The sequence below is a fragment of the Molossus molossus genome, unplaced genomic scaffold (genome assembly GCF_014108415.1).
Source record: "Molossus molossus isolate mMolMol1 unplaced genomic scaffold, mMolMol1.p scaffold_m16_p_17, whole genome shotgun sequence".
NCBI classification, from domain to species: domain Eukaryota; kingdom Metazoa; phylum Chordata; class Mammalia; order Chiroptera; family Molossidae; genus Molossus; species Molossus molossus.
Genome location: NW_023425352.1, coordinates 16,340,729 through 16,484,907, shown reverse-complemented (window position 1 = coordinate 16,484,907; position 144,179 = coordinate 16,340,729). Strand labels below are relative to the sequence as shown.

Here is a 144,179-nt window from a genome sequence, read left to right as displayed (position 1 = left end):
GTAAGCAAAGATCTGTCTCAACATAATTTTGTTTTTGCTATGACAAGCTAAGGAAACCCAAGATCATCATCACAGGAGAACTCCCTGAATGATTTCCCTAGGCCACTCCATTAAATTTTAGGATTTTTTCCTTTTTCTCTTACAGGAAAAACATTTGGGGGTTGTTTCAGTCTGCCATGAAATTTAAGTACACAATTTTTGGAGTAAACTGTGACTCTGAGGACAGACCTCCACTCAAATTTGACCCAAGGTTCTTTGTGGGGTCAACAGTGTGATCGCCAGTGGCATGGTGTATTGTAGTGATACAAAACGCAATGTCCTTAGGGCCATGCTTGCATGGAACTTGTCCCATAGTTAGAGTAAGGCCAGGTAATTCCCTGATGCATATTAGCATTTATTGCCATTCCCCATAAGACAGCTAAGAGAGTAATCAAATGTTCTGTGTCAGTACATAAAACAAATGCCCGGAGGACCAGAAAGCAATCTCCTCTCCTGTAGCATATTATTGTATAACTTCCTGGTTGCCTCTGATATTGGAGTTTTGAAATACTGTTAATATTAGGGGTAGAATTGCAGGACAAGGCAGCTTTCAGCTCCAAATAAGGCACACTCACAACCTCAGCAAAACTGGCAAGACCCTCTCTTGCCTTGGCCCCAGAAGCTCTGGGTGCTAGTCTTTAAGGAACTTCAGTTATAATTCATTTTCATGGTTTCCAAACTATTCTTTTAACAATTAACCTTCTTAAAATTAATGTTGGACAGATTCCTCTCCATATAAAACATAGACAAAATGACACTCTGATTGAAGATCTGAATTCACCTTAGTTTCTCAGCTCCTATAAATGTGAAATTAAGTTACTTACCTTCTCTGAGCCTCGGATGATTTAAATTCACGGAGGCCAGAATTCTTGATTGTAAAAATTTCTCCCCTTGAAATTGATAAGGAATCCATGGGCTGGTACTTTGAGATTACGTGAACACGCCATTCCCCAGTGAACTTTCACCTAATGGTTTCGGCAGCATTCGATGATTCTTGCCTGAATAATTATTATCCTGATCGTTGCAAAATGGTGATTTTCTAATTTCATTACTTCTTTTATTTCTTTCAGCTGACATTCTTCAATACAAAGAAGCTTTCCCTTGAGAAAGTGAATTTTATAAATGGCATGCTCTGAAACTTTCTTATAACTTAGGATATATAAAGTGTTTAGTAGCCCATAAAATATACTTTCTGTATAGAAACAACTGAGTTGAATTCTAAAATCAAATGATGGTTTCTACAGACTCGCAGGGAGCATGCAGCTGAGCTGTCCGCACCCTGCACAGCACAGAGGGTGCTGGACAGCTTATCACCTGTTCACGCACAGTGGTTCCTTCTCTCCGCCACTTCTCTCGGGACTGGCTCTACTTGTGTTCTTATGGGACAGCTCGGTTAATATCTCTCAGTGGGTTTATGGCCATGTTTGTTTTTGAGGGGAGGGAGGGGGGTAAATAGTAAATAGTAAATCTATTCAGGAGTAAATAGATATGGAGTTATGCTATTCACAGACAACTTAACTAGGGGTCTAGAGCTCATAGGAACTAATATAGACTCTGCTGCCATCTAGCTCCGTGGCCAGTTGTCATGCCTGAAAAATGAAATTCTAATGGTTGGTCATAGGATTCTGTGCCCATACACAGTTCCTTATGAGTTGTAGTTTGCTTGTTTTTTCTTTTTTAAGCTTTTATGAAGTTTGATTTCCAGATTTTAAAGAGTATCTATGAAAAGTGCTGTCCCAAAAATATATATCTGAGGGGTGGGGCCATATTGCAGGTGCAATGTAGGGGAATCCCGTCATCACCAGCATAACGAGTGCTCATTTGACCTCGATATCGTGCAGAATGGTGATTGTACACTCTCTCATGAATGACTCAGATATGTCAGTATGAAAGTACTACTTACTATACCCAGATCTGTAATGATGGGAACACCGAATCTAGAAGCTAAGAGAAGGTAGAGCCAGGTGTCAAACTCAGGTCTGTCTGATCTGAAGCCAATAAATTGTCTTTATCACAGTGCTATAGTCACGCCCCTTTGGGCACCAAAAGAGCAGTAAATTGTTTGGGCCTTTATGAGATCCAAAGGTCCCACAGGGCCTTGGTTTTTTATTCTCTGACTTGTGCCCCCATCCAGACACATCTTCAGTCTCATTAAAAGCAACCCGGAACCTCTCACCCTGCCCACAGAGAATACGCCCAGAGACCTGTCAACAGTAACATTCCCATTTCCAAGGTTTCAATCTTCAATTTTCAATTGTAGTGCTTCCTTCATATGCCAATGTGTTTAACTCCCATTAATAAGCTACTGACTCTGTCCTCCTTGTCTGTGCCAGAAATGTTTTTATGTTGCTAAATTCAATTCTTATGGATTTTCCAGACTGTGAATGTCCCAGTGACTCATAAAAGCATGAAAACACACCACCAGACATATTCATAACCAGAAGCCTAATCACCAGCATGCCAAGGTACTTAGTTTAAAAACTAAAAGTGAAATGGGACGTATTAGTTTTTGTTGTATTTTATTAACAAAACTGGAGATGGTCATTTCTCCAAGCACCCCCAACGGAGAGAAAAGGAGAATTACCCACCAGAGAACTGCCAGAGGATGCTGGATTCCCCACCACTCCCTCTCCCTTTTTTATTTTTTTGTGGTCTGTGCATGCTAGTTTACAAAGACTTCCTAGACCAGAAGCATAAGGACCTCTGGGAAGAATTTGCATGTGCTCAGCTGCCTACCTATGTCTTGTGCTCTCAGATGTTTTCCTCTGACTTTGGCTCTATTTCAGGAAAGCTGGGAAACTGAGACTAAGACACAGAAAATTTCAGAAAAGATCACAAGGATGGCCTACTCTAAGTGCCAAGTGGGGTGATGTAAATTGTTGAACTGTGGTGGAAAGTTAAGAGGAAATCATGGAGAGGGCATCAGGTGGCATAAGGGTAAGCTGAGGGGTGGGCTTAACAGACAAGGGAACAGCACGAGAACAGGCCCTTCCTGTGGGAAGCAGAAGCAGATGCCCTTCAAACCTTCCAGTGAGCACTCTGTATCAGACTTGGGTGTTAGGAGGATAAGATGGGAAACAACGTGCTAATCTATGGAAACTCTACAGAGTAGGATGCACAGTTGGCATCTGTAATACTTTAGGTCTGTTCCTTCCTAATGGAAACCTTCTGCCCCTTATCCATGGGCTTCCAGTATGGCAACCAATCAATGGGCTCATTGTTGGTACCTGAGAAATAAGTGAGAATACATGACAGTCAGCCAAACAGAATTCTTCCTAGAGATGGACATGAACCTTGCCTCTTGGTGATTATGAATCTTAAGGACCATTCAGGGCTGCAGCTCTGGGGATCAGCTTGCCACTGGTAGGAAAGAGAGCTTGACAGAGAACAATCCAAGCAAGGCTCCCGTGGCCAAAGGTCAGAGACAGACTGACCTGATGGTGTTGTTAGAATCCCTGGATCCAAGAAACTGAAACCAGTTTCCTGCTTGCTTAGATTAGATAAGTTGGACTTGGGTTTTTGAGACTTATAACCAAGACAATCCTGGTTAACACAGAATGGAAGAATGGATGGAACACAATGTGAAATCACAAGTCATGGGCAGGGGCCAGCCAACAGAGGGACCACAGAAATTACTGAGAAGTAGTCTCTTGTTCCTGCATCATTTTTTGAGGGGCAACTCCTTTGACTTTCCTATCCAATCAATAAAACAAAGTTATGCTTTTAACCCCATGAAAGAGAACTTTCCAAGTTCTGACTAAGCTGAGAAAAGGACTTTAAGATATTTACAGAAGGCAAAAACATTTATTATTATTAAGCATCAAAATTAGCATTGTTTTGTTTTTTTGTTTTTTTTTTTCTTTTTTACTTGGAGACATTGGAGAAATGCACTTTGCAGTAACCAAACACCATTTATTTAACTCAAACCATCTGTTTTCTTTTTCTTTTTCAGGAGACATTTTACATCTTAATGCTTTGGAGAGACCTGCTGTCTTCCTGGTCTATAATCCTCTGCTGTCTTCTGTTTTATCATCACTTCATCATCTGTCAGCCAATCCATTTTTCTCTTTCCTTTTTTCTCATTTTCTACCTCAGAAAGGAACTTCTAACTAAACCTGGCAAATGACTCCTAGAAAATTACCTTCTGAAAGGAATATAATGCACTTTTTTATGTATCCACCAAATGAGACACTCTCTATTCCTCCCCCCCTCTCACACAGAGAGCAGTGACTTACCTGCCTTCACAACTTAAACAGAAGTAAACTTTGTTCTTTAGCTCTGGCTTCTAACGGCCATAACTTATAGTAATAAAGGTTAATGGATTGGGCGGAAGGGAAGTAAATTTAAGGTAATGAGAATGGTCTTTTATCATTCATGACAGATCCTGAGCTCTACGTAGGCTGTAATTAAAAGAGCTTGAGAAACCATAAAAACATAAATAAAATTACTTATAAAAAATCTTTATTGTAGCTACGACTTTTTATTATATTCTGGGCTGAGCTGAGAATACCGCTGTAGGCTTTGTTAAGGAGCTTTTCAGAAATCACCCAGAGGGGAGAGATTAGGTGAACAATTATGGCTCCCTGTTGGTGGTCAGCTCTGCCTTCAGGCACTCGTAGGACAATGGAGAGGACTAGGAGCTACCAAAGCTGTGGGTTTGGCCGGAATGGATCCCTGAAAAAAGTCATAGCACTGGAACTATCTGAGCCAGTTCGAGAGTCTGGAGGGGAGTCAGCACATCTTAGAGGTGACAAAATGTAAATGACCCTTGCGAAAAAGAAACAGTGGTTGTCCGCTGTCCTGAATATCTGCTGCCATCTGAGCCCCGTACTGGAAAGGCAACAGGCTGGAGCAGGAAAGCCTTCTGTCCAAGAGGAACTTTAGAAAGGGTGATGATGATCTACTCAGAAAGAGTCTCACTTGGGATAAATTTCCTCCAATGAAATCACAAGATTTCTTCTCTTCACAGATTATAGGGTTTGGAGGTATGTCATTTAGAGAAAGATACAAACAGGAATGGATAATTTCCTTCCCCTTCTGACCATAATGCATAAGGAAGAGAGAATCAATGAGAGAGATCAAGAAGAGGAATTAATGGACCAGGGAGAGGCATGACAGGCGGGAACATTCTGGCAGCAGGAAGACTTAGAGCACATGCATGCATCTCATCCTCCCTGCAGGACAGGGCGTGTCTGGTGCAATCAGGGTGAAATACACATCTACAGAGTTGAAGGGGAAAGAATGGGAAAGAGGCACCACAGAATGCCAACTTGCAGCGCAGGGACAGGAATGTGTGGAAGCTGGGAGAAGGTGTTACTCCAAGGCTGTCTGTCATAGTCCTCCTTGAAGACAGGGGCATGTCTGGGGAGCTGGAGGTTACTTGCCTTTTGTATGAATTTCCAGTCCATTTTGGCATCATTTGTCAGAATCTCCTCCCTCTTTCTTGTTTTTTTATTTCATGAATCAATGCATCTAACTACCCATTCTCCAGAGCAACACAGGGTTCAACCAATCCACACAGTTAACCACATTCCACTGAAAGTCAAATATAGAGAAAGCAGAAAGCGTAGAGCTGAAATCACTAGGACTGAGTTGAGAGAGCAGTTTTCCCCAGTGTTGGAAGAATAAACCCACTTTCTGTTTCACTGGGCATAGGAAGCAAATGAACACAGAGTGATGGGGCTTTAGGCTGAGCCAGCCAATCTGGGATTAAAGTTCCAACTCTACCACGTGGGCCCTATTTGGCATTTGGCCCACTACATGATCTTCTTTGAGTTTGATATTCCCTCCCATTTGTAAAACAAGAATAATAACACTTATCTTGATGCTGTGGTAAGGGTTAGTCATAATGCTAAGTCAAGAAAATAAGGCATGATCTGGAAGTGAACTGAGTTATGGAAGGTAGCCAGAGACAACCACGACTATCTCCTGCTCCCTCTTGACTTTGACAAAGAAAGTTCAAGGTGATGGCACGTCAGTCTGGGAGGAAAATATTTCGGCACCCAAATTTGATGCTACGTAACGTGCCTTGACTTACTTGTTTTTATACTGAGATATAATTGACACATAATATTATATTAGTTTCAGGTATATAACAGATTCAGAATTTGTATATATTGCAAAATAATCACCACGCATAGTTACAATTTTTTCTTGTGACGAGAACTTTTAAGATCTACTTTTTCAGCAACTTTCAAATATACAATATAGTATTCTTAACTATAGTCACCATGCTGTATATTACATCCCCATGACTTAGTTATTTTATAAAACAGTGCATAAGAGTTCCCTTCTCTCCACATCCTCACCAACACTTGCTATTTCTTGTCTTTTTAATAACAGCCATTCTCACAGGTGTGAGGTGATTTCTCACTGTGGTTTTGATTTGCATTTCCCTGATGATTACTGATATTGAGCCCCTTTCCATGTACTTTTTGGCCACCTGCATGTCTCCTTTGGGAAAATGTCTATTCATATTCTCTGCTGATTCATTAATTGGATTTTTGCTACTGAGTTGTATGAGTTCTTTATATATTTTAGAAATGAACCCCTTATGAGACATATGATTTGCAAATATTTCATCCCACTCACTAGGTTGCCTTTTCATGTTGTTGATAGTTTCCTTTACTATGTAGAAGCATTTTAGTTTTATGTATTAGTCCCAGCCATTTATTTTTCCTTTTGTTTTAAAATAAAATTTAAAAACTACGTCAAGACCAATGTCAAAGACCTTACCGCCTATGTTTTCTTCTAGGAGTTTTATGGTGTCAGGTCTTATGTTCACATCTTTAATCCATTTTGAGTTGATTCATGTGTGTGGTGTGAAATAGTAGTCCATCTCCATTTTTCTGCGTGTGTCAGTCCACACACTGACTTGTTAATCAAGGCGCGGAGAACATCTTTCACTGGGGAATATGATTATGATCCAAAGGCTAGAAATGATGAGGTGTTTTAAGACCTACCAACATAGCAGTCATAAAAAGGTGAGATGAACATTATAAGAACTAGAAAATAGTGGTCTTAGCAGACTGTGGTTCCCTTGAGCCAGATCTACCGAACCCGCCTTGCTGACCCAGAATGCAGCCAGTCCTCAGAAAGGGACAGGTCTGGCAAACAAAAATATGAAAAAACACAGGCTAGAGCACTTCCTTGTTTTTCATCTCTATTTTTTTCTGCTCTCTTTCTCTCTCCTCCTCCTGCTCCTCTCTTTCTCTCAATATCTCTTAAATGCTACTGAGTCCGTATGGTGGCAGAAGACAGTGACTCATCAACTCTGATATGTTATTTTACAAGTATCAACATAGGCAAAGATGCTCTGTACAAATCTCTAAGTTCTGATTCTAAATTTCTAGGAGACAAAAAGTGATTGACTCAACTTGAGTCAAGGAGCAGCCAGTCCACTATAACCAAAGGGTCAGCATCACGAACAGTCACCAGCCCACTCCAATGCCAGAGAGCCAAAGCCAGTGAAGAGACCAATAAAAGGAAGTGAAATGAGAGGTACAAACAGGGGCCCAAACTACAGGAGAACAACCTACCTTTTTCACTATTCAAAGGACTATCAGTGCCTCACACAGATGTTCCCATTTATAGACCAGGTCAAGAGAAGTGAGGTCAAGAAAAGTGGGGTCAAGGTGGCAGTGTTGGACACAGAAAAGGCTAAATTGGAAGTAGTTAGGAAAATTTCACCATTCACCATGTTGCACCAGCCATTCGGCCAATGGAGACTTGCATCATTCATCCCCTACTTCCTTTTCACCCCTTAAAGCATTCTCTTTTTAATTTGGGTAGAAATTTTTCTAATCAATAGTCATGCACAAATATCTTGACCCAGACCACAATGCTACAAAAGTAAATAATGTATTCATTAATAAACATTTCTCTCTATAATTTCTGCATTAAGAGTTTCTCAGCCTTCCCGTAACTGAAAAAATGAATGCAAGAATACTTCTCCACACATAAAGCAATCTGCCAGCTGATCATTCTCTGCAGTGTGCATCCCTCACCCCCTCCCCAGTTGCACAGATAAATTCTACTGTCATTTGTACAGCAGCTCTTGTATAAATCTGGATGTTTTATTATTTGAGATTTTGCGTTGACAAATCTCCAAAATTAGCTCGTTTTATGTTCTTGCAAATCATCGTGCTGGGGTAATGAAGAGTGAGTGTTCCTGACAGGGAATGGCTTAGCAGATGCTGCAGGGAATATCAGTCACCCTTTGTCCTCTTCCTGACTGCCTTAGCCCCCTCCTCCATTCGATTTTCCTCCTGAAAGGTGGTAATAGTATTGCATTGAGTTTCTAGAATAAGGATAACAAATAGGCTACCTCTCACGAGCTGATTCCAGTTACCAGTGCTGCCAGGCTCTGTGTTGAGAATTCTGAGGTCTGGTCTGGGCTCAGTTAAAGAGAGCACTTGGGTTGATTCATGAGGACTGCCATGGGTAAAGATGGACACATATCAGCACACATGCCAGAGAGTTCCTATCTGTGCATCTTTCAAGAGAGACCAAGGGCAAATCAGTGTTTATAACCCAAAACCAAGATCAAATCTCATGGAGCCTGGTGTCAGGGAGAGTGCTGTTGCTACTACGCTGCCACTGAACTATGTGGAATGTGGTTCAACCTTGATATCCTTGAGAGATATAATTAGAGAATTTTGCAAACCCACAATCTTGAAATTCATCTTAGTATTTTAGTATAAATAGTGAGCCAGGCACTATTCTAAGCATTTTACTTGAATTTTTCTTTGTAATTTTCAAAATAGTCCTATGAACTAAGCACTATTATTATCTCCCTTTTACAGAAGAGGAAACAGACGTAGAGAAGTCGAGTACCACGCCCAAGGTTGCAGACCCAGGGAGGGTGGAACTGGCGATCTAGGTCAGGCAGTCTGAGTCAGTGCCCTGTGCCGTCCAGGCCCCAGAGTATAGGGAACTGGTGCTAACTGCAGTGTGGATACCAGACAGTCAGGCAGGGACCCTCGCTAGCTGCAAAACAGCCTCCTTCACACCAGCCTCACTGCTCTATTAACTCAATGCTAGCAAGGCACTTCCCGCTCCAAAACAAAGTCTATAGGACTGCTGTGGTTATTCCTGAACATGCATCTGCAGGTTTGCAGGCAAGTGGTCAAAGCTGTGAATGCTGCAGATTTAAGCTCCAAGAGGCTGTTAGTGCCAGGTGACTCTTATCACTACATTTAGAAGATCAGTGTATGGAAAAGAACATAACAGAGACTGGTAGGGGAAAACAAAAAACGAGTAGGTCCCTATTTGTTCGCAATAATAAGACCTTCAAGAAATATGCAAAACTATGGCATGCTAAAGGAAATCAGATGGTGTGGTGAGCTACACTCATTTTTTTTTATGTGCAGATATCAAATCCCCTTTCACTCCAGGTAAATCTTTTATGGAACTCATTTGTGTTTATAATTTATTATGTATCTCACTTCTTTACTGTTCAGTTATTTTATTTTAAGGCATGTCCCTGAGGAACTCCAATCCAAAGGAGCTAGTGAATCAGAACACAGGATCATAATAAAAGAGATGAGAGCCTGTTTCTGGCAGTGGGGGAAATCACCGGGGGGGGGGGGGGGGGGCATACACTGGCCTTTTTATAAGAAAGCAGTTAAGTCATTATAGAGGCAATGCTAGCTGAGTAAACTCCATTTTAGAAATGTGAACTAAAAGAGATGGAGCCATTTGAGATTTTTTTATTCAATCCAAATAAATAAATATAAATTATAGCCTCTCTCTTCTATTCCAAGGCCCTTAGCATTCCCAAAATTATATTTTTAAAAATACAATTCTTGAATATAAGTAAAAGGAGACTTCAATGGATGAGAAATCAGGCATCCTCAGAAGATGAAATGCAGAGGGAATGGATTGAAGAAGAAAAACATAGCCCAGCAGAGCTCAGACATGGGTAAGTATTAGGAGTGGTTTCTGCTTATGCAGATGACAACAGAATCTCCAAAGCGGTCACATTGGAGGGTGGTAACAATCTACAAGAGGATGCCCTGGTTAATAAAGGGATCTAACTGTGAAGTTCTTTAAATGAGCAGCTTTCCTCATGCCTCTACGTGTTTATTAATAGTGTGTTCGGTAAAGAAGAATCTGAGGGAGCTTAACAGAGCTGAGAACTAAAGTGTAATTATATTGATCCACTGAGAATCAATAGAAAACAAAGAGGTAGTATTTCTAAAGTGGTAATTAACGTCAGAAGAAGCAAATGCTTTCAACTTATAAGAATTCAGCCGGCAACCAAATCATAAATGGCTTAAGGATTATAAGACTTCATTTTCTCATGATAATGAAAAGGCCAAGGGTATTATTTATCTCCCCATGTGGCTTGACTCAGGAGTCAAATGACATCCTGGCACCTCTCTTCTTTGTGTTGGCCCCTTTCTCATTGTCATGACAAGATGGCTGCAGGAGTTCCAGGCAGCTTCTGTTTATTCCAGGAGATAAGAAATCACCTGTCTCTTTCCTGGTTACTACGACTAGTTCTCATTGGTTCAAATTGGTTCTATAAATGGCAAGGCAACCTACCAGGAGGGAGAAAATATTTTCAAATCATGTATTGGATAAGGGATTCATATGTAAAATGGGTAAAGAACTCATACAACTTAATAGAGAAAAAAACAATGTAATGTAAAAATAGGCAGAGGATCTCACTAGACATTATTCCAAAGAACACGTATAAATAACCAATAGGTACATGAAAAGGTGCTCAACATCACAAATCACCAGAGAAATGTAAATCAAAACCATAATGAGATATCATCTTGCACCTGTTAGAGTGACTATCATCAAAAGGACAAGAAATAACAAGTATTGATGTGTGGAATCTTAAAAAAAAAAAAAAAAAATTGAACTCACAGATACATAGAATAGATTGGTGGTTGCCAGAGGTGCCAGAGGTGCAAGGGTGGGGGGTGGGGGGTAGGAAAAATGGGTGAAGATGGTCAAAAGATACAAACTTGCAGTTACAAAGTGAATAAGTTTGGGGGATGTAATGTACAGCATGGCCCCTATAGTTAACAATACTATATTGTATATTGGAAAGTTGCTAAGAGAGTAGATATTAAAAGTTCTTGTCCCAAGGAAAAGAATTTGTAACTGGGTGGTGATGAATCTTAATTAAACTTATGTGGGAGTAATTTTGCAGTGTATACATATATATCAAATCATTACATGTCATGCTTAAAATTAATACAATGTTATATGCCAATTATATCTTAATTTTTAAAATTAAAATTAAAAAAAAGAAACACATCTTTTTGTAAGTAGGGCGGCTGGGGATCTCCAGAAGGAAATGGAGGTATTCTTTACTAAAAGAAGAAAAAATGAAAGTTGGGTAGCTAAAAAAAAGAAGAACAAGAAAGAGTTCAGTAGCCTCAGCACATACATGAACTTCCTGTGTTACAGTTTGGTGTAAAGCAGTACAAATGAATGACCAGACCTGGTTAAGAGATGGAAAGAAAAAGAAAAAAATGATTTTTCTAATGTTCCAAGATGGAGAGGAAAAAAAGAACATAGGTTAGTCTCGTATGAATTTTCTAAGTGATCTGGGATTTAACATAAGAACAATTCAATAATTCAATGCAGCCAAGAAAAAAGGTGTGATTCTATGCTTTAGTCTTATTTAAAATGAATGAGACTGCCAGTTGCTATTTCAATAGCAGTATTTTAGGAAGCTAAGCTTTGTGGGTGAATCCTCTGCATGCACGGATTACTGCAGAGGGATGGCTTAGGTTTTCGGAGCAGGGGAGTGGTTCCCTAAGGCTAGGTTAGAAAGATAAGTGGAGACAGGTAGATCTCTGGCTTTTGTCTTCCCACTTTTCAAGTCTTCCTTCTCCTTATACTGGGTTTCGGCCGTTCTCACAAATGTTGCATTCAGTTTTAGCTCTATTTAGCACCGAGAAAGGTCAAGCAGGTGATGTGGAGAGTGTGAGCCCCATCTAAATGCACAGGTGGTCAATCCCATTGTTACTATGTAGCAATGCAGGCCAAGAAGAGTAAGAATTCCGGTATTTCAAGAGAAGTCATACATCCATAGTTTTATGTAATTTTTTTTTTTACTTTTTATGAGTACTGATCCATATTTTAAAAGTAAAAGCCTTTGAAGATCAGTAAAAGATCTAGAGGACATTGGCTTGAGACATATGCATATATAAGTAGGAAGTCCTGTTGTTAAAAGGATACCTTATACTAGGTGATAGGAGGTAGATAATATGTATAAGTACTTGGGTAACTCAGTACCCTGCTAGTGCCTCCATTTGCTAATCTTTAATTATTCCAGCTTTATTGAGATATAGTTGACATATGACACTGTAAGTTTAAGGTACATAATGTAATGACTAGATATATGTATATATTGCAAAATGAATAGCACAATAGGTTTAGTTAACACATCCATCACCTCACATAGTTATAGTTTTTGTGTGTTGTGAGAACTTTTAAGATCTACTCTCTTAGCAACTTTCAAATATACAATACAGTATTGTTAACTGTAGTCACCATGCCGTATATTAGATCCCTAGAACTTATTCACCTTATAACCAAAAGTTTGTACCCTCTGATCACCTTCACCCATTTTCCCCACCTTCTATCCCTTCCCCTGGCAACCACCAATCTGTTCTCTGCTTTTATGAGTTTGATATTTTTTAGACTCTACATGTATGTGATTATAGAATATTTACCTTTCTCTAATTTATTTCACTTAACACAATGCCCTCAATAGTTATTCAAATAGTTGTCACAAATGCTAGGATTTTTGGGGGGGTGACTAAGATTCCATTATATCCTTTAGAGAGAGTGATTTTGTTTCCCTCAGATATATTTTTCAAAGTGGAATTGCTAACTCATATGGCAATTCTATTTTTAATTTTTTGAGGAACCTCCATACACTTTTCCTACTGGCTGCCCCAATCTAGTCTTTAAAATGGGTCTCACAGAAGGAACTTGGCTAGGTGTTGTCTCAGCCTCTTTAACCTCATCTCTGTCCTTCAATTAAAAATTTTGTATTATTATATGAAAAAGTCTTGACTTGGGGCAGTTTACATTATGTTTGAAGAGATGGAAATCATTAAAAGATGCAACATTCCGCCCTGGCCGGTTTGGCTCAGCAGTTGGAGCGTCGGCCTGTGGACCAGAGAGTTCCGGGTTCGGTTCCCGCTAGGGGCACATACCAATAAATAAATAAATAAATAAATAAATAAATAAATAAATAAATAAATAAAAGATGCAACATTCCTTTTGAGGCACCCAATGGAAAAGAGTATCTTTTGTCCACTTGCCAAGGGAAGAGTGGTCGGAAGAAGGGAATGCTAAACTCCAAAGGTAGGTCAGCTCTCAGAGAACAGGACGGACACAACAGTTGGGATTCTGGCCATTGGGGTGCATTTGGCAAGGCGTATATAAGCAGAGGTTGAAGTTTGGGGACTGGAACTTTGGTGCAGGATGCATTTTAGAAAAGAGAGTACTCTAGGGGACATGAGAAGTGACTTCAAGTATCTGAAGAGCTATCAAATTGGAAGAGGAGTAAATCTATTCTGCATATCCCAGGAGTACAATCAGCATCTGTGCAGAAAAAAAATACTTGAGACAGCTTTTGGTTGAGCACTAGAAGCATTCTGAAAGCTGCCAAATATGGACAAAGCTGTTTCAAGTGGTAGTGAGTTTGCTGTCTCTGGAGGTATTTAAACAGATGCTAGAGATACACTTTGTAAAGATGCTGCAAGAGGGATTTGAATATTAAAGGTTGGAGGTGAGATGATTGAGATAACCCTCAGCTTCATTCAAGTCCATCCAGATTCCAAGTCTGACTGCCCATCAGAACCACCTAGAAAGTTAATTCACATGGATTAAGCAAAGAAATCCTGATTCGCCAGGTCAAGAGAGAGCCTAGGGATCTCTGTGGTCAGCAAGCAATCCCAAGTGATGTTGGAGCCACCTGCCTGCAGGCGCTCTCATTTCTTTTCAGTTTGCTTATCTCATTACATTCTCACCCATCCCTATGTAGCATGTGTGAATCTCACAGAGGAAATTGAGGCTTTGAGGGGTCATGTAGCTGGTGCGTAAGACAGCAGAACTGTCAGATATGTTTTATTTAATTTTAATTGAAATAGCCACATGTGGCTGGTGGTTACAGCATTTGGACTGTACAGGTACAAGAGCATTCAACTGGAATGAGCCTTAAATCACTGCCATCCTGCAAACCTTGACTTGTCCAAGTCATTGTTTCCTGTGACAGCATCAAAGCCCTCCTGCTTGAGGCCAGCTCTGATAGGCCCAACCTGGAAGGCTAGTCAGCTCTCCTGACAGGACTCAGAGGTGGCCCTCTGCTCACTCTGACCTCCTGTCTGGTTGAGCGCCCCGAGTCCAGATTCCCTTTGGATTGTTATTGCAACTGCCATTCCTAGCGTCTGCCTTTGCAGTGCATGAATTTCTGAACTGTTCACTGATATGAACGCATGGTCCCTGCTCTCGTGGGGCTTATAGCCCAGTAGAGGAGATAGAATCACCCAATGCTCACTGCATTGAGTGCATATTTGCAGTCAAGTGTACTATGGTAAAGAAATCCAAAGTATTATAGGACTTGTAAAAGGAGACTCTCACCCAGGCTAAAGGGTCAGGCAGGCTCACAACCACTCTGAGAATCAGAAGCAACTTCAAACTAGCCAGTTCAGTACACCTGCTGTCCAAATGGAATCAACAAAAAGGCTTAAGGATGATGGGAATCACTTGGCAGAGAAGACAGGTTCCACTGCGTGCACGTGCGCGTGTGCGAGGATCGGCGGCCACCCCACCCCCACAGGCCACAGCTTCTCTTTCTCTCGGAGGCAGTATCTTTGTGGGGTGAGGAATTTACTGTATTTTTATAGCAAATAACATACTGACCCCTTTATAACTTTTGGTGGAACGGGCAGTATTTTTTACTTTGTGTGGTCTACACTGACAAATGTGTACACTGAAATATTCTTTAAAAATCAAAGCAAGGGAAGACTCAGGAGTTGGATGAGTTGAGTGTGGGAATGAAATCGAGCAGACTTAGGTGATGTATCAGTGAAAATTCTGCTGCGTATGATGTCTGAAATTTTGTTGCCTACAGTTTCTTCTAGGATTTTTATGGATTCATGAGTCACAATTAAGTCTTTTATCCATTTTGAGTTTATTCTCGTGTAGGGTGTAAGTTGATGGTCTAGTTTCATTTTTCTGCATGTAGCTAGCTGTCCAATTTTCCCAGCACCATTTATTAAAGAGGCTGTCCTTACTCCACTGTATGCTCTTGCCACCAAGGCAATAGAAACAAAGGAGAAAATGAACACATGGGACTACATCAAACTCAAAAGCTTCTGCACAGCGAAAGATACACTCATCAAAACGGAAAGGCTACCCACTGTATGGGAGAGCATAATTGCCAATGATATATCAGATAAGGGGTTAATTTCCAATATATAGAGAGTGCTCATACAACTCAACAAAAGAAAGACAAAGAACCCAATTAAAAAATAGACAGAGGAACTAAATAGATACTTCTCCAAACAGGACATACAAATGGCTAAGAGACATATGAAGAAATGCTCAACATCACTAATCATCAGAGAGATGCAAATTGAAACAACAATGAGGTATCACCTCACACCTGTCAGAATGGCTGCAATCAACAAATCATCAAGAACACATGGAAGCTAAATAGCATGTTATTAAACAATGAATGGGTCACCGAGGAGATCAAGAAGAAATCAAAAACGTCCTGGAAACCAATGAAAATGAAGACACAACAACACAAAATCTATGGGATGCAGCGAAAGCAAGTTCTGAGAGGGAAGTTCATAGCACTACAGGCCTACCTCAAGAAACAAGAAACATTTCTAATAGACTATCTAACCTCACAACTTAAAGAACTAGAAAGCAAACAAAAAGAAAACCCCAGAACAAGTGGAAGGAAGGAAATAGTGAAGATCAGAGCAGAAATAAATGACATAGAGACCAAAAAAAAAACAATTCAAAGGATCAATGAAACAAAGAGCTGGTTTTTCAAAAAAGATAAACAAGATTGATGGACCCTTAGCTAGACTCACCAAGAAACAAAGAGAGAGAAACCAAATACAGTGATACCTCGGTTCTCGAACGCCTTGGTTTTCGACCAAATCAGGATTCGAGAAACTTTTGTCTCGGAATCCGAACAAATATTTGGAACTCGAACTTCCGAGTTGAGCCGAATGGCGTTCATTCGGCCCAGCGCGCCTTGCTTGCGTCATCAGTGTGAGTGCAGAGAGAGAGTCACGCTTTGTGGAGTCCGCTTTCCTATTGGGTTTCATTGCTTCGGTTCTCGAACAATTCGGTTCTCGACCGTCCTCCTGGAACGAATTATGTTCGAGAACCGAGGTATCACTGTACACAAAATCAGAAATGAAAGAGGAGAAGTAACAACTGACACCATAGAAATACAAAAGATCGTTAAAAACTATTATGAACAATTATATGGCAACAAATTCGGCAATCTAAGCGAAATGGACAAATTTCTAGAAACACGTAGTCTCCGAAAACTGGACCAGGAAGAGATAGAAAACTTGAACAGACCAATAACAACAGAAGAAATTGAAGATGTAATCAAGACTCTCCCAGCAAACAAAAGCCCAGGCCCGGATTGCGTCACGGGGGAGTTTTACCGAACATTCAAAGAAAAACTAACACCCATTCTCCTCAAACTATTTCAAAAAATTCTTGAAGAAGGAAGACTTCCAAACTCATTTTATGAAGCCAGCATAATTCTAATTCCAAAACCAGAAAAAGACACTACAAAGAAAGAAAACTACAGGCCAATATCCCTGATGAACATAGATGCCAAAATCCTGAACAAAATACTAGCAAATCGCTTCCAGCAATACACCAAAAAAATTATCCACCATGACCAGGTGGGATTCATCCCAGGGATGCAAGGCTGGTACAATATTTGCAAATCAATAAACGTGATACACCACATAAATAAAATGAAGAATAAAAATCACATGATCATATCAATAGATGCCGAAAAAGCCTTCGACAAAATCCAGCATCCATTTCTGATAAAAATGCTCAGCGATGTGGGATTAGAGGGATCATATCTAGACATAATAAATGCCATATATGAAAGACCTACAGCTAACATCATACTCAATGGACAAAAACTAAAAGCTTTTCCCTTAAGAACAGGAACAAGGCAAGGAGGCCCTCTTTTGCCACTCTTATTTAACATAGTACTGGAAGTCTTAGCCACAGCAATCAGACAGGAAGAAAAAATAAAAGGGACTCAAATTGGAAAGGAGGAAGTGAAACTGTCATTATTTGCAGATGACATGATACTATACGTAGAAAACCCCAAAGACTCCATCAAAAATTTACTAGACTTAATAAATGAATTTGGCAAAGTAGCAGGATACAAAGAACCCAATTAAAAAATGGGCAGAGGAACTAAATAGACACCTCTCCAAACAGGACATACAAATAGCTAAGAGACATATGAAGAAATGCTCATCATCACTAATCATCAGAGATGCAAATTAAAACAATAATGAGGTATCACCTCACACCTGACAGAATGGCCACCATCAACAAATCATCAAACAAGTGTTGGCAAGGGTGTGGAGAAAAGGGGACTCTAGTACACTGCTGATGGGAATGCAGACTGGTGCAGCCACTATGGAAAACACTATGGTGTTACCTCAAAAAATTAAAAATTGAACTTCCATTTGACCCAGTGATCCCACTTCTAGGAATATACCCTATGAAGCCTCAAACACCAATCGGAAAGAATATATGTACCCCCATGTTTGTAGCAGCACTATTTACAATAGCTAAGATCTGGAAACAGCCCAAGTGTCTACCAGTAGACGAATGGATAAAAAAGCAGTGGTACATATACACAATGGAGCACTATGCAGCTGTAAGAAAGAAAGATCTCTTATCCTTTGAGACTACATGGAGGGACTTGGAAAGTATCCTAAGTGAAACAAGCCAAACAGAGAAAGACAAGTATCATATGATCTTACTTATTTGTGGAATATAATGAACATAAGAGTCTGAGGAATAGGGTAGTCCCAGAGACGTGGAAGTGGGGTATAGACTGACAATCCCCAGAAGAGGGGGTGGTGGGGGAGAGATAAACCACAGAACTTATATGAATGTATGAACAGTGGACATGGACAACAAACTGGGGACAGGGCAGGGAGGGCTGGGGAGGGGGGAATCAGTGGGGGGAAAAGGAGATCTGCAACAAAAATAAAGAAATTAATTAATAAAAAAATAATTAAAAAAAAAAAAAAGAAATAGAGCAGACTTGGTGGGATTGCTAAATCTATTTGAGATTTTACATCGTGCCCTTCATTTCCCTCCCAGTAACTACAAAAATAAGGTGGCTCCTTTTCATAGAAATCCTGTTTGCATGTCAACAATGTTTCCAAAAGAAATTTTTTTAAGAGAAATTAAAATACTTTTCTATTTTGAAGTATGATCTGGAAATATATTTAGATTTCAGGCATAAGCACAATCATTCAGAAAGGAAGTCTTTCTTTTCTCAGTTACCCTTCTTCCACCACAAACTAATCTGATGAAAGACAAACCTCCTGTTCTTAGGAAAACGATCCCACTTTGCACAGTTTGTTTATAACTCTCCACTACCTTCTCTGACGTGTGTCCTGGCATATGATGAATTTCCGATGACAGGATTAGAACAGCGCTTTTGGTCATTAGTCAGGAAGTGACGCGGTAGGTGTCTATCTGGCTTCGCGTATCTTTCCTTTCTCCCTGGACAGAATCTGGAATAGAAATTTTACCACGTGCTAATAAAGAAGCCAACATAAACACTGCATGTTGACCCTGAAACAAAACTAACACTCACCATTTAAAATAAAGAACCACATGCATAAGAATGAGCCAGCCAATGAGCTATTGTGAGGGAGACGGTGAGCTCCCTCCCACTCCAAAGTGGAAGTCCAAACATGGTAGGTGCACAAGCCTTTTCTGAGAGCCAGGGCTCTTCCCGGATAAGGGAGTTTTGAGTTTCCAGAAGATCCACTCCAGGCTTTTTCACGTAGAGAGATGTCCTGCCGTACAGCGGAATTCCTCTTACACCCAGGAAACCACTCCACCCTCCTCAGCTGAACAGGTTTCTCACTGCTGAAGGGTTGGCTGTGCCAAGCAGGATTTCCTCCCTGAGTACAGGTTGGAACAGGGGGCCAAGGGGGACTTAACAGTAGAGACACCTCACAAATATCGAGTGAAACATCAGATAAATGCCAACTGTGGGTCATTCTACAAATTTCCTGACTAGTACTCAAAACTGCTGGGTCATCGAAGTCTGAGAAACTGCCCAGCCAAGAGGAGCCTGTGGAGACATGACAACTAAATGTAATGAGACATCCTCATGGGGATCATGAAACAGGAAAAAGAACATTAGGTAAAAACTAAGGAAATCTGAATAACAGATGGCGTTTAGTTAAGAGTATCAATATTGGCTCATTAATTGCAACAATACTAATGGACCATACTAATGTAAGATGTTATTAATCTGGGAAATTGGGTGTGGGGTATGTGAAAAGTATCTGTGCAGTCTTTGCAATTTTTCTTTAAGTCTAGAACTATTCTTAAAAAATAAAGTGTATTTTTATTTTTTCCCTTTCTAATAAAATGTATATAGATTTCAAGTGTACATTTCTATGATACATGATCTGTATATGTTGCCTTGCATATTTTTTTAAAAACTTAAGCACCGGTGACTGCAGGAATGTGGCTGATGGCCCTCAAGTCAACTGGAGAGAATGGGGGATTTTAGCGCCACCTGTGGCCAAGTGAGGTCTCCTCTCCAAGAGAATTCCCATAGATCTGTAAGCACTGTCTTATCCACAAGCATCTGTGGTGTGAGGCTAATGTGTAGCCCCAGAAAGATGTCTTCTAATGACCTCCCTGGTAGTCAGTCTTTTACAACTGCTGTTCACCTGGAATGGCTCTCAACACAGATGAAATTGGTGAACATGGCAAATACAATCAAAAGCAGCCCCGAGGCCAGGAAAGACCTTCCGCCCAAGAGTGTTTTCTCTGAGGCTTCTCGAGGTTTGTTTTCTTTATGTGGCCGTCATTCCCTGAAAATGAAGAGCATGTTGCCCATCACAGACTGCACAGCTTTCAGATCATAACACTGACCCTCTAAAAAGACAACATACCTCTGCTGGGGGAGCCAGGCCGAAGGGGGTCTGGGGGGAGAGATGCTCACACAGCCTGGCCTGCTGCTGCTGATAGAACATTAAACCTGTGCGCCTGCCAGTCCATCTTCTTCCCTCGTTTACTGTAGATAAAGAATCAGTAGGTCTTTCCATTGTGTTTCCAAGGAAAGTTTGCTTTCAGGCAATTTATGATTTAAAATAGCACATTTTAGCATTCCTGCTGTATTAGGATTCTAATTTAATGATGTCCCATATTTTATTCAGGGCCACCATGTGCTGGATTGTGGGGGATACAGAATGCAAGGAGCCTTGGTGGCTCAGAAGACCTGCTGAATCCTAGATTGAAGTTGACTCCTACGGGCCCAGAACCCCTGCACCCAGCAGTGCAGAAAACCATCTCTGCCTGGAATGAGAGGTAACCCATGTTCTACAATCACTGGGGCCTCTATCTGAGGTTGTCTCCTTTGACATGGGGCTTATCTGGTTGCCGGTTTTATACCCACCTGACCCTCTATTGTAGCAGTCTGACTTGATATGTGCCTTGGGCTGCTCAGACTGCCCTAACAAAATACCATGTGACTTAACAGACGTTTATTTTCTCCCACTTCCGGAAGCTGGAAGTCCAAGGTCAAGGTGCCATCAGAGTTGGTAGCTGATGAAGGCTCTCTTCCTAGGTTACAGATGGCCACCTTCTTACTGTGTCCTCACCTGGCCTGTCCTTCAAGCTTGAGTGAAGAGAGAAAGAGAGAGGTCTCTTCCTCTTATAAGAACACCACATTGCGCCCTGGCCCCGGTTTGGCTCAGCGGTGAGAGCATCCTCCTGCGGTCCGGAGAGACCCAGGTTCGGTTCCCGCTAAGGGCATGTACCTCGGTTGCAGTTTGTCCCCGGCCCTGGTTGGTCGTGCGGGTGGCAGCCACTCGATGTGTCCCTTTCACATCAATGTTTCCCCCCCCCTCTCTCTCTCTCTCTCTCTTCCTCTCTCTCCCTCCCACTCTATCTGTGCAAAAAATGGAAAAATGTCCTCAGGTGAGGATTAAAAAAAAAGAACACCACATTGCATTAAAAGTCCCAACCCTATGACCTCATTCAACCTTAATTATCTCCCTAAAAGCCCTATGTCCAAATATAGTCCCATTGGGGGTTGGGGGCTTCAACAGAGGAATTTTGAAGGGGCACTATTCAGTCCATAACAACACAGAAACATAGCAAAAGTGATTTAAATAATGCAGTAGGAAAGTCACGAGTTTCAGAGTGAGAAGAGGTAAATTTGAAACCAGGCTTACGAGAGGGGCCACAGAATACAGGCCACTTGCCTTCTCTAATCTGTTTCTAAAATAAAAGATGAGAATAAAAACAATGCCCATAAATCAGTCTTGATAAAGGTAAACTGTGACAAAGCATGTGAAAAGGCGTCGTTGTTAGCAGCCCCCAGTTATATTAAACGACGGACCCACGGGTTCTGGAGGTGCTACGCAAGGATTCGAGAGGAGAAGTCAACAGGTCCCTGCAGTGCTTCATCCACAGAGCAGCGGGCAAGCCCTGGGCATCCCAGAACGTGACCAGCTGCCTTTCTGTCCCTGCAGCCCCAGAACACAAGCTGCTGTTCCTCCCTGCACAGGTTTCTAATCCGGAGCTCAGTCCAGGGAAGTCTGCACCCTGGAGCACCGGCCGCTGCTGAGGGAGGGAATTTCAGGAATTAGACTGAGGCAATTGAGTGCTGTCAGTTGCCTGGACCCAAGCTTCTAAAAACTGTGAACTCTGCTTAAAAGATTGATCCGTGAATGGACTGGATCCCCCAGTGGACAGGATTTTTGCTTTGTGCGAGTAAATTTCAGTAATGAAGACAGAATTTCTTTGATCCCTGCATTCATCTAAGGCAGAACCAGGACCTGGCCCAGGCCTCCTGGTTTACAGTTATTCAATGTATCCAACAAATAGTACCAGCTGTGCTAGGTCCCAAGCCTAGGAAAACATAGCCACGTGTTGTTCCTGTCATCGTGGAGCTTATACTCTTGAAGGAGACAGATATTAATCAAATAATTACACATTTAAAAAAATGAAATGATTACTGTCAGAGTATATATACGGTGTGATGGGAGGTTGAGGTGGGTGGCCTTGGGGACCTCAATGACATGGGAGCTAGGATCTGGAGGACGAGCACCAGTTAACTAAGAAATGCCTGGGAAAGAGAGGAAAAAGTGGACCAGGTAGAAGGTCGGTGTCAGGAGGGAGCGTGGCAGGTGTGAAGGACACTAAGAAGTGGGGTCGGTGTGCCTGAAGCGAAGAGAAAAGGTGGAGTGTGATGTGAGATAAGGCTGGAGAGACAGGCAGTGGGAAAACAAATCTTTGTAAGTCATGTTATAAATTTTTATTCTATCCTAGGAGCCGTGCGAAACCACTGAAGTGTTTTAAGCTGGGGAAAGAAGATGTCATCAGATTTGCTCTTTTTGTCTAGATCCCTTTGGTCATAATATGGGACCCCGTTTAGAGTGGGAGAGACATAGATTAGTAAAACCCCTCTGAGGAAGCTCTGCAGCTCCCCTGGCCAGATACTCTACTAGCCGGGACGGGAGTACAATCGGTGGGAATTCATTCATTCATCAAATATTCATTGAGTGCCTCTACATGCCTGGTCCTGTGACAGGGTCTGGAGATGGGCCGAGGTAGGAAGATTTGAGCAATAGCTGGGAAATAAAATAGCTGAGACATGCTGATAAATTGGACTTGGAGTACAAGAAAAGATAGCTGTTGAAAATAATCTCTAAGTCCCTGACTCATCAAATACAAAATAGATAGCAGAGCTGGTGAGGGCCCATGGCTAGGGAAGAAGATTGGGCATTGAGATCTGGGCATTTTGAGTTTGTAGTGCCTTTGAGACATCGTGTGGGATGGCAGGTGTGTGAGTCACCAGCACACAGGTGGTGGTGTGAGCCATGGGTAGCACAAGCCACATGTGGGACAAATGTGTGAAAAGTGTGAGAAAATAATGGGCCTCAGGGCTGACCCTCAAAGGATAACCAGCACTTACGGGCTGAGGTTAGAGGAAGATGAACCCGAAAAGAAGCTCGAAGCAAGAGTAGTGAGAGAGATCAAAGGAGAACCTACAGCAGTGTGGAGTCATGGAAACCAAGAACAGCAGGATGGGATCGGTAGCGGGAAATTCTGCTCATGGGTCAAGTGAGGGGGGGACTGAGAAAGATGTATGTGTTCCCCACATGGAGATCATGAGTGTGAGCGATCAGAGTAGAGTGGAGGGACAGCAGCCGAATGGGGAAGGAAGGGGAGGGAGGGAGAGAAAACTGGAGAGGCTTGGCTATGAAGAGGGCGGGGAGACGCGGGCGGTTGTGGGTAGCTTTCTCCCTACCATGCACCGCTTCGCTCTGGGTCCGACAGTCCAGGATTTCTGCATCTCCATCCCTGCTTCACAAAAGCACAGGCACGCAGACCTCAGTTGTCACAGGGAGATCCCTCGGGCTCAGCTCACAGCATCCACCCTGGCTCTGAAATATAGGTGGATATATTGCATTTGTCAAATCATCTCAGGGAATAATTCCCAGGAAGTCCGTGGCCCACAGTCAGGAGGCTGCTTGGAAGGGTTCCAAGGATGAGAAGAAAACATGCGACAACCTATATCTTTATTAACGAAATCACTACTCTGGGTACCGTTTCATAAGAACAAATGTTTCTGTTAATGCAGGTGCGTTCGCAAGTGGCAGATCCACTGTCTTGCACGACAAGCAGTGCTGACAGGTCTGTGTTACTAAATGCTTCGTTTCATTAGCTGAAGCTGTCTCCTTCCTTACCAACGCGCAGAACCCTGCCAGCACAGACATGTCGTTCTCCCACAAACCTCGCTCTCCTGTGGCTCCTTTTTCTGTGAGTGTTTAAGCTTTATGGTGGTAAAAGGTTGCCAACTGTCATTCGTCACTTTTTGGTGGCAGTAATTTAGCATCTAATGAGCAAAAGTAACCCCTCCCCCCAGGCAGTGCAGAAGCTTGGGAGCTGATGCTGGGGGTGAGATGGGAGAGACTGTAAAGTGAGTAAATGTGGACCAGACGTGGACGTGTGGCGGAGCAAACAGGCCCGAGTGTGCTTGCAAAGGAAACACAAGGGAGGCACGTTCAAGGCAGGTTATTGAGGCACTTTAGATGGAAGAAGGGCAGCCGGTGCCATAATAATAGTAAGAATAAAGTGCTAATCATAAGATTGATGGTAGTCCCCATTTATCAAGTGCCACGCACTGTGTGTTCTGCGCACTGTGCCAAGGGTTTGCATGATGATCTCATTTATTCATTACAGCAATGTCATGAAATGGTTCAAATAATCCAACTGCTCTGAACTTCAGTTTCTAAATCTTCAAAACGAAAATTATAATGACTACTAAGGTCACAAAGCTAACTTCCAGTGTTAGAGACAGATTTTAAACCCAGGCACATCTGACTCGAGAGAATAAGGTTTTTAACAGTTGTGCCAGGGACTGGACTAGAAATGACGAGCTCTGGTGTTTTTCTCACACATGAGAACAGACTATGAGGCTCAGGACCAGAAAGGTAAAGTGATTTTTTTCTGAGTTTCACATCTATAAAATGAGGAGGTTGGACTAGGTGAATTCTCTCCTCATCTCCAAATTAACACTGTCATACTCATGGGCCTTGCTCCTTGGAAATTGCTTGAACTATGGTTTTTAAACCTCTAGTAAAAGAGCAGTTTTACGAGATGGTCCATGCTATTTCTTTCCTTTTTTCTAATTTATCTTTATTGTTTAAAATATTACAGATGAGCCCTGGCTGATTTGGCTCAGCAATTAAAGCATCGGCCTGCGGACCAAAGAGACCCAGGTTCGATTCCAGCCAAGGGCATGTACCTTGGTTGCAGTTCGTCCCTGGCCCCAGTTGGGGTGGTGTGGGTGGCAACCAATTGATGTGTCTCTCTCACATTGATGTTTCTCTCTCTCTCTCTCCCTCTCATTCTGTCTGAAGATAAACGTAAAAATATCCTCGGGTGAGGATTAAAAATAAATAAATTAAAATTAAATAAATAAAATAAAATATTACAGAGGTCTTCCCCTCATTTTTTCCCCCATTGACCCCCTCCATCCTGCTCCCATCCCCCGCCAGGCCTGGCTTTCACTGCACTATTGTCTGTGTCCTTGGGTTATGCATATATGCATATATGTTCTTTGGTTTATCTCTTCCCCACTCCCGGACCCCCTTCCCTCTGCGGTTTGTCACTCTATTCCCTGCTCCCATGTCTCTCGATCTATTTTGTTGGTCAGTTTATTTTGTTCATTAGATTCCACATATAACTGAGATCAGGTGATACTTGTGATGGTCCATGCTATTTAAAGAATAGGAAATACAGTTTGTGCCACAGTCGCTGTGAAGTTGAAAGATCTAGGAAGCCCTTTTGAGGTGTTAGCTATACAAATCACACCTTCATCCTCTCCTCTCAACTCTAGCCAACGGATAGCAGAAAATTAAAAACAAGAGCCAAATAAATCAAGTAACAGAAATATACATCAAGGACTGGGAAGAGTCTGGGATTTTACACTGCTTGCACCTAATAAGTTATTCTGCCACAGTTGCAGAGATCTCACAGAAAACCCAAGATTCCTGGGTCAGAGGCAAAGCGGCATGAGCTTCATGCTCACATCAGTTCCCCTTGGCCCCAGGTCCTACAGGGACAATGCAGAGCAGCCTGGGTTGGTGCTGGGTATGCAATGGGCCTGCGTGATGCTGAGGAACCCAGAGCTGGGGAAACCCCAATCTTTTATAAGGAGTCTATCGGCAAACCTGCCCAACCTTTGCTCCAAAGAGAGACATGATCTTTATTATCTTTGGCAGCAAACAAATCTTCCCTCTGTTCTGGAAGGTGTACTATATATCCCAGGGTTGTTTGCTGTATCAACATCTTTGAAAAGATTGTTCCAAACAAAAGTTGATACAAGACGTGAAGAAACACAAGAGACCCATAGATAATTATTGTTACTTAACCATATTTAAGTACTTAGATGTTCAAAGGTAAAAAAATGTGTAATCCACTATAAGCAGAAAATAGATGGGAAAGAGGCAAGGCGAGAGGAAGATGAGGTACTGATTTCACCATTGTTCATAATAAGATGTCGGCAGTACTAGCTAAAGTTATGAGAGTCAAGATATTTTTTAAAAGCTAGACCAGCTATGCTTGCAACTTGAGAATGAGGCCTGCAGCGTTGTTTGTAAACGAGAAATGCCCGTTTAGCCATGAAGTGTCAACTGCAGTGTTACTTCCTGGCGGAGGCCTTCCCTGAGCACCCACCGGGTTTGCTGTGCTTGGCGTCATCGCCCACGGCTGCCGAGCTCACGCAGCTCGTTAGTGCTGGGGTTGGTGCCTTGCGCTCTGTGTAGCTGGGCTCTGCTGGCCACTCGCTGATGCACCCAATGGTATTCCATCCACACCTGATAGTACATCATTTTGTTTTGTCCTCTAACTTTTCATAAATGCAAGCCTTCATTCTCCGATGCTCTTCTAAGGTTACCCTGAGAAATATGTTTCCTGAGTTTAGCCCCAGGACCTAGCATGGAACAAGTGAAGCCTTCAGTACGGGACACTAAAACATGAATGAACCTTGGAGGAACCCAGGTAAATACAGATCAACCACACTGCCTTACAGTACACGGGTAACAGATTGAAGAAGAAGAGTCAGGACTGACTCTACCTCCTGACTCGAACTCATTATATGTGTCTAATGAATTATGTGCGAAATTTCTGAGGTTATAAGGGGAAGCCACATACAGATGGTAAAAAGCTTTAAAGGGTGAATAATGCATGCTCTATATATTTAATGCATGAAAGTGCAAATGCAGAAAGTTACGCAGAAGAGGTCAAACTTCCATTCTCTGCAAGGAGGATGCTTTCTATCTTCTCATCAATCCATGAATCACTGGTTATTATATATTTTTAAACATCTAAGCAGCGCCCCTGGGATCCATAAAGTCTGTTTTTCTCTGATCTTTCGGTCGCGAGCCATCTTCCTTGTGGTGCATGTAGTCGCATGTATAACAATGCTAAGGATTTGCACCCTCCTGAAAACCAGGCCTCGCAGCTATAGTTCCTAATAACACTGGCTACCATGGTGCAATTAGAAGAAAAATAAATCTCACTCTCCTGATGACAGTCTGTGCAACTGAAGCCAGGATAGAGATGGCTCTGAGCAAATGTCATTTTAACACTGTCAAATTATTCAACTTTTTTAAAAACTCAGTTAATACTTCACAGAGATATTACTTTTGCCATCAAATATCACTTTGGAAAAAGTTAATAATTTAGGAACTTTGACATTTTTTTAAAGGCCAATACAAAAAAATTACATTAAATGCCATAAACAGATAGAGTTCTCACCCAGGGAATTTTGTGATCACTTCTGTTGGCACCATCAACATAGGGCATCAGAGAGGGGGTAGGGGCGAATAAGGAGGCACTCCCAGGAATCTGGAGACCAGAGAGTCAGCAGAGCAGTGGAATGGTTTAGGGGCATGCCGTTTCTTTTATTTGGACAAGAGACTTTTCCTATCCAGTAATAGTCTCATCCTTTACTTTTAAATTTAAATAAAACATATATATATTTATTGCAAAGACTTTAGTCTTTGGGCTGAAGCTCATTGATAAGGGAAATGCATTTTTAAAATGATGATGATGATGATGATGATGACGATTGAGTTGATTGAGTGCTCACCAGGCACTGTCCTTGGTGCTGTACACATGCTACTTAGTTTAATTCCTTTGAGTACCACAGGGTGAGTGATATCATTGTCCCATTTTACAGATGTGAGAACTGAAATACAAAGTAACTTGGCAATGGTCACACAACTAGTATGAGTCAAAGCTACTGTAACCACTACACTTGACTGGTTCCTAGCAACAGCTACCAATTAAGTACATGCCAATGGGCCCCGTGGTAAGCATTTCCTCATCTGATCCTCTAAAAAGCAAATGAGGTAGATCTTTTGTATTCTCATCTTATGAAGCAACTGGGGATTACAGAGATCAACAACTGATCCATAAGTACACTGTTCCCATTACCTAATTTTTAATTCTATGTTGAAATACATATTAACACATTGAAGGGTATTTAATTTTGAGCATTTCCTGGGTTTAAACTTTTCTAGTTTCTTCCAATGGCACCTCATTGCTAACTGATCTCAGCAGACATGGAGCCTCTGCAATTAGAGGGACTTGCTGGGTCCTGGAAGAAGACTTCTAGCTCAGGGCCCAACCATACGTGACCTTCCAACTGGTAACCATGCTTCTCTGAAGAAGAGACTTAAGTGGCCTCTTGAGAAACATGTCCGGGGGATGCAGAGGCTGGGTGAGGCTGTGGCCCATGCACAGCTTCACTGGGGCTCTGGCTTTTCCATGCTGCACAGTTAGAGTTGTGCAGTAGAAGGAGAGAGGACTGGGTGTCCTGATACAATCACTAAAGCCTTTGTTTTCTGAGTCTCAGAGTGAGAACCCTGTGAGGTTACCCCGTCTCTCTCCCCCAATATGTCTCTCACTCTTGCATTATCTCTATACATTATCTCTATAGCAACCAGGAATGCATCCATGACCTCGAGGGTATGTATGTTCCTCTGCCTTTCTACCTGTCTCGGAGTTAATTCCATCAACATAAGTTTGTCATAACCTGAAGGTTTCCAGCACACTTTTGAATTACCTTAGTGATGATGCCTGAAATTCCGGGTCTCAAACTGCCGTCTTTCAAACCCTTGCTAGGAGGCTTGTCACCTGTATGGACCCTTGCGTGTGAGCCTCAGTAAGACCCAGCTTCCTTCCTCATTAAGACAGTGAGGCTAGAAATACAATAATATCATCAGGACTGAAAGGGAGAAGATATGAAAAATAAAGCCTAGGACAATGATTAGTCTTTAGAAAGTGTCCAACATATGTTGGCTTCGCTGCTGGAGAGCACAGGGCAGCTTTGCACCCCATTCACTAGACGGTGTGTTGAGTAGATGGATGTGGCAGATGTCTCTCAGGCTTTTACCCTCCAAGGTTCCCAAACCCCTTCCCTCTGGGGATAGTGATGACACCCTCCCAATAAAACACTCCAATTATGTTTTCCGTTTGATTCTTTGTGGGTCATCTCAGAAGTCAGGTGGGGGACAAAAGATTAGAGAACCTTGTGGAGAACCATGTAGGTTAATAAACCAGCCAACCCCAAACCTTGCAAGCCAAGTACCTTTGGTGACTAAAGAGAATTGGCTTTAATTACTAAAGTATCCCTTCTAAATTGCCTCCCTATTTGAGAAAAATGTTAGAAGGGATGGGGGGGTGGGAGCCTCTTTTCTATCTTAAGATTCTAGGAATAGAATAAATGAAGCCCCACCCTCCTTACTCCACTAAACAGGGGCAGGTCTGCCCAACCTTCTTCTGGGGAATTGGAGATAAGGGACCTGCGTCAATGATCATGAATGTTCAGCTGCTCCATGAACGTGCTTTACTGCGAGGCTCAAAATAAGATAAAATCCACGCAAACCTCCTAGTGCACTCATTGGAGCAAAGCCCAGCCTGTAAAAAATGGCAAAGCTGAAAATTTTTGTGCTGTATTTTTGTAAATGGTACTATATCCCAACATAACAAAGCTATACCGAATCAATTCATCCTGTGTTTTTCTCAAGGCACACCATCTAGCCTAATCAGACCCACTGACCTACTACAACACACGTGAGCAACTGCTATACCTGGGTTTTCACACCTGCCCCTGTCAGCCGTGGAATGATGCCTCTCTTCACCACCCCTCCATTGTTCATCCTCTGAACCAGAGCAGCATCTAGCCCTTCCATGGGGCTTTCTGACAGCCCTGCTCTCGCTGACGTCTGCCCTCGGAAATTCGAAGGAACTTACCATCTCTACCAAGCGATGTTTTCCACCCACTGATTATTGACTCACTTTCTACAAGTGCTATAAATTGCTTCCTAATTATCAATTATTTAAAGACAGAGACTATGTCATATGTCCCTTCCATCTTTTTACAGCATAATAGGATCAGTAAATATTTATTAGTTGGTTAATAATAACTTCTATGTAAATACTGCAAATTTTGAAATAATCAATCAATTTGACTACCTCACCATAAAATATTCCTGCCCCATCTCTCATCTTAAGAACACGGCATTTTTTTATTAAAATTTTTTTCTTTATTGCTTTTAGAGAGAGAGAGGGAGAGGGAGAGAGAGAGACAGAAACATCGATGAGAGAGAACATCGATTGGCCTCCTCCTGCATGCCCCTCATAGGGGATCAGGCCCACAACCTGGGCATGTGCCCTGACCAGGAATCAAACCGGTGACCTCTTGGTGCATGGGTCGATGCTCAACCACTGAGCCATACCGGCCAGACAACAACACAACACCTTAAAGCCAGCGGGGAGATTCCTCATTCAGTCTCCTCATTTTTCAGATGAATCGACTGAGGCTAAGGGGATTGAAGTGACTGAGGTGACACAGCTAAGAGGAGCCAGGCTGCTAGGCCAGAGCCCGAGCTGCGGTGACGTGCCTTTCCTGGTGCACAGCATGATGCCCCGGGGGCGCCCTCTGCTGGTGAGTTGGCCATCACAGTTCAGTAGCAATGATCAGATTGAGCTGGCGTGCGCCACGTCCCTGTTCTTTCACTGTACTGGATGGCCTTGGGAAAATCATGTAACCTTTGACCTGAGCCTCCACAGCTACAAAGAAAGGATGATACATCCTGCATGATCTAACTGCAGCCCACAAGCCAAACCAGGTCCCCCTGTTCGTGTAAACAGAGTGTTATTGGCATACCCATCCGTTTACCGGCTGTCGATGGCTGTTTGCACGCTGCGGTGGCAGGGCTAATAGCTAGCACAGAGGCCCTATGACCCACAGGCTAAAATATTTACTATTTGGCCCTTATGGGAAAAATCTGTTGACTCCCACTATCTATATGATTGTATAAATCTCATACAATTTAATAGTGTAGGCAAAGGCTCTTTTAAACTACAAAGTGCTGTACCCACATTTTTTAAAATCACTGTTATTGACGGTAGTAGTCATCATAGCAATAGTGAATTATAAAAGATCATTACAATTGGGGCGATTAAAGTTTTCCTGGGTTAATAGATGCCATCTTAGTGGCAGTATTGCTTGATTTGAGATCACCTTGCTATTGTTCATAGTAATATGTTTTTACAGAACAGTGACACCTTTAACGGATTCTAGGAACATTTGGGAATATAACTAGGTCATCTATGTATAAAATACAAATGTTTTCAGAAGAACACCCATGGAGGGCATCTGCCCTCGCTTTTATCACTAACACAGTTGGGCACCCTCCTGCGTTGTAAGCACCTTTAAGTTCTCTGTGATGGAACTAACATTCACCTAGAAACACTGACTTACCACTCATCAACCTCTAATGTTTAGCTCTGTAGCTCTAAACGTACTGAGCTTGTTCACTGGCATTTTGAGAAGGAGATTATTGGCTCAGAGTGGTTTTGCCCGGGCATGTGCTCTGGCCATGGCCATTAGACAAGGAAGACAAACTGTTCTCAGGACAGTGTGGATATTCATCATGTCCAGCTCGCTGCCATGGTACTGACATGGGATTCTATCCTAACAGTCAGTGAAGGGCCTCAGAAGGGCTCTTCCACTGATGTAACCACAGAGTGGAGGATGGATTGGTGGACAAGAGCAGTTGTGGGAAGTAACTGGGAGGCTGCCAGACTAGTCCTGGCGGAGACCAGGGTGGTATGGACTAGAATCAACATGGAGATGGAGATTAGCAAACCGTCGGTGACAAGCTGAAGCTGGGAATGGTGGGAAAACAGGGGGCAGGAGCTAAGACAGTCACCAGCTTTGTGTTAACCCAAACCCAGCTTGGAGCTGCACAAGGGCAGTTAGCAAGAATACAGCCAGGTTTGTGTTTCTCTCAAACTCACTGCCCCTATTTAAAATAGACTTAGAGGCCCATAAAACCAATTCCAATTAGGGGCCTTTATTCCTCTCCAATAAAACTTAAAAGTTTCATTTGATCTAATAAAATTCTTAACAACATCTTTTTATTTTCCTCTTTAAAAAGCCATTTTACATGGTCTAAATATAATAACTATTTAGTAGTGATAAATATATTCCTATTTAAACAATTATTTTATTGTATAATATCAGCTTTAAAATGTTTACAGTATGAGGTCTGTTGAGGAAAGACATTATTTTATTTATAGGAGTTGGACTGAAAGACTTGATCTTCCAGGCACAAATGAGGCAGAAATGACTGCTCTAAGATGAGGCAGGATATATTAGGCTCTGTGACTGGGGTTCCTGTCTTTGTATAAGGATGTTTGTGTGTGTGTGTGTGTGTGTGTGTGCACGTATGTGTATACAGGGCAGTTTGCAGTGAAAGATAAGAAATTCCTGGGCAATATGAATTCTTTCCTGTCCCCCTTAATTAACAGTCCTCCAAAATCTCTTTATCAGAAACCCCTAAATATTAAAGGCAAATACTCTTAGAGAGGTGGAATAGAAAACTTTGATCAGCTCTAAATGACTCACTAGAAACATACATATAAGATGTGTATCTTGCCCGGCTGGTGTGGCTCAGTAGTTGAGCATCGACCCATGCACCAAGAAGTCACTGGTTCGATTCCTGATCAGGGCACATGCCCAGGTTGTGGGCCTGATCCCCAGTGAGGGGCATGCAGGAGGTAGCCAATCAATGATCTCTCTCATCAATGTTTCTCTCTCTTCCTCTCCCTTCCTCTCTCTCCAAAGTCAATAAAGAAAAATTTAAAAAATAAAAATAAAAAAAAGATGTGCCATCTCCGCAGTAAGAATAAAGCATCAGGCCCATCAGCGCTATGATGGAAGGTATACTGAAATCATAACTTGGAGCCTGGAACTCCCAGGCAACATGCTGGAACTATCTGGAGAACTGACTACGACTAGGCTGTTGGTTGAGGGAACAGTTTCCAAGGACCAGATTTCCAAATCCACAATTTTGCAGAGCTCGGCATGACTCCTAACCAATTCATACATTAAAATTGGGCTTTATTTCTGCCACACAGACAGACTTCTCCAAGGCTTGTCTTGGCCCAGCCCACAGCCCCAGAAATTGATTGTGTTTATGTTATGGGAATGAGGGCTCTAACCATTTGGTACATTCACCTGGCCATGTGAGTCTGTTTTCTAATGAGAGGAATGGACTTGTATGGACCTAGCCACAACTTTTTTCCTGGATCACACAAGCATCAATGTCTATGTGAAGAGGCTGGGACAGGGGATGGAGTGTAGGTTATCTGTGGCCATGTAGCAAGAAGAATGATCTAAATTGTGCATCTTTCTGTTCAACCATTTTTTCATCAGTTCATTTATTTATTCAACTATTCAACAGCTATTTCCTGAGCACTCACTTGTGCTGGACCCTGTGCTGGAGACTGGAGATACAGTAGCAAACAAGAGAGCCCTGGTTTCCTTATTTCAGAAGATGAGACCCAGTAGTGGGCCAAGACTGAGCTTGTAACAAGTTGGCATAGAAGGGCAGCAAATACAGTAGCCAACTCTGTCTCCATTTCATTGGATGTCTTGCTCTCTCAGCCTCAGGTTCCTCGCCACATTATTTTGCTGTCCTGGTCATTTGGTCCTCATCCAGTGGAAAAAAGAGCAAACTAGGGGCCTGTGCATGCTCACTGATCCACTGTGCAGCCAAATCACTTAACTTCAACGGCCTCAGTGCCCACAGCTGCAAGAGGAAACATGTCTAATGCAGAAACATGTCTAATGCAGATGAAGGTCAGTGGTCAGACAAAGGCAGTTTTGAAGTGGATAGTGTTACATCCATACCAACCACTGGAATCACAGTTATTGGGAATGGTAGGAGTAATATCATAGTGAGTCATGAAAGATAAACTTTACCTTTCTGTATATCCGATGTTTTATAGAATTTTTTAAAACTTAATCTAAAAAATAAGCTTAGGATTCACTTGCTCATCCATTCATATGTTTGCTCATTCAGCAAGTATTTAGGATCCGCTTTGTGTCAGGCACCCTTCTTGAACTAAAGAGGGAAATTAGAAAAATAAAACACGTGGTCCCTGTGCCGGCTTTGGCAGCACGTAGACTAAAGTTGGAACGAGACACAGAAGATTAGCATGGCCCCTGCTCCAGGAGGACATGCAAATTCGTGAAGCGTTCCATGTGAAAAAAATAAAAGGGGTGGTCAGTGACCTCAAAGGTTTACAGTCTAGACAAGAGGAAGAGACACACAGGGATTTAGACAACAGTGTCAGCATTTCAGTGAAGGAAGACACAGTTTGAGGCAAAAGTGCAGCAGACCCTGTCTCCAAGGCATGTGGCCAAAGGCGAGGGAGACCACAGGGGTGAGGCCCACGCAGCTCCACCTGAGCACGTCACTGGGCGCCGGCGTCCTGGCTCATGCAGTGCAGTCCGTTATCCGCCGAGCGCTCCACTCCGGCCTGGGCTGCTTCAAACACTTTTCACAATGGCTGACATTCTGCACCAGGGGTGATTTCATGCTGTGTTGTGATTCTTTTTCAATATAAGTGTCACAACTCTTCGCCTAGAGGTGTCACAATGAGAGGGGCTGTATTCATCATTCATTCTAATGCCTTGGGTTTGAAGAGCACTTGGAAGCTATTTTTCCCCCAGAGTACTTTATATAAGGACATATTGGTTTGGACTAGAGCCTGGCTCTCCTTCACAAAAGAATCAAGGTGTGCATTGTAGGAGGGCTCAGCTGTCCTTGTTACAGCCATTTGTGGGGACTGGGCGGGGGGGGGGGGGTGTTACTGGTCATTGCATGGTACCAGAAACTGAGCAAAGAAGGATGAGGCAGCATTCTATCATAACCAAGAGAGGGAATAACTTGTAACTCTTATTTTTACAACCTGCATAATGCTAATGACAGCAATAACCAGTCAACTAAATAGGGACTGATATACACACATATTATTAGAGTCATAATTCCAAAGATGTCCATTATCAGTAAATGGCGTACAGAAAGCCCAGAAGTAGTTTACGGTAGAATTAATATTGCTCTTGCATTAAATAACTATTAGACATCTGTAACTAAAAAAAAAAAAAAAAATAGTAGCTACTAAATATTACTAACATTATTCACATCCGTGATTCTAAATGCTTTAATAATATGTGCATATGTGTTCATTTATGCGTTACAGCTACACAGCCTGTACGGGAGGATTAAATCTAACCCTCACGCTGTCCAGACGAGTAAGTACACCGAGACCCAGATGGGTTAAATAGCAACGTCTAACCGTTTGTGAAAGAGCTGAGACCAGAAGCGGCTTCTCCTGACCCCCAGCCCAGAGCTTCCAGCATCCATCACTGAACATAACGGTGCCCCACCATTGGCGATAACTCACAGGGGCAGTGGCTTCAACTTCCACGTGGGTGTGAAGTTTAGGGATGATTCTGAAATAAGCTGATTTTTCATTCATGGGCAGCTAGGAAGCATTGTTCCTTTCCCCTTGGAGTAGGATTAGAGATTAGAGGCGGGGAGTAGCTACCTGCTCTACACAGGATTCATTAACCAGGAGGCCCCTTGGTCAGAAATACTTTATAAAAATCATGCCTATCCTCTGTCAGTGGTGGTATCTATGCTGCAAAGAAACCAGAGTAGTGAGTACAAAAAGCATGAAGCATATAAAGCTCAAAATAAAAGAGCAAGGGCTTTAAGTTCCCTTGAAATGTACAGTGGAATGAAGCACCAGGGTGCAATTTGGTTTGGTTGGTTGGTCGGTTGGTCGGTCGGTCGGTTTTAGCTGTAGAGGAACGGGAGAGCTAAGATTGCTGTTCTTTGGGTCTGGACCATGTGTCTTTAGGCAAAGCTTGGTACCACCACAAAGGCTCTGGCATCCTATCACTAGCGTCGGAAGCAGGTCATTCATTTATCCTTCTATTGTTTCCTTTGGGCTTGAGTACTGGTGCCCATATCTGAATTTTTCTGGAAAGTACAACTCTGTGGAGTCCAAGAGACCCCCATGCAGGCATAGAAGTGCCCTCCTGTGGGAGACCATCTGCATGGCATCCATCTTGTTAAGTCTGCTCTGCCGTCTCCGGCCCCAGGGCGGGGTCTCTCTGCGTGCAGTGTCTGCATTCCTCTAGATAACTGTTTACTCCATTCTTTGCTTATTTGTTCCACCTGGGGTATTTACTGGAATTTGCTTCAGGTGGGATACTCATTAACTGTTTCACCTGTTTTCCCCCTAGATAGTATGTGAACTCCCCCTGAATAAACGAGACTTGATCAGAACCCTGTCTTGTCTCCATTTCTCGTGTCTCTTGTCCCTCCTCATCCTCACTCCCCCTCTAGAGTCCTCGTTGCTCGACCTGCGGGACGGGTCACCTACCACCTGCATATCTAAGCCAAGTTCTTCTCCATGTGAGGGTCTAGCCTTGTCCAAGTCAGGGGTAGGGTCACCCACATCCTCTGGCTGGCTCTAAGAACAGGTCATCTGTCCAGCAGTGAGTAAATTATAGGTTGCCTCAACAGCCTCCTACGAGCGCTCCAGGTTTAGCCATGTCCCCTGTTGACTGGGCAGTTTTCCCAGTGCACGGAACCCCAGACTTCGGATCCTTCTGTTTGGATCGCTGAGATCTGCCTGTGGCAGATCTTCCTTCGTCTTGGTTCTCTGGATCCAGTCACCTTACCATCTGTTACTTACAGTCTCTCAGGATTGGATGCAATGGGTGTTGATCTTTCAGCTAACAGTCTGACCAGGGGTTAGCCCCACCCAAGCTAGGCAACTTCCAGAGCACGAGCTGCAGAATCTAACCCTGCCCTGATCCAACTCACCATGGGCAGCACCAACAGGGCTTCTGAACCGGTGCCCATAGTGCCGTGTGCCAAGCAGTTCCATGTGGAGACCACCGCTGCCCCCATAGAACATAAAGCCACCAGACAGGAAGTCAGCTGAGATGTAACAAGGGCAGGAGCTGATCCGAGATTCCATCCTTCACCTCTTTTGCTCTTTCTGTCCCTCATTAGCTGGATGGCCTTAGGACAGTTATTTAACTGCTTTGAGCCTTAATTTCATCATTTATAAAATGTAAATAATAATACAAATTCCATTCAGTGGTGATTACACTTATTGCAGTTCTTGCTGTGGGGCCCGGCACATGATAAGCTTTTAATAAAGGGTGACTCTTATTATCCTAATAAAACATAGAAAAGTGCCTGAAATATGGTAGTTGCTGAACAAGTGTGTGTGGAAGGATGCTGGTTATTTATTTCAAGGCCTTTGTTTTTCATCTCCACAGATTTATAGGAAAGCAGGTACCCACCAGTCTCTTCAGTGACTCCTACCTTTGCTGTGTCTCTTCTTTTCCTCCCTGTGCCGTGTAATTACCACTATAGGTAGTCTGGGGTCCCGGAGAGAACCACGACATCGTGTCAGCGATGATGTGTGGGCACTTGTGTGGCACTAAACAGTCTATGTTCCTCATCTCCCGCTTCCTTAGAACATGCAGCGGGGCATTTGCACAGGCCTTATCCCCTTTCAGCTAAGGTCACCAAAGATCATCTAACCAGCTAAATGTCAGCAAAGAAACCAGAGCCCAGATTTTACAATTTCTTACTCTGGCTCCATTTCCCAGGCTGAGTCTATTACATGCTGCAAATCTCCCCAGACCTGTGAATCAGGTGGTTAAAAGCAGCCATGTCACCTATAACCCCTTTCATCTGTCCTAAATATATATTAAAGAAAGCCATCCCGCAGTGCCTAAAACATAAACTATTAGTGTACTCAGCCCTGTGTAAGGGACAGCGGTGCCCCTGAAGTACCTCTGTCCATAAAGTGTCTGTGGTCTCTTTGGAGGGATAGTAACCATCACAGTGACAGCAGCGTGAGGCCAGATACCAGGTTGTTGCCACAGCTAGAAGACTTGTACTAGAATCTGACTCCATTAGAGTAGGTGCTTGACTTTGTGTAATTCATTAGCATTCCGAGAGTTTCAGGTTACTCACAGAAGATTATTTTTCTTCTCCAAAAATACCTACAAACAAGGCAAGCAAAATAAAGAGTTAGGCAAACAAAGATAAACAGGATTACCTGCGTAAGATCTGCCCCAGGAGAAAAGAGCTCCATTACACACACACACACACACACACACACACACACACACTCTCACACACCAGGGTATTGGCACGATAGAACTAGAAGCAAAAAGCAAATAGTATTGTTATTTTTTTAATTTTTCTGGGTTGGGATGCATCTCTTTACTTCCAATTACAACATCCCAGGAGCTGCCACTGGGTTTGTTGAAGTGCCTTAGTTTCCTGATGAACACCTGTATGTCTACACCATCGTGAAGATCAGAAAGAAATAAACCTCTGGGGAATGTGGTTAAGCGATTGCAGTATGGTAACCCATTAGAAAGCCAACCCACATTAAGGGGGATGAAACTTCGAAAGAATGACTGAAAGCCACCTACGTCATTAGATTCCTGCACAAAATAAGTTGCTGTGCAGGGAAGAGAGACGTTTGCAACACGAGAGCTCCTGGAAAGCGGAAAGGTCTAAATATATTCACAGCTGTCACCCCTCAGGGTTTAGGTTTTACTCCAGAGCCAGTTTCAGAGTCTTATTTCAATTGAAAGAGCTTTTACTTGATCTGAAATGCACTGAGATTCTATCAGGTAGAATCCATTGAGGGAAATTGCTTCCTGCATGATGTACGATTCATTCATTCACATCTCTGAGCTATTTAGAGGAAATAATCCATGGATTGTATCATTAGTTTAAAAGCGACTGCAGTTGTTGTTTGTCAGTATAATTTTAAGCCACAGAGGATCATTAGTTGGAAAAACATTTGAAAGGATATATAATTAGTTCTTTCACTAGAACAGTATGTTTTATGTTGGAGAAACATAGCATTAGAAATTAAACTTTTAAGCTTAACTCATCCTCAGGACTGTCATCTGAGTCCCTCTTTTCCCTTGACATACCACACAACCCAGAAATTGAAAGATGTCCAGAAAATGCAAGGATATTTCTAGGGGGACGGAACACTACTGTGAAGACATCCACAGTACAACTGCAAAATTATTGTGATGATAAAACACATCTCTTTTTGCTCACTCAGTAAAAAGCCAAGAAGATGTTCTCAAGCTTCATTATTCTATTTGCTATTTTTCCATTGGACCATTAAGCAGCCTTAGCTTCTTCCTCAGTTTGTGGCCTCCTTGAGGGTTGTCAGTATCTGGTTGTTGACAGCTTCCTCGGCCATGAATTAGGAGGTAAAAGTACTGATTATATCTCTGCTCAAATAGCTGACACTGCCATCTCAGAGTTCTGCTCTTGGCTTTTAGATCACCTCTTCTTCTCTCCTCCCAAAAGAGTAAAATTCAATGAGAGAAGAAATCCAACGTGAGGTCCACAAGTGTCATGTTGTGGTTTTACCATTTAGAAACATCAGGACAGAATTTTATCTTTTGTTCTCTCTCTTTCTTACTACCCAGCACCAGCTGAGCCATGCAAACCTTTCTTAGGAATGAAATATAGTCTGAAGTATCTACATAAACTAATTCAGCAGAATGATGATGGAAAAGGCAAAGGTGAGTAGAGCCAAACAAGTTCAACAGAAGGAAAATAGTATGATTTGCTGGGCCATTCTTGGGCTACCATCAGAACTTTGGTTTTCTGGCTTGCACACAGTAGAGGGTACAGAAACATTCAAGAATGTTGATTCTCGAGGTGTGGACTTCACAGCCTTCTCCTGATTCATCTATTATTCAATCTCAGCAAATCATTCAACTACTCTGAGTTTATAATCTTCATATGTGAAACTGAGGGCATAATAACAGAATTTTGAAAGCTAAGTACGTTAACATGTGAAAGTACTTAGTATAGTGCCTAGTTTATATTCAGCAAGAGTAGCTACTATTAGCATCATTATTATTATGTTTCTTCCTATGGACTTGATTCCTTTTCAAAATCAATATCTCTCCCCAATGTACAAATAGAGGCGGAAAAGGACTCCCAGAAATCTTAATTCATAGGATTACATAATAATCGAAGCTTTTCAAAGCAGCCCGTTCCTTCCAAACTGCGTGTTTATAGGAGGTAAAGCGATGTAACCCAGTGTGGCATTGGTGGGATCCGTAGATTTCATCTTCAGAGAAGCATGGGCAAAATTTCAAGATCGAAAGTAGTGAGATGTTTGCTGCTGGGGGTTCTTTTATTTTCTCTTTATAGCAGAAAACAATTATGGGGACCTATTCAAGATCTACAAATAATTCCAATCATATTATTTAGAATCACTTACTGCATTTAGATGTCATGTCTCTTTGGTCTCTTTGAGTGTGTAACAACTCCTCTGTCTTTCCTTACCTTTCATGACCTCACCATTTTTAAAGAGTACAAGCTAAGCTGCATTATAGAATGTTCTGTTTTACGTTTTTCTCTTGTTCTGTCATGATTTTTGCCTTTTTAGCAGGAATCCCGTGGAAGCATTGCATCCTCTCAGGCAGCACCCCAAGTGCATGGGCCCCTAGTGAGAGAGGTGAACTTCTGTCACTCACCTTCTGTCGCTGCCAGGTTTCTCCGTTGTAGAGTTCATTGATAAATATGTTGCACATATTTGAGGACACACATTAGGAATCTTTGGTTTCGTATCATGGAAAGTCTTCCCACTCAAGAGAAAACAATCTCAAGCTGCCCATTCTTAATAGAAGAACTGAATGCAGTGATTGGTCGTACAGAGCAGGGCTTTGTCCTCCCCCAACCTGCACAGAAATCAGCTTCAAACAACACACAATAATGTTACCTCGCAAAGCAGTTGAGCTGGAAGGCCTCGAAGGTGAGCAGGCCCAAATATGTCTAATAGTGGGAACCATGAAGTCAAATACTGGTGACTCAGCCCGGGTCCCTCCTGAGTCACGGGTAGAATTGGGAGGAGAAAGGCTCCCAGTGACCCTGGCAGCTGTCTCCTCTCTACGACCTTCTTCCCAGACGGGGACCTTACATGAGTCACGGTTCCCTTCGGCCAAGCACAGTCATTGTTAGGCCCAGAGTAGCCTCGGGAGCCTTTGGAAACGCCTGTCTATTCCAGACTAAACCCTCAGTGTGCTTTCTTCCACCTTGACAGACGGCAGCGACTGGGAGACACGGGCTAAGAAAAATGGCTTAGAAAACCTGCTTTTATGTTTAGTGACTCATTACTTCATTATGATTAGCAAGGCAACAGATATTTAGGGCAGAATACTTAGAAACTGGGGGAGGGGGGGCACTCAGATGAAAATAGCAATGAACCATATTACTGCCACAAAGGGACAAATACATTTTCTTATCAATCTTTCTGTCTCTTTACATAGGCCTGTGTTACAATAGATAATAATATGTAATGATATATAATGTTTTTTTTTAGCTAGCTAACTAGATGCTTTGTAACAAAATAAATGAAGTTTATTTTAGTTTCATAATTGCATATAGACTTTTTTACTAACTTATATCTTGGCAACTTTTCTATACCTTTAGATATTCACATAAATAATATTAAGGATTGCTTTGTGTCCCACAGTAGGAATGCATCATTATTTACTTAACCAATTTTGGAGACTTTAGAGGAAACAAATATATGAATACATTTTAATTTTTAAATTTACATATCTTAAATTAGTAGTGAGGAATAACATTTAGAATATATTTCTGGGTCTTGTTGCCATTTCTTTATTTGTGTCTTATGAGTACATATTTTTGAACATGTAACTTTTCTCATTATTAACAGTAACTATTTCCTCTCATTTAATTCACAAGTATGTTTTCTTTCATTATTTACTTTTTACTTCAATTAAAGGTGATGTGTCTGTTTATGTATTTATTTTAGGAGTAGGAAGAGAGGGATGGACCCCTTCTTTCTAAATAAGCACGTGCAATGTGAGAAGTCAACGTTCGCATACTGACAAGAAGCACAGTCTTACAGAAATGGCTTCCAGAGACCACATCTGGCATTTGATGCTTTGTCTTTGCCATGGTCCTTGCCAAGCAGGTCACCTGTTTCGCAGCCTAAGTTCCCTCCACCCAGCACTTAAGGAGGTGGGTGTTCTTGCAGGAAAAGCAATAAATCTACAGGAGAAAAACCCAGAATGTCTCGTTCAAGTTGCTGAGTGTGAGAGACTTTGGGGGAAATAGAAAATGCCAACTATATTGTCACTAAGCCGCTTTGGAAACTAGGCGATCGAGTCCTGATCAATGAGCATTTCCCACATCACTTATGCCCAACCTTTCTGCCACCTCCTTCTGCAAACTAACACAGGGCCCCACAGGAGATACTATTTTCTCTGGTTGTGAGACCTCTTTGCTGATGTCCACTACTGTTTTCTAGACCACACAGACAACAATCAAGTTGGCAAAAGAGAAAACAAAGAAAGGACAAAACTCTGAAATATGAAATGTCTACTTAAAATCTTAGTCCACAGATATCTTCAAAAGTCTTTATTTCCTTGTATTTCTGGACTACCAGTTGACTCTGTTTGTCCTACTCACAACTCAAGAGTAGCATCAGCATGAATTAGTCAAGTAGAAAGGAAGGTGGACATTTTGTATCTTTAATGTTAAGATCAGATCCACTTCTTTACAACAGTGTTTCTCAAACTTTTTTTCATTATCGTGCCACAAAGAAGCCCTTTCAGACAATTTTTCTAATGGCCCTCCTCCAATGAAATGTTAATATCATAGATATACTGTATATCTGTTTATGTATTGTATTTACTGCATCTATACAATGAAAGAATACATTTTTCCCTTCCCCCTCCTTTGAGAACTAATGTTTGTCCCTTGAGGGCAATATCACCTCTGCTGAGAATGATCTACAATGTTTTCTCTAAACAACCCACACTCACCTTTAGCATCACAGAATCTCACAAATAAAAGGAAACTATTGTTCCACTAATTGAATTGTTCTTACCCATTGATTTGCAGTAGACTCATCTGGGAAGACACTTTTAAAATACAAATACCAAGGTGAAATCTAAGACGTACTACATCAGTCTCTGTGTAGCTGTGGCTGGTTAATTTCTTTTTTTTTTTTTTTCTTTTCCTTTCCCCCCTTTTTTTTTCTTTTTTACCTTCTTCTTTTTCTTTTCAGTTTTTTTAATGCGAAGTGATTAGGTGCACACCCTCGGTTTTCATCCACTCATCAAGCCCAACCTTTATCTAGCAGTAACTGTTGAAACAGCTCACGCTTATTGAATGCTAATGTTGGGCCAGGCCCTGCCCTAACCCTCTATCCCAGATTGCTTAAGTAACCCCATGAGTTAGGTACTACCTTTGTTTCTTTTTTACAAATGGGGAAACTGAGACCTAAGGGAATTAAGAAGAGAACTAGTCTAGACAATCTGAAGCCAGAATTATCACTTTTTATCACTGGTCCGCATAGCCACACAGCCACTTTTATGTATAAATCATCTATTGAAGTATAAATTTTGTGTAAAAGACACACACACACTATTCATCTTATATTTCTGGATAAAAGCATGTTTGGGGGGGGGGTAGCATCTAATAAGTTCTGGTTGGAATTTTAAAGCCTCTATCTTCTCAGTATTTTACCTAGAAATGTCCTAACCTCCCTGAGCCTCAAAAATCTTCGCTTGTAAATGGGTTTAATAGAACTTTGTAAATAAGAGTGTTTGGGGGATACAATGAGATGACATACATAAAAGTCTTGGCCTAGTGAACACATAGCAGGTAGCCAATAAATATTAGTTCTCTTTCCTCTTCCTTCATTTTTCTCAGCTTTAACATGTCCAGTGACAATAAGCTCTCTACTTGCATAATGAATAATGAGCCGATGGGAGCAGAGTAACGTTCATTTGTGACTGATGCATAGTCTACAGTAGTTCCCAACAAGGGCACTAGGGCATTCTTCGCAGATATACAAACAAGGTGTACTCAATGTGTATAGTTTATTTTTGCAACAACTAAGCAGTCACATTATTAGGGTAATGAGTAAAAAGTTAAACGTGAGCTTAACATCAAACTGAAGCAAAAAAATAAAAATAAAAAGTTTAGTCTTGAAAGAACATTGCCCTTTGAAAACACAAGAGAATGCTATCAGGGCAGTAAGCAGTACTACAGGGTACATAAGAGTGACCAAGCAATGTTGTGAAAACTATGGAATGCTTGTAGATATTGTATGTCATAGGAAACAGACTTTGAGATGGAGATTTGCATGCAGGAAATTTATTGGAGAATGTTATCATGATCATTGTCTGTAGGGGAAAAGTAGAATTATGAAGGAGGAATTAAACCATGACATCCATGGTCCCAACAACGTCCTTAGCTGATTCCCACAGGGAGGGAGGGTGAACTTGGCTGAGGCAGCTCTCTTCAGCTGAGGGAAACTCTAAGACTCAGCTGAGACCTGTCAGCTGCCAACCAATATCAGAAACGGGGAGAAGGAATATCTCAGCCCTAACGGGGAAGGGACGCTTGTAGTGCACCAAGCATCCACTACAGTCCACCCACTTTGAGCTGATGGGATTTGCTAGCTTTGCACAGTAAATTCTGGGAGCATCTCCTTCAAGATTCTGCTTGATCCCTTTTCCTAGTACAGAGTCACACTCCTAGAGTCCATGGTGGTGAATTAATTCTTTATCCCGAGGACTATTTTCTTATTAACACATTCTGACTTCACATGGAGTGATGTCTGCATATCTCCACTGTGGAAACATCGTATTGACTTATACAAGAAGACGAATAGAAAATAGATGATGGGAAGAGGCAGGGGAAATGAGGTCCACAGATAATGTATTCACTTTGAGAGTCTGCAGCTGAATGAAGTAGATGAGGCATGAGTCAGGGAGAGAACACAGAGCCCAGGAGGGTGGCCTCTGAGCAGAAAGCAGACCGGAATCAGGAGCTGATGCGCTTCCAGGGGTGTGACCTGGAAGGTGAGAGGGACTGTGCCCACCTGTGAGATCCAGGCACCGCGAATGGGGGGTCTAAAATTACTGGCTTTGGGCATCCGCACATCTGTTGTCTGAAATCGGGACTGGCCCGGAGGGAGAGGCTGACTTGATAAGGGAAATGAATGAGGTTGGTCTTGTGATCTTTAAGGGCAAAGACACAGGTTGCTCTGCAGGTGGGACAGGGACATCTCCTTTCTCTTCAATGGTCCCTTCTCCGGGTGGGAGTGGAGGTGGGGTGGAAGGGCATTCCGTTCCCTCTGATACTGTGTGTGTCTGTGTGTGTGTGTGTCCACAAATAAAAGTTATTTTGCCAAAAGATAATAAAACAACAACAAACCAAAAGCCATGCAATTCATGCAAATTGGTGCCCTGCCCCCACGAGGCCTCTCTGCTAAATGAGATCTGAGGGGAGCAAGACTGCCCAGACTGAAGTTGCTGATTCTCCCCAAAGTGTCCCTGCTGAGGCTGTAACAAGTGAAATTCTGCTTTTGAAGGAAGTGCCATCCCTACAAAGGGTAGCCCCATATTTCTCTGTGACTTGAGCAATGTCATTACTGTCCAGAGAATGGACAGGGGGGGAATTTACTGCTTCCAAGGCTTCTCCGTAAGTATCTGGCCTCAGCAGAGATGCATAGCCATAACTTATGGAGAAAGTGATCAATCACCAGAAAATGCATCCTGCCCAGGAAAGTGAGCTGTTGGCCTCCAGACTCCTGTGAGCCCATCCCACTGAACTGGAGGGTCTGGGCCAGGGACACCTGGTACCACCTCTCTCTCCATTGGCTTTCAGGGTACAGACAGGAATGCTGTCATTGCCTGAGAGGCTTCAAAACCCATAAAAAAGCCGGGGTTTGGAAAATAGGTTTATAACATGGGAAAATAGGACAGGAAGAAGGGTCTGTCCTAAGGGAGAAGCTTTCAGCTGTTTCTGCAGGTGACAGGAAGTCTGCCTGTCAGCAAGCCCGAGGTATGTGACCAAAATAAGATCTGAGCTTGGAGGCTAGTGGTCAAGCTGGAGACGGAGAGACACAGTGAGCACTGGTTCATGTAATCCACTCGCTAAATAAGACACAAGGGCAAGGTGGAGACTGAAGGGAAAACTAGAGAGCAAGTCAAGGACAGAAGTGACCAAGGAAGGAAAAAGAAAGGGAGTGTGGCCCTGGCCAGTTTGGTTCAGCAGTTGGAGCATCAGCCCACGGACCAGAGAGGCCCGGTTCGGTTCCCGCTAAGGGCACGTACCTCGGAGGCAGTTTATCCCCAGCCCCGGTTGGGGTCATGTGGGTGGCGACCACTCAATGTGTCTTTCTCACATTGATGTTTCTCTCCCTCTCTCCTTCCCACCCTATCTGAAGATAAATGCAAAAGTGTCCTCGGGTGAGGATAAATAAATAAATAAGAAAGGGAGTGTGTACAAATCAAAGAGCCCAGGGGGATAGAGGAAGCTGAAACCTAGAATCATAATGTGTCTGTGTTGCCAGCAGTCCAGCTAGCTTAGCCCAGATTTAATGTCATTCATATTGGCACGTGCTCAGGAGCCCTAAGGGATACCAGTCTCTGTCTCCCACAATTTATGAAAATGGAAAAACCCAGACACTCAGGCAACTTGGTAGACTTTTCATGTGACCACGGCCTGAGCTCACAAAGGCAGCCCTGGGACCACCGCTTCCTAACCCGGATCCCATCAGTAAGCTCCTTGCCCTTCAGAGAGGAGAAGGCTTTGGCCAAGAGGAAACCCCGGGAGATGTTTCCTCTCCTGCTCCCCCCGAGGCACTGCCGAGGGCCTGTGGGCTGATGTGAGAAGTGTCCCGTATCCTTGTCTCTCTCACCCAGGCTCCCGTAAGAGAAAGCACCCGCTCCTCCCGATGCAGTCTGCTTGCAGAGACATCATTTACACGAGATGTCAGTGGCATTTTTTCCCTTCTGTGTTTTCACATTTTAATTAGGACCAAGCCCCAAGTCTAAAAGAATGAATTGCTAAGAGTGGAATTTTAGTTAATAGACAGCCTTGCGAGTAGTCTGGGCTCCAGTAAAATCACCCTTGATGTGGTCTATCAGACACTGAAGGATCAAGCCTCTGCCCAGGTCTTCGAGTTCTATTCTACCACTTGTGACACTTGTTTCCCCCTTCAAACACCCAACCATATCATCAGCCCCAGGGCCTTTGCACACATTCTTCTTTTTATCTGAAACTCTCTTTCACAGTTCTCCACAGAGTTATTAGTCCAGTTTAGCCCTTATATCACAGCACAGCTGTCACTTTTTAAGGGGAATCCTCCCTCTCTCTCCAGACAAGGTCAGGTCTCCCTACTAGAGGCTCTCCAGACCCCTGTACCCCTCCTCCACAGTATGCATGACGCATTCCTTCTTTGTGCTAACGGCCCTTGACAGTTTCCAGCTACCTAAAGAGGACCAGTGTGGCTGAGGTGCAGTGGGAAGGGGACATGAGTAGGTCAAAGAGGCCAATTAGTCAGGCCCATGAAAGCTTAATTCAGGATTTTATTCTAAGGACAATCAGAAAACTCTGCAGGGTTTTAAGCAGTGAAGTGACAAGATCTGATTTATATTGTAAATGATTACTCCAGCTACTGCGCGACACAGCTGAGGTAGGAGGCAACCTCAGAAGCAGAGAGATCCGCTGGAACACTGTTGTGCTAGGGACAGATAGCAGGGTCGTTCTGGGGGTACTTAGGGGAGGTGCAGATTTAGTGCCCATCTGGGAAGAAGACACCAAGAATGTGTTTATAGGTTGACTATGGTATTTGAAGGAAAGAGCAGAACGAGTTTTTGTCTCAAGTAACCAGCAAGTGTAGCATTGTTTATTGACATGAGGAAGATTGGAAAGAAGTGGATGAGTGAGGGAAATCGGTGTTGTTTCGGGGAGTTCAATTTAAAGTCTCTTAGATACCCAAGTGGAAGTGTCACGAGAGCGGATGGAATTGCTAGGAAAAGGTCAGGGCTGGGAGAAGATCTTGGGCGATTATTGACCTACAGAGTCAAGGTTGCTATTTGAGTCCAGTGGAGAGAGGGGCTGAGATCGCTGTTTGCAAATGAGTGAATCATGGAACCATGGAGCCGAACTGAGTGAGAGAGGAAAGACGTTATCCTCAGAGGACTGAAAGTCAGGCTGTGTAATTGATAGAGAAGAGGTAGAGAAGGCCAGATGAAAAGAGAGGCGATGGTGGTCAGAGAGTGGATTTAAGGAGGCAGACACCTCCAGGTCAGACTCACCCAGCTTACACGCTCCACAGCCCACGCCTTTGCTCTGCTTCAAAAGGCCTTCCTTCCTCTTTAGCACCAGCCCATCCATGGTTGTGGTCGCACTCTCTGCAACTTGAAATCAGCTTGATGTGCCCGGCCGGTGTGGCTCAGTGGTTGAGCATCAGCCTGTGCACCAACAGGTCACCAGTTCGATTCCTGGTTAGGGCACATGCCCAGGTTGTGGGCCCGATCCCCAGTGGGTGGCATGCAGGAGGCGGTCAATGTTTTGTCCCATCAATGTTTCTATCTCTCTCCCTCTTCCTTCCTCTTTCTTTCTAAAAAAAAAAAAAAAAAAATCAATAAACCAGCTTGATGTACCTGTGAGCTGCCTGCGCATTGACCATTAAATGAGGACTGGAAAGGCTCCAAAGCCATTTGTGAACATCTTCCCAAATAGCTTCCTGCCTGCTGCTTGTTGCTCTGCATGACTTCTCACCCAGCTGAACTCTGCTTGGCTCTTACACTCTTTGCTCTAGTTCAGATTCTTGGGTCCATTATCCATGCAAAACTACACCTTCTGCTCTGGATCCCCTGGGCTGGTAATCACTGCTTACTTCCAAGGAGCTGAGCCTTTGTCTGGGATGGCACCCCAGCTGGATGTGCCAGGTTCTCCACGAGGGAGAGGACGAGGAAACCCTCCCAGGGGGGCCTCCTCCGGCAGCCGGTGTCTCCAGGCTCACAAGTGCCACCATTTCCCTCCTGCTGGAGGATGTGTTCCCATCGGCTTTGGAAACAGGTCCCTCCCCGCACACTTCGGCTGTCTGCAGGAATGTTCCTCTGCTCCTTATTCACGTTTTTATTTTTAACATCTTTTTATGGAATTTGGTCTCAACCTTTGTGTTTTTCATTTTTACGTGGAATTGCACTTTTACTTGGAATGTGGTTGTTTTCCTTCCTATCTTCGTGGCTCTGGAGCTCCCTCTACTGCTGCTTCCGTGAAACATGCACAGGGTGTCGGCTCCCTTTCTAGTCTCCCAGCTCTGGTCTCTCCTTTCAGCTGAACTTCCCATGTTCTGTGTTTCTATTGACCCCGCGCTGTTCACTTCGGCTCCTAGTCCCAGCGGTTTCTGCTCACTGTGTGGCCTTGTCTTGGAAGGGAGTTTCGTCTGGTTCGTTTTGAGAGTTCATGGGGCCCCGACTCCCGACCAGGCCCCTTCAGAACCCACCTCTTGCTCACAGGCCCGGGGAGTCAGAAAAACTGCCAGTTTCAGCAGCTCTTCGTAGGTTGTCTCTAAGGTTCCGGGGGTCCCCGTCTGCTTGTTGGGGAGACTGCGGCTACATCGACCCCCATTGCTTTCCTTTGCTTTCTCCAGCACGGGGTGGACATGACTCCAGTCTAGCAGTGTTGGTGGTCTGTCCCCCCCCAACTTACATTTAGGGTTCATGAGGGTCCTCTGTCCACTAGCTTGTCTGCAGATGTGGAGTATAGATTTGAGGATGTTGGCGTGTGGTGTAGTTTTTTGTTTGTTTGTTTTCCTAACTGCACCATTTAATTTTATAGATTTGAGGAAATCACAAAATGATGCCACGGTGCCATTTTCCCAGGCTTATCTGTTTAAGCCGTTTAACCGTCTGCTGAGGCGCTAACCGCTGTTATTTCCATTATACAGATGAGGAACCGACGCCTAGAGAAGTTAAGCAGATTCCCCAGGAGCAAGTGTTGCCCGTGGTAGAGGTCCATTCGTCCTGCCTGGGCAGCACACTGCTGGGCCCACGTGTCACTAAGCCGTCAGGAGGAGGAGCGAAAACAACCATGAGCCACAGGGAGAAACCTGGTCTAGGCTGAAAGAAGGGCCTAGACGAAGGCCCCGAGTCTCCTGCTTTCGAGGACTTGGAAGACGTGCGCGTGGCTAGGTACTTGGGAGACATGGACGGATATCCTGAGGTGACGTGTGGAAAGAAGCCGAAGCAGACTATTCAGGAGACAGCCAGCCAGGAGAGAGATCTGGGGTTTTATTCTGTATGTAATGCAAAGTCATCAAAACGACTGTAAGCTGTAGGCAACATTCCGACGGCTCGAAGGAAGGACCGCTTGGTGCCACTTACAGAACCAAATTAGGTATCTTTGGCCCTGAACGATGATTGGACCACAGAGAAGACGAATGAGTGACAAGATGCAGTGCAGTCATGGCCCATGAAGAAGTGAACCAAGACAGGAGTGAAAATGGTACCCAGGGATGGGTACCCAGCATCCTGAGAAGGAGGCCAGGTAGCTTGGACGGGGACCAGAGTGAGAAAGCCCCGCACAGCCCTCGCTCAGGACGCTCCAGGGAGCAATGGCCTTTCTTCACATCAGTTGCTCCTGGGAGAAGAGGGGTAACAGAACCAGTGACACAATGAGACCTGAAGAGGGCCACGGCGGGAGGTTGAACAGAGCAGCACATTTTTGCAGAAGGCTGCATCCCCTCTTACAAGGTCTGGGGCTCTGCATCAGAAGGTCAGCCACATTCCCCTGTCAAGATATTCTGGATAATAATGACTCTCCTTTCTTGCTATTCATATCAGTTGCCTGTGTTACAGTCACTGAAGCTTTGTGAGCTGGCTTTGTCATAAGTCGCCTGCATAATGTGATAGTCGGCACTTTCCCTATTCTCATTCAAACTTCGGCAAAAGTGTCGGGAAATGGAAGAAAGGATGATGCTTGTGGTTCGGGTGTTATTTTTATCTACATCACAGGAAGGAAAGTTGCTTAGATGCAGTGGAACTTTCTTGGGTATCACATATTCGATAAATATATATAAAGCAGAGTCACTTTTCCAGTCACTGATGATTGAATTTCTAGAGCTGAGCTAGGTTTCCATTCGAACTCTGCCTTCTTATTTTAAGTTTGGTATCACTGGAAGTTACCTGTGGAAAGGCCAGCCATCATAGGACATAGGACAGAGGCCGAAGGGAGTTCGGGGTAGCTCTGGTCAGCTAGGGGTGAGCATGTGGCGATGGGTGCAGGTGTGAGCCATGAGCAGCCAACACCTGCAGCGGCCTGGGGGGAGGGCACCACCCTGGCCACGGCACTCCAGGTGGGGCACTGGTCACATCTGCTACCTGGGGCTTAGGTGGGATCACATTTTTAATATTTCTAGCAACACTTTTGTTTGGATAAAAAGATCTGTTCAGTAATATCTTAGTCTTTTCAAAAATGTTAACAAAGGCTGTGACATCTCCCTGCTCCGATGTTTGATCTCAGTGACACAGCTCTGGATTTGGCCTCAGCCCTCAGGCGGTGTCACCCTTTGAAATGGTTGAAAGCAATTTCATTTTCCAACCCTGAAAGTCCCACAAACTCTAGGCTCTCGGTGTCTGTCTGAATCTGTTTGCAGACCTTCTTTCCTGAGCTCACCTCTTCCTTGTACTCCTTTATCAAATAAAGCCAAGAGCAGCAGCTCACATTGTCAAGTTCTGCTTTAAAGCTGGCTAACCCAGTGCTCAAGAACGCTCCGTTTTCCAGATTACCAAGGCTGATCCTCGTACGGAAGGTTTACCAGTACGCGACGTGATGGCGATTCTCCCAACATCCTGCAACAGTTCCCTCGATGCCCTCTGGCCTCCAAGGGGCCCTGCGATGACTTTAGATAACTCTGTGGAAGGGCCGATACCATAATCAACACATCATCTGTCCCACCTGGACCAATGAGACTTCTCTTAATGGAGATGGAGGCTAGAAGTTACCCCTGAGGATCTGATCCAAGCCCTTTCTGCCACGTGACGGTCTGCAAAGAGCCCATCTGCAGACCCAGACAAAAGCAGCAGCAGAAGAGATCAAAGCACACGTGAGAGGCACAGAGCGGGTTACAGTCGGCCCTCGTTTATGTGGTTAATCCGTTCCAGACTCTAGCGGTAGCACCTGGCGTTGAAGGATTCCTGGGGGCTCGAATACATAGGCCTACAGTCCATACGTACAGTAATTCTAATTTTAATTGTAATACAGGGGTGTATAATTGATTCAGACAACTGAGCGCACGCTGTATCATTTTCACTGTCTGGATCAACTTTTTAATGAATATATTTGAAAAAAACGCGATAGAGTGAAGCGAAGTGGCGAGGGGCGACTGGACTCGGATTCCTGTCACTTTGCATACTCCTCCTTCCAGCGGCTCGGCTGTGCTCCTTTGCTTCAATAAGCCCCCCTGTCCCCATCTTTATGATGAATTTCCATTTTTGTTTTACACTCGCTTAAGCAGTTTCCTGCTACTTGAAATAAAATATTCTCAACTAATTAAGAAGAACATGATGTTTCTGAGACCAAAATCATGCATCAGTTCTCATACGGTCCAGCACCCCAGGCCCAGCCCCAGCCAGTGTGTCTGCACTTGCCTATACCGCAAAGGAGGGCCACCTTCAGAGTATGGATAGCAGGAAACTGTGCTCATACACCCCCTTCACCTGCGACCGTGATGGTGATGGTGGTGATGGTGATGGTGATGGTGATGGTGATGGTGATGGTGATGGTGGTGGTGATGGTGATGGTGATGACGATGGTGATGATGAAAAGGTCCCACTGAACAGACATGTTCTATAGCTGTAATAAGATGGATATGCCATGGAAACTTGGAAAAGCCTCTTAAAAGACTATCTCTTTCAGGAACCTTCCCTCCTACAAGAATGAGGCAGCTCCTCTCCTCATGCCCATAAGTCAGAATTCCTTGTAGAATTGCCTGCATTAATATTTGTAACATATCCAAGTTGGAGGGATGGCATTTGTTCTTATAGTATTTTGTTTTGTTTTCAACAGAGCTTTGGAGTCGAACTTGGGAATCAGAAAAGTTGGATTTGAATCCGAGATACACAACTTACTTATTGGGTATCATGTGATCTTAGGTAATTGACTTAGCCTTCCTGAACCCTTCTAGGCCTCGGTTTTCTCATCTGTCTAGTGGAGATAATAACCTCTACCTTATAGAGTTATTGTGAAAATTATAAATAATTAGTGCTTACTATAAAGAGTAAGTCCCTTTTTTTGCCTCCCCTGTTGTTTTTCTTTTACTTGCACACAGAAACCCTGTGGGTGAACTCCTCTTCACAGGAAAAATGAAGGGCCTCAGCTCCTGACTTTTCAATTTCTAGTGAGCCTTACAGTAGTCATGTCCAAACCCAGAACAGCTCCATTCCTCTGAACGCCTTTGAGGTTTGTGTACCATGTCTCCCTAGAATGTCAGAACCAGAAAGGGCCTTAGACTTGGTCCAGTTAAATGTAACCCTTTCATTTTACAGATGGAAAAGCAGTGACCACCAAAGCTGACGTGCCTTGCTCAAGGTTGTTTGGTTAGGCAGTAGCAACACACAGAGTGAAATCAGCCCACCTCCCACTCTGGCATCCTACCCAAGAGATGACATTGAAGACATCACAATTTTTTCTTGGTTAGTTTCCTGCTAAATTTTTAGTTAAAAAAAAAAAAAAAGTAGGGAAAGAAATTGATACTCTCCCCACTTTATCTTGGCTCTCGATCATGCACCTAAGTTTTTAACTCAGAGGATAACGGAGTAGGCACCATTGTTGACGACTTTCAGAGAGAAACAAGAGCAAAAGAAACCTACAGAGCTCAAACGTAGGAAAAGCAATAATCTCCGTGGAGTTCAGTAAGGAAACAGAAGAGCCCTCCCAGAGTGCCACCTGTGCCGCATTCGGGAACACCCAGCAGGAGCCAACAACGTGACCCAGGGGGTGGCTAATTAAAGCACTCGACATGGGATGAAGCTGGGCCACCTGAATTATCCATAACCAGGGTTTGCTCAAAAAACTGCAGCATTAAGAAAAGGTAAAGAAAACCTCACTGCTGTAGTTAACTCCGAGAGAGGTAAGCTGTGGTTTCTTTGATGTTTCACCAGAATATGTTGCAACAAGCAACCAAGCCTGAAAACAGAGCTGTTCAGTTGGGAGGTCAGCACTAGGACCAAACGATATCAAGAGAGACTGTAGGATGGATCCGGAGATTTCTCCATGTGTGACTTCAATGCAGAACAAGACTATTTTCAAACGAAAGACTTACACAGCAACCTTATCCATACCATGCCCTCAGGCAGCCAAGACAGCGGCAGGCGACGACCCTGGTCTCCTTAATCTAACTGGAGAAACAAGACAGTTCCGCACTGACCACTAGAAACAGGCTACAGACCACTAGAAACATCAAAGCTGAAGCCAGGCAGGTAAAAGGGCAGTGAGAGCAGGCGTCCAGCTGAGAAGAGACACCTGGGGGTGGAGATGACAGGGGACTTCACTTAGGGGATGGAGTCCTGGCTTTCTCCTCCTGCCTGACCACCTCCTCTTGGGCCCGTGGGTTGGCAAGTTCAGTTTGGGCCATTATACTGACCTCTGTGTGTTCCTCCTCAGGACTTATGGGGAACTAGGGAGCTGAGCACCCGTTCCTGTGCCACCTCCCTGTGTTCCCAGTGCCTGCCAAGGCTGTATGGGAAGCTCTTCACCAACTCAGTCTCCACACGAGGTGATGATGGTGATGTTATCATGGTTCTGCTTAGACCCTCTCCAGGCCCCGTCTTCCTCTTGGTGAACACTGTTCACTCTCATGTCTTCATGATCTCATTTCCTAATCAGGCCTCTGGCACAGTCTCCTTTCCCCCGAAATGACTAGATTATTCATGTGCTTCAGTGACTCGGGCAACCCCTGGGCATTCCACCCACCAGTTCCCTTGACTCGTGTCTTTGAATGATCCGGCTTCTGGATAATTGATGATCTGTGCTTCTATATGGAGTACCAGTGAATCTCTTCCCTGTTCCTATACACATTTAACTTGGACTTATATATCCCAGGGAGCTACCCACAACAGAAGAAAAATAAAGAGGTTCTCTAAGAGCCTTTTAATTTTCCCAAGACATATGCTGCGGCTGTTGTCGTTAAGTGTTATTGTGTTATTTAACAATGCACTAGCTGCTGTGAAGAAATAAATACATGTTCCCTTCTCAGTGAGTTAACAAGTTAAATCAGGAAAGGAAGTCAGGGCAAGCACAACAGGAAAGGAAGCAAAATGCTAGAGATTGGCAATTACTCGGTGAGAATGTCTGAGGTGCAAGGGGGGGGGGGTGTTTCTGAGGATGTGTTTAATAAACTTGGGAACCCACCAGAAGGTACTTGTGTGGTGCCTGGAGTGTTGCTTTGATGACTTAAATTGGCAACAAGCTAGTTTCCAAATGGAAGAGGTTTCCTTCACTCGGCTAAAAAAAAAAAAAAAAGTTGGCGGTTATTGTTCTAATCACTTTGAACAACGGCTCACGGGTCTTGCATCCTGGCGGTGACTCTCTGGCCAGTCCCAGGGAGGTCCCACACCTTGCTATAAACTGGCCTGTCAGTGAGCAGGGGTTAGAGGTCTACAAAGTAATTTTTCCTACGGACCGGAGGAAGTTTCCAGTGTACACAAAGCATGAGCAGGTTCTGGGGACATCGTGGGGAACAAAGAAGACAAGGTCTCCATCCTCATGAAGTTTACAGTTCAGTGGGATGGACACACTTAGCTGTGTACCCGTGGGAGTGTGTGTCTAACTGTATCTGCTGTGGACGCAAAGTTCTGTGAGAGCCCCTGACAGGGACCTGTCCTGTCTGGGAGTGAAAGTGGTTAGGGAAGTTTTCCCTGAAGGTACGGTGATTACGCAATGGTCTGAGAGGTGAGTGGGGGTTAGTTACAGGAGGGGGCACGGGGTGGGGGGCTTGGCAGCATTTGAAACCCATTAGCACAGTGGGGGTGATGCACTGGAGAAAATGGATGGTGGTCACTATGGCTGGCCAGACATAGGGTGGGGAGCCAAACAAGGACCAGGTCAGGCAGGGGCTTGTGGCACACATGGCCAATTTTGAATTGTATTCCTAGAACAATGACAAATCACTGGGACGCAGTACGTAGTTGGGTTTGAGGTTCAGTAACTATTAGAAACTTAGCAATGCTTGAGTGTTTATGTCATGCTGCTCTTTAGCTGATATAAAGAAATTGTTCTTTGAATCTCTCTCCAATCTCTGTGTCTTTTTACAGACGGAGAACGGCATGGAGGCCCTTACCTTCTCCACGGCCACCTGAGACCTGTCTTCGCTGCCACAGGAGGCCCGGTGGGGCAGTAGAGCCCCGGTGCGCTGCACGCCTGCCCCCTGGCGTTTCCTTCGGAATCTGCTCTGGGAGCCGAGCCCACGACGCAGAGCGAACAGGGCCGCGTGTGGGAAGGGACGCAGCGGAGTGACAGCCTGGAGGAGACTAAGGCGTCCCCCTCAACCCGCCCAGCCCTCCCAAGGCTGGTGTTAAAAACTTGGGTTATGGCACTTAACACGGACAGCTACGGACTTTTGAAATCGATTAAATATCCATTTGAAGTGAGCCACCTAAAAATTGACCAAATCCATAGAGATTATTGGAATTAACATCTTGAGACACACTTCACTTAGAGGGAAAGAAATAAAGAAATTCACAGAATTAAGAAGGCTTTCCCTGCTGATCTGGGCCATTGCTGCCTCCTCTATTTACTTTGAGGGGCGTTGCCCCCTGACTAGTCCCTCCTTTGGGCACCTCCTGGCACCTGTCCCTCCTGCTAACAGCCAACAACCACTCTCCACCCCGTCTCTCTCCTAACTACTTTTTCTCTTTTTAAATCCATACTGATTTCTTTATGGAATACAACTAAAGAAAGGGAACTATATGAAGAAATTGTACACAATAATATGCGAAGAACTTCCTAAGAGTCAACTCCATTACGTGGTAGAATGACCAGCCAGGGGAAATACGAGAGGCCAGTCACCCTCGTTATTTAAAACCCACCTGGACAAAGTCACCGAGGATGTGCTGGCAGGAAAGCCCCCGTCTCAGCCACACCGGAACAAAGACAGTCACCCCAGTAGGATTTTTCTCCCTTCCTCTTGCTTTTTCTCTAGGCTGGATTCTCTAACTCATACTGAATTCTCTTATCCATAGACAGTGAGAGTCACTGCTTTCCCGTGGCCAAATTCATCAAAAACTAGAACAAAAGCAGAGGAGGGGAACATTAAAGATTCCTTTCTTCAACTATCAAGGAGCACCCTGGGCCCAGGAGACAAAATCGATGCCGGGCTCTCGTTCTCCGCCTGCTCTTGATTCCGTGATCAAAGGGGAAATTCTCTGGAAACAGGAGGGTAAGTTCTGCTAGTATTTCATGGTAAAAACTGCTTTTATACACAGCTCTCTGCAGTGTCTGCATATACTTGTCATCCATCAACCAGTGAACTTTTGTCCCCCCAAATAGCATGTTTTCCCATTACATGTTTATGGCAATTTCTCTGAAGTTCGTTTTATTTTCTATTACAGCTTTGCAGAGCATTGCAGAAATCTCTTTAAACTCCAAATATATGAACTATAAACATTACTATATTGGGGCACAGCAGTGCCCTTACCACCTAGCACCCTGGGGTCCAAGGAAGGTTGTTGTGGTTTTTTATATTGGCTTCATCAGATAAGCATATCCTTTGACTTTACCCAGAACATCAGTGAAAAATCGACCATGATTTGATCATCCAAGAGTACCTCATGCATAGAGCACTTGTACTTGATAAGCTTTTCACAAGTATCTACTTTTTTGGTCTTCAATTTGAGTATTAAGTCCATTTTTCAAAGAAAGGGACATAGATTGCTTCATGAATGACCCAGAGAGAGCAAGGGCAGGCTGAGACACAGCCCCAGATCCGTCTCCAAAACCTTGCCTTCTTCCCACTCCACCACCTGCCCTTCTCGGGGCTTTGGGGAACCTCAGCCTAGAAGCAGATGATGTTTTGTAGATGCTGAGTACATATTCTATATGTGCCAGACCAAAAAACTGCACATTCAAATAGACCTGATGGATTACTAAAGTGGCGTTTTAATCAATGGCCCTAGACTTCGAAGTTCTATGAGCCAGTGCGTTCCTTATGTCTGGAGATGATTGGATGGTTTGGTTTTGTTTTCTGTTACTTGCTACAGAAATTGCCCTAATATACCACCACCAACAAACTCAGAAGTCTAGCTTCCCAGGTTGATCTCCACAGCAACATAGACCAATCAGGTGTAGATATTTTAGAGCTAGAAAAGAACCCATTGAGTTTCTATATACAGTGAAACCTCGGTTCTCGAACGCCTCGGTTTTCGACCAAATCAGGATTCGAGAAACTTTTGTCTCGGAATCCGAACAAATATTTGGAACTCGAACTTCCGAGTTGAGCCGAATGGCGTTCATTCGGCCCAGCGCGCCTTGCTGGCGTCATCAGTGTGAGTGCAGAGAGAGAGTCACGCTTTGTGGAGTCCGCTTTCCTATTGGGTTTCATTGCTTCGGTTCTCGAACAATTCGGTTCTCAACCGTCCTCCTGGAACGAATTATGTTCGAGAACCGAGGTATCACTGTATATGTAAATACAGAGAAATATTATGGCGGGGGCAGCAAGAGAGCCACAAAGATAGAGCAGGATATTTCACATCTGCTTTCATTTGGCTTGATAATACTGACCTCTACCTGAGCCCTGTGATCCCAGAAAAAATGACAGTCAAGAAATTCCCCCAACATTTTGTGTTTCATTAGACAGTTTACCACCAAAAAAACTACTCTTAGCATGTGACTCAGAGTAGACTCAAAGTCCACTCTTTCTCACAATTTTCCTAAGACATGGGGTGGCTCCCATATTTACCTGCAACAAGGGCAAACAGACATTTCCCTTCTGTCTGAACCTGTTGACAAGGCTGGACACAGCCCCTCCGACTTCCTGTTCTTTGTCTCATAATTGATTAGCTGAGATTAGAATTGTCTGTCCCCCTGAAAATTAGCTAAACTCGGAGAAAAACATGTCCTGGTCTGATAACTGGCCGAGACCTGTTCTGCTTGCAAAACAACCCCAAGTGTGAATCAACTCACCTGCAGTTTGTTCTCTCTCCTCCCCCTCCCATAAAAGTTTAGGCAAAGCCACCCTGTGGAGACATTCTGATCTTCAGATATGGGGCGCTCTTTTGATTGCAACAGCCTGAATGCAATCAATCTTCCTCTCTGGTATTTGCCTTTTCCCTCCCAGCTTTATTGAGATATAATCGACTGCTCTTTGCCTTTGACAGTCTGCCCAGGTTTTATTGAACCTCTAACACACATGCGGGGGGTAACTATGACCCTCTTTCTCCTCTAAGATTTCAACATGGACTAGAGAAAAGACACATGAACCTAAGTAATTCTAGCACCTGGCAGGCTGTAGTAAGTGTCAGCAGGTCAAGAGTGCCAAGGTAACTGGAGATGGAGACAATATGGAATTTTAAATGGGTTATGGAAGAGCAAAGCGATCTTCCCAGTGTGTGGTCCCCCCAGTGGTACTGAGGGGTGAGCAGGCAGAGAGCTGTAATACACCTGAAACAACTCTCCCCAAGCCTCTCCTAAGCATACAATCCAGGTAAACCCAATGTCCTTGAGATGCTTCGAATAGGATGGCTTCAAAACAAGTCTTTTAGTGCCCACTCCCCACCAGGTCGCTTGTTTCTGCGGAGAAGATCAGTGGAGGACGGGGGCTGCTTTCAAGAGCCCAGAGCAGCCCGAATGAGACCAGCAGACCTGGGGTAGGCTATGCAGTCTCCAGCCAGCCTCAGGAAAGTAATAAAGGGACCCAGCTGCTGAACTGATTGCTGCATGGTTATTTACACAAACCCAAGCTGGTCCTGCCAGTGAAAAGTGGATTGAAAAGAATGATCCGTTAGTAGTACATCATAATGTTCGCCTCGCCTAGCATACTGCACAGGCTCAGATTGCAGCCGGTGGGGTGGTTTCCCTCCCTTTCAAAACAGAGGATGGGGGGAGGGGAGCATAATTGCCGCACAGAACCAGAGTACAGAGGGCTGTCTATCACAGCTTCCAGGGAATCACAAAGGGCATCATCTTTATCATAAATCATAAATGTGCATAAACTTAAATGCACATTACAGTAGCTGAAGCCTAGCCTAAATCGGTGCATTTTTGTTTCAATAGCATTTGATTATTCTTGTGATGTTATTCTTATGATCATAACTATTGCAATTTGCCAGTGTAAAGAGATGGCTTGTCCAAAGAGATGCAGCTTGAAATCAAGAATAACAGAGAGGATTTGCTGCGAGCACCCACGGGGAGGGCAGTTGGTCAGGCAGCGTTCCATTCAAGGAGCTCAGTGTGTTAGGGAGAGCCTGGCCCCTTCCACCTGGGGAGAAGGATGCTGTGGGAAGAGAACCATCCTCAACCCCAAGCCTTGCTGTTGTTAAACAGCAGCAGGACGTAGAGAGTCACTTCACCCCCACCCCCAATATAGTTCTTATAATCATACGGTACTACGTACTAATGCTGCTAAATTTTTGCATAGCCTGTTTCCTCCGTGGAGAAGGGCCCTCTTCTTTTTTCCTCAAAGGTCCGTCCACTTGGTAATTCATCTTGCTCTGAGTTTCTGCTGGAGCATCGCTTCATTAGATGCTCCCCTGGTCCCTCCAGGTAGAGCCGAGGACTGAAGACAACCATCGGTATTTATTAACACCATGCACATAAAATAGGATGGTGGTCATGGGGCTCATTATCACAGAGGATTAGAATTGTCTGTCTACTTGCTGCCTGCCCAGTAGACTCTGAGCGTCTTAAAAACAGGAGGTTGTGGGAGACCGTTTGCATGGCATCCATCTTGTTAAAGTCTGCTCTGCTGTCTCCGGCCCCAGGGCGGTGCCTCTCCGCGTGCCATGCCTCTCCGCGTGCCATGCCTCTCCGCGTGCAGTGCCTGCATTCCTCTAGATAATTGTTTGCTCCATTCTTTGCTTGTTTGTTCCACCTGGGGTATTTGCTGGGGTTGGCTTCAGGTGGGATGCTCATTGGCTGTTTCACGTGTTTTCCCCCTATATATAATGTGAACTCCCCCTGAATAAACGAGACTTGATCAGAATCCTGTCTTGTCTCCATTTCTCGTGTCTCTTGTCCCACCTCATCCTCACTCCCCCTCTAGAGTCCTCGTTGCTCGACCTGCGGGCCGGGTCAAGTGGCGCCCAACGTGGGGCTCGAGCACGGGGGATCCAGTGAAGGACGCCGTTCGAGTGGCCGGCAAAAAGGAAAAGAAAAGAGGGAACGACGTGGGAACCTGCTGCGTCTGCACCCCTCGGGTAAGTGAACGGCGATTATGGGTCAAGCATTGAGCCAAGATAAGACGTTCGTTGAAGGACTAGGAAAGGCTATAAAGGCACGAGGAGTAAAGGTGAAAAACAAGCATTTATGTCAGTATTTTGATTATGTTAAGGAAGTTTGTCCTTGGTTTCCTACAGAGGGATCTATAGATCAAAAACAGTGGAAAATAGTTGGTGACGCTCTTAGAGATTATTATAAGACTTATGGACCCGAGAAGGTCCCGGTAACTGCTTTTTCTTATTGGTATTTAATAGATGAGGTTTTATCTCAGAGACATTCTGATCCTCTCGTTGCCAATGTAGTAGAAAATGGCGAGGGTATATTACAGAAAGTAAAAGAGTGGAATGAAAATGAAAGTAAAGAATGTGAGGACTTCATGTCATTCGATAGTGATAATGAGGAAGAAGAAACCGAGCCCACTTGGAATAAAATTATGCCTAAGGGCTCTCATACGGGGAGACAAGAAAAACTAACAGAAAGAGAGGGTGGAGAAATCAAAAGAACAAAAACTAGTGTTGCCCCAGAGGAAATAATCAAATCCAAGACAAAGATTTATCCCGACCAATCAGTATATTTGGAGACTGTTCCTGACAGAGGGAAGGTTAATTGGGATGAATTGGCGGATAAAGCTGCCAGATATTGTAACTCTGATTATCCGCCTGTTTCTCAACGCCCTCCGCCTTATAATAATAATCCTAGTGCTCCCCCGCTGGCATGTCCAGTTCTTGACCCTAGAAAAGAACTTAGAGACAAAATTGAACACCTCAAAGAACAAATAAAACTGGAAAAAGAGCACCAAGATCTCATAGCCCAATTAGAAGGACTAAAAATAGGAAAATCTAAAAGGGAGAGTGAAGTAAAACCAGAAACCCTTGGGAATCAAAAACCACCCATGAGGGGAGCCGTCCCAAAGATCCCTCCCCACTTGCAACTTGCACAGGAGCTAGATGATATAGAGGCTTTCCCAGTAACAGAAACAGTGGACGCACAAGGACAGCCTTGGCGCCACCATAGCGGGTTTGATTTTAAATTAATAAAGGAGTTAAAGACCGCTGTAGCACAATACGGAGCCACAGCGCCGTATACTACTGCAATTTTAGAATCAGTAGCCGAGAATTGGCTTACGCCTGGGGATTGGCAGAAGTTAGCCCGAGCGACACTTGCTGGAGGAGACTATCTCCTATGGAAATCAGAATATGTAGAGAACTGCAGGGACATTGCTAAACGCAACGCACAGGTTGGTAATGGATGGAATTTGGATATGCTGATAGGAGAAGGAAATTATGCTAATAGCGATGTCCAAATGCAATATGATGCAGGTCTTTTTGCGCAAGTTCAGACAGCAGGCACTAGAGCATGGAGGAAGCTGCCCACTAAGGGCGACATGAGCTCCTCCCTTACTAACATTAAACAAGGACCTGATGAACCTTTTGCAGATTTTGTTCACCGCTTAATTACTGCAGCAGGCAGAATTTTCGGTAATGCAGACGCCGGCACGGATTTTGTTAAACAATTGGCTTTTGAAAACGCTAATGCCGCCTGTCAAGCCGCTATTAGACCTTATAAGAAAAAGACTGATTTAACTGGCTATATTTGCCTATGCTCTGATATTGGGGCTGCCTATCAACAGGGCCTTGCCATGGCTGCTGCCTTGAAAGGGCATACAATTAGACAGTTCTTGGAAAGATCCGCTAACCAACTCTTGGCATGACCCAGACCCGGTCCTCATCTGGGGCCGAGGTTCTGTATGCATTTACTCTAAGAAAATGAAATCTGCCAGATGGCTACCAGAGCGTCTGGTTAAACAGATGAATCAAGTTAAAGGAATAGCAGATAACCATATAGATAACTCCAGGGACGAAAATTCGCCCTGAGAGGCTTTTCCTGTTTTTTTATTTCAGGAATGGACCAGAAGGTTGAAATCTTACTGCTAGGAAAACTACTGCATCTTTGCCTGCTTGTGGAAGGAGGTTTGGGGCCTCCTCCAAACCCTGACGAGCTCCTGAGGGCCCTATTTGGCCCCCCATGCGACTGCCTTGCAGGAACACTGCTGCTTAAAAGAACTTTTCGATAACCCCCTTTGGAGCGGGCTAAATGGGGTGCTGCCTTATCTTCTCCCTCTGTTGGGCCCCCCTTGGCCTTTTACTGATTGTGTCACTAAGACCTTTCCTCTTCAATGAGGTGATGGCTTTCAAGCAGCAGATGGATGCCATTAAGATGCAATCTATACAGGTCCACTATTATAGACTTGAAATGGCCGACAGAGAAGCTCACTCTAGCTGTGAGTCAAGCTATGACTATGCCCGAGATGGCAAATAGTCTCAAAAACCTCGTCACCTTGGTGCGCTGGGCTGGTTAGCCAGAGACGGGCAACTGGAACTCACACGCGTCACCGGCCACCGCCTAAGACAGGAACAAGGCCTTATGCTGCCTTGCTTTCCAATGACGGGTAAGGATAGGTTGGAACCGTGTGCAAGTTTCCTGACCTAAGACAGGCACAGTCCCCTCAAGGTATTATTTCGGCCTTAAAATTTAATAAAAAAGGGGGACCTGTGGGAGACCGTTTGCATGGCATCCATCTTGTTAAAGTCTGCTCTGCTGTCTCCGGCCCCAGGGCGGTGCCTCTCCGCGTGCCATGCCTCTCCGCGTGCCATGCCTCTCCGCGTGCCATGCCTCTCCGCGTGCCATGCCTCTCCGCGTGCCATGCCTCTCCGCGTGCCATGCCTCTCCGCGTGCAGTGCCTGCATTCCTCTAGATAATTGTTTGCTCCATTCTTTGCTTGTTTGTTCCACCTGGGGTATTTGCTGGGGTTGGCTTCAGGTGGGATGCTCATTGGCTGTTTCACGTGTTTTCCCCCTATATATAATGTGAACTCCCCCTGAATAAACGAGACTTGATCAGAATCCTGTCTTGTCTCCATTTCTCGTGTCTCTTGTCCCACCTCATCCTCACTCCCCCTCTAGAGTCCTCGTTGCTCGACCTGCGGGCCGGGTCAGGAGGTGTGTCTGGTTCAACTTTCTCTCCACTGCACGGTGATGGCCCTTGAGGACATTTAGTAAATTATAGTTGAATACGTTTCTTCCTTGGCATAATAAGAAAAATTTCCACAGAATTGTGGCAAGGAACAACTAAATTCTAAGTAGTAAAGTCCCCGGCAATGAACACAAATCAAACGTTTTCATAAACACCCAACTGGACAAGAAGAACCTGTGTTGGAAACCACACAGCTGCTCATAAACCCAGCTGGCGTCTATCAGTCTTGGTCTCTTGGAATCTAGATCTCCTACCTCAGTGCTCAGCAGAAAAAGGAAGTCCTGTCTTATTGTGAATCAAAATGGAAAAAGTGTTGCCTTTTTTTTTTTTTTAAGTAGAATATGGAGATATGTAATGAATGGCAAGATAGAGTAATGTTTTGAAACAAAACATACCTTTCCGACATTGGATGTGCAAACATTCGCTCTGCCTGCTCTTAGACTTTACAGGGCAGACTGGCCTCCGCGTCCAAGGTCTCCTGCTTGGACAGTCGTGGGGAAGCGCAGGCTTGCTGGCGGTGCTTGCTCCTTCAACAGGACAGAGGGAAGCATGAATATCAAAAAAATCAGAGCCCTGGCCGGTGTGGCTCAGTTGGTTGGAGCATTGTCTGGTATACTGAAAGGTTGTAGGTTTGATTCCTGGTCAGGGCACACGCCTATATTGCGGGTTCCATCCCAGTGATATTTCTCTCTCACATTGATGCTGCCCCCCTCTCCCTTCCTCTTTCTTTAAAATCAATAAAAACATCCTTGAGTGAGAATATTTAAAAAGACGGGAGAATGGGGTTGGGTTCCTGAAGACGAAGGCGCTTGGCTGGGACACATTCCTAGCCAGTGTTCCTGCTGGTCAGGCCAGCCTTAATCTCCTCCCTGCCCTCCCGTGGACACCGGCGGGGGGGGGGGGGTGCACCACCAAGCACCAGGGTGAAGATGTCCTCAGGACACACAAAGGCATCCGAGTCTTGGTTTTAGCACTAAGACTTGTTTCCCAGTTTGCTGGAGGCTTCAGCAGCAGTCAAATATTTACCAAAATGATTCGTTTCTAGAACATTTCCACTGTTGGTTGCGCATAGGGTCTATGGGAGTGGGGGCAGGACCAGAAAGGGACAGTTACTTTCAACAGGGAGACAGGGCGGAGCAACCCCAGCAGCTGGGTGCGGGCAGGAAGATCGTTTTTGTCACTGAAACTCCTGCAGGAGTGGGGACTGAGAAAAGGATGTCCCCCGTGTGTCAGGTGAATGTACACCAATTGTCGCCACTGCTGGGGCTTGCAAAAGTGGCCAGTTGTTGATAGAGGCCGGGTTCGGGACGTGACCCAGAACTGGCTGCGCAGGCGCAGACACGTCACCGATACAGAAGCATGACACAGCAAACCTTAGGACGCATGCGCTCTGCACTCTCGTGCGCCCGAGCAGAGCAGCCCGCCACGTGAGGCTATAAAAGCCGGCAGAGGGATGAAATAAAGCTGCTGCTACTGCCGCTGCGGAGAATAAAGTCGCTCTCTGCTGTTTGTTGATCCCTCGTAATGTCGGCCCCCTTGCTCTCTTCACCTTGGGTAGCTCACCTCCGAAGCCCCCGTGGGTTGTCTCTGACAACCACCTTCCTGCTAGACTAGGTTATAAGCTTGCAGAGGGGAGAGGTAATGGCTGATTTGCTTCTTTCTGCATTTCCATCCACATGCACAGAATAAAAGTGAGGGGATAAAGGGGAATGATTGGATGAGCTCTGAAACACCACCCTTGAAGAGAGAAGGGTACTCAGCCGTATTTGAGGGGGCGAGTGTTGCAGAAAGGTGGAGATGGGGTGGGAATGGATGAGACCTGTCCTAGGGGAGGACCAGGCACAGTCCACCCAGGGGCTGCTTCCCCCCTGGAAACAGCAGCTGCTGGATCTGTTTTACCTCGAACGCCAGGCTGGAGACGTGGGGTGGGCAGGCTCCTTTCTCCAGGCTCCGTCCTGTTGCAGGTCAGAGGAAGGGCCTTGGAGGGAAGGAGCGGGGAACCCAGCTCTGGCTCTACCTAGAGACACAGTGTGGCCTGGACAAGTCCTTTTCGTCATTTTTTAGTCCCCTCTTCACCCTCACCGGACTGGAGAGGAGGCAGCTCCATCTGGGCTTCCCTGACTTCCCACCGGCGGACGCCTGATGGCAGGGGGGAGCGGAGGCCTAGCCTTTGAAGCACACGAGAAGCTTCCGCTGCAATCAATGAAGTTCTGCAAAACCCGTTAAAAAACGCAGGCACATTGCTCATTTGAGCTAATAGTGTATCTCTGTTTTACTACACAATAACGTGTATGTAGGAAACCTTCTAAGCACACACTTTTCTTGGAAGCTGAGCCATGTTTGCCTTTGACTCCCACAGGCATTACCACCTCATTTCTTGAGTGTTGGGAACCTCTGAGCTAGATGACTCTAGGGTCCCTTCGAGCCCCCAAACTCTGAGTTTTAAACAAAGGTGAAGCCGATGGGCTCTTCTCCAAACAAACCCACCTTCCCTCTCCTTGTTCCACAGTATTCTGATTTGAATGTGGGTCTTTGATAAGAAAGTCAAGGGTACGGCAAACCTCTGTGAAGTTCTTTAGCAAATCCTGGAAATTGGGAACGTATTCTTCATTGTTTGATTGATTTCTCCCTGGCCACCCTGATAAATATAGATGGGAAACATTCAGGAAAAAATTCCTTTCTCCATATTCCTCTTCTTAAAGAGCATGCCATAACCCCTCTTAGTGGGGGCCAGCTCAGCTACTTGCTTTCTGATAACATGTTGGTGGGAAAATGCAGGGAGAAAACACATTCACTGTTTCCTTTTGGGGGGTTGGGGAGGGTTCTACTGGTTAGTTTTATAATTGCTAGACCTTTGTTGGTTCTGGCAAACAACTCTGTCATCTTGGGAGCACGCCTCAGTTATAGAGGATACTAGATGTTGACAAGTGCTAGAATTACATGGCAACAATAATATATTTTGCGTGTGGTGTCCTGAGCATGATTTGCCAGCTTTCCCCATGCAGCCCTGACAAACAGAGATGTGCTCACTGCTGGGTCATATGCTAAGTGTAGATTTAAATTTTTAACTGCTAAGTGGTCCCTACAGTGATTGTACTACTTCACTTTCCCATTAGCAGAGCATAAGAGTTCCAGTTGTTCCATAACCTCACCAACACATGGTATTATCAGTCTTCATTTTAGTCATTTCAATGTATTTGGAATAGTATCTCCTTGTGGTTTTATTTGCATTTTCCTGGTGACTGATAATGTTGAACATCTTTTCATGTGCTTATTGGCCATTCACCTTTGTGTGTGTGTGAAGTATCTGCTTAAATATTTGGCCAGTTTTTATTTATCTTGTTTTGTAAGTTTTTTTAAAAACTGCATTTTGTCAGATGTATATAGTATAAATATTTTCTCTCCCTCTATTGCTTGCATTTTTAATGAGTAGAAGTTTAAATTTTGATTAAGAGATTACACAAAAGGACATGTAAGGGATGAAAGGGTGCTGGCCAGGTCACGGGCATGAAATAACCCGGAAACTGCTTCGTAAGGAGACAGTGAAGCGGAACGGAGAGAAGTAGACCCGAGGCCCGAGAGTAGCAGCTTTGGTTCCTAAAGGCCCAGGTCCTGGTTCAGTCCTTCATGAGGCCCAGCTATGCGAACTGCCCCTGGATTTCAGGAGCTACCTTGGTATATTTACATGCTCTGAGCTTCCATTTATTGGCGTGTAAACTAGAGATCATTATACCTGAAGCAGAGGTGATATAAAGGCCAAATGAAACCGCATGTGAAGTGCCTGGGACAGCCACTCAAAGACACTAAAAAATGTGCCCCTCCCCACGCCCACTGTAAACCGGCATCACTGTTAATTAGGCACGTAACACAGCACTGATCAGTCATAATGACGATAACGACGTTGCTGATTGTTCCTGATTACTGAGCATCCTCTGTCACATGCACAATGTAAAGTGCTTTTTCTGTGTTCTCATTCAATCCTCACAACCCTGAGTGAGGCGATCCCGTACACATTTGCCCTTGTACAGTTTTTCCAATGAAATCATGCTCCAGTGTTTATCAAATTTGGACAAGTAAGAGCTTCTCCGTTGTGGAGTTGGACACAGTCATGAAAACAAATGCTTTCCCTCGAACCTAAGACCATGTGGCTCTGGAAAATGTGGGTTTATTCCTTCACCAGAACTGGTGAGGGGACCTGGCTGACTACGGGGGAAGCTGAGCATGTGAGAGGCAGCCACTGCGGGGTCAAAGGAGCAGCACAGGAAGATGACTTTGATCCTAGATGCAGATTTGCTGTAAATTAAGTCTTTGTGTGACCCTCAGACAAGTCACTTGACCTCTCTGAACTTGAGTTTCTTCCCTTGTAATAGATAATGTTTTGTCATGTACAATATAAGGAATTTGCCTTAGATCAATGCTTCTAATTCCTGGTTACACATTAGAATCACCTGAGGTTTTTTTTTTTAAATAGATGCCAAAGCCTCTACAGAGGCCAATTAAATTAGAATCTCTGGAGAGTGAATCCCAGGCACAGGTTTTTGTTTTTTTAAATTCTCCCATGTGACTTGAATGTGCAGCCGAGTTTGGAACCCAGTGAACTAGATGATTTTTAAAAGTTCTTCCAGGTTTAAGATTCAAAGTACCAGATACTTGATACAACACATGCAGAAAAAGTAAATAAATACCCCGCTGTTTAAACTGAAACAGGTCAGTGTGGTGTGCTGCAAACAGGTGTGGCTGCCTGTGATTAGGGGAAACTATTTGAACGGCTAAACCCAATGTGGAGAAAGGACATCTGAGTCTGAATAAAGATGATGGGATATACTGAACGTATTCATCAGTGAATATGTATGGAGTGCTTACAGTGTATGGGCCAATCCCTGTTGGACTTTGTAGCTGACACAGGTAAGTTGGACATGGATGACTAGGTATGAGCATAACTATCAATAAAGGCATCAATCACTTTTCTGTGGACACCCAGGAATGCTTCATGGAGGAGGTGGCGTCTGAATCAAACCTTGCAGAGTGGGTGAAAGCACATGTACTTGAACTCAGGTTGCATATGGAAAGCACCCTCAAGGCAGGACAGGACCAAGAGGGCATAGAGCTTCACCCGTCACACCCAGCACAACTCTTTGTCTCCACACATACTCTTTCACGTCTCTGTACTTTCAGTCACGGTGTCCTGCCTATCCCTTTTCACCTGGAGAAGTCCTGTTATTTTTTCAAGAGTCAGCTGACAGTAACTTCCTCCAGGACACCATCGTGGAGGCACCAGGTCTGTCTCCCAATATTTCTCTGCCTCCCTCCATCATGACATTTACGCAAAATGGCTCTAATCATGGCATGAGCTCTTCAAGGGCAAGGATGTCCTATATATTCATTCATAGTCTTTTTTCCAATGCCTTTCACATATCCTGGCTCTTAATGGGTCTTAAATAAGTATGTTTGTAACTGAACTGAGAAAATGAAGCAATCTTTTTAAAAGAATAAATCAGATTGTATCATTCTGCAGCTGAATTTTTTCTAATGGCTTCTTGCTTACTTATAATAAAATCTGGACTCCTTACCAGGAGTGATTTGGCCCCTAGATAGTTTTCTATTTTTCTGAACCTTTTTCACTATATGCATAAAACAAGCCTTGAAGTATCCACAAGTAAATTAACTGCCTACCAAAACAAAACTTAACATTTTTTTATCAAGGAAGATGATGAAATACAGATAATCACACTATGGCATCCAGCATACAATCAAAACGTTCTAGTTATGTGGAAAAGCATGAAAATGTGACCCAAATTCAAGAGAGAAATCAGTCAATAGAAACAGATACAGAAATGAAGGGGTGATGGAATTATTAGAAAGGGGTTTAAAACAGCCATTACAGGAGATAACATAACATACTTTTTTTAAAAAATCTGTTATTCTTAAAGAATGCAGGGAAGGAGGTAAAAAGAAACAACACATTGCCCAAATAGAAAACAAATAGCAAGATGGTGAACTAAAACCCAATTAAAGGTAAATAGATTAAACACTCCAGTGAAGGGACAGTGGTTGTCTGTTTGGATAAAAGTAAAATAGAAAATAATCATATGGTAAATGGCAAATGTCCAGTTTGACCTATTCACCAGGTTTGGTAAGTTAAGTAATGGGAGACAAGACTGGGAAGTTTGACCAAAGCCAAATTATGTTGGGTCATAGATGTCAAATCCTATACTTACTACAGACACCTGTGTCCTCTCTATAAAAATAATTAGCCCACCTTGTGAAATGGAATGACCTCCTGGAAGAATAGGTATAAAGCTGACTTACTTTTCAGAATGTTTTATTTGATTAGGAAAGTAAATCTTGATCCCATCTCCTGATTCTTTTTTTCCTTGAGAGAAAACAGGGTGGCCGTGGTCCTACCTTTCAGCTGCCCAGGCCAGGAATGCACAGACAAGCCAGGTGGCAAACCCAACAACCTTTAAGCTACATACTATGATTTTTCCTTTAAACGTGAAAATGTACTGGGAAACTGAAGAAAGTACTAAGTCTAATCTCCCTTTGTCATTAAATCAATAAAAGAAATTAAAGACAACATTACTCAAAACTGGTTCTTGGAAGATACCACCTTTATTTTATTATGGTCATTACTGTTATTTCATTTTTCAGTGGCCAACGCGTACGAAGGTTGCTAGAGTTTAAGGCATAGCAAGATCCAGGAAAGATATTGCTCTTGCCTGAGTTTCATGAAGCTGATATCAATCTTTTATTTCATAAACTTCAGGCTGGTTATTGCCTCAAACGCAGGCTTTGGCGCATTAAATGTGGTGCTGACAGGAATACAAATAAGAGATTCCCCAATGAGACTAAGCAGGGGGCTGGGGAAGGACGGACGTCCCTCCCACACCTGGAGAATGAAATTCAGAAAAGGTCACAGAGCAGCCAGACTCAGGAGATAAATCTGAGCTCAACTGACTCAATGAAGGACTCAGAGGTACAGTTTTTGTTGTTGCTTTTCCCCAGTAAGAGAAGAAAGGACAAAGGATGTGATTGAGCCTCAGAAGGTCTGACTTGGGGAGGTTGAACTCCAGACCTCAGAATCAGAACATCTGGAGCTTACCCAAAATTCAGCCCCTATGTAGCCCACCTCGCTGGGCCTCAGGGAAATCTGTGTAAACAGTTCATTTCTAAAAGTCCTTTCTGATCTGAAACTTGAAGGACCATTGAGGAGCAATCAAAACTTTCCAAAACCCCAGTGGTCTTGATGCTAATGACGACCTTGAAAGGAATGAAGGGGTTAGTGGTGTAAACTGAGGTTTAATTAAGCTGAAGGACATACAATTAGCTAACCAGTTGCTAGATCTGGTCCCAGGTTTGTCTTCTGGCTTCTAATCATGTGTCCTTTCTCCCTCACTGCCTTCAACTAAGAGAATGTAAGGGCTATTAAAGGAACAGTCACACAAAACAGGGAAATGGTGCTTTGAGTTCTTCAGGAAGGATCTGGGATCTGGGACCAAACTGTCACAACGGAATGGAGTAGTCTATCTGGTCAGGATTAAGACTGAAGTCTGCCCCACTCCCAGATATATACTCAAAAGAATTGAAAACAGGTTCTCAAATCATTGTACACAGGTGTCATTAGTGTTGGAATAAAAACAAGTCTTCATGTTCCAGGACATCCAGATAATCTCTCCATGGATGACATTTAAAGGCATAATCCTAAACTTCTAAAGTCCCCAATAAACTGTCCTTCTCTTGCCTTTCCAGTCTCATCCTCACCACTCCTTTACAGTATCACACTCTCCAGTTCTTCCCTGCCCTGCCCACAGTTCTGTGGTCGGTAACTGCAGCCTCTTCCTCCATGTAAACACGTCCCCAGGGTTCTGAAAAGCATTGATTCCTGGAGTTGGAAGCACGCCTCTTTCTCCTCTAAACACATTCTCCCTCTCCTCTGTATCCTTTACTGCTCTCCGATACTGTGATTATTCCTGAACTTGGCCTTATTTTCCTCTTAAGTGGTGCATTCCTTTAAGAGGAATATGAACAGTCACAGAACATGGATTTAGGGATTCAAACCAATTTTATCCTGATCTCCAGGATGCCAGGAGCCGCTCATTGTCACCTCAAATTTGATATTAAGTGGCTCAATCCGTAGTAAGTGCAGTATAATATTTGTGGAATGTTATTAATTTGTTCATTTGATTTCAACACCACTTCAGCATTACAACTCTTTTACCATCTTTACCCACTAATTTATTTTAAAACTGGCTTTTGGAGTAATATTTACTACCAAAACAAATTTGTGAAATAGCTGAGGACCTCCGTGAGCATTTTTAGGGAATTTTGTCCTAGAAAAAAAGTGGAGGCGGCCTGGCTGGTGTGGCTCAGTGGTTGAGCGTCAACCCATGCACCAAGAGGGCGCCGGTTCAATTCTCGGTCAGAGCACATGCCCAGGTTGTGGGCCTGATCCCCAGTGGGGGGCGTGCAGGAGGCAGCCAATCGATGTTCTCTCTCATTAATGTTTCTCTCTCTCTCTCTGTCTCCTTTCCTCTCTCTCTAAAATCAATACAGAAAAAATTATATGAAAAAAGTGGAGGCACTAATGACCAAGACTCAGGATCTCTTTCCGTTGCTCAGTTCTGCACCAGCAGGAGAACCTTAGCCTGGGAGACAGAATCTTCTTTGTGACATATGTTTAAAGCCCCAGGTGGAAACATGCTGAACTGAAAGAAAAGGTCTTCATTTTGTTGCTCTCAACCCTTCTTCAGTCGACTGCTAACACACATACCTTGACCATGGCACATATTTAAGCCGTGAAATATTTACAGCAATGCCTAAGGCAGATGACGTAAAGTTTATTCATTCTGCAGCTCGGTAAATTCTGAATCCAGAGACTCCAATTGACCCTTTCAAGTGATTGTGTCAGTGCAAAAAAACTATCCTTAAAAAAGTTCTTTGCCCTGGCCAGTTGGGCTCAGCAGTTAGAGCGTCAGCCCAAGGACCAGTGAGTCATGGGTTCGATTCTGGCCAAGGGCACGTACCTCGGTTGTGGTTCATCCCCTGCACTAGTCGGGGTTGTGCAGGAGGCAACCAGTTGGTGTGTTCCTCTCACATCGATGTTTCTGTCTCTCTCCCTCCCTCTCTAACTGAAGATAAATAGAAAAATATCCTTGGGTGAGGATTAAAAAACAAAGAAACAGTGCTTCACCTCCAGAATTTGCTGTTCATTCTGAAGGATGGTGTCCTCTAGATATGGCTGAGATGACATAAACAAACTGAGGCTATAACTCTTTCCTACAGCCATCAAGTTACCTTCTGCCATATGACCAAAGCTTTTCTGAGCAGGTGACATTCTCCCTGCTGTTCCTGACATGTCAGAGCTACCACATAAAGACTACATCTAAGTACATATTGGCTAAGTGAAATAAAAATCTCAGTTGAACTTCCCAGAGCCTGCACAGCTCCCCCTGCCGTTCTGATGTCTCATGGGAAGTGCTGGCTACATCAGTGAGTGTGGAATCCTGGGAAACCACAGCACCTGGGACTGGACAGATTTGAAGTGTGACATGCTGAGAGCCTTTCTTTGCCGGAGACTGAGAAACTGTTGCACTAACTCCTGTATTTTACTCATTTGCCTCTTTAAATCATGTTGCCTCTGTAACTAACTTTCCTTTCCCCAGTGACTCCACAACCATCGTCTTCGGGCTCTTTTTTTCCTTTCTCACTCTGTATAATAGTCAGTAGAACCAGTCCATGGGTGCTCAATAAATATTTATTGAAGAAACAGAAAATTATTTGTGAAATGGGGTTGCCACATGCAAGGTGTCAAACGAGATGCCAAAGATGACATTGTAAGAACAAATATGGCCTCTTACACCATAAAGTGCCATCTAATGGAGAAAACAGACCATCGGTCAGTCATGACAAAATAAATGTTGGCCTACAGATGTGATAGATGCTATGTAAAAGCAGCATGACACCTTCTGGAAAGATCAAGAAAGCACCAGTATTAACATGTCTCGCTCTAAACTGGTGAATTGTACAGTATGTGAACTAGATCTCCGTGAAGCTGCAATTTAAATCCAAGCGTGTCAGGTCGGACTGGAAGACACAGGCCTGCAGGCCGAGCTGACATTCGGGGACACTACAGGAGCTTTCTCCTGCGGTCCTCACAACCAATCACAGGGAGGTGCCACCACTAACCTCACTTCACAAAGACAGAAACAGGCTCAGAGGCTGTGTTCTTGCCCAAGGACTCAGCTAGTACATGGTGCATCTGCCTTACAGCCATGGTATTGTCTTACCCAGGACTTTTAGTTTTGCTATCCCAATTATTTAGTTTTTTTTTCTGTTTTTATGGAGTGATTTGGAGAAATTTAAAAAACTTATTCAACTGCCACCACTTTGCCAGACTTTGCTTTATTTATTTATTTTTTTTAATTTTGATCCTATGAGTTTAATTCTTACTCTCTGTATTCCAACTACTTTTAGCAACCACAGTCTGGACTTTAAAACTGTCAGGCACCGTCCCCTGCCCCCGTTCGGCCCTCCCCTTGCACGCTATCTTCACGTCACGGCTGGGGTGTCCCCGAGCCGAGAGCCAGGAGAGGGGGGCTGGCCCCTCTCACAGGGCGAGCCAGAGGTGGGACTTTACTTCCAGAGGGCGACCAAGCTTCTGGAAGTCAGCCCCTGGGGTGTTCACCACAGAGACCCTACAACTGGACCCTCCCTTGAATCCTCACTACCTTGACCATAAAACTTCTCAAAGGAAAAAGTAAACAAGACAAAGAAACAAGACCAGCTTCCCTGGAATTATTCCATAAATTTAGCATAATATTTTTTTTTGCACCCAAACTTTTTTTTTTTAATTTATTTTTAGAGAGGGGAAGAGAGAGATAGAAACATCAGTGAGAAAGAACATCAATCGGTTGCCTCCTGCATGCCCCCCCACCGGGGATCAGGCCCACAACCTGGGCATGTGCCCTGACCGGGAATTGAACCGGCGCCTTCTTGGTGCATGGGTCGACCCTCAACCACTGAGCCACACCAGCCAGGCGCATCCAAACTTATTTTAATCATTTATTTAAAAGTGAAGAAGCCCTGGCGGACGTGGCTTAGTGGGTTGGGCGCCGTCCCACATGCACCAGGAGTTCGCCAGTTTGATCCTCCATCAGGGCACATGCCCAGGTTTCCGGCTTGATCCCCAGTAGGGGGCGTGCAGGAGGCAGCAGATTGGTGTTTCATTCTCACATTGATGTTTCTCTCTCTCTTCCTTCCTCTAAAAATCAATAAAAAAGGGGGTGGGAGCAGAGAGGAGGGAGTCAATGAGGGAAAAAGGGGAGAAATCTATAATACTTTTTTTTTTTTTTTTGGTACATGCCCCCAGCGGGAACCAAACCCGGGACTCTCTTGTCCGCAGGCTGATGCTCCAACCACTGAGCCAAACCGGCCAGGGCTATAATACTTTTTTTTTTATCAATTTTATTTATTTTAAAAAAATATTTTTTAAAGTGAATAAGAGTGAGTCTTTCCGTCCACATTTTTCTCTCATCATCCTTGAGCTCCTGCACAGTAGTCTTCTTCTCGTCCTGGATCTCTGTGGGGCCATCTCACCTAGCTCGTCTCTTGGACGTAAATGCCAAGACAGGCAGAGGCAGGCAGGGAGCTCCAGCCCCTGGCACCAGGAAACTTTGCTTCCTGGACTTGAGCCAATTAAATCGTCTTTGTTCTGAAGCTGCCTTGGGGAGTGACAGGTTTAACAGCCTGATGAACAAACAGGGGAGGTGTGTCACACTCGAGTTACATTCTGTTTAAATTCCCGAATCAGCTGCAATTCACAGCCCCTATTTTCCGACAGGGAAACCTGCAGGGTATCAGACGACAGCTGGCGCCCTAAAGGAGAGATCTTGACTTTTGGAGAAATGACAGATGAGAAACATGATTAATACATCCTATCATTTGAGGAGAAACTTCTAAGTCTGATCCTATGGAGCATTTTAGAAATATGAGCAAGTGTGAACCAAAGGCATTCAAGAACTGATCTGTGGTGGGTCAAAATATAGCCTGGCTTTTCCTTTTCCCAAAACCGGCCAGAGGTGACCTCTGAAAATGGTTCGCTATTCATTTGACCCAGAAAAGCCCACAAACTCATGCAAATCAAGAGGTTCAATTCTGTGTGTTCACTTTAAGAGCACTCCTGAAACTTCCCAGGCCATCAAAGGTATGCATATTCAAAAAGCCACCAAGTATCTGAAGGATGTCACTTTACAGAAGCAACGTGTGCCCTTCCGTCATTACAAAGGTAGAGTTGATATATGTGCCCAGGTGAAGCAGAGGGGCTGGACACAGGGTCGGTGACCCAAAGAGAGTGCTGAGTTTTTGCTGCACATGCTTAAAAATGCAGAGAGCAGTGCCAAACGTAAGGGTTTAGACGTAGATTCTCTGGTCATGGAGCACATCCAGGTGAACAAAGTTCCCAGGCCCTGGCCAGTTTGGCTCAGAGGTTGGAGCATTGGCCTGCAGTCCAGAGAGACCCGGGTTCGGTTCCCGCTAAGGGCACGTACCTCAGTTGCAGTTTGTCCCCGGCCCTGGTTGGGTCGTGCGGGTGGCAGCCACTCGGTGTGTCCCTTTCACGTCGACGTTTCTCTCTCTCTCTCCCTCCCTTCCTCCCTCCCTTACACTCTATCTGAACAAAAAAAAAAAAATGGAAAAATGTCCTCGGGTGAGGATAAAAAAAAAAACAAAAAACCAAGCTCCCAGGATGTGGCACAGAACTTACAGAGCTCAGGGGAGGATTAACCCACAGGAGCGGTCCCTGCCAAATCAAGATGATCCTCACTAAAAAAGAGCAGATTGTTCCTAAACCAGAAGAGGAGGTTGCAAAGAAGAAAAAGACATCCCAGAAGAAACTGGAGAAACAAAAACTTATGGCCCAGGAGTAAATTCAGCATAAAATAAAGACTAATAAAAGTAAAAGAAATATAAATGAATAAACAAATATATATGTATGTGTGTGTACGTGTGTATATATACATACATATATATACACATATACATATACCCTATTTTTGTGAGGCCACGTTACAAATATAACCTGAGAACCAGCCATGTCATCTTGCTTCCTCCCACACGGCGAGCTGGAATCAAGGATCCTTGAGAGAAGAGAACAGAGGAGAGGCGGTGGAGAGCTGGCAAGATTATTTTTCGGCACCCTGTCGGTTTAGGCTCACCCTATCGGTAAAATGTTCTTCGCAGCCACCCTGGTTCCAAATAATAAACATAGATTCGTTCATCTCATTTCCTGCTCCACTAGTTGGAGAAAGTAACGGGCATTGCCAACCATCCTTTGGCGAATGGCCAAACTATGAGTATATTTATTAACCTTTCAAAGCCATCCAAATCAAAGGAATGGTTTAAGACTTTATGAGACTAGTTTAAAACAAAGAACATAACCACAGTGAAATAGTCTCCAGTCACTAAAGAGTTAGAGCTGGTCCTGGCCAGTTTTGCTCAGTGGTTAGAGCGTCAGCCCACAGAACAGAGAGATCCGGGTTCGGTTCCTGCTAAGGACACATACCTCTATTGCAGTTTGTCCCCAGCCCCGGTTAGGGTCGTGTGGGTGGCAGTCGATGTGCCTCACATCAATGTTTCTCTCTCTCTCTTCCTCCCTCTCTTCCTCCCGCTCTATCTGAAGATAAATGCAAAAATGTCCTCGGATGAGGACATGAATGAATGAATGAATGAATGAATGAATGAATGAGAGAGCTGTACGTACCAAGATGAAAAAATAACCTAGCTGGACTGCTGAGTTAGAAAAGCAAACCAGCCCTAGCCAGTTTGGCTCAGCGGTTAGAGCGTGGGCCTGCGGTCCAGAGAGACCCGGGTTTGGTTCCTGCTAAGATCACGTACCTCAGTTGTAGTTTGTCCCCGGCCCTGGTTGGGTCGTGCGGGTGGCAACCACTGTGTCCCTTTCATATCGATGTTTCTCCCCCCCCCCCCAACTCTATCTGAACAAAAAATGGAAAAATGTCCTCGGGTGAGGATAAAAAAAAAAAGCAAACCACACTTGTACAGAATCACCCCATTTTTGTACAAGGGATATGTGTGTGTGCGTCTATATTCTTTTATACTGAATACTGAATACAAAGAAAGAAATCAGTAAAAATACATAGCATACATTATTAAATACATATAATTGTTATATGAATTAATATATGAAATATAAGCATATATATTAAACATATATAATACATAATTGGTGGCATATGGGTCCATCTCAGGTTGAGTCCTAAAGAAGCACATCCTAAAACAATGATGTGCATGTAAACAGTTTACTGGGGGACGGCCCCAGGAAACAATGGTGGGAGACAAGAAAGGAAGAAAGGGTGTATCGTTAAACGAGGTACCATAGTGGGCAACTAGGGCTCAGTCCCCGGGAGACGCAGAAGGCACTGTGGACCATGCCTCAGACATCCCAGCCCAGGGTGAGGGAGTCAGCTTTCCCATCCCAGCCACGACACCTGGGGCCGCCGGGACACTAGCTCTGCCGTCCTTCGGCTTGCCCCCCTGTGCAAGTCACAGAAACCCTGTTGTCCAAGTAAGACCATGAGTGCCACAGGGAAGGCATCTGCCACGTCCACTCGAGACTAGGCCAGGCTCCGAGCCTTTTGACATTGATTTTTTTTTTATTTTGTGGTTTTTTAAATATGTTTTTAATTGATTTTAGAGAGAGAGTATTGTAATGAGCCAGCGAGACCACCAGAGACGCACAGCCAAATTGTAAAGGAGCACCTGATTCACTGGCAGGCTGCAGGGGTATAGCTTCCCAAATCACAGCAGCGAGCCTTCTTTGTCCCTTGCTCATATAGGCACAAACTGCAGGGAAAAAACGACATTCTCTTGGCGCCGAGGCTGAGACGAGCTGCTCAGGGGCGAGGGAGGAATCTGTCGCAGGGGACAAGAGGAGCTTATTACAAAGGTCAGGGCAATCATGAATCTCTTTCCTTTTTTATGGTCCCTCCAAGTTTTCTAAAGCCATCATTAACTCCCTTATCTTTATGGTTCCCCTGGGTGTCAGTCCCGGGGTTTTTAGAAAACTGCTCGGGTGTTGATGTGCGGGAATAACTGATCAGAATGGAGTTTAATTTTAAGTAGCCCAGCTCAAGAGGAAGGGAGAGGGTGAGATAAAAACATTGATCGGCTGCCTCCTGCACATCCCCCACTTGGAGATGGAGCCTGCAACCCGGGCCTGTGCCCTGATCAGGAATTAAACCAGTGACCTCCTGGTGCATGGGACTACACTCAATCCAGTTATTTTTTGCTTATCCATGACATTTTAAAATCAGAAAGAAAAACTGATAATAAAAATACTCACCAAAATATTAGGTTTTCTAAAGAAAAAGAGGCTTACCACTAAGCCAGACAAGATGCAGGGAGGCCAGGGAACTCACCTCCAAGGGGGCTTCCACCTGGACGTCTGCCCCAGAGACCACCAGCCCTGGGGACGAGCCGCCCGATGTGCAGGGCGGACCGACTGCGAGCAAACAGACAGCTGAGACAAAGCAGCTTTGGACATTTTATTCACTGATCATAAATACCATCTCATGAGCATCTAGGCGATCATGAATGACGTACTAGCACCTGGGACCTGACCGTCAGCGCACTGGCTGCTTCGCCATCGCCGGCCAGACAATTCATTGCGGCTGCTCGGGGCGCCTCCCAGGGGGAGCGTTCAGCTTCGTGGGGACCCTGCCTCTGGTGCAGCGTGTTGACTTTTGGCTCGTTCTCAACAATTTTTTAAAAAATCATAAAAGATCAAGTGTTTGCAAGAAAATATCAAAGAGGATCAGAAGATTTTCAGTTCTTCTTAGAGTCTAAAAGTAAAAAGGAGAGGTGAGGAAGGAGAGGCAAGGGGCACGATGTCGGGGGTCTGCCAGGGTTCTTCCTCCCCAGAGCATTTTACAAAAACAAAAGCAGGGAGGTGTCAGTGCTGTCTGGAGATGGGCTGCGTCTCTCTGATGAGCCACTCGAGCGCTTCCTGGCGGCCCTGCTTCTGCAGTTCCTTCCCGATCACATCCCTGCAGGTCTGGTGGTAGTTGTTGAGCCAGTCACGCTACAAGGAGGAGAAAGACAAACATGCAGTGTGTTCACCATCAAACCTGTACCAAAGGCTACACAGGCAGACAGTGAGGGCCCACGTGCTGAGCTCACCAGACGAGAGTGAAGCTCTCACCCCGCTCAGGGACAAGTGACTTCCCTGGAAACAGACGGGACGCGCCACATCGCTATGGTGAAATGCTCCCGGAACAGTCTAGTACACACGCACTGGCGATGACTATGAGGGACCCAAATACCTAATGGCAAGCCATGGCTCTGGGCTCCCCTGAGTGCAGAGAAGCTCGTAACCAGGCGTGTCCTCAACAGGACCCTGGAAGCCATACCACAGGCATCAGAAGAGGGAGAGGGCAGGGGGTGTCTCGTAGCTCCTGCACCGACCCGAGTGGCCTACTCCCCTACCCCTGCACCGTCTTAGGGTGGGAAGGGGAGAGGGAGGGCCTGAGAAAGAGCCCTGGACTGCTATGAAGACTCCCGCCATGACCCCCCCGAAGCTGGCCCGCCCACAGAGTTCCTCTCGTGTGTCCACCGACAAAGCTGACGAAACCAGGATGCAGGGCCGGTGAGTGTGGCCTAGGACTGGGGTCTGCAGGGTGGGCCGGGAGGGAGCCCGACTGCCAGACCCTCAGCAGAATGTGGCCACCACGTCCGTCAGGGGACAGAATGGATCCAAAAGGAGGTACGGCAGGACTTGGCCTGGGGGCAGGCTCATCACTGGGTCTGACGGTTGAGTCCTACAGCTGTGAGAGGGTGAGACTGCCCCCATGGGGGTGGGATTGGGGGGAAAGCTGCAGTGCAGTAAGTTTCTCCCTTGCGGACAACAGCCCACTCCCTTCACCGTCCGTGAAGTGAGCCCGACTGGACGCCGGCTGCGGCGAGGCTGGAGAACTGCCCCACCGCGGGGTGGTCGATGTAATGAGCCAAGCGCCACTTGGGGGTAGTGTTGTCACATCATGGGCTTTGAAGACTACAGTCTGGACCAGGTACCGAAGCCAGACTAAGAGGTCAAGATGGGCACACGACTCCTCAGGCATGAGGGCAGACAGACGGGGTGATATTGCCAACTGGCTGTGGCCCTTCTAGGGCTCTAGTCCCCACTGATAAAGGGTCTACTGGCCCCGCTGGGAGCTGGGGTAGGGGGTGGTGTCAGAAGGAAGCAAAGTGCTGTGTCTGCAGCAAGGCCAAGCAGGGCTACAAGGTAGCCTGCCGTCCAAAGCAGCTCAACAGTGAAGGCCACAGCAGGAGCCATCCACGGGCCACAGTGGAACAAGGCCCTGTCGGACAGGGGAGGGGTGCGGGAGAGGAGGAGGAAGAGGAGGAGGGTAAGCCAGGGCAGCCTGGGGCACCTGAGTAACCTCCCAAAGGCCCTGACAATCTGCAGCTGGTCATGTTCACATCCAACCAAAGTCCTCTGCTGCCATCTGGTGACAACTGATGGGAATGCTGACCCGACCCCAAAACTCCCAAAAGTGACAGCCAAAACACTCTGTTTGGGAGATAGTAAAAGGCCACCATCAGGTATTTTAATAGCCAGTGAACAGAATCTTTGTGGTGGTGTATTACTGTGCCTTCAAACACAATGAAGCCCCAGATTTACCAAGTGGTAAATGGTAAAAGGGACCCTTTTGCTAAAAGAGATAATGGACCCCACTTGATATGTTAAATACTGTTGTCTAGAATTATTTGTGGGAAGTCCTTATGGTCCCTGGGTAAGAAGATATTTGTCCTGTAAAAACGAATTGGACAAAAGAATAGTTCAGTGATCTGGGTGTTCAAGGTCCAGTAATGAGCACTGGATGAGACAGACCTATCTGGTTGTCTATGCCCAATGTCATCGGGTGACTGCGAGTCACGGTTAACAAACTCTCCAAGGAAAAATGGCCTCATTTAACCTTCCTCATGCACTGCTTGCCTGGAAGAAGCTGAATGTCATATGTCCTGGCCAGTCACTTCATGTGGACGGCAAAGACTGCAAGACCTAGAATTACTTGGTAGGAAGCCATAACCTTGAGCTTCCAACAGAACACAGCGCCTTAGTCCCGGGGAGTCCCTCACCCTGGAAGCTGTGCCTAAGGGCCATTACAAGGATCGGCTCCTACGGACAGAAGCCTCTAAGCAGGCTGGCTCCTGTGCCCACTGAGTTCTTGTCCCCTCTCACCTAAGTCATCCCCATGGGGGCTGGAGAAAGCCCCTGGACTCCTAGTCGAAGAGACAGACCTGACCCTGTGCTGCCGACAGGCGAAGCTTCCTGTTCTGCGTCCATCGACAGGCTGAATACACCAGCGTCAGCGGGACCACTTGGGTCCTGTGAGTGGTGATGTTTGGCTGAACCGAGGCACGGATGGTCAAGCAGAGGTGCCCAAGCACAGAGGAAAGCTAAGCAAAAAGGGGGTGACCTTCCTCGGGTACCATATGTGAGCCCAACAAGGCAGAAAGGCTTCTCGCTGGGAAGATTCCTGCCCCAGTCCTAGAGGAGGCCCAAGCAGGCCCCACTGAGGGTACGTTCCTACCTCAAGAGGCACTCGGAGACCCCCGGGATGGGGACGGTGCCACCTCAGGTCACAAAAATATCTTATTCCTCCAGGACCACTATGCTTGTTCCGCCTTTGGCTCCCGCCAATCGCTTGCTTTTTGACGGCACTGCTGACCACCTTGTTCTGGAATCTGTGTCCTGCTTCTGTGTCCCTGGCGTGGGGACTATTTTGTCTGTCCAGTGCTGACTGCTCCTGCCCTATGTTTAACCCTTGTCTCTGCCCTGACCCTGATCACCTGCCTGATCCCTCCAGCCTAACTCCAGGGTCCTGGGCCTGCCACCTCCCTGACCTCATGAGCCGGAGGGGGGGTCCTGAGCTTGCTAGGTGAGCACCACTGTGCTCCTGCTTTGTGCAGTGTCACAGCCGAGTGACCAGAAGCAGGTATCACCTGCGTGAAAATGAGGCGTACGGTAACAGGTGCTTCTCGTTTCTCTCATGTCTCACAGCATAAGAAAGCAGCTGCTGAGCAAAGGCCAACAGGCCCCACACCCGTCTGGCGTTGTAGGGAAGACACCTGGCCACGTCTGCTAAGCACGCCCCACGGAAACACTGGCACCATGCTTCCACCCACGACACCTTACAGCCCACCACGGTGGGTGGAGACGGACTATCTCTACCTGGAGGCCCAACAAGCAGAGCTGGGAGTCTCAGACTCTGCTGGCCAGTCCTCTGACTGTGAGAATGCAGTGAGAACACAGGGTAGCTCTCCACCCCACCCCCACGCCTGCCCTCCCCCAAGACTCCCTCATTACCTCTTTGTCCGTGAGAGAATCCACATCTATCATTTTGGTCTGTATCGGAACCAAAGTTAGAGGTTCAAAGGTCAGGCTTCCCCGGTTACTGAAGTTATACTGTGGGATAAGGAAGAAAGCAGAAGCTTGACTCCTCTTGACCACAACGAACGACCACGAGGTCAGTGCCACCAGGCGTGGCCGGCCCTGAGCTGGGTGGCACTGGCAGGGGAGAACTGACCCGCAGGTCGGTACATCCGACGGGCACAGCAGGTGCGATGGATGCAGCTGAGGCCACGCTCCGGAGCCGCTGTGAGGTACAGAAGAGCCTGCACCCTCAGGAAATGCCCAGCAACGGGTGCTGAGGGGCTCCCAGCAGCAGGGCACAGACTACTGTCCACTGTGATAGCAAGGAGGGAGGGGCAGGGTGTGGGGGCATCTGAGCTCGGGGGCTTCTCTAGTTTTGGTTCTCAAGACTCTGCTGGGTATAATTCCCTACATCATTTTTTAAACAGGCATGTGTGTGGCCAGCCTTGACCCAGCCAGGCCCAAGGTAACAGGTGCGTCCACTCTGAGCGACGTGGAACAGCTGGGGCGCACCCAGCACCTGGGTCTGCGTTCCCGCAGGGTCTCTAGGCGGGAGGTGAGGTCACTCTCAGGAACAGGGACGTCCACCTGGACACAGCAGGCCCCGGCAGCCAACCTCACTGGGGGCACAGGAAGCCACTTCCCTCCATCTGTTCCATCTCCATCATCACCGATGCAGGAGGAGCAAACAGGCCTTTTAGGTGAAGCTTAGCACCTAAGCCCTGTGACCTCTTGGTAATACTGATGGGAGAGAAGGTGAAACACCTGCTCGCCAGAGGGCAGCACACCTGCACACCTGCCCACTGCCCGACTCGGGGCGGGACTGACCCACGTGTGCCTCGGCTTTACCCGAGAAAACTCCCCACCTGGGGCTTTTGTTAAAATACAGTTTCCAGGCTTGGAAACTGACTCAGGGTCTGAGAGGGGCCCTGAAACAAGCACCCCCAAGCTGAGGAGACTTCGTGACAAGATGCTGCCTCCAGTAGGCTCAGAGCGCAGATCATTTCAAGCAGGGCCCTGCCTGAAGCTCCACACACCCCATTCCTGGGTCCCAACTCATTAAGAATTTTCTTTCTGGCTTTGCAGAGGAAACTGAGTCCAGGAGAGTCCCTGATATCAGGGAACGAAGGCTCCATTTGGGGCCCAGAATGGCAGAGTCTTGGCTCTGAACATAAAAGTCTTCGTCTTCCTCCATTAAGGAACAAGGACATTTAACATAAACACATCGATTACTGACCTTGGTCTTCACAGGAACCACGAGGACAACATTCTCTATGCGAATTCCAAACGCCCCATCTTCATAGTACCCCGGCTCTGAACAAACAAAGCCAGAATGAGAAGCGGTCCACGAGGAAGACGGACACAGCAGCTTCCCCCCGGGGTGACAGCCCTCCCCAAAGTGGGGGAGAAACAGGCGAAGGGGCCCTCAATCCGATGCAGGAGCCCAGAGAAGCCCCTACTCCCATGTGGCCACTTCTAACAAGCACTTGAGGTATCGAAAGGTCTGAGACTCCTGAAAACTGGCTGCAGGACAGGGAGGACAGTCAAGGGACCCAGCAGGTAGATCACGCGTCATACATGAGAGGCACAATGCTGTGGGCATTGGGATAGGTTCACAAGCACTTGGTGATATGGGAAAAGGCAATATATTAAGAAAGCAGAATACAGACAATATGTATAATCTCAATTTAAAAAGATATATACATATACAAAAGACTAACATACCAAAATATTAAGTCATGTTTCTCTTGGGTGGATAGATTATAAATGATTTTTTTTCTTTAGACTGTTCCAATGTCCCACTTTTTCTATAATGAACATGTATCACTTTTATAATCATACAAGGTTTAATTCAAGGTGACAAGAAGGGGAAATTACTTCCAATTTACTTTAAAATAATTAAAATACAAGAAACAACAAAGAGCTTCCACAGAGACTAGAAATCCATCACGTGTCCTGTGTGAGGGCCACCTACCATCAGTGACAATCATGCCCGCCTCCAGGGGCTCGTCAGAAAACGTCTTATAACTGATGCCGCAAGGACCCTCGTGAACGTTCAGAAAAGACCCGACACCGTGTCCCGTTCCGTGCAGGTAATCCAAGCCTGAGTCCCATAATGCTGAGCGGGCAAAGGAGTCGAGAAGGTGGCCTGAAAGACACAGAGAACCACTGGGTGATATCCGCACAGTACTGTTCAATTCACAAAGCACTTTAGCTATTAGACTTATGTTTGGCTCCAGAAGGTGAAACAGAAACCAGAGGTAAAAGTTACTAGAGGGTTCAGATTTCAGCCCAGCACAAGGAAGTTTCCCCAAATCAGAGTTCCCGAGGAGGGCAGCTCCGCAGCCAGGCAGAAGCCGGGGGGTCATCTGTCCAGGGTGCTGGTGAGGGGATGGTCGCCTGCAGCCGGTGAGGGCTGCATCAGATAACATGGACATTCCCTTCCTGGCTCTGGGACTCTGAGGTGTCAGGATTACAAAGATGAGAGTCTAACCAGACTGCAAGCAAAGGCGCAGGCACAACAGAGGAAACTCACTCAGGGAGACGAGCAGGCCCCGCCCACCAGTCCTCAAGCAAGGAGGTATATACCTGAAGTCAAGGGCCCAGTAAGCGTAATGAAAGAATGCACTGGCCCAGGGCTGAAGGGCAGACAGGAGGCCACACTGAGGTCCACTGGGGCCCTGAGTCCCTCATGCCCTGCTACCCTCTCCTGGAAGCCACTAGCCTGTGCCACCCACCACCACCAGTGGACAAGAGTGGGGCACACGGCTGACACCAGGCCAGATCCTACCCCGGCTCCCCGGGAAGCCCTCTGAGCCCAGTCAATGGATCCAGGAGACTCAGTCCATGCAGCCCCCCACCCGTGCCCTGGCTGGGCCCGAAGTGGGCTGGGGGCTGACACAGAGAGGGAAGGACATATTCTTCCACTCCCACTCAGATGAGTTTGGTGCCTGGACAAGAAAAAGCCTGCCGTGTGACAGAAGGAACCACCTACCTTTGGTTCCAGCCGGGAAAACGGCTGCGCTCACAGCTATGTGGCCCTTGAGGACGTATGTGAAACATTCCTGCCAAAGAAAACCCAAGGGGCATGTTGCAGAACGGGCATGGGCACTTCGGTCCTGTGGTTTCCTGGTAGTTCAGAAAGCCTTGCCTCTGAAGAATGATTAGCAATACCACACACAGAAAATCAATTTTAAAAATCTGGTGGAAAAAAGGTTGGCCTTAGAACCAATTTTCCAGAAAATCTTGAAATTAAATTCAGAAAAAGTAAACTATCTGAGAGACGGCCCCACAGCTCCTTCCCTTGCAATGAGCATTCTGACACGCTCTGTCATCTAGGCCTTAGACAGACTGGAAAAGTAATCATCAGGGCTGATGACCCAGCTAATGTGACTGCGCCACACAATTCTGAGCACTGTGCGTTCATCCACACTTCGCAGACAAGTGAGGTAGCACGCCGGGCCCCACAGTTCCGAAGTGGCAGCACCGGGCTGAGCGCCAGGCAATCCTGCTCCAGCATCTGTGCTCCCCAGCATCTGTGCTCCCCAGCACCTGTGCTCCCCAGCACCTGCGTTCCCTAGCACCTGCTCCACTCGGTCATCCCTGCTGCTCGCACAAGAAGTGCCATTTGCAGAGGTAGTGGCTTGCCATGAAGGTGCGGTCGCCCCACACTCCTCAATCTGGTCTGGGGCTCTTCCCACAGCACAGAAAGGGTCACACCACAGGTATCTGGACTCAAGGGCCAACTCTTATAAGGTGCTAGTGCCTACAAAGAGACAAGGCGAAGGACTGAAACTATGAAATCTGCCCACTGCATCACTTGAAACCCTCCTTCCCTAGATAAACTTTCTGAAGGAGCTCCCCTCCGAGATTCACTCTGAGACGCAGCCAACAGTCACCGGGCAGTGACTAGGACCTGGGCTCATGACCTTCACAACCAGCCTGGAGGCAAGGACTTTTATCCCTGTTTTTATAATGGTCCAAGTGCTTCACGCAGGTCATGGACCAACAGACCCCAGAGATCTGCAGTGAAGCTCAGTCTCCAGACTCCTGGTATACTTCTCTCTACCTCCCAGCTATTCCTCCTTTCCTGACAGGCAGACCACAAACTGAGAGTATATGTCACTGCAGAGGGTTCCCAGAGAAATGAGCCCATAAACAGAAATGCTGAACTTGAAAAAAATCTAGATACTGTTTATAAAAAGCATGCACTTCAGTATCCCACTCCCATCCCCAAAGAGATTTCCTGCCTCAAGGCCAAAGCTGTTTAAACTTCAATCTGAGCTGCTTTGACCTCAGCAGACAGAATGCTTTTAAAAGTTCTCCAATAATTAAATGGATGTCATAAAGCAGATAAGCCTGACTCCACAGTAATGGGCTATTTTACTATCCCACACATAATTTTTACTTATTTATACAATCCCTCATAAAAACAATCCCTTTTCATAAAAACAATGCTCTTACGAAAGCAGAGAGGGCCTCTCGAGCTGTCTGCTCCACCTTACCTTCTCATAGGCCGTAGGGGTCCCAAAATGCATGGTCCGGGTCACATCTGTGGTCCCATCCCTTTCCAAAAGAAAAGGACAAGTTAGTTTTCAGTCATAGTTTTGTTCAAATATGAGACCGGCAAGGATGTGGAGAAATTAGAACCTGCATATATCGCTAGTGAACTTGTAAACTAGTGCAAACACTTGTGGAAAACGGTTTCCAGTTCCTTCAAAGGTTAAACATAGGTATGGAATTGCTGGGTCATAGGGGACTCTAAGTAAAGACCCAAGAGAATTAAAAATATATGACCACACAAAAACCTGTACACAAATTTTCATAGCAGCATTATTCATTATTTATAATACCCAAAAGGTAGAAACAACCCACATGCTCATCAACTGATGAATGGATAAGCAAAACGTGATATATCCGTACAATAGAATATTATTCAGCCATAAAAAAGAATGGAGCCCTGGCCGTTTAGCTCAGCAGTTAGAGCGTCGGCCTGCAGTCCAGAGAGACACGGGGTTTCAGTTCCTGCTAAGGGCACGTACCTCGGTTGCAGTTTGTGCATGGCCCTGGTTGGGTCGTGTGGGTGGCAACCACTCGAAGTGTCCCTTTCACATCCATGTTTCTCTTTCTCTCCCTCCCTCCTACTCTATCTGAACAAAAAATGGAAAAAAAAATGTCCTCAGGTGAGGATTAAAAAGAAAAAAAGAATGGAGCACTGATACATGCTACAACATGCATGAACCTTGAATATATTATGCTAAGTGATAGAAACTAGACACAGAAGTCCATATAATTCCATTTGTATGAAATGTCCAGAATAGGCAAATCCATAAAGACCAAAAGCACAGCAGTGGTTCCCTGGGGAGGGGAAAATGGGAAGGGTAGGTAATGGGAATGGGGTTTCTTTTGGGGGGGTAATGAAAATGTTCTAAAACTGAGGTGATGGCTGCATAACTCTGTGAATATACTAAAAACCATAAACCATAAATTGTACACTTAAGTAAATTATATGGTAGGTGAAGTATATCTCAATAAAGTTGTTACATAAAATAAAATGAGACAGAGTGAATGCAAGGATGGCCCAGTGCAGTGGGAGTGAACTGAGGCCCTGACTCACACACTCGTGGACTACAGTGTGAGGCCTGTTTCACGGGAGACACTGCCGCTGGGCTTATAAAGAAAAGGCAGGAAAACAGTAAACAGGAGCCTGTTTCCAGCGAAAGAAAGCCGAACTCCAACTCCTCCGGTCAGCACAGCAAGGAGTTTACTGGACCCTAAAAGTACCCAAATGTGTCTCTTTGAAAACCCTAATCCACACCCGACAAAGAAAGGATAACTTCTGGAATCCTGCTAAAATTTAAACGTGAACCAAAGTTTATATCATTGCCCAAGCAATCCCAATACCTTAAGCTCTAGGCTGCTATTATTAACACCCAAAGCTAGGTTGTGGTCTCCACGTACTTGACTGAGCTCATTTAGTAGTGAGGTTCTCTCACCCTGGTTAATGTCGCTCATCGGCCTGCAGATCAAAGGGTCCCAGGTTCGATTCCTGGTCAAGAGCATGTCAAGTTTGTGGGTTTGATCCCCAGCCCAAGTCAGGGTCGTGCAGGAGGCAACCAATCAATGTGTCTCTCTCACATCAATATCTTTCTTTCTCTGTCTCTCTCTCTCCCTTCCTCCCACTCTATCTAGAAAATCAATATAAAAATATCCTCAAGTGAAGATTTTTAAAAAATGAGGTTCTCCATCAGCCACAGCCTCATTAACGGCAGTGAAGAATGCACCATTCAAAGGCCTTGCTCATGCTCTCTTAATGCAAACAGCCCCAACTCCAGCTCCTTCTCATGGGCTCCACATCAAGACCCAACCACATTTGGGGCTCTCCGGTGAGAAACTATTCTAGGTGATCACTGTAAAAGCAGCAAGACACGAAGGAGATTCAGAAATTCAAGGGCAACCTTCGTTTCTCATTCATTTCATTCAAAGTTACGCCCACACTTCACAAGGCCCTGAACCACTGCAAGGCCAGGGAGACAGCAGGCAGCTTATGGGCTGCGGCAGAAGATTTTCCTGTGGTTCTGAAAGCTTGCTTTAAATTGTTTGTTTAGTATTTAACAACATCCGGCCAAGGACTCAATGTTTCTGTCAAACAGTCTTTTGTGGGAAGAGAGTCACGACTGGGCTATTTCAACGAGGGGTGAAAACGGGACAAGTTAGGGAATGATCTCATCAATGGCGGGTGCAGAATGCAGTGACCAGCTGAGCACTCTCAGCTGGACCTCAGCTTGTCCCTACCCAACTGCCTTGACTCAACGGCATTAAGTCACTTACTTGTACTGAGCACCCGAGTCAATGAGGTACACCTCATCTAGCGACAAGGTCCTGTTCGTCTCAGGGACTGGCCTGCGAAAGTTAACCAAAAGTGAATTATTCCACAAATGTAAACACTTGCTAAATCCAGGAGGAGGGCACACTTAATACTATTCTTACAACTTATGTAAGTCTAAAATTATACCAGAATAAAAAGTTACCCAATAACATCATTATTCCAATTAATATTAAACTTCTACTATTTAAAGACCCAGTCAACTTATCTCCTCAACTAGATAAAGAGTGAAGAAAAAGAATAACATATTTCTTTATACTTATCTCCATTTGTGTCTGGAACAAAATAGGTATTCATGAGATAACTGTAAAAACTACGAAAACTATCATCAATAGACACAGTAGGAGCAAACTAAAATCTTGAAAACTAGGCAGAGAGCAGCCTGGAGTCACTTGTCTCTGGGTGTGGGGGTCCCAGGCCCCTGCCTCATCCTCCATGTCCCTCCCTCAGTCCTGACCCCATAGGTGCCCCCGCCTACTTGCTTCTCTGACTACCAGGCAGATGAATGTCTCCACCAGGGAGAAAGCTACAGGGATTTTTGCTGGGAGAAGGGGTGGGTCATGATGTTCATGCCAGAGCACGTTTTTCAAATGAACATGACGTGTCTTTAAAACATGATCTCTGGCCTGGCCAGTGTGACTCAGTGGATTGAGCATAGTCCCATGGACTGAGAAGTGCCGGTTCAATTCCCAGTCAGGGCACATGCCTGGGTTGCGGGTTCTATCCCCAGTAGGGGGTGTGCAGGAGGCAGCCAATTGATGTTTATCTCTCATCGATGTTTCTATCTCTCTCCCCCTCTCCCTTTCTATCTATATAAAAAATTAATTAAAATATATTTTAAAATAAAATAAAAAGCGATCTCCTTTCTGCGGGCCTTTTTCCACACACTGTCACTGCACTGGGAAATGCTAAAAGGGGCGAGAGCAGTCCAGTCCCCTCCTTTGGCAATGAAGGTGTCAGCAGCCAGCCCACGCGGACACAGAACCAGATGCCGCACCCTGCTCTCAACAGGTTGCCAACAGCCTGCCACAGAGAAACGCCAGGAAGAAGCAAATGCTCCCCCTTGCTCTGAAATTTTTTACTGTGTTAATCATCTGGAAATTCTAGGATAGTGTCCAGCCCAGAAATTAATCACCTAAGTGAAACAGACAAAAGCTGAAGTCCTTTTGACATTCTAACGTTGGCACAGAGCCATTCCTGTGAGAGAACTGTGCAGTCACATCTGTGACCATCTCCCACACGCAGCTTCAGAATGTGTCCCAAGATTAAAAACTCGAAAAAAAATTATCAAAAAGGGGATGGGGAGCCTGTGCCCAAGTACAGCATAGTGAGAGACCAATGCCCTTTCACTGACTGCACATCCCAGACGGGGAGCAAAGAACTCAGAATGCCCAACATGGCACAACCCCGATTGGGCAAAGCAGAGGCCGGAGCCCGAGGGCCACGCCAGTGCCACCTCCCACCATCTCCACAGGCAGAGCCATCAGTCCTGAACTCTCGTCGCAGTGCAGGGATGCTCGGCTCTTGGCCCGTGGGCCCTTACGGGTCATCTGGTAAAAACCCCCACAGGCTGGAGTGCCAGGCTTCAAGCCCACAGGGAGGGACAGGAAGGTGCTGATTTTCTCCCTACCTATAAAGGGTGTTCCACAACATGGTGGTACATTTCTTTAGTGTGGAGTTTTTAGGACCAGGGAATCAAGAAAGCTACCATTATAAAAACGTTTTTTAAAAATCACACACACTAAAAAAATTCTGATCATCAAGATATAAGGGCTATGAATACAGCTGCTGCAGCCTCAGAAAGTGGGTTTCTGCAGCCTCAGAACCCATTTGACTACATCGTAGAGAATGTCGACACCATCTGAGCCTAAGAGGAGGTTCCCAAAAGCATCCCCTCCTAAGAAAGTCATCCAAAATAAATAATAAAGATAAATGCAATGATATATTACAGGGTTACTGATAATAGCAAAAAAATTAAAAACAATCTAAACATCTGAAAACGGGACAAATTTAGAGAAAATAAAACCTTAAAGGTCTTATTTCCCATATAAGAACAGTGTCAGCAAACACCCGGAGGTGGACACTGGGGCCTCTGGCAAATAACGCGTCTCCCCTGCCAGGCTCCTGTCCGAAGCAAAGGCAAAGCGGGGCAGCATGCTCCTCGGCAGCCTTACGCGTAGTGGATGATGGCACCATTGGGTCCCGTACTGGAGATCGTTGGGAAGCTCAGGTCCACAAAGTCGGCCTGTTGCCTGAAACAGAAAGACACAGAACAGAGTGACTGAACAGGTTTTTGTCCTGCTGAGAGTCAGGGCCCTCCTGGCCCCATTTAACTCACCAAGGAAATGAGCCCAAGGGTCATGGGACACCCCCTCGCCCCCACGCCCCCACCAGACCCTCACCTGCGGAATTCCTCAGCTTTGTCAGCAGCTGAGATCTCTGTCACGCCACCTTTGGGTACCTAACAAGGAAGTTGCTTATGAATCATCTGGTGTGCTAATTCATGTGTCTCCTACCTAGTAAAGAAGGCACACTGAAGCCTGCTTTTCCCTCAGTTCCCATGTCCCAGCTGTCCAATGTACAGGACACAGGTTAACTCTCACCTTTGAGAAGGAGGGACTTTCCCAAGGCTCTCACTGAAGCTATCTAAGCTGAAGGGTTTCTACCTAATTTTCCCATATTTTATGTCTCAGTAGTACATCCTGAAACCTCCCAAAACTTAATACATCTAAGTATAAAAATTCAAAAGCATCCCCTCCTAAGAAAGTCATCCAAAATAAATAATAAAGATAAATGCAATGATATTATTACAGGGTTACTGATAATAGCAAAAAAAATTAAAAACAACCTAAACATCTGAAAATAGGAGGAATGGGTAAATAAATCAGTCTAGCCACTAAATGAGTCTCCATTTAAATCATTTCTTAAAAGCCTCAAAGCACATGGAAGATGCTCATACTATGATGCCAAGTAAATGAAATAAACAAAACAAAATCATATCTGTACACTGAGAGATGTGCAAAAATGATTTATAGTGAAAAAATGATTTACACAGACGAACAATAGCCAGAGGGGAAAAATAGTTACGCTGGTGGCAATAAGGGTGATATTTTCTTTTTCCAAATTTAGGCTACTTTCAAAGAGTTGTTTATTTAATATTAAAAAGGAATCTGATGTTACGTAATACTGGCCCTTTTGTCAATCACCGGGAGTGAAAGAAAAGGAATTAATATAAAAAGTTTAATGGCTAAAATTGATGTCCAAAATGTACACAAAGATATTTTTCTCTTAATACAATCAGTTTACTTATAATATTACCATGAGAATCATTTTTCCTTATAATGAAACTCCACTTAGTTACAAGACAATTCCTTAACCCCAAAAGAATCCACTCTGTTAAGGAATTTCTTTCTTCATCCTTGCTACTATTTTCTACAATTAAACAATTTTTAAATACACACACAACAAATTTCTAGGAAAAAAACTATTAAAAGAGAGTACTAAAATCGGATCGAGATCTTAGACACTGAGGTCACCTGAGCATGGAAGGTGCCTCTGTTAGAATCACACGTATTAATTTCTGGACAATCTATAGCCATATCGTAAACAAAGACTAAAGAACCAACCTCTTTCTCCAGCCAGTTAAAGAGTTCACAGAGGGCAACAGCATCTTTAATCTGTGCAAACAATGGAGACACTTTTAAGTTATTACCGAAAAGCAGATGAGCAGCTTCAGAGCCTAGACCTAACGTGATACCGAGAGGGCTGCCCTTGCAGGACACAAACCATCAGCAACTGGGGCTTGACCTGCATTTCCTGCGACAAGCCTGCAGCAAGCGCTATCAGGGACACTCTGCTGCTGTTCAGCAGCTCAGGTGCAGGGAGAAAGGGCCCACCACAGAGCACACACAGCTCCCTCAGAAGGTTTACTCCTATCCTACAGGGGCCAGAAAAGACAGGCCACTGTCAAAAGCCATCTCTGGGCCCCAAATCTTTCTAGACCCTCCACTGGCTTTGAAACACAACACAGGTCTTTTAAGAGGCTTCTTTACCTTTTTTTTTTTTTTTTTTTGTGGCATGTGCCCCTAGGGGGAACCGAACCCGGGACTCTCTGGTCCACAGGCCGATGCTCAATCACTGAGCCAAACTGGCCAGGGCTCGCCTTCTTCATTCTATCTTCGTCATCATCACCATCATCTACACTATTATCATCAATATCTCTTTTTTGTTATATGTTATAGTTTGTCAAGATCTAGCCCATCAGGTACTTTATTTCACCCTCTCATTAACTTTAGAAGGCTCGAAGAGGTCCCAACCTTGTGCCAAGCTCAAGGTCACAGGCCAGGTGAGGAGCCAGGCCTTCTGACCATGACACACCCCCTCTTCTGCACAGGCTGCCTTACTCACATGAGCTCGCCTCATGCCTTCCGATTCGGCAGAATTCTTCACAGCTTTGGCAATGCAGATGGGGGTGTAAGGCATACAGCAGCGATGATCCTAGGGGCAGAGGGCAACAGGATGGGAAATCGAGGCTGGTTCCCCTCACCAAGTCCAAGGCGTCACCTCTTCACCTGGAACACCACACTTCAGACAAACCATTTGCAGAGCTCCCACTCAGGACCCACCAAACTGGCCGAACCATGGGGCCCGAAGACCTGCTTCTTTTGGTTGATGACTTGAACTCATCAAAAAAGATAAAGTATGTCAAACAAGGTATTTCTTTTCTATCACCTTCCCCCTTAGCTCTTTGAGACTGCTGGCTGCCAGCCATCAGCAAGATATTGCTTTTCAAGCCTCCACAGTGGTGGTCAGAGTTCCCTAAGGGATCAAAGCTTGACTGAAATAACCCCTTTATTGCTGCACAAAGGAGGCTTTTTCCCAATGTCTGAGGACACACATGACTGGTGAGGGAGGGCTCCTACTCCTTCCCCTTCTTGCTCAGGGATCACACATCAGCTACTAATCATGGTCTGATCTTGAAGGGCTGGGAAAACCCTTCCCAATTTGAGAACAAGTTAGTTAGAATCTAGCCTGTGTTATAAGGAAGGGGGACTTAGCACCACCACACCCGCACAGAGCTCCTCAAAGGGCTTTCACTCCCCCCACTCTCATTCTTCTCCCACATACATGCCCCCCATGAAGCAGAAGGCAGGACTGATCCACACCTAAGTCAAGGAGGAAAAGCTGAGTAACTGCGTGTCTCTCACAGTGACAGTGACGGGTGTGATGACAAGCCAGGTCTAGATGACCAGGCCTGGGCTCCCCCCCAATGGCCCACAGCTTAAAGAAGAGGGACATCGCTGGGCTTGTCAATGGCCATCTGGCAGCCAGAGACCAAGGACAGTCAAAATGGTGACATGTAAGGTGGCTTGGATTCCAGTCCTGCCCTACGCCCCAGTTAAAATGAAGGGACAGGTATCACCCAGCACAAGCTCAGTCAAGGGCAAGGCTACCACTATTATTTGACCTTTGACAACCCCAAAGTTTCTCGGGCCTCAGGTCTCCTTATCTATAAGATGCTGGGGGGTTGGGGTGGAGTAATGTTCCCCAGACTTCAAGCTTTCCCATACCACTGCACAGCTCTTACCCTAGCTGCCTACCCCTGGACTCTTGTTACTTAACGCTTCACCTTAAACTATCTTTAAGTCAACTTAGTTCATTAAACTCAACTTTGTCTTAAGAAACAATTTTTATAACATGGTATCACAGGCTGGTGGTTATATTTTTTCAAGTATACATTGAAACACTTATAAAAATAGATACATTTAAATGAACCAAAGTACTGACGTGTACCACCTAACATCACCTCTCGCCACATTCTCAGCGTGGTTCCAGCCTGCAGGGCTCCTCCAGGGAGACAGAACCTCTGACCCCACAGTCCGCTTGGAGAGCTGCCTGGCCAAGCTCTGCTTCAGAGACAAAGCTATGTGGTACCAGAACTGGGAAGTTCTGAGTGTGGGGGTTCAAATGGGCTTCGGAGGGGCTACCAACCTTGGGGATGGCCTCGCTCACAGCATAGCTGGCCTTGTCGCTGACCCACACCTTCTCCTTTGGGGAGAGGCTGGTGCACAAAACCTTGAGCTCGCTCAAGATGGACTTGTAGGGCAGCACCTGGATCCGGTATTCGGCTTCCTGGCTCAAGTCAAGAAGCAGGTGCTCCTTTACACTGGGGGCGTCTATGCGGTCACCGTCAATGAAGAGCCTGCAGAGGGGTGCAGGTGAGATGACAGAAAAGGAGGGCTCGTGAGTGAGAGCACAGACCCACACATACAACAGGCTCTGCCCTCCGGCAATCGAAACCAGGCAGCTTCTGCTTCCTCCCCATTCCTCCCCGTTCCTCCCCAGACCCTGCTTGGCAGACTGTGCACACTGTCCCAGTGTGTAGTGTCACCATGCACCCACTTCCCCAAGTCAGGACCTGTGCACTGGCCTCCTTGATGCCCTTCCATCCCTCCTTAAGATCTTCAGACCAATGGCCCAAATGTCTATCAAAGCTGTCCAGCTTTAGCTACAACCTGGCCCAGTCACTGCCCCGGTCCAGGCCACTGCCATCTCTCAGCCTCCTACCCGGCCTCCTTGCCTCCAGCCTTCCTTACCCATCATTCAAAGCAGATCACGTGGGTCCTTGTGAAAAACTCATTCAATAGCTCCCCAGCGTCCTCAGGATAAGAGCCAAAGCTCCTGGACATGGCTCACAAGGCCTCATTTTATGTGGCCTCTGCTCACCTTTTGGCCTCACACTCTATGTTCCAACCACACTGACCCACTCCGGGCCCTACACACCCACTGTGCTCGCTCCTGCCCAGAGCCTCTGCAGTGCTATCCCCGATACTCAGACCACCATCCTCCCACCCCATGCATCTGGCCAGCTCACACGTACCCTCAATCTCTGCTTCAGTACTGCTTTCCCCAAGTGTCTCCTCTGACCCCAAATCTAGCTCAGGCACCTCCTATAACACCTGTACCCATCCCACTGACCAATTGGTGCCCACTTATGTGCCCAAATCCCCTGAGGAGACTCATCTCCCCAACTCTAGCCAGGACCCTGCCTGTCTCGTTCACCCCAGCACCTAACAGAAACCCTAGCACATAACAGGCAGCAATAAAATGCTGTCTGAATGCAAAAAGCCACCCAAGTAGAAAAGCAACGGCAGGAAGGCCACAGGCAACTTTAAAAGATAAACTATGATTTGACGAAGTTTGGCTCAGGGGTCTTCCTGTGTCATTCTGACCTTCAGAGGGACCTTCACAGGTTCATTCACACTGTGAACACAGGATTGTGTAACTGAGCCTACACACCCCCTTGCACTGACTGCTACAAAACTTGGAATCAAATATGTGCCCTGAACAAGACTTTGCAGCAGGGATTTTGTGAACTAACCTGATTTGGTTTTGTTCTGATGACCTTGCCTACTTATTTCATCCCATCGTACTGTAGAGACTTTCAGAGAGCTCAGATCATTGGGGACAGAGGCAGGATGAGAAGGGAGAGGAAAAAGGAGGCAGGAGGGAAAGGGCAGGAGGAAAGCAGCGCATCAGCAGAAAGTCAGGCAGTGGCTGGTGGGCCGGGACCAGACAGGGGACACGGCTCCGAGCTGCTGTGGGGCAGGACTGTCGGGTGTGGGGCAAACTCACATGATCGTCTCCAGTCCAATGATTGCGTAGGAGAAAAATACCGGGTTGTGCTCCACATCTGATCCTCGGAGATTGAACAGCCCTGACAAGTGAACAAAACAGAGTCCCTGTCACCTGCCTGACTTGAGATTTTAAGGGGTGTCCTGTAAGGGAGCTAGGAGCCTCGGCTTGCTCTGGAAGGATTCAGAGGCATCTCCCAGAAAGGCAGGGCACCCTTCTTCCTGGTCCCACCTCTGAGTTGCAGTTACTCATTTCCGCCAAATGATGGCACCAGAACTGTTTCTTTTGCTGCCACCTCACTGTCCCAAGAAGGGAATGGAGGAGTTATTAGTCAGAAAACACAAGAAATGCCCTTCAAACAAAGAGTTGGAATGGTCCGCCTGGTGGTGACCTGCCAGGCCGTGCCGCAGAAAAACCTCTGGCACTCCCAAATAATGGGGAAGGAGCCAAGCACTGTCTCCCTTCTGAGGCAAACAACCCAGGGTAGAAACACAGACCCACCCAGGAAGGAGGCCAAATGAGGCCCTCCCCATAAGGGTCAGTGAGCCCCGTGGAGGCGGAGCTTCCCGGCAGAGGAACAAAAGCAGTGAGTCAGAGGGGCCCAGGGATGAAACCTGAGCCAGCGGCCCACCCAGGGGTTAGCAGTGCTGCGGGCTGGGTGGAGGACCCGCCTACAGCCAGCGACGGAGGTCTGGTGAGGTCACTGCATGTCTGAGAAGCTAGAGGGACCAGCAGAGAGCACAGCTGTGGTCCCTGGCCGTCCAGGGCCTAAGGCTTTCTCTCCTGAGAACAGGGGTGCTAAAAGACCCTGGTATAAAAAGTACTGCCTCTATTTTAAAATAAAGACTTCTCAAAGTAAGGCAGTGAGGCACCATTTCTTGCCTATCAGACTAAACCAGTACAAGGCTACCTGGGGCTGGCAAGGGTGTGGCATGAGGGGTCTATTCACACACCTCTGTACAACCTTTCCGGCAGGTAAATGGCAAGACAGGTCAAAGCCCAATCATGCACATATTCTCTAACCTGTAATACCACCACTAGAAGCCAACCCAAAACAGCAAGAAAATTATCAGAAACTAAGACACAAATTCTGATGCACCAAGATTTTGATGACAGCATCGTAATAAAATCATGGGAATATTGGAAAGAACCAAAGCTCATCCTGAAGTATAACCATATTATAGGATATCTAATAGTCATTTAAATATATCAGTATACCCTAAGCTTATACAGGCTTAGGGTATACCGATATATTGAAAAAAATCCAAGCTACAAAATTATATATGCACCGAATGTTAAAAGTGATTATCTCTGGGTAACAGCATTGTTGTTAATTTTTTTTCTTTCTACTTCTGTATTTTCTAAGTTTTCTACAATGGGAATGTGTTTTTTTAGTAACCAAGAAGAGAAATTAGCTTTATATGTTACTTTCTCTGGTGCTGCAGTTATTAAGTTAATTAGGGATGTAAATCACTGATACACATGACAGAGTTTGGGGGCTGGGGATGGCAGAGACAGGACACCACTGGGTTTCTCACTGGTGAAAACATGAAAGTGAAGGCAGCGCCTCTGGTCAGTTGCCCTGGGTCACACCTAGTCAGAACACAGCAGACAGGACAGCAAGGCTCACCCAGATCCTTCCATTCCAGAAGGTAACAGAAGGTTCTGAGTAGTTACATGAGGGTAGTTTAAGGTTTAAAATTTGAGAAACTGCTACTGCATTAAAAGGCTTCACAAAGAACTTTCAGTTCCTAAGTTTTCTGAGGTAGAATTATTTCTAGAATATTCTCAATGTAAAGAACTGAGGGAACCACAAGAAAAGCATATAAAGAACACTGTGGTCTGGCCAGTGTGGCTCAGTGGTTGAGCATCGACCCATGCACCAAGAGGTCACCGGTTCGATTCCCGGTCAGGGCACATGCCCAGGCTGTGGGCCAAATCCCCAGTGGGGGGCATGCAGGAGGCAGCCAATCCATGTTCTCTCTCATCAATGTTTCTATCTCTCTCTCCCTCTCCCTTCCTCTCTCTCTAAAATCAATAAAGAAAAAAAAAATTTTTTTTTAAAAGAACGCTGTGTGCCAGTCAACACAATGGGCGACCCAGTAGACCCATCCCCCCTTGATCTGTGACACTCTTGTGCACCTACAGAAAAACAAGAATGTTGACAGGCGCACAATGTCTGGAGAAAACATCCTTCCTCATAGGTGTCACAGACCTGAAGAGACTGGCCAGAGGCGGACACCACCACAGACTCAACATCAGCCTCGGCCGAAACACTACTCAGAGCCAGGCTACCTCCTCCCCGACTCACGATAATTCCTTCCCCATCCTACTTGGCATATGTATAACCACTTGGCAACACAGTCTCTTCAGCATTCCCTGGCCACTCGGCTTCCCAGAGACCGCAGGAGAGACCGGGGACATGCCCCGCAGAGGAACCGGAGCACTCACAGGCAACCTCATCCAGGGCGGTGACCACAAACCACACGACATTCCTTTCAGCCATTTTCAACCGAAGGTCTGCAACCTTCTCCTTCCAGGAAATACCTGCAAAAATGAAAAATCAAAAAACATGCTTGCAACTTCAGGGACCTGTGCCCCAAACATTCTTAACCAGCACCACATCCTAGAGAACATGTTATTTGAGCAGATGGAAACCTGCCAATCAAGCCAGCTGACTGTCTAGAGGCCTGATGACCTCACCAGCAAAATGAACTCATTTGTTCATCCAATAAACGTGTATGAAGCATCCAGACTTCCCAAGCATAGATATCTGTCAGGCACTGTGCTGGTCGCTGCTGTTACAGCTCTGGGCTATACCCAGTACCTGCCCTCATAGGGCTTACAAATCTAGAAGGAAGATAGGTGATTAAACCAACAATTAGTTACACTAGTGTATAAAAATTAATGCAACAGAGCAAGCACAGGGTGCTTTGGAAACACACTACCCTGCAGAGAGAATACATCCAGTCTTGGAGGTCAGGGAAGTATCACCCACCACCTCACGTTCCTGGAACAGCAAGATTTGCCATTCAGAGTTAAGACCATAGGAATTCCCTGAGGTCTGACTCACTGGGCTGCTCACTTCCAAATCACACTTGCCCTGTCAGATACAGCCAGGGCCTCCCTGCTGCTCCCCAGGCTGAATCGTGGCCCTAATGGAGCTCGCCCGATGACCGCCCCTACCCCCACCATCAAGCAGCATCTGGAACACTCTGGTTACAGCCACCTGTGAACAGAGTGGGCATCTGTCCTATTTACCCAGCACCTCACACAGTACTCCGCACTCTCGTGTTTGCGAACAGAAGTCTTACCAGCAACATTTGTTCTCCTCTCTCCTCCAAGAGCTAGGTCAGAGCCTCTGCTTCAGTTTTTTAAAAAATTCAAAACACGCTAATGGAAAGTGTTTAGTTGACCTGGGCCACTCGGTGGACCCATCCCCCCGCAATCTGCGATCCCCGGTGAGGTTGTCACAGGGAGAGTGAGCTGGGGCTGCCCCCACAACCAACGCTGCTTTGAAGCTCAGCACAGGAATGCTATTTAAAACTTGGCTGAGAGTCTGGCCTGTAATGCTTTCTTCCCAGGACCCCTCTGGGCAATCTGCCTGCATTCCAGACATCCCCCATCCACCTCTCCTCTTCTGTGTCTACAGCGAGGCTCCCTCCCCTGCAGCCCTACCTCCCAGGCCTTTCCCTCTGCACCCCTCACTATCCCATAAACCCACACTTGCATCTCCCACAAACTGTTCACAGAACCTGCTCCCCACTCACCACTATGACACAGGCCAAAGAAACCCACCGACACCCCAAAACCTCTAAAGCAGAAGGTATAAGGGCAGAAGGCCTAGGAAGGTAAGTATACAGAATGTCAGCAGAAGAAAAGGAAATGGCACCTAGAAACCTCTAGGCTCTGTTTCCAATATCAGACACCTTAAGGAGCAGTTAGCAACTGAGTAGTAAAAAAAATCTTAGCAGCACCCAAAGTCTGCCCAGAAGAACTGCAAGAATCAGCTCTGCCCAAGTAAGTGGCAAGAAGGTGGCAATGGTGGAAATAAAGTTCCTGCTTTCATCAAATGCCCCACTGTCCCAGGATGGGGCAAAAACCTCCCATCAGCTTGACTTTTCCTCAGAGGACTGGGAGGGAGACGAGGGGACAGCAGAGAGGACGATGGCTGGAGGCCCTGATGGGCACAGCTGCAGTCCTGACCTGTGTAATCCAGGCCCAGAGTAAGAAGGGGCTTGCACGGCCGCTCGGGACGGTCTGTCCAGATCTTGTCCACCAGGTTCTCTTTGACAGGAATGAGGTGGTGGCCAGCGCTTCTCAGAACCTTGGCCATCTTCTTCCAGTAATCTGAGGGGAAACACACGGGGCCCAGCCAGGAACTGAGTGCCCATAGCAGGCAGAAGGGCTCTCAGAGCCTGGCACCTTCTGCAGGGCAATCCTCCCACGGCCCTGCCCCGGGTGCGGGATGAGAAACTAGAACTATGCCAGAATTCATCCCTCACCTTGACCTGTACTGTGGTATCAAATCATGCGGAGCCCACAAATGTTCCACAACTCCCAAGCAAACAGGAAGGGTGGAGAGGCACCCAGAACCCACTTCCTCACCCAAGCTGGAAGGGCCCAAGCTCCCTCACCTGTAGGAATGATCAGTGGGTCCACACCAACCCTGGATCCTTCAGGAAGTACACTCACCAGCCAGTCTTCCTGAGTTGGCGTGTCCTTCAGACCTACAAAGGAAACAACTGATGAGAAACAACTCCCAGTGGGCCCGAGCTCAATTTCCCACCCAGAAGGATGCAATTCACCAGCAGCACGATAGCCGGGCTGTTACTGAGCACCTTCTTAAGGTGGATGGGCAGGATTTGGAAAATCTGGCCTTCCGTTACCTCTGGAAGGCTGTGAGAAGTGTAAGATGGTAGGTAAGGAAAGCATAAGACAGGGTGAGAGAGAAGAAGCAAAGCAGGATTTTCATGAGAGCCCTGGTGAACGGTATCCTGGGAATCACTGTGCCGCAGGTACACAGCGTCATCATGAAGATCATCTCATCAACGTCCGAGCACTTCACCACTCCTGGTCGCTTGGTGAGGACTTGGGTGGTGATATGGTGAAGGCAGGGGGCTGGGAGCCTCCTTACACCCCACACCAGGCAAGGGGAATGAACACATGTCCCTGTGCCCTCCAGTCATCTGGACGGCAGCAGTGAGGAGTGAAGCCCCCTGCCCCACGACCAGGCCTGACTAGAGGGCAAAGCACAAGTCTCAGCAGCAAAAACATCTCTCCAGATTCTAAGGACGACACACAAGACCCCCACCGCTGTCTTTAACCGCTCCCAGGGCTTCCGACTCCCGAGGGTAAGTGGGCCTTTCTGATCTCAGAGCCGTCATAGGGCACCAGACACGCTTCCAGAAAGGGACTGGTTATTTTTGATATTCCAGTTTCTCTTTCATCCAAGCCATGTGTGCTTGGGATATATATTTTTTAATCAGATTTTTGCTAAACAATTAACATCTTGGTGAAATATATGCATATTTAGAGTGAAAGGACGCATATTCTAAAACAGTACTTATGGTGACTATTTTCTCTACTGAGGACTGATAACCTCAGAACCACAGAGGAAAGGTCAAAGGTTTAAAAGGAAATGAGCTTATGAATCTCAGTTTTAAAAAACAGCCTCGAAGCTGACACTGAGTTATTTTGCTATTCGATTCTTTCTTATCTTTCATACTGCTACACAAGCCACTTACTAACGACATTTCTTTAATGCCCCTGGTATGAAGTCATGTCATTTCCTAGCAGACAGGTATTTGGCAAAGCCCCAGAGACGAGTCACTCACCGACCAAACCCACCAGAACCTCGGGACACAGGAGAGACGCCTGAGGAAAGGTGGGCTTAGGGAGAGCAGCTCCGAGAGGGGCCTAGAGGGAACAAGGACTATCCCCGGGGCCGCCACACACCTGCTTTAAGGAGCAGACGGCAGTACCGCTCCTCTGACATCTGACCCCCAGTGTGCTCACAGAACTCACAGCTGGAGTTCTGGGCCCCAAAGAGAGATGCCCACACCTCCAGGATACACTAAGTGACCAACTGGGTGAAAGCAGGAAATATGAGAAATTCTTTTTGTATTTATGTTTTCTAAAATATATAGAAATTAATCTTTGCTCAAATTTGAAATACAGATGGACACTGTGACGTAAACAAATATACATATATATTAAGGGTGCATGACCATTAACAAAGACATGCAATTAGAAGTTTATAGGTCTAGCGGTGAGTGTGTGTGTGTGTGTGTGTGTGTGAGAGAGAGAGAGAGAGAGAGAGAGAGAGAGAGAGAATGTTCCTAAGGCCTCCCTCAGATAAACAACACACATATATGTACACAGAGAGTGTGGGCCCTGCACATGTACATATGTACACACACACACACCCTCAGTAGGCTAGCAGCTTGGATCATGGTGTCATCTCAACTTAGCTCAGTGTCTACAGCCTCTGCCCCTGAACTGTGAGTCTGCTTTCCTCTTTACTTCCTACATCAAACAAGAAGCACCACGCATCTGCCTCCTCTTCTCTTCCTCACTCAGTCCTGCAACTGCTTTCCCTCCCTGTCTTCTACTCTCCAAATTCCAAATCCAGGAGAAAGGGGCCTTTGTACAACCACTAAAACCATGTTCCTAAAGACTACTTTAATGACAAGGAAAAATACACACAGCACGAAATTAAATGAAAACCAGAGTTTTTACATACATACATTATTCAATAAACACTGAACTCTATACTCTCCATATATTATTTCTGCAATTCTCACTATTTTATGTGGTACTTACTATTATTATCCCATTTTACAGATGAGGAAACTGAAGCACTGAATATGGAGCAACTTGTCCAGGGAAGTTCCTGCCCTGTGCTCCTCTCCAAAGCTGAGTGCCAGAAGCAAGTCCAGGATCCTCGGGGGGGGGCTTCCTAGCCTCTGCTGCCAATGGCCCCTGGCCTTTCTCTCACTCTGGATCATGAGGCAGCAAGGAGCAGTGGAAAGGCCTCCGGTGCATGAGTCAAGTGCATGGCAGGGAACATGATCTGCAGCAGATCAGCTGTCCTCTCTGGCCCTCAGTTTCCCCTCATTAAAATGAGGATCCTGAACCAGGACTTTCCAAAATTGAAAGCACATGTATATACAAGGATGCGATTTTCTTGGTTTTCCTTGTGCCATGAACTATACTGTGTCCCCTCAATATTCATATGTTGAAGCTCTAACCCCCAATGTGACTGTATATGAGACAAGGGTTTTAGGAGGGTAATTAAGGGTAAATGAAGTTATAAGGGTGGAGTTCTAATCCAATAGGATTGGTGGCCTTCTACGAGGAGACAGAGATCTAGCCATGTAAGGACACAGTGAGAGTCTACAAACCAGAAAGAGATCTCTCTCACCAGACCCTGAGCACACTGGCACCCTGATCACAGACTTCCTGCCTCCAGACTAAGAAAATAAATTTCTGTTGTTGAAACCACCCAGTCACCAGCATTTTGTATGGCAGCCCCAACAGACTAACACACCTTGGATCCTAGAAAGGGTCCATGACCCCATAAAAGGGTTAAGATATGCCCTGGCCAGTTTTGCTCAGCGGTTAGAACATCAGCCCGCGGACCAGAGTTGTGGGTTCGATTCCAGTCAAGGGCATGTACCTTAGTTGTGATTTGATCTCTGGTCCTGGTTGGGGTTGTGCGGGAGGCAACCAATGCCAATCAATATGTCTCTCTCACATTGATTCTCTCTCTCTCTCTCTCTCTCTCTCTACCCCTCGCTCCCACTTTATCTGAAGATCAATGGAAAAATATCCGCGGGTGAGGATTAAAAAAAAAAGGAGGGTTAAGATCCAAGAGCCCTGGGGAGCTCTAGGGTCTTTCCTGGAACTGGCCAGCTGGCCAACTGAGGTTGGGATGGCCATGCTTCTACTCACCCATCTTCATGAGTGTCCAGTTGCTGTCCATCTGCTTGGCAGCCTGGAGAAAGTAGCGCCCGTCGGTCCACATGGCTGCATGGTCTTCTGTGATAATGGCTGTGCCTGGAGTAAGGGAGCAAAGAAATGAGAAAGGATTCTGACAGCCACCCAAAAGCTGCACAAAATGAAAGCAGATGGGCAAGCACAGTGCAAGCTCCAGCTCCTATGTGGCCCAGCCACCCACCATCACTCCAGTGGGGCAGGCTGGCCTCTGACTCCAGGGCAGCCTCCAGGCAAAAGAGACCCAGCCACCCACCATCACTCCAGTGGGGCAGGCTGGCCTCTGACTCCAGGGCAGCCTCCAGGCAAGAGAAGGCAAAGCTACTGAGAACCAGCTGTGAGCCAGGCTCTGGACACTGGTCCCTGCACAGAAGGGCCAACCTGTGCATTATGATTCAAGGCCAGCAGAACAAAGGACTATGGATCTAAGGCCAAAATGGCCTCATAATCCCCAAGAAAGATGTGAAAACGGTTCTTGCTAGTGATCCCAGTAATCTGCTCCGCCAACCACCCCAAAGGAGGTGTCACCTTTCCTGAGCGAGACCTACGGGACCCTGTGAGTGTTAGTGATGACTCAGTGGGAGTTCATGCCTCCCACCTCTACCTGCCCTCGGTTCCCACAGAACTGGCGGAACTCGGGGTTTTCGGCAGAGGAGTCAGCCAAAACCAATCCTAAGTGCAACCAACATAAGCACTTACATCAAAGGAAGCAGCAGGCTAACTCCAAGGAGAGAGGGGCTCTCGCCAAATCTAGCTTAGGGATGTGAGTCTGGTGGGAAACACCCTAAAACTCAAGGCACAACAGCCTGGGGAAAGTTAGGGCAGGGCACCAATGGAGCTCAGCACTGACCTTTGTTATTCAAGCCGAAAGTGCAGAGAGAGAAATCAAAAGCCAACCAAGTGTAGACTTAAGCAGGACCAGTAAGCTGAGGTGGCAGCGCTGGGGGACAGTAGGTCCCATTAATTATTATGTGCAGTGTGAGTTGCTCAGGTATATTCAGTTTAATTAATATGAGTTTCCGTGTTTCTGTTATATTCAATAGAAAGTTCAAAAACATTTTAAATTTAATTATCAGGCTTTATTCACTTTATTTGTCTTGTATAAAATGTGGTGGCCAGAGCTGGAGCCTGGGTCCTCTGCACAGAAACTCGGGTGGGGGTCTTTACAGGATGGTCAGTGAGTTCCTGATAGGGAGACTTGGTGAAGAGTCTCTTTCCAGAGATCGGGAGATAACTGTAGGTCATAGGAATGGCTTTTTAAAAGCCAAGGCATAGAGAAAGGGGTCACTAAAAGGGGACCTCAGGGATCAGGAGGATGCTGGGAACTCACACTTTTCTGCAGGAGCTCGATGGAGAATGTCTGGTTTGCATTTTCCTTTTGGTGCTATATCACAGGCTGAAACCTGTTCCAGTTATTTTTGGAAGGCAAACAAAAGTACAGAAAGAACACAGAGAGAATTTAGTGACTCACCTGCAGAGCCATCAAATCCAGAGACGAAGGCCCGCCGACAGTCACAGGGAGCAATGTACTCACTCTGCAAAACAAAAGGATGAGGAACTGGACCTCAACCAGTCACAAGCTGGCACCACCGTGCTCAGCCCTGTGCGAGGCCCAGCAGAGGCTACAAAAGCTGGTGAATCCTTGGCACCTGCCTTCAAGGAACAGACAGTCTAGCTTAAAAGGGCAGCTGAACACTAAAAAAAATTTTGTGCACAATGCAGAAGACCCTAATTATTTAAGGGCTCAAAGAGCTTTTCCCAGTAGCCTCTGTTTCGTCATCTCAAGAACAAAACAGGTCAAGAGAAACAGATCAAAATGGCTCTTTGCTCACTGAGATCTCATGCAGAAAACAACCAACAGCCCTTGTTCGCCACTGACATTTCGGCATGTTATTTTTCTGAAAAGTAAGGCTGAATTTCTGTTTTCAGTGCCAGTAATTCTCTAATTTAAGTCTCTCTATTAGCTTGTTTCTGAACTTCCTGTTTGTGTCCCGTTCTAGGTATTGTCACCAATCACTCCCATGCAGACATACGCTGTCCCTTCCTGTTAGGGAAAGAGGGGAAACGCTTCCTCCAACCCCGGAGGCTTTAGCAAAATAAAAAGTCATGTCCAGATGCAGATCCTTCCCAGATGATAAACCCCTTGCCTCTGAACGGGAGGGGGTTAGGGACTAAAAAAAGTAAGAGGATCTCATTCCTGGGCAGAGCATGTGAGGCCACAGTGTGCAACTTCTGGTAACAGTAACTTGCCTGAAGTCACACAGCTAGTAAGTAGCTAGTAAGTAGAGGCAGGATTTGAACCTGGGCTGTCAGCTCCAGAGCCTGGACTCTGAAGCCTATGCCTTGCTGCCCCCATATTACATATCGTCTCATCCTCATAACGACTCTCCAGGAAAAGACCAAAAGCTAATGAGAAAACAGAGGCTCGAAGACTGAATCTTTAAGTAACCTGCCCACTGCAGGTAGGGGAGGGCCAGGGTCTGCTGCAGACCAGAGCTGCTGCCCCTTCTCCTGTTATCAGGTTTCTCCAGAGCAGAAGTGCCTGGCAGGGTTAAGAATGCTTAGGGTCGAAAATGGGACTTCTGGCTGGACCCCAAGGCATTTTAGGTGGTCCACATGGTGTAGGGAGAAAGGTGCCCGTGTTCCACTCCTGCTGTGTGGGTGAGGGTTTCCCTTTTCACCAAGGCAGCCACAATCACATCCTCAAACCAGCCACGAGACCACTACCCATGGAGGTGCGAGAAGAGCCAGCAGAGGCTCGTGACGGCAGGATGAGGGGCTCCGAGCCACACTGCCCTCTACCAGCCCAGCTCGGTGGTGCAGCAAGTCCCACCGCCTGTCCGGGCTTCCATTCCTCATCTCCACAAGGGTCATCTCAGATGGCTAAATGCAACAGCAGGCACATGTTTTATCCCAAAAACATAACGTTAAACCTCATAGATAGCACTAAGGCCATAGAAAGAAATGGAGGTCAACAGTAGGAACTGTAGAATCCTCATTTGTTTATTTACCCAGTAATCACTGGTGCAAAACTAAAAAAAAAAGGCAAAAATGGGTGGAGAGAGAAGTCTCATCATTCTCCTAGGACTGTTGTGAGGAACAGTAAATTAACGTTTAAAACAACTTGCCAGAAACCTGAGAATGCTGTATATTCGCAGTGGAAGAGGTATTATTATTTTTTATTTATTTTTCTTTATTGCTTTTAGAGAGAGGAAGGGACAGGGAGAGAAACATCGACAAAAGAGAACATTGATTGGCCCCCTCCTGCACGCCCCGCTCTGGGGATCAGGCCTATAACCTGGGCACGTGCCCTGACTGGGAATTAACTGGTGACCTCTTGGTGCATGGGTCTGAACTCCACCACTGAGCCACACCAGCTGGGCAAAGGAAGAGGTATTACAAATTTCTGCTTCCGGAATCAGTGGAAAAGCACCTAAGAGGCTGAGAAAACTAAGTTAACAAAAATAACTCTTACATTAAAAATCACAGTGCATAATAGGAAAGACAGGACATTCTCGACCGACAAGGAGTCTGCTGCCCCTGGCTTGGGGTTCTTCCACCTGTGACACACAGTGAGAACACTGACGAAGGCCTGGCAGAGAAGGTACTGCTGATCTTGGCCCAGCTGGACTCTTCCACAAGAGACCAAATCTGGAGGACACCCCTGTCCTGTCTGGGCAAGCCTCAGAGGAGGGCTTACCTAGAGGTACTCGTCAGCAGAGGCAGGAAGGTTTCTCCAAAGGAAGGTGAGATAGTAACAGCAGGTGGACACATTTGGTTTGGGATCAAGATGAGGTCTGGGGCAAGAACATCTAGACGTGACCTTAAGTGGTCAACATGCCAGAAGGACATTGCTTACCAAGGCTGTCACCTCCACACCAACAGGCTAAACAGAGGCCAGACAAGCACTGGGCCCAGGCCTCCTACTCTTCCCCCAGCCATGAAGCTGGCAAAGCTCAGGAACATTCTCCCTTGAGAGCAGCAAAAGGTCTAAACAGTGCTCGCTTCGACAGCACATGTACTAAAACTAGAACGACACAGAGATTAGCATGGCCCCTGCGCAAGGATGATAGGCAAATTCATGAAGTGTTCTATAAAAAAAAGGTCTAAATGAGCCAAAGCCATAGCAGCTAGGAGAAGGTCACAGCAGCACAGCTATTGGCTTCTTTCCCAAAACCATCCAATTCTCTCCATCTCTAATATTATTCAGTCCAGGCCTCCACCACCTCCACCTGGACCACTGCCCCTCCAATCCACTCTTCACACACACTCAGAGTGAGCTTTTCAAAATGATGACCCACTTTACCCTTCAGAGCTCTAGAACTGTAAGAGAATAAATTTGTGTTATTTCAGACACTAAGTTTGTGGTGACTTGTTACAGCAGCAACAGGAAACTAAATACTTTATCCAACAGGAAAAGGACCAGAAGGGAGTATAACTGGAGTTTCAAATGTCTTAGGGTACAGGCAGGTAAAGCAGGACAAGGGGGTGTCTTTTCTGATTCCTGTTGTGCCTAAATGCAGGCATGTTATCAACCATCAACATTTCAGGAGAAGACAAAGATGTGTGCTTATGGGAGATCACCCGATTTTTAAATGTTGGCATCTAATTCAAACAATGTAAATAATATGCAGCCAAATAAAGCACATCTGTAAACTATGGGGGCTTCTTAGCCACCTCTCAAAATCCAGCCCAAATGCACTATCTTCCACAAAGCTTTCTGACCTACCCAGTTGTCAGCAATCTTCCACACTGATGATTTTACAGGACCACCCACGTTGGCATTTACCCATGCCCTGCCTTAAGTGACAATAACAGATAATATTGCCTAAGATTTACTACCTACCTACTAGTTACCAACAACTATATTCATTTCCTCCATTTCCTCTCATTCTAATCCCAAAAACAGCTCTGGAAGGTATTATCCTCCCCATTTACAGATTTTTCTTAAAAATCAAAGCTCAGAGAAGTAAATTATTTCTCCAAGGACCCACTACTCCGAGTGGCAGAGCTGATATCTGAGCTCAGGTCTGACTTTCTAAAGCCCATGCCATTGCCACTCTGTCAAACCACCTCTTATATTGTGTACAGAGACTGTGCACAACTAGATTATAAACTCAGGAAACAAGGCACAGGGCCTGCCCTGCACTGAACTCTACCTTCATCAACCACCTAACAGATGCCTCCTACACCCAGAAGACACACCTATGTTCAAGCCTGCCTCCCCCGCTTGGTAGTTGGGTAAACCTTGGGCTCAACTTCATCTGTTGATGATAAAAATGCTCTCGCTGGTGGGATGAAATGTCACATAAAGCAACCGGCACCTGCTAAGCGCTTATAACTACTCAACAGGCGATGTACTAGACTCTATTGGAAACCTATTGAAGTATCTTCTCGGAGTGGACAATCTGGCCAGCAAAATAAGACAGATATGCATGAAATATCAGCCCTAATAAACAGCCATATAAACCAAGCTGGATATGCAACAAGTTATTTGCTATAGTTTCCAGGACTCTCAGATCTGCCATGAATCCATAGGCCAAGCTCAGAGGTTTGACCAGGGCCACTGTGAGGAGAAGCAAAAAGCCACTCAGGGAGGGGGACAGATTCAAGAAGGCCTAGAAGGAAGAGCTCTGAGAGAGAGAGAGAGAGAGAGAGAGAGAGAGAGAGCGCGCCGATTAGCCTGGCTGCTAGGGCGGAAAGTTCGAGGGAATGGCAGCAGAGAAACCTGGAAAGGGAGGCTGAAGACAATGGCCAAGGACCTCAAACATTACACTAAGAGACTTGAACTTTAACCTACAAGTTCTGGAGAGAGACTGAAAGTTCAAGACGGTGCTGACATGATAAAAGCTGGGTTTTAAGAAGTGCAGTCAACATGGCCAGATGCAGATGGAATGGGGTAAGCAAGGCTGATCGCTGAGTGGTGAGATAAGCAAAACTAAAGTTATTTGGGCCCACACTGGGGTGATGATATCTTTCCCCCAACCCAACCCTTCACCCTCATAAGCCATGAGTCTGTCATAGTGCCTCAGACATACTAGGTTCTAAAACCAAATAAGTAAATGGCTATGTGTCCATAGGAAGTTCCAGAGGTTAGATTGTGAATGGAGACAAGGGCTACCTGTCCCCAAATACTAAGGTAACTTCCAATATTGGGCATTTTCTTCTCTCTTAAATGAAACCAAGTCAAAGTCTACGGGGAAAACAGCTCCCCAAAGATTCATGCCCTTTCCTTGTGGTACAGTTACTGGTAAGAGTTTTCCTTCCCATCCGGATTTCATCTCCCTGGTCCCATTGCGTTTACTGGGGGGGTCACATGACTAGTTCTCCCCACTGAAATGTGAGTGTAAGTAATATCTGGGTCAGGGCAGGAAAAATGAGTGTGTCTTCACCACACTCCTTCCCCTTCTGCCAGCTAGGATGGTGGTGTCATAGAACAGAAAGGGCCCTAAGTCACACTTCTCCCTGGTGGAAGACAGCCGCCCACCAACCAGGAACACCCATTCTGGACTGCTACACGAAGAACAGCTAAGGCTCCACAGTGCCAGGCCACTGAAACTGCAAGATGTGTTGCCACAGATAGCATTACTCTAGTTAACAGAGCTGATAAAATCGCTCTGGGATAAAAACCCCTACTCGCACCCTAGGAGAGCGTCTGTTAAAGAAATACAAATACAAAACAAAACAGGAAGGTGATTCCAGGAGGAATGGGAATAGGATCCAAAGAGTTTAAGAAAATCTGATTCATGTCTTCCAGAAGGAAGAAGCATAAACACAGCCAAAGACTCAGCTGGCAGAGTCACCCCTGACAGAATGTGACCCTTTGACAAGAGTGGACTATGGGGCCTTACGGATGGGGAGGATGAAGAATTCAGATTCCTAAAAAGCATGTTGGCACAACCCCAGCCCCAACCAACGCTTCTCCTGGTGTGGGGCCAGTGGTGCCCACCAATCTCCACGCCTGACTTAGATGGTCCATGAAAGCAGTCAGATTACGAGAGAATGAAGGATTCCTCACTGTAAATGTTCCCCTGGGCCCAAACTCATTAATACCACACCCCTGTTGAGAGTTTACACAGAAAAAACCCTCAGTGTTCCAGAGAAACAGACCCCTGGAGTGCCAAGTCCTTGCGTAATCATGCATTTGGGGTACATTTTCTCTCTAACACAGAACAGGGTGTGGGTGTCTGTATTTGTGTTTTGGAAAATACACAAAAAACAGAACTAAAGATTCCCCTTCATTCTCCAACACCCTCCCTTCCCCACCCTAGGAGAAATCCCATCAACCCTGAAGCTAGTCTGAAATGAAGCAATTAAGAACAAGAGCCACAAAGAGCAGCGGCCTCTCTGTTACTGAGGAGGCTGCCGTGGCAGGTCACACACAAAGCAAACCCTTCCTCCTTGTCCTCACAGTCCTGGCAGGGACCCAGAAATCCACTGAACAGTCACCCTACTATGCCCCAGGTTCTCCACAGAAACCCAAACAAGGAACTCAGAACTTCTCATTTCTTTCTGTGGAAGGCACAACAAACACTGGGTTCCAAACTTCCCAAAACCCTCTGCCATCTATCTGCCCATAAGGTCCAATCTTTGTTCTACTTCTTCTCCTCCAAACCCTGCCCTCTTCTCTGATCCTAAAGCCAGCACCCAAGTCCAAGCCCTCTGTACCCCAACTCTGGGACCCTGTAATAGCCTCCTAACAGGCTCCTCAGTTTCCGGTGTTTCCCCTTCTCCAGTCCACACTAAACATTGCTTCCTCTGGTTGGTCATGTCACTCCCTTGTTCAAAAACCTTCAATGGATCCCTACTATCTAACAAAAGCTACACTCCTGACTCTGGTAGTCAAGGACACTCACGATTGGCCTCTATTTTTCTTCCTTTTTCAAGGTTATCATTATTCATGTTCTACTTTCATGGATTTGCTCATGGTATTTCTTGTACCTCTCTATCTCCAAGCATTTAAATTCTACTGGTTCACATTCTAATTAAATGTACTTTCTCCATGAAGCTTTCCTTGATCCTGCCAGCTTAACATTCCCTCTCAACTATGAATTCAGTCCACACTTAATCTAAATCTGCGCTGTAACATCACAGTGGCCACCAGCCCCATGTGGCCGCTGAGCACTTAAAACATGGCCAATGTGCCTGAGAAACTGAATGCTTAATTCTGCTTAATTTTAATTAATTTAAGTATAAATTTTAAAATTGATGCTCAAGATTCAGTTACTAGAAAACTTTTAAGTATATTTAGAATAACTTGGGTATGCAAGTCCAGTTTTTCAACTGTAAATTCTGTGAATACAGAATATTTCCAATGAACATTTTACATTCAAACTGAGAGGTTTTGTACATGTAAAATACACACCAAACTGAAAGACTTGGTATTTAAAAAAGAATGTAAAACAGCAGCTTGTTAATAATCTTTTTATATTGATGATGTGTTAAAATGATAATATTTTGGACATAATGGGGTAAATAAAATATATTAAGATAAATTTCACTGTTTGGGATTTTTTTTTTTTTGTTGTTAAATATGGCTATGGGAATATTTAAAATTACACATGAGCCCGGCCAGTGTGACTCAGTGGTTGAGCATCAACCCATGTACCAAGAGATCGCTGGTTCGATTCCCAATCAGGGTGCATGCCCAAGTTGTGGGCCAGATCCCCCGTGCGGGGCATGCAGGAGGTGGTCAATTGATGTTCTCTCTCATCAATGTTTCTATCTCTCTCCCTCTCCCTTCCTCTCTCTCTAAAATCAATAAAGAAAAAAAAGTTACACATGGGCTACTCAGTGCTGATCCAGTGCTTTCCTAACATTCTGTGTTAGCATCTGTGACTGTGGTTTATCTTCTCTTAACATCTCTCTAGGGGGCATTTTCCCTCATCTGTCTCTATATTAGTAACAAGAGCAGCAGCAATAGTAATGTAATGAGATTTATCAGGTGACAAACATGCTATAAGCATTTACATCTACTAACTCATGTCATCCTGACAATAGTCCTATGGGTTGGATGCATCACAATCCCCGTTTTGCAGATGGGGAGACTGAGACCCCAAGAGTTTAGCTGATACTTAGGAATTTGAGGTAATTTGCCTGAGGTCAAGCAGCTAATTAAGTGTCAAATCTGGCGTCTGAACCCAGACAGTCTTCAGAGCCCTTCTGCTTACCTATATGTTAACCACTCACCGTCTGCACTTGCCCCAATACTTAGCCTTGAGCAGGCAGTCAGGAAACACATATGAAATAAACACAACACAACCTCTCCTGCCTTACGGGCAGGTGGCTAAGCTGCAGCCACAGAAATGACAGTTAAAGATAATAAAAGAGCCCTGGCCGGTTTGGCTCAGCAGTTAGAGTGTTGGCCTGCAGTCCTGAGAGGCCCGGGTTCGGTTCCCGCTAAGGGCATGTACCTCGGTTGCAGTTTGTCCCCGGCCCTGGTCGGTTGTGCGGGTGGCAGCCACTCGATGTGTCCCTTTCACATCGATGTTTCTCTTTCTCTGTTCCTCTCTCTCCCTCCCACTCTACCTGAACAAAAAATGGAGGAATGTCCTCGGGTGAGGATAAAAAAAAAAAAAAAAAAAGATAATAAAAGAAATGGTGGAGGAGGGGGAGGGAATGAGGACAGCACTAGTACAGGACTGTAAGTTTGCAAAGCTTAAACAGCGACTTCTGCGACAAATGACAGCTAATACAGAGCAAGATTTACTTTTTGTGTTTTTAGGATATTGCTGGAAAACACATTTTCCTAGGACAAGAGCCTCAATTTCCTGGTCTAGGCAGGAGCCATCCAATTCTAACATCCCAGGATCATTAAGTAATGAAGCATGTAGGAAAGCCTAGAACATCACCTGTGGTCTGGCCAGCATCACTGCCATTCCCAAAATTTTAACAAGGAATAGTTCTGGGTGTATATTAGGTCCCTATGTACTATCAAAGAGAATTTTTGAAAATCAGTAAGGATACTGGACCAAAACCAGCTTTATGCTGACAGAAAGTTGGCTCAGGAACAGACTCCAGAAACAAGAATATCAAGATAGACTTGCCTTGACTGTAAGAATCTCCCCTACTAGTAAATATGGATTTGCATAGTAACTCCAGGCAAAACAAAACTGAAACTGAAATACCAACACTACAAAACTTCTAACACACCTTTCACCAAAACCTTCCATTTTTAATTCAAGTAAGACTCACAGGTCAAATCTTTCCATACAAGGAGGCCTTCCTAGAGGTGAAGGTTCATACACAAAGTTAGAACTGTTAGGCATCTTTGGCTGGAATTCCATGACAGTCTGGGAGACCCCTCTCAGGGGGGAGACCCAATTTCAGGCAACAGTGTTCTAGCAGACTGTGATGGTTAATTTTATGTGTCAACTTGACTAGGCTGAGGGTTTCTCAGAAAGCTAGCTGGTAGAATATTATTTCTGGTTATATCTGTAACATTGTTTCTGGAAGAGATTAACATTTGAATTAGCAGACTGAAAAAAGATTGCCCTCACCAATCAATGTATATGGGCAGCATCCAATCCACTGAGGGTCTGAATAGAACAAAAAGGTGGAGGAAGGGCAAATTTGCTTGATCCTGTTTATGCTGAAGCATCCACCTGCTCCTGCCCTTGGACATCAGCATTCCAGATTATCAGGTCTTCAATTCAGACAGGGACTTACAACTATTGGTGCCATCTACAAGCTGTAGGACCAGGAAAGCCACTGGTACAGTTCCAGTCCGAACCCAAAGACCTGAGAATCAGGAGAGCTGGTATTGTGTGAGCCAATCCCTCACAATAAGTCTCTCTACATTTAAATATCTCTATATATGCTATTGGTTCTCTGGAGAACCCTGGCTAATAGAGGAACTTACAGAAGACCCCAAAGCAACTATCACATAAAGTACTCTAGCCACAGGAACCACCAGCCTGCCCAATACTGAGATCGGTCAGGGGGCAATCAAATCAGCCCAGGGCAAACGGCCTGATGCTTGAAAGCCAGAAAACAAGAAACATCCCTTGTGAATTCAGCAGAGTCCATATGACATGAAGCGCAAGTCCAAAAGCTGAGGCCTGGGACAAAAGGAGGTGAAGAAGCCAGCCATGGAACCTGGAATCCAACCCCTTGAGGACAAAGCTCAAGTCTGCCCTTTTAAATAGTTGGGTATCTGGTTCCTCTGCTTATGCCTCCTCCCATGACTCAGGCCCAGGCTGTGTTGGTCAAACTACTTACTCATCCAGTCCCTGATCAAGACGAAACTTTGGTTCCTATGAAGATGTTGAGCCTTGTTCATCTATTCCAGAGAACAGAGGTGAATGGAAGAATTCCATTATCGACCCCACCATAAACCTCACCAGTCTCTCCTCACCTCTCCACTAACTATTACATGTAACACTAATGTACCCAGTCGCGCCAGCTTCCTCCCATGCCACCAGCCCCCCTTCCAGCTCAGTCTTCCATTCCTCCTATACTCACACCTCGTGCTCTCTTACTCCCCCTTCATCCATGTCTACATCCACTCATCTTCAGTGACCTTCCCTCTCCACACACTATCTCCCCTTCCTCTCACCTCTTCAAGGGGCAAGTTCTACCCCATGATGGTATGACAAGCGCTATTGTGGATCACCAGACCAAGGAATTCCATGGAAAAATTAGTCCCGTAGGCCACCCCTGAGACAACTGTGGGAATTCCATGGACATTTAAGTCTGAAAAATGCTGAATACTTCATCCAATCCTTACAGTTGCACAATGCACAAGAATATAGTAAGGGCCCTGAGAAATCCTACAGTTAAGAAGCTATTCAAACAGGACTTGAATAGACATTTCCCTAAAGAAGATACACAAATGGCAAACAAGCACATAAAAAGATGCTCAACACCATTAATCATTAGGGAAATGCAAATCAAAACCACAATGAGATATCACCTCATACCCATTAAGATGTCAGTATCCAAAAGCCCAGCAAATAACAAGTGCTGGCAAGGGTGTGGAGAAATGGGAACCCTTGTGCACTGTTGGTGGGGATGTAAAATGGTGCAGTTAGGAGTGCCCGGCTAGCTCAGTCGGTAGAGCATGAGACTCTTAAAATGGTGCAGTCACTATGGAAAACAGTATGGAGGTTCCTCAAAAAACTAAAAATAGAATTACTATATAATCCATCAATCTTCTGGGTATACACACAAAATAATGAAAAACAGGATCTTAGAGAGAACACACCCATGTTCACTGCAGAATTATTCATAAGAGTCAAGAGGTTGGGTGAATGGATAAAAAAATGTAGTATATAAATACCATGTAATTATTCAGCCTTAAAATAGAAGAAAATTCTGTCATGAGCTACATGAATGAACTTTTAGGACATTATGCTAAGTGAAATAAACCAGTCACACAAAAAACACACTGCATGATTCCACTTCTATGACGTACACAGAGTATGCAAACTCTTATAAATAGAAAATAGAATGGTGATTGTAGGGGGAGGAAGGGAGTTGTTCAATGGGTATAGAGTTTCAGTTTTGAGCAATGTGCATATAGTTAACACTATAGTACTGTACACTTAAAACAAAGAGGCAAACTTACTGTTAAGCTTTTTAACCGTAATTTTTTAAAAAGGCACTATTCAGTTCACTTCACTGTTTTCTTGACCACTGAATAAATTTTTTGTAGAACACCTTCAGAAACACAACAGGAATGTTGTAGGAAACGGTTTTGGAAATGCTATTCTATACACCAAAGGATCCTGAACTTCATGCTATTGCCTCAAATCACCCAATCCCTTTAGTTATTATTTATCTCAGTCCTTCATCTGCTCCTGAGGCCAAGAAAATTCATGTTTTCGGACAGGAGTCCAGTCTTGATGTTGTCCCCAGGTCACTATTGGTCTGATATAGTCACAACTATGTGGTCTGGCAACTTTAGGGAGGGGCAGAATGGAAGACAGAAAAAATGGACATCTTTGGGGAACTTTGCTCAAACAGGAATACCCTCATCTGTCACCCCCTCCATCATGGTGGGCCCTCATCAGTCATGTCTGTGCCATATGCCAACACACACACACACACACCCAGGACCAAGGATAAACACCAAGCTACTATCTCAATCTGGTATCTTGAGAGTAAGATAAAAAGATATAAATGTGGGAACTGCTGGGTGGCAACCTATTTACTATCTACCTTATTGCATGAGAAAGGAACTAATCTACACCAAGAGTTAAAACCCTTCCCATCCCAGTTCCTCTTGAAGACTAGCTACACTCCCACCTTCAGGTCCACTAGACACCCTACCTGAAGCCTTGACAATGCACAACTCCAGGAAGCACCATCGACAACCTGGAGCTGTGCCAGTGCAGTGGCCCTGACCCTAAACCCTTATAAAGCATTTTTATTGCTCAAGTACCTCAAGGCGGTTTCTGTTACCTGCAACTAAAGACTCCTAGAACATCAACCATATTCCCACTATTGCTTTTTACTTCCCTGGGCTTTTGCTAGGGAACTTGCCACATTGTTTCTGAAAAGCACTCTAAACCTCCCTGCTTCTCTGCCTTTACTCCTAATAATCCTCCTTACCTAGAATCCCTCTCCACCCACCACTTGTTCAACTCCACCCATCCTTCAAGGTCCAGTTTAAATGCCTCCCTGCCCATGAAGCCCTCCATCATCCTCCCCTCTCACCCTCAAACTTCCACAGCCCTCTGTCCAGATGTTCTTGATGGTGCTTCCAAATTTTACCTTGCAATACAGACATGTGTATGTATATCTTAACTCCATTACTAAACTATATGCTTCTTGAGACCAGGGCCATTCTCATCTTTGTGTCATGTACGATACCTAAGGCAGTGCCTTGCACAAAAGCTATAAAAAAATGTATATGTATAGGTGACTCTATGGAAGAACAGCACTTTGTATATTGTCTTATCTCTCTACTAAAACATAAGCACAGTGAGGGCATGAATTCAATCTTAAATTCATCTTTATAACCCTTTAGCACCATGACCATAAACAGGCAAGCAAAATTTGCTGACTTAATGACCTAAAGGAGTAGATCCTAGAATCCTTTCATCCTTCAACCTTTCAGTCCCATAACATGAGGCCTCCACCTCTCAAAACCCAACTCTCCCATATTTAAATCACTAGTGTTGTCAGAGGTAAAGGGCACTTATTGAGTTGTTTCCATGAAAGATGGAGGTTGGGGGGAAGGAGGAGGTGATATTCAGAATCATCTCTAAAACCTGCTAGGGTAGAGATAAATAATGACTTTATAAATCCTCTCCTAGCTATGCCAGAGGACAGGGCAGTCTGAATGGAGAGAAGGGAGCAAGGACAGACAATTCTGCTAGGAACAGGGTGTGACAGAGGAGTTGGGGTCAAGTGTGTCAGCAACAGAAAGGTCCAGACTTCTGCCCCTTTATTTATCCACTAATTCTCCCACCATTCATTAAAATCTGGGGCATCCATTGGAAACAAGGAAGCCAGAACCAAATCAACAGGCATTCAGTGGAAGCGGACTAGACATGCTTGGTTGTGGGTTGACAACTAGAATCTGATAAACACACTGGGTCTGGAGGGGAGAAGGAAATGAGAGGACAGACTGATGAGTTCCAGCCCATCTCCACTTAGTACCTGGTGGGCATCTCCCGACGGGATGATGTAGGCCTGGATCGGTTCTGTCACATACTCCATGTTCCTCATCGCTTGTCTCAGCTGCCGAAGCAGCTCTGAAGTTACCTTTGGAGGCATTCTGCCGTCTGCAACAACAGGAGAGTTTGTTCCAAAACCAGCCTGCCCCAGGCAACTCCATGACTACTCAAGCAGAGCCCTAGAGGAGCACCCGTATGTTCAGATGCAGCTTCAAACTGACCACCCCACATCAGACTAAAACCAAAGCTGACAAAAACTCTAAAGTTTACAGTTCTTAAACACCACTTCCAAAAGCCATTTGTGGCAAGAAAATCTGAGCTACTGATACTAATTTCCAAACTGATTAGTTACCTCTTTTATTTCTGAGATTTTATGCTAAGGAGATAATTAAACAAGTATACAAAGGCATAGGTGTTATCTTTACTAATAGCAGTAAGAATATGGAGGGAAAATACATGACTGGTTAAATAAATTACCACATATACAATAGTACACAATAAAACAATTAAAAATTACATAGTTTTAGCCAGTATGAATAAAACTGCCAAAAACATCCATATGCAGGTTTTTGTGTGGACATAAGTGTTCTTTGGGTAAATACCAAGGAGCATGATTGCTGTAAAGAGTATATTTAGCCTGGCCAGTGCGGCTCAGTGGATTGAGCATCATCCCATGGACTGAGAGGTGCTGGTTCAATTCCCGGTCAGGGCACATGCCCAGGTTGCAGAATCAATTCCCAGTTGGGGGTGTGCAGGAGGCAGCTGATCAAAGTTTCTCTCTTACATCATTGTTTCTGTCTCTCTCTCTCTCTCTCTCTCTCTCTCTCTCTCTCGCTACCTCTCTTTCTAAAAAAATCAATTAAAAAATATTTTAAAGGGGCATATTTTGAATAAAGCCATTCATTTTGCATCCCCACCATTAATAAATAAAAATTCCTGTTGCTCTACATGCTTGCCAGAATTTGGTGTTATCAGTGCTTTTTATTTTGCCAACCCATTTTTTTAAACAAGTAAAAAATGTTTTACTTAACTGAAAATGTTCTGTTTCAAAATGCTCCAAATAATGGAGTTCCATTGAGGCAACTCTACAACAGGTTATCTTCAAGGGCTGTCATCCTAACTCACTGTGGCATGTACCCTGCTACATATGGATCTCTTTTTGGTTCTTTAACGTTTTCATCTGCTTCATTCTCCTTCATCACCAGCACCTAGGGCTTCCATCTATCAGTCAATAAGATTATCTCCAATAGAATTCCCCTATGAGGTACCAGATTGATCTTAGGACTCAATGAAAAAGTGCCCCATTCATGATCTGCAGCAAGGGCAGCTTCAGCCACAGGCCTCAGGGCTCCACCTCAAGAATATCCGAAGGACAACGGTACTCAAAGAGAGTCACTGGAAACGGTCCTATTCACAATTCAAACATGACCATGTTCCTTGCATTACAGCTGCTTCTGAATACTTTTCAGAAAGGCATCCTTTTGTTTTATCTGATGTACTGAGTCTATAATTTTTCACCTATCTGAAAAAGAGGGAGCAGACATATCTGGGCTGACCTAAGTTTATATGTCAACACCTTCACTGAGTTCAAAATGAAGCCTGTTGTGACCTCATAAGTGTGCCAGCATCTGAAAACTTCATTATGACACCTTCAGGAGCTTCAAAACAGACTTAGCGTGTTTCCAAACCGTGCTCCTGAGTAACTTAACATTCTTACGTCAAGAAAAAATGTAGACTTCCTTTGGAGCAGTACTTCAACTTGGACTGCATATCAAAACTACCTGGGGAACTTCTGATTTAATTAGTCTAGAGTACAGCCTGGGCCTCTGGAATTTTAAAAGCAAATATATGATAGAAGCCAATATATTTTCTTTCAAGATCATTAATTTCTTTATAGACTCTGGTTTGTATTTGGGCACATTCTGACTTAAGGACTTTGATAGCACTGACTGAGTATTTATAGCGTTGACTGTAGTCTGTCTCAACATTAGTAGTCACTAAGTTCATCAATAAAGTCAACAGAACCAACGATGAGCACAAAATCCTCAATTGCAAACTGCAAACCATCAAAGGCAAAATGGAGTTAGTCAAAGACATCCTCTGCTTCCAAGTACCATAACCCATCTCCTCATCACCCCCTTCTGACCCTCATCACCATTTCCTGCCTTATTATCATATTCTCCAACTTGACAGCCCTCCTTAAAAGCATCCGTATCATCAGCTTTACTCTATTACAGTGGCATTTTCACACTTGCGTCCACAATGCCACCTGCCCCCATCACCACTCTTAACACTTCCCCTGATCCTTCCTTTTCATCCTTCACATTCGCCTGGTGTCCTTGGTCAGATACAGCCCCTTCTTTGTCTCCCTCCCTCCCTCACTCTCTCTCCCTCCCTCCCACTCTATCTGATGATAAATAGAAAAAATATCCTCCAGTGAGGATTTAAAAAAAAGAGAGAGAGAGAAGAATAAACTCCCAATACTGTAACCAATAGTTAGGATGGAGCAATAACAGCAACACGCAGTTGCTGAGGCAGTGGAAGCAGCTACCACTCCTGTGGGTCCAACGAGCTGGGTGTTGAGACAGCTTTGGCCACAAGAACAACATGCCTTGAAAATAACTGAGTGGAGGAGCAGCTAGAGCTGAGGAGGGGACAAAGCTGGTACAATTATAAGACCCCGCCACTGAGGTGGCAGCAGTTAAAAAGGCACTCAAGATAGAGAAGATGAAAGGCATGGCTGGAGATCCTCACGGGGTAATTTTTGTAAGGATTAAATGGGTTACTATATTTAAAGCACTCAGAAACAGTGCCTGGCACATAGTAAATGTTATGTGCTTGCAATTTTTAGAGTTAGATGCATAATTAACTAACTATGAGAACAGTGTGATAAATCGTGCAACAGGTGTATATACTGCCTCTCCTTAAGTCAGGGATCATGTCATCTTCATCTCTGAATCCATTATCTAGCCCAGCACCTAACACAGATGTATGCTCACTCAAATATGGCTGCATGGATATCACAACTTTGTATCTAGGATCTTTTCAGACTCAGTATAATAAATAGCAATGAACCTTCAGTGAAAGAAAGCTAGGATCTTAGAAGATGTCATATTATAGCATCTGTTCCTTCCACATCCCATTACTTTTCAGAAATGTCAGAAGCAGCCAAGAGCTAATCAGGGTGTGCAGGGAAGTGGAAAGCCAAGAGCAACAAACCTAGCCCATGATGTAACATCAGCCCATACACTGCCAAGTATTTTTAAATCATGCTTTAAAATAAGTGACTCATTTAAAAGTCTCTTGCATATGTGGGTCTGCTTTTAGAAATAAGTTCCTAAACCTTCAGCCTTTATCACAAATAAGACTTTTCACTCCTTGGAAGTACATGAAAAGCACATCCTATTTACCTCACTGGGTGGCTAGAAGAGTTTAACATGACAACATGTGTGAAAGTAACATGCACAGCATATGGTACATTGTAGGAGCTCAAGAAATATGATTTGAATCTGGATCTGAAGCACCAGCTGGGATTCCTGCATGTCTTGTTATTAGAATAGAAGGGGAAGCTCGCTCCCCTCCAGGGAGCATGCCAAGTCTTTCCTTCCCCTTCTTCTTCCCCCACAAGCATGTATCCCTTAAACTCTAAGGGGCCCCATGAGACTTGCAACTAGGAAAGCAGAAGACAGCAGCAGCTCACCATGGGCTAACCCCCTGAACCTGTCTCCAAGGCCCCTTTTCTCTGACTTTCCAGGGAGCCAAAGCAGCCCCGCCTAGGCTCATTTCTTTCCTATAACATTTCTAAGGAGCCAAAGCAACCCCGCCTAGGCTCTCTCCTGTTGCTTCTTCTGTCCTAAGCCCTTCCTGTTTCATGACTCCAGCTTTAATAAATGTACTCTCAAAATAAAAAAAATAAGAAAGAACAGAACGGGCTGGTTTTCTCCAATTTCAGCTTACCACACACACAGATGTGAAGCTGCTCTTCCAGCATCAATAGCTTTAGAGGTGGTGGTTTGTGTCACTGTCCCACGGCTGGGCAAGGGCCAAGGGCTTTACATACATTAGTGGTTAATTCTCCCAATACTCCAAGGGAGGTTTCACTACTCCCATTTTTCAGATAAAGGTATAAGAGTTAAACACTTGCCCAAGTCAACTGGATCATTAAGAACCAGAACCTAGGTCTAATTCCCAAGCCCATGTTCTAGTATACCGTATTATCTAAGGGACCACAACAGAGGCTCTCTTAAAGTGCTCTAAGACCAATGGCATCAAAACAAGTGGGTTCCGGTTTCTGGCTAGGATCTGCAACCTCAGACTAGTGAAGTCCTTGAACCTCTATTTCTTCATACATAAAAAAAAGAGAAGTTCTCTTCATCTTCTAAATTTGATGTCTCTATCACTTTTTCCCTTTCTTTCCTTCCTCTTTTTCCCATTACTTCTTTCTTCTGTCTCTCCTCCCTCCCTATATGGCCCAAAATGTGTAGCATACATCTATATTCTTAAAGAAAAAGGATCTTCCAAAGAGAGATTAGTCATGGTATCTAGTGTGCTACAAGGGATTGATTTTTCACTCAGCTAAAAGGAAACCTTGTGGTTCTCCTGGATAGTCCATAGGAAAGGGCTAAAAATACAGAAACACATCATTTTTCAGAATGCAGGTTTCTAGCAACCCAACAATACAATTAACAGATTCTGGGGAGAAGGAAGGTATAGATTCAGAAATTTTTCTCAAAAGGATTTTTCTGAATGTATATTCAATTAATAAAGCACAATAATACAGGGTGGGGCAAAAATGGGTTTACAATTGTTCATATGGAAAATAATTCAATAATTAATAAGAAAATAAGAATAAACTGTTTTGCATACTCACAACTATAAACCTACATTTGCCCCACCCTGCATACTACAGACTTTTCTCATTTCATAATCATTTGATTAAAATTGAAAGCTAACCTCTAAGGCAGTCAATAAAAGATTATATTAGACATTAGAAAAACTAGACTAGGACTTTTTCAATAATAACCTATCACCACCACAACTACCCCTAGAATGGAAAATGCCATGACTTTTATTTTCTAACTTACTACCCTAAAAAAAGTAGTAAATACTTAAAAACAGTAACCAACTACCCAGGAAGCCAAGAAACAAAATGATTTTTAATTTCCAGACTTACATCCTCCCACCCCTAGCCATGATTAATTATTAAACCCTTACCTTCTCTTTTCTCCCACCTTGGGGTTGAGAAAAAATCCTTTTGAGATGTTCTATCTAATAATAGGCAAAATTATTACCTGTTTCCACACCTGGGTCTCCTGAGTGTGTCACCTCGTTAGGTTCAATTATTCTTAAGTTTTTCAGCTGAAAATCCCGATGACTCGCCCTTAAGAAGAGAAAGAACAGGATATAGCAGACTTTGACCGCAGTAAACGTGGCAAGGCTAAGTCAGAAAGGGCATCAACTTGACAGAGCAATTTTCCTTCATGAGTCCAAAGAACTCTTACCCCAGTATCAGTGATGAAATAAATGAAATCCTCCAATAAAACCTCACCATGACAGGTAAACCTTCTTAGGCCTAGCCTATAGTTCATGAATTCTCTTCAGCTGTGTCTTACCTCCTGTTTAACTAGGACAGTGTTCTCAACCTGGGGGTCAAACGACTCTTTCAGAGGGGTCACCTAAAACCATCGGAAAACACATATTTCTGATGGTCTTAGAAACGGAGACACCGCTCCTCTATCGGTCTCCAGGCAGGTCCGCCCACATGCAGGTATGCCCACACACAGCATGAGGAACTGCATTAAAGGGTCGCAGCATTAGGAAGGTTGAGAACCACTGAACTAGGATAAAGACTTTATTTGCAATGACTTTGTCACATGTACACGTTCTTGGTTCTTTTTCAAATTTGCCTGTTCTTTCTTCATAGTGTCCTACTGTTTTTTGTTTTTAAATCCTCACTTGAGGATATGTCTATTGATTTGAGAGACAGAGAGAGGGAGACATCGATATGAGAGAGAAACATCGATCTGTTGCCTCTTGTACATGCCCCAAACAAGGATCAAACGCACAAGCTTTTGGTGTAAAGGACAACGCTCCAACCAACTAAGCCACCCAGCCAGGGCCATGTGTCCGATTCTTTCACTATGATTTCCATTCCCTCTCTTATCTTTAATTGTCTGGGGCCCTTATTTTATAATTCATTTCAGACTTTCCACTAGAAGGCCTGGGGATAGTAATCCTCAAGTTTGCTGTGTCTACTGGCTTCCTCCTGATGGGTCATTCCTGTGGGCTTTGTAATCTTTCACTACAACCTTATCTTCAGTAGAGACAATTTTATCTATGAGAATAAGATGTGTCCTGGATTGTACAAGCATTACTGTCAATGTCATTTGCTCCCAAAGACTAATTTTTATTTTAAGTTCTTAGCTAGGAGATTAGCACTAAAAATTCCTGTCCCCAATATGGGAAAAGTCTGATGCCCTGGACCCCTGGTACGAAGACCTATAGCATCTGTTAACCTCCCCAAGGCTCAGCTTACCAGCTAAATTCCCCCCAAAATTCAGGCTTTAAGTTCCACTAAATTTCTGGTACCTGAGGATTTCTCTTTCAAGTCCATTCAGTCAACTAATTTTCACTGAGACTCTTCTATAATCCAGGCCCTATTCCAGACACAACAGTGAACAAAACACACAACACCTCTGACCTCAAGAGGTTTACATGGGGGGGCGGGGCGTTACTGGGAGAGAAAGATAGGAGAGGACAGACAACAAGAATATAGTACGTCAGGTAGTGAGTGTGTTCTCTGAAAAAAAGTAAAGAGGGTCAAGGAGAACAGAGGGTCAGAGACGTAAGGGGAAAGGTTATTTGATATGTGGTTACCTAAGATCAGAAATAAGATAGACATGTCCACTCTTGTCACTTCTAGTCAACATTGCACTACAGGTTTTATCCAGGGAAATCAGGAATGAAATTGAAATAAGAGACACCATTTTAGAAAATAAGTAGTAAAACGATCTATTTGTAAATGGCATTATCTTGACTATAAAAAATCCTAAAGAATTCACACAAAAAAATTAGAGTAAATAAGCTCATCAAGAATGCAGGATATAAAGCCAATATAAAAAAATCAATTGTATTTATATATACTTGAAATAAACAATCCAAAAATTAAATTAAGAAAAGTTCATTCACAATGGAATCAACACAATAAATATGTAGGAATAAATTTTAAAAAATATGTGCAAAACTTATATTCCAAACACTACAAATTAAAGAAGACCTAAATAAATGGAAAGCCATTCTATGTTCATGGACTGGAAGACTTAACATTGTTAAAATGGCAATACTCCACATCATAATCTACAGTCAATACATCAATTCCAGCTAGCTTCTATGCAGAAGTTGACAAGTAGATCCTAAAATTCATATGGAAATGAAAGTAATCCAGAATAGCCAAAAGAACCTTGAAAAAGAACAAATTTAGGAGTCACCTTCCCGATTTCAAAGCTAATAAAATTATAGCTTTATATGGTACTGACATATAAGGACAGACTTCTAGATCAATTAAGCAGAATTGAGCGTTCAGAAATAAACCATTATATTTACTGTCAATTAATTTCTGACAAGGGGGCCAAAACCATTCAATGGAGAAAAATAGTTCTTTCAACAAATGATGCTGGGACAACTGGACATCTACATGTAAAAGAAAATAAAGCTTAACCTCTACCCTCAAATCATATACAAAAATTAACTCAAAACAGATCATAAGCATGTTTTCTTAGGAAAAAACAGTCATAAATCTGCCTGACCTTAGATTAGGCAATGACTTCTTAGATATGACATCAAAAGTACAAGCAACAAAAGAAAACAGCTATATTAGACAACGTTAAACAAAAGGTTTTTGCTTCAAAGGATACCATTAAGAAAATGAAAAGAGCCTAGCTGGTGTGGCTCAGTGTTGAACGTGGACACATGCACCGGGAGGTCGCCGGTTCGATTCCTGGTCAGGGCACATGCCCAGGTTGTGGGCCGGATCCCCAGTGGGGGCATGCAGGAGGCGACCAATCAATGTTCTCTCTCATCAATGTTTCTGTCTCTCTCTCCCTCTCCCTTCCTCTCTCTCTAAAAATCAATAAAGAAAAAAAAATTTTATTTTTTAAAAAGAACATGAAATGAGCCCTGGCCGGTTTGGCTCAGCAGTTTGAGCATCGCTCCGCAGACCAAAGAGTCACGGGTTCGATTCCGGTCAAGAGCACGTACCTGGGTCACGATTCGCTCCTAGCCCTGGCTCTGGTCAGGGTCACGCAGGAGGCAACCAGGCAATGTGTCTCTCATATCGATGTTCTTTCTTTCTTTCTCTCTCTCTCTTTCTCCCCCTCCCTCCCACTCTATCTGAAGATAAATGGAAAAATATCCTCGTGTAAGGATTAAAAAAAAAAACAAGCAGACAATAAGAAGAGTAAGGGCAAGGGCAAGGATGTGGAAAAATTAGAACCCCCAGACATTGATGGTGGTAATGCGGCTTTGGAAAACAGCCCAGAGTTCCTCAAACAGTTAAATATACAGTTACCTATGACCCAGCAATTCCACTCTTAGGTGTAGAAACTGAAAACATAAACCCACAGTGGACTTCTGGTCAAGATGACCGTGTAGGTAAACGCAGTATCGCGTCCTCCCACAACCAAATTAAAGTTACAACTAAACTACAGAACAACCATCATTCAAAACTGCCTGAAATCAAGCTGAATGGAAGTCCTACAACTATGAAATTAAAGAAGCCAGATCGAGACTGGTAGGAGGGCAGTGTCACGAACCGGCTGTTCCCACACCTACGTGTAGTGGATAAAAATCAGGAGGATACCTTGGCTGTGAAGGTCCTCCCCAAGAAGTGAGGGGTCCCCATCCCACACCAGGCACCCAGCTCAGGGTTCCAGTGCCAGGAAGAGAAGTCCCCATCATTTCTGGCTGTAAAAACCAGCGGGAACTGAGGCTGAGGCTGCTGAAGCCCCAGGCAGCTCATCTTAAAGGACCTGCGCTCGGACTTACTCAGAATTGCTCCCTCTAAACTCCAGTGTGGGGGAGGCAGCTCGAAAGGCGCCAGAGACATACAGGGAAGAACTGAGTTATTTGGCACTGGAGAGGGGGCTTTTCTCCTGGACAGCCTGCTGCTGGAGGCCTTTGTTCCTTTGGTGAGCCCTTCCCCCACTAAGCCAGCAGGGACAGCCATTTGTGGGACTCCAGCAACCTGGCTCACACTGTTTGCCCTGCCCTAGTGATTCCCTGAGGCCCTGCCCCGCCCAACTTTCAGGCCCTCCCAAGCTGTTCCCAGTGGCTTTACCATAGGATTGGCGTGTCTTGGATCCTGCTTCAGATTTTCCTAAATTCTCTCAAACAAGCAGCATCTGGTCTCAGTAAGGCCCATACCTCTCATTAAGTGGCCCCAGGCCTGGCACTAGAAGCAGCCAGCCTTGGTTCACAACTTGGCTTTGCCTGGGCACCTCCAAGCCCAGCACAAGAAGCAGCCATCTGCAAACCACTCTGTAGCTTATGCCTGGTGGCCCCAGGTAGAACACAGGCAGTGGCTGACCTGGCCCCAGAGCCAGCACACCCGGTGGACAGCTTCAGACCACATCGAAGCACCACCACCCAACCACCTCCACAAGTGACACACTCAAGGAATGGACTCAGTGGGTACCAGAACCCTGCTGAAGTAAGTCTTGCTCTGTGTGGTGGGCCCCTGCACAGCTGATCCTCCAAGGCAGTCAGAGGTTGGTGGATAGTGGGCACAGCCAGTCCTTGCAGCTGATCAGCCTGAGTAAAACCCTCTCACTGATATGGTAACAGCAATCAAGACTCAATTACAAAAGAAGGGTGTAAAATCCACACGAAGGATACACCTCAGGGGTTCAGCTGGGAGACTAGGGAGGCTGTGCCACTGGACCCTATAGGACACCTACTACAATAGTCCACCCTAGGAAGCCCAGGAGACATAGCAACTCTACCTAATACATAAAAACAAACACAGGGAGGCAGCCAAAATGAGGAGACAAAGAAACATGTCCCAAATGAAAGAACAGAACAAAATTCCAGGAAAAGAACTAAACAAAATGGAGATAAGCAATCTAACAGATGCCAAGTTCAAAACACTGCTTATAAGGATGCTCAATGAACTTAGTGAGAACTTCAGTAAACTTAGAGAGGGCCTCAAGAGCATTAAAAAGGACCACTCAGAAATGAAGGAAGTACTAACTGAAATAAAGAATAATTTACAGAGATTCAATAGTAGAGTAGGTAAAGCCAAAAAGCAAACCATCGATCTGGATTATAAGGAAGCAAAAAAACACCCAATCAGAACAGGAAAAAGAAAAAAGATTCCAAAAAAATGAGGATAGTGTAAGGAGCCTCTGAGACAACTTCAAGCATATCAATATTCACATCATGGGGGTGCCAAAAGGAGAAGAGAGAGCCCTGGCCGGTTTGGCTCAGCGATTGGAGCATTGGTCTGTGGACCAGAGTCCCAGGTTCAATTCCCGCTAGGGGCACGTACCAAAAAAAAGAAAAAAAAAGGAAAAGAGAGAGAACAATAAATTAAAAACCTATTTTAAACAATAATGACAGAAAACTTCCCTAACTGGGTGAAAGAAACACACATACAAGCCCAGGAAGCACAGACAGTCCCAAACAAGATGCACCTAAGGAGGTCCACACCAAGACACATAATCATCAAAATGCAAAAGGTTCAAGACAAAGAGAGAATCTTAAAAGCAGCAAGAGAAATGCTGTTAGTTACCTACAAGGGAGCTCCCATAAGACTGTCAGCTGATTTCTCAAAAGAAACTTTGCAGGCCAGAAGAACTGGCAAGAAATATTCAGAGTGATGAAAAGCAAGAACCTACAACCAAGATTACTCTATCCTGCAAAGCTGTCATTTAGAATCGATGGACATATAAAGAGTTTCCCAGACAAGAAAAAGCTAAAGGAGTTCATCACCACCAAATCAGTATTACATGAAATGTTGAAGGGTCTTCTTAAACAAAAAGATCAAAAATATGAATAAACAAAATGGCAATAAATACGTCTATTGACAATTAAATCTACAAACAAAATGAACAAGCAGAACAGAAACAGACTCATAGATACAGAGAACATTTTTTTGGTTGCCAGATTGAAGGGCGGTTGGGGGAATGGGTAAAAAAGGTGAAGGGATTAAGAAGTATAAATTGGTTGTTAGACTAACAAACCTCAAAGGGTAAGGGGGGGTGGGAGGGGTGGGAAGAAATAAACCAAAGAACTTATATGCATATATGCATAACCAATGGACACAGACAACAGTATGGGAAAAGACAGAAGGGGGGGCGGGAGTGGGGAGGAGGGGGTCAATAAGAGAAAAAGGAGGAACATCTGTAATACATTCAACAATAAAGATAAGTTTTAAAGAAAAACAAAAAACAGAAGTATTCTTAGTGATATTAGTTCAAATATACCAAAATATGTATTTTAGCAAGGAAAGACTTTATTAAAGTATGGTTGAGTATACTTCTAAAAATAAATAAATAAATAAACCCACATAAAAACTTGTGCACAAATGTTCATAACAAGATTGTTCATAATCAAAAAGTCGATCAAACAACTTTCTCAAGGCCTGACAGCTATTTAGTGACAGAGAAAGGCTAGAACGAGAGTCCAAGGCTCCCTATTCAAGTCAGTGCTCTTCCTGTTCCCAGGGCTTCCTCAGTCTACACTTCCTCAACATCATGAAGTGCCATGAGGTGGATAAGAGGAAGCATGCAGAGAACTTTCTGTTCAATCTTTTGCATAAAACACTTATGGCACATTTTTCTCCCTCTCTTTTTAAGGAAATCCCAGCAAGGTTCCTGTTACCCTCCAGCTCTCCCCAGCCCACGGTAAGAATCTATCCCTCAGGATGGGTCAAAACAAGGACCACCAAGATGCTCAGTCATACCTGGTGAGGTGAGATAAGGATTGAATGGAACAAGTTCAAGGGTGGAGATGTGGGTAATCTCTGCCTATCCAGAATCCATCTCTTCTTCTTTTGATGAGAACACCTTGGTTTTCCTTTTCCAGTCCAGAGTTGAGATGAGTCACCCACCAAGTTCTGGGACCCAGGTCTGGTCAATCCATCCCTCCAGCAACAATGACTGGTTCAGGAATGGTCAAAAAGATCAAGTCAGCCCAGGGAGACTCAGATCTGAGATTTCTGCTCCAACCATTAAGTAAGAAGGCTCTATTTCTGCTGCTAGCCTAGAACAGTCATTACCTGCCATAGGAAAAGCCGGCCTATCAATCAAGCCAACAATGAAGAAATCAGAGCCAAGAGATGGGAAAGAGAGGAAAGTCTGATGCCAGTGCTGTTCTACTAGACTCAGCTGCACTAGAAGCCAGGTCAACCATTTTTTACATAAGTCCATTTGAGTTCAATTTCCATCACCTAAACTGAGTTATTTTTACACTGAGTGGCACTCAAATTCTGCCACTAGGGGAGGTACCTGGGACAAATGGTCTCTCTTCTCTCCACCTCTCAGTGTCCTCACCTTGGTCCTCAAAGGCTCTCCACCGAGGACCTAATTCATCATTATTAGCTTGCCTGACCCCATTTTCAGCATTTAACGTGCAGGAAGCTCCTTCCACATGCAGGTTTGCCACATTTCACCTCACCCTTCCACAGGGCAGGCATGGTTCTCATCCCTAACATGCTGTGGCAAGGCCAAGGCCAAGTCAAGCTGGGCTTGTGATCTGTCCACTCACAAACAAGCACAAGCCAGGGTCTGTGTTCAGCAAATAAGCCTGGCCATGCGGCCAAGGGTGTTCACTCAAGTTTCAGCTGGTTGGTGGATGGCTGACCCCATGTGGATCTCCAAGGAGTCTGGCTTCTGGCCGATGTGAACACTGAATGTCTCTCTGTCTCCCACTCTGTTAGCTGCTGTGATAAGTGTACCCTGGTTTGGGGTGGGCGGGGGCGGTGAACAGGCTCAAATGTATTTAACGTGTATCTCTGTATGCCGGGGGAAGACAGGTTACTGATGGGAGTTTCCTTGGAGATTATGTCAAAAGACTGCCTTCCACAGCCGTCAGAAACCATTTGGGGAGAGGGGGGCGCGTTTGCCTATCTTTGTTATGGTGACAGATCAATCAGGCGAACTGCATGTGTCAGTATTGTCAGGATGGTCATTTGAGGATCAGAGTCCCAGGTTACTGGAGCAAGGGCAGGGACTCGTCAGAGGAGCCAGGGGGCGTCAACTTCCAGCAACAGCGTGGCCTTCCTGCTGGGCCGGGAGCGGCGACAGCCACCGGCCCCTCGGGCCGAACCCCGCATCTCATCGGACACACTCATCCGGGGACTGAACTCGGGCTCAGGAAGCCTGGGGGAGCCCGAGGCCCCACCAGAAACAAACCGGAACTTGCCGGCTGCATGGCTCCCTCCCCCAGCTCTCGCTCCGGGGGCTCCAGCAAGCCCGGGCCTTCTCCCGACTGCCGCGGGCCGCCCGCCGCTCGGCATCCGCGGTCCCTGCCCTCCGGACTGCCACACGCGCACACCGGCCCGGGCCGCCGCGCGCCGCCCGGACACCGGCTCCCGGACAGAGTCTCCTCACCTTACTCGCGGTGCCTTTCTGGAGGCTGCCATTCGGCAGTGACGTGCCCCAATCCACGTCAGGGGTGCACAGACCAGCTGATCACCCGCGGAAGGGACGGAGGGAGGGAGGCCGGCTGGCGCGCGGGTTGCCAGGCGCGCACGCCGGGCGGGCCACGCCCCAGCCAGTGGCGTGGAGAGCGCCGCGGCCCCGCCCACGCGCTGGCCCCGCCCACGCGCTGGCCCCGCCCACCACCGGGAGTTTGGGCGGCGATCCCCACCCATTTCTTCTTTCATTGCTGTGACTTAGAGGGTGGACGCCGGGTCGCGGCGTGTCATTTCTGTTCACTCTTCTCACCATTCCCCACAGAGGAAAAATAAGGGCTTTGTTGGCTGAAATGACTGCGGCGCGACGAGCCGCCCTCCGAGGAAGGCGAAGGGGAAGGACGCGCGACCAGTTCTGGAGGTGTCTCAGCTGGGTCTCACTTCCTGAGGCTTTTCGAGTTGTCTCCAAAATCACTTCTCTAGTTAGCTTCAAAATCCAGCTGCCCACTCCACTTAAATAGCCAATAGGCACCCCAAACGTAACGTGTGCGGATGGCGCTCCTGGCCCTTAGGCACCAGAACAGAAACGTGCGCCACCAAACAGTCTTCGCCATCTCGGCCAGTGGCTACTCTGTGCTTCCAGATGCTCAGGCTAAAATCTTAGAGCCATCCCTTCCTCCTCTTTCACACCCCACATCAAGTCTGTCAGAAAATCGTGTTGGCCCTGTTTTCAAAACAGATCCCTAATCCGACCACTTCTCACCACCCCGCGCTGTACCGCCTCCTCCGGTCTCTGTCACTGCTGCCTAGCCCACGTGACTGATTGCTCTGGCCTCCCTACTGCCACCAGGCACCTGCAGTCTAGCCTGAACACAGCAGCCAGGTCCGTCCTTTGCAGTCTGAGATCATGTCCCTCTGCTGCTTAGCACTTAGCCTGATGGGTCCTCATTTCACGCAGGCTGAAAGCTCTACTTGATCTGCCCCTTAACTTCTGTCCTCACCTGTTCACTCTGCTCAAACTAAATCCGCCTACTTGCTATCCTTGGAAAAGCTGGGTACATTCATGCCACAGGGCATTTGGACTTGCTCTTCCCCCAAATACAGGGACTCCCTCATCTTTCCCTAACCTTACTTTCAAATCTTTGCTTAAGTATCACTTTTTAATGAGACCTGTCCTGACCCCCTATTTAAAATTGTAACCTCCCCCAACATTCCTAATCCCCCTTCACTCTGCTCTATTTTTTTCATAGCATTTTTTGCCTTTTTACATGATAAAAAATTGTATATATGTATTGTATTCTGTCCCCCCTTACACACACACACACACACACACACACACACACAATAACCATCAGTGCAGGAATTGTGTCTGTTTTGTTTAATGAGCAATACTTGATATGTATTAAGTTCATGTATATTTTCTGTATGAATGACTGTCCCCAGAATATGAAGTCCTCAAGGGTACAGACAGTAGCTCTCTTGTTTATTGTTATGACCCTGGTACTTAGAATGGCACCTGGCACAGAGTCAACACTTAAGAAATATTTGCTAAATGAAAGTGACCACGTTTTTTGCTTTGTCCTTGGTGAAGGCCTATAATCAAACAGGTTCTGCTGCCTTCAAGAGCTTGAAATTCTAATTGTTATTCAATAAGCATTTCGACAAGCTAAATCCGGCCCTGTAGGAAAAGTATGAAAAAAAACTAAATGATGTGGTGCCTTGGAAAGCAGCAGACGTCTGTTCCATTTCCCCAAATTTATGGAGCCAAAAAGAGAGAGCTTGTAAATAAAATGATTGGTTCCAGCCCACAGCTGAGAGATGGTGGGAAAGATCAAGCTGTACTAGAAAAAAGGAAAAGTCAGAGAGATAGATAACTGGGACCTAAAGGGAACAGGTATTTCGTAATCATGTTGCCTAGAGAAGTCTGCTCAGAATTTATGGCATCTGGCTTTAGGGGAGAAAGAGAAATACTTTGTGTTCCCTGAAACAGATTTGTAGTCCTGTTTGCAGGATAACAAAGCACCCTCCCCCCTCTTGAACTTCTTTCAGCAGAACCTTAGGGAGAAATTGAGCTGAATTATCACTAAAGGTTGAGAACACTGGGGTTATGTCATGCTCGTCTCATAGCCCTGCAGTCCTCACATGTTGGAAGAGGTGGAACAGTCCCACTGGCTAACATTTACTGAGTGCTATGTGCCCGGCCCACAGTGACCCATTGAGTAAAGGACTGTTATCCTCATTTGAGGAGACAGGTTTTCAGAGATTGTCATTTGCCCAAAGTCCACAAGCTAGTATGTGATGGGGCTGTGCTGTGCTTTCGGGCAGAGGGATGGATTCCTAGCCCCTAAATACTTAATCATTAAATTATATGGAAAGAACACTAGAAGTCACATGATCCAACCTAGCCCACACAGTGGAAAGAGGGAGGCAACCGGATGCATCATTCATCATTCAAACTCAGGCTAGATAGGTTTTAAATGTAGCCAGAAATATTAAGTGTGTGGAAACAGGTTTAATTTTGTCCTCTCAAAGTTCATATGTTAAAGCCCAAACCCCCAGTACCAAGAATGTGGACTTGTTTGGATATAGGGTCATTGCAGATGTAATTAGTTAAGACAGTGATTTTCAACCTTTTTTTTATCTCATGGCACACATAAACTAATTACTAATATTCTACAGCACACCAAAAAATATATTATAGTTTCTGCCAATGTGACAAAAAAACAGGTATCATTTTTAAAAATGTTTTTATTCCTTGCCCGAGGACATGCTTAGGGAGAAAGAGAGGGCGGGAGAGAGAGATCAATGGGAGAGAGAAACATTGACCAATTGCCTCTGTATGTGCCCCAACTGGCAACTCGGATATGTGCCCTGACCAGGAATCGAACCTGCAACCTTTCAGTGCACAGGACAACACTCAACTAACTGAGTCATTCTGGCCAGGCAAAATAGGTGTAATTTTGATCCATTCACACCGACAGCTATTACTGTGTTGGCTGTTGTCATTTTTTTCTTTGACAGTCTAAGAGAAAAGAGGTCAGTGCCTCAGACTAAATAGTCAAGTACTGCATGTTTTAAAAATTATTGCGGCACACTGGTTGCAAATCACTGAATTAAGATGAGATCATACTAGAGTATGACCCTCGTGAAGTATGACCGGTGTCCTCATAAGACGGGGAAATTTGGACACAGAGAGAACAAACACCAAGTGAAGATGAAAGCAAAAATCAGGGTGATGCATCTACAAGCCAAGGAACACCAAAGATTGCCCACCAACCACTAGACGCTAGGAGAGAGGCATGGAACAGAGTTCTTTTTATGGCCCTCAGAAAGAACCAACCCTGTAGATGCCTGATCTTGAACTTCCAGCCACCAGAACTGTGAAACAATAAATTTCTGCTTTAAACCACCCAACTGGTGGTATTTTGTTTTGAAAGCCCTAGGAAACAATGCCAAATGAGTTCTAAATATCCACGTGTATGAATTGTGGAACTGTTAGTTTGGCCACACAATCATCCTTTATCCCTCTGGTTATCATCCTCCTATTTCTCTCTGAGGATCCATCCTTTCCTCCTTCCCTCCCTCCCTCATTCTCAGTCTGTTCTCTTATTGAAACATTTGGATTCCAGGAGTCCCTCGTGATCCAGCAATCAACCACAGAGATAGGCTCAGGCTGCAGTGGGACCAGGCAATGAAATTTTCCTGGTGAGCGCTGGAACAGAGCCTTGTTCTCCTCTGCCAGCAAGAACCCGGATGCATATACTCTGCAACTCTTGCCTCCACATGAACCATGTGAATAGCACCAAAGCAGCAGAAGGCAGCTCAGAGAGGAAGAGAAGCAGAAACCTCATAACAGTATTTGAGCCCTGAATCCTGCCATGCTTGAAACTAGATCTCCCACTAGACTTTTCAGATGTCAGCCCAAAATTTCCTTTTGTGTTTAAGTCAGTGTGACATGGATTTTCTGTTACTTGCAATAAAAAGACTCCTCGGCTGGTTTGGCTCAGCAGTTAGAGTGTTGGCCCATGGACCAAAGGGTCGCAGGTCAATTTCCAGGCAAGGGCACATACCTGGGTTGCAGGTTTGATCCGCAGCCAGGCACGTGCAATAGGCAACCAATCAATGTGTCTCTTTCGTATGGATGTTTCTCTCTCTCTCTATCCCTCCCTCCCTTCCACTCTATCTAAAAAAAATCAATGGCAAAATATCCTTGGGTTAGGATTAACCAAAAAGTAAAAGATTCCTCATTGAATCATTTTAAGTATGTTTCATCTGTACAACTGAATTTTATACATGAAATAAATTAATTTTTTAAATATTGATTATTAGTTATGAACTAAGAAATGGGAAAAGTAATTATAAAACAATGTAATATCTCATTTTATAGTTATATATATAATTTTAAAATTTTATAAATATACTGATATAGATACAGTTTTAGAATAAAAAGAAAATGATCCACAAAATATTAACAGTGCTGCCCTGGCCGGTTTGGCTCAGCAGTTAGAGTGTCGGCCTGCGGTCCAGAGAGACCCGGGTTCGGTTCCCGCTAAGGGTGCCTACCTTGGTTGCAGTTTGTCCCCGGCGCTGGTTGGGTCGTGCAGGTGGCAACCACTTGATGTGTCCCTTTCATGTCAATGTTTCTCTCTCTCTCTCTCTCTTCCTCTCTCTCTCCCTCCCACTCTATCTGAACAAAAAACAGAAAAGTGTCCTTGGATGAGGATAAAAAACAAACAAAAGATATATTAACAGTGCTTTTTTTGTGTTGGCAGATTTTAGGGTGATCTTAAGTTTGCTATGCATTTTTGAGTTGGGTTTTTTTGAGGGTTTTTTTTTTTTTTAATTTGAGAGAAACTCAAAGTACTAATCATTTTTCTGACCCTTTCTCCTTTGAAGACAGAATGAAGGACTTGTTACAGCCTCCAGATCTGAGCACCATCAGCAATAATTCTCCAGTATTCAATTTGATAACTGGTTGATGGCCTGACCATTGATTGAAGAAGGGGGAAACATTCCTTTTGATAAACCCTCATATGAAAGGACTAAAAAATAGAAATTCTCATAAGATAGCAAACAAAATTACACCTCAGAGGAGGGTTTTAACCTTTTCAAACATTTCCATTTGTTTTAATAAAAGTGATAGTTATAGGAACAGTGATGAGTGAGGCTCTCGTAAATTGTTATAACATGGCCTTATTTTTTTTTATAAAGTTAACTGAAAGATAGGCTTGTGGTTACACCCTAGAAAGGAATGAGAGAAGAAAGGCCAAATTTCAGGACTATAGAGTCTGCCAGAACAATGTACTGTAAATTAAGGGTGAGAGAATGCATTTGGCTCAGTTCAGAATTCACTCACCCTTTGTATTCAATGAAAACTGAACTCAGACCTTTTGATATCTGAGTTCCATTTACTCTTGGCAAAGTTTACTTCTCTGGTTCAAATTTTTTAAAATGCCCTGGAGGGTTTCTTGGACAATGAATGGTTCTTGCACAAACAACATATTGATGAGCTAAGTGTAAATGAATCAGAAACATACAGAGTAAGTGACTCAAACACACAGAAACCTCCCATGCTATAGGAAAAAAGGGCTCAGGGAAGTACTATGTTTTTCTCTTCCTTTAAGGAGTATTCCTCTTTACCATATTTTATCCCCTTCTCGGGAAGTCTTTGAGAGACCTTTGTAAAAATGTGGGAAAGGGAAGAGAGTATACAGCTAGCTATTCCTAATGTTGACTTCTCACAATCCCTTCCTAGCTATGCCTTAAAAGCTGGGCTTTGGATGCAGGCAGCATGGCCTGGAGGTTAAGGTCAAGAGACAAGTTCTGGCCTTGGCCCTGCCATGCAATAGGCATGTGACTTTGGAACCAGCAGAACACCCTCTTCTCTTATTTCCTAAGAATGCAGGTTTCACCAGCCCCTTCCAGACCTGCTCTCCATTTGATCAAGTCATAAGCGGAGGACTTGAGGGTGACAGCCTGGCATATATGATTCATGTGACCCTCCCTGTATTTTTTGTTGTCGTTACAGCTTTATATAATTCACATACCGTACAATTCATCCATTTAAAGCAGCGATTTTTCAACTGGTGTGCCACAAGAATTTTTGAGACATGCAATACCTGACTGTTTAGTCAAGGACACTGACCTCTTTTCCCTTAGATTGTCAAATTTAAAAAATGACAATATGCCCTGGCCGGTTTGCTCAGTGGTTAGAACGTCGACCCACGAACCAAAGAGTCTTGGGTTCGATTCTGGTCAAGGGCACGTACCTCGGTTGTGGTTCGGTCCCCGGCCCTGGTTGGGGTCATGTGGGAGGCAACCAATCGATGTGTCTCTCTCATATCCATGTTTTTCTCTCTCTTCCCTTCAACTCTTTCTGAAGATAAATGAAAAAAATATCCTCAGGTGAGGATTTTTTTTTTTAATGACAATAACCAACATAACAATAGCTGTCTGGTGTGAATGAATCAAAATTATACCTATTTTTTGGTCAGATTGACAAAAAATATAATTTTTTTTTGGTGTGCCGCGAAATGAAAAGGGTTGAAAATTGCTGATTTGAAATAAGCAATTCAATGGTTTTTCGTAGTCACAGAGTTGTGCAGCCATCAATACAATCAATTATAGAACATTTGCATCACCCAAAAAGAAACTTGCACCCTTTAGTAGTCACTTCCCATTTCCCTCCATCCTCCCCTTTCTAATCTGTCTCTGCAGATTTGCCTCTTCTGGACATGTCATATAAGTGGAATCTTATATGGTCTTGTGTAACTGGCCTCTTTCACTTATCATTATTTTCAAGATTTATCCATGTTGTAGCATGTATCAGGACTTGATTTTCTTTTTATTGCCAAATAATATTCTTATAATGTTTATCCATTCATAACTTGATTGGCAGTTGGGTTGTTTCCACCTTTTCAATATTGTGAATAAATGCCGCTGTGAACATTTGAGTGCAAGTTTTTGCATAGACATGTTTTCATTTCTCTTGAGTATATACTTCTGCATGGAAATGGTGAGTCATATGGTCACTCTATGTTTAACCTTTTGAGCAACTGCTGAAGTGTTTTCCAAAGTGGCTACACCATTTCACATTCCCACCATCATGTATGAGGGTTCCAACTTCTCCATATCCTCACTAACACTTTCTTTTTTATTCTAGCCATCCTAGTGGATATAAAATGGCATTGCACTGTGGTTTTGATTTGCATTTCCCTGATAGCTAATGACATTGAGCTTCATTTCATGTGCTTATTGGCTATGTGTATATCTTCATTGGAGAAATACCTAGTCAGATTCTTTGCCTATTTTTAAATTGTTTATTATTGAGTTGTGAGTATTCTTTAAATATTCCAGATGCAAGTCCCTCATCGGATATATAATTTATAAATATTTCTTCCCATTCTACATTTTTAAAGTTTATTGATTTTTAGAGAGAGGAAGGGAGAGAGTGAGAGAGAAATCCATGTGAGAGAAAAACATCGATCAGCTGCCTCCTACACATGTCCTGATCAGGGATCAAATCCACAACCTGGCAATGTGCTCTAACTGGGAATTAAACCCGCCACCCTCCATAATAAGGGATGACAGTCCAACTAACTGAGCCACACTGGTCAGGGGTCCCATTTTGCATTTTTTATTCTAATTAAATAGCAACCTTTAAAAAAAAATGTTTGCTCTTTTAAAAATTTGTATCTTCAGCTTCTTTCGGAAAATCAGAAGGTTGGTTTGGCAACACTGGTCCTTCCTTCTATGCAGCAACAAGCAGCATAGACAGAGCAGGGGCTACACCCTTGGCAATGGGACAGGGAGCCCTCCATTTGACTATGTAGTCACTTGTATATTACCTGCTAGGCTCTTGTAAACATCCTGTTTGTGACTCCTTCTCCTAGAGAATTTGACAAAGCATGGCCTGGCTTTCAGCTCCACTGAAATTGTCCCTGCAATTCAGTTAAATCAACTACTTCTTGCCAAAATCCTTTCACCTTTGGCACTCAAGCACAGAATCCCCCCAAACTTAGCACCACAAACTATTGAGTCCTCCACTCCTCCTGTTTTGCGATTTGTATTTTGCAAGGCATGGGGTAACTCACTGGGGCTTGCCAAGGCCTCCAGAATTTTGGCAACCTTGTTGGTACTGATGTCATGAGTGTCCCTTGCCATAATGCATCCTTATTAGTAACTCAAACCAGCCAAACTCAAACAAATGGAGTAAAAAAAAAAACAGAGTAACAGGCTGCCTGAACTTCAAAACACTACATAAAATTATCAGAAAAACAATTTCATGCTTAGGATCATAGCCAAGAATGAAAATCACTATTTTTTATTGTTAATCATCTTTTCCCTAATCATGATTTGCCTGCTAACCCTCTCAGAATAAAATTAAGATCTCTAAAAAGACTTACTAATAACTTAGCCTGGTCACATAAAATTCTTTTTACCTGTTTCTCCTTAGCTTTTGTTTAACTTTTCATTCACCTATCTCTTTATTGAAATATCTTTTATTCTTTTTTTTTTTAATCCTTACGTGAGCATATGCTTGGGGGGGGGGACATCAATGTGAAAGAAACATCAATTATTTGCCTTCTTGTACATTCCCCAACCAGATATGTGCCCTGACTGGTAATCGAACCGGCAACCTTTCAGCGCACAGGACAACGCTCAACCAACTGAGCCTCTCTAGCCAGGCATAAATAATTTTTATTCTTACTATTCTTTTTTAAAACAGTTTTCTTGACATATAAGTCACATACTGTACAACTCACCCATTTAAAGTGTACAGTAAATGGTTTTTACTATATTCACAGAGAGTTGTACAGTCATCACATAGTATCTAAGTTCAGAACATTTTCATCACCCTGAAACGAACCTTATATCACTCCCCATTTCCCCCATCATTCCAGCCCGAGGCAAGCACTAATCTGTCTCTGTAGAGTTGCCTCTTCTGAGCATTTCATATAAATAAAAGCATCTAGTATGTCAACTTTGTGTCTGGCTTCTTTTATTTAGCACCACATTTTCAAGGTTCATCCATGTTGTAGCATGTATCAGTGCTTCTTTTGAGTGAAGAATAATATTTCATAATATGGATATGCCATATTTTATTTACCCATTAAAGTGGACATTTGGGATATATGAAAAACATGCAACTTTATAGGAAAATAATGATACTAACAATAATCCAGTTACAAAATGGGCAAAGGACCTGAATACAGATTTTTCTGAAAAAGATATACAAATGGCCAACAGGGATAAGAAAGACACTCAACATTGCGAATCATCAGGAAAGTGCAAAACAAGACTGTAATGAGGTATCACCTCACACCTGTTAAGATTGATATTAAAACCATAATGGCTAAAAAAGGAAAACAATTGTTGGCAAAGATGTGGAGGAAAA

At 44.9% G+C, this 144,179-nt stretch overlaps 1 protein-coding gene and 2 non-coding genes across 7 annotated transcripts; 2 read left to right on the top strand and 1 right to left on the bottom strand.

The window, feature by feature from the left end:
- The first annotated feature begins 34,328 nt into the window (after window positions 1-34,328).
- On the top strand, window positions 34,329-34,435 carry LOC118632876. The gene has a single exon (XR_004960123.1). It is a non-coding gene; the product is annotated as a U6 spliceosomal RNA (small nuclear RNA).
- A 45,678-nt stretch (window positions 34,436-80,113) lies between these two features.
- XPNPEP1 (X-prolyl aminopeptidase 1) lies at window positions 80,114-134,863 on the bottom strand. Of its 5 annotated transcripts, XM_036265022.1 has the most exons (22): window positions 134,760-134,822; window positions 133,112-133,307; window positions 126,444-126,532; window positions 121,136-121,260; window positions 108,000-108,063; window positions 106,487-106,591; window positions 103,168-103,260; window positions 102,737-102,880; window positions 100,982-101,077; window positions 98,531-98,612; window positions 96,887-97,097; window positions 95,303-95,392; window positions 94,522-94,572; window positions 93,298-93,356; window positions 93,070-93,147; window positions 90,841-90,912; window positions 88,515-88,575; window positions 87,005-87,074; window positions 85,985-86,158; window positions 85,247-85,323; window positions 83,944-84,042; window positions 80,114-80,655 (listed from the first exon to the last, which is right to left on the bottom strand). In XM_036265022.1, the coding sequence occupies exons 4-22, from the start codon at window positions 121,250-121,252 to the stop codon at window positions 80,527-80,529; spliced, it is 1,872 nt and encodes a 623-aa protein (XP_036120915.1). In that variant the 5' UTR covers window positions 121,253-121,260; window positions 126,444-126,532; window positions 133,112-133,307; window positions 134,760-134,822; the 3' UTR covers window positions 80,114-80,526. The 5 variants fall into 5 exon arrangements, with proteins under 5 accessions (XP_036120915.1, XP_036120914.1, XP_036120918.1 ...); XM_036265021.1 differs by lacking the exon at window positions 133,112-133,307 and having other exon boundaries at window positions 134,760-134,863; XM_036265025.1 differs by lacking the exons at window positions 133,112-133,307; window positions 134,760-134,822 and adding an exon at window positions 128,029-128,074.
- LOC118632875 lies at window positions 110,526-110,629 on the top strand. Its single transcript, XR_004960122.1, has one exon. It is a non-coding gene; the product is annotated as a U6 spliceosomal RNA (small nuclear RNA).
- Window positions 134,864-144,179: the final 9,316 nt, after the last annotated feature.

Coding starts and splice junctions, on each gene's coding strand:
- XPNPEP1 (XM_036265021.1), bottom strand. CDS start 134,791: ATGGCAGCCTCCAGAAAGGCACCGCGAGTAAG. Junction 102,881..103,167: donor CCCACTGATCATTCCTACAG/GTGAGGGAGCTT, acceptor GTTTCCCCTCAG/ATTACTGGAAGAAGATGGCC. Junction 90,913..93,069: donor GGTGCCATCATCCACTACGC/GTAAGGCTGCCG, acceptor TAACTTTCGCAG/GCCAGTCCCTGAGACGAACA.